The sequence below is a fragment of the Cervus elaphus genome, chromosome 9, assembly GCF_910594005.1.
Source record: "Cervus elaphus chromosome 9, mCerEla1.1, whole genome shotgun sequence".
NCBI classification, from domain to species: Eukaryota; Metazoa; Chordata; class Mammalia; order Artiodactyla; family Cervidae; genus Cervus; species Cervus elaphus.
In genome coordinates this window covers 52,768,433-52,910,855 of record NC_057823.1, presented here as the reverse complement: position 1 = coordinate 52,910,855, position 142,423 = coordinate 52,768,433, and the positions used below count along the sequence as shown (strand labels likewise).

Below are 142,423 nucleotides of genomic sequence, written 5' to 3'. Positions count from 1 at the left end.
TACTAGCTTTGTTCATAGTGATGCTTCCTAAGGCCCACTTGCCTTCTCATTCCAGGATGTCTGGCTCTAGGTGAGTGATCACACCATCGTGGTTACCTGGGTCACGAGGATCTTTTTTGTATAGTTCTTCTGTGTATTCTTACCACCCCTTCTTAACATCTTCTGCTTCTGTTAGGTCCATACCATTTCTGTCCTTTATTGAGCCCATCTTTGCATGAAATGTTCCCTTGGTAGCTCTTATTTTCTTGAAGAGATCTCTAGTCTTTCCCATTCTGTCGTTTTCCTCTATTTCTTTGCACTGATCACTTTAAAAGGCTTTCTTATCTCTTCCTGCTATTCTTTGGAACTCTGCATTCAAATGGGTATGTCTTTCCTTTTCTTCTTTGCTTTTTGCTTCCCTTCTTTTCTCAGCTATTTATCAGGCCTCCTCAGACAACCATTTTGCCTTCTTGCATTTCTTTTTCTTGGGGATGGTCTTGATCACTGCCTCTTCTACAATGTCACGAACCTCTGTCCATAGTTGTTCAGGCACTCTGTCTATCAGATCTAATCCCTTGAATCTATTTCTCACTTCCACTGTATAATCATAAGGGATTTGATTTAGGTCATACCTGAATGGTATAGTGGTTTTCCCTACTTTCTTCAATTTAAATCTGAATTGGGCAACAAGGAGTTCATGATCTGAGCCACAGTCAGCTCCCAGTCTTGTTTTTGGCCGACTGTATAGAGCTTCTCCATCTTTGGATGCAAAGAATATAATCAATCTGATTTCGGTATTGACCATCTGGTGATGTCTGTGTATAGAGTCTTCTCTTGTGCTGTTGGAAGAGGGTGTTTGCTATGACCAGTGCGTTCTCTTGGCAAAACTCTGTTAGCCTTTGACCTGTTTCATTTTGTACTCCAAGGCCAAATTTGCCTGTTACTCCAGGTGTTTCTTGACTTCCTACTTTTGCATTCCAGTCCCCTATAATGAAAAGGACATCTTTTTTGGGTGTTAGTTCTAGAAGGTCTTGTAGGTTTTCATAGAACCGTTCAACTTCAGCTTCTTCAGCATTCCTGGCCGGGGGTGACTGGTGTATTGTCACCCTGCTTATTTAACTTATATGCAGAGTACATCATGAGAAATGCTGGGCTGGATGAAGCACAAGCTGGAAGCAAGACTGCGGAAGAAATATCAACAACCTCAGATATACAGATGATACCACTCTAATTGCAGAAAGTGAAGAGGAACTCAAAGAGCCTCTTGATAAGGGTGAAAGAACAGAATGAAAAAGCTGGCCTAAAACTCAATATTAAAAAAGCTAAGATCATGACATCCAGTCCCATCACTTCATGGCAAATAGATGGGGAAACAGTTGAAACAGTGACAGACTTTCTTTTTCTTGGGCTCCAAAATCACTGCAGATGATGACTGCACCCATGGAATTAGAAGACACTTGCTTCTTGGAAGGAAAGTTATGACAAATCTAGACAGCATATTAAAAAGCAGAGACATCACTTTGCTGACAAAGTTCCATATAGTCTAAGCTATGTTTTTCCAATGGTCATGTACAGGTGTGAGAGTTGGACCATGAAGAAGACTGAGCACCGAAGAATTTATGGTTTTGAACTGTGGTGCTGGAGAAGACTCTTGAGAGTCCCTTGGAATGCAAGGAGATCAAACCAGTCAATCCTAAACGAAATCAACCCTGAATATTCATTGGAAGGACTAATGCTGAAGCTGAAGCTCCAGTACTTTGGCCATCTGATGCAAAGAGCCAACTCTGGAAAAGATCCTGATGCTGGGAAAGATTGAAGGCAAAAGGAAAAGGGGACGACAGGGTGAGACGGTTAGATAGCATCCCTGACTCAATGGACATGAATCTGAGCAAACTTCAGGCATTAACGAAGGACAGGGGAGCCTTGAATGCTGCAGTCCGAGGGTTGCAAAGAATCCATACATGACTTAGCGACTAAATAACACCACCACCAATGACAGGATACCTCTTACCTGAGCATTGGATACATGTGTTCTTTTTAAATTTTTATGTATTTACTTGTCTGTTACTTATTTTTTTATTGGAGCATAACTGCTTTACAATATTGCGTTACACTCTGCTGTACAACAATATGAATCAGCTATATGTATACATATATCCCCTCTCTCCCCCACCCCATCCCATTCCTCTAAGTCATCACAGAGCACCAGACTGGGCTCCCTGTGTTTAACAGCAGCTTCCCACTAGCTATCTGTTTTACCCATGATAGCGTATATATGTCAATGCTACTTTCTCTATTCGTCCCACCCTCTTCTTCCCCTTCTGTGTCCATAGTCTATTCTCTATGTCTGCATCTTTATTCCTGCCCTGCAAATAGGTTCATTAGTACCACTTTCTAAATGTTATATATATGTGTTAATATACAATTTTTTTCTCTTTCTTACTTCACTCTGTATGACAGACTGGAGATTCATCCACATAAGTACAATGACCCAGTTTCGTTCCTTTTTATGGCTCAGTAATATTCCATTGTATATACGTACCACATCTTCTTTATCTAGTCATCTGTTGATAGCAACATTTAGGTTGCTTTCATGTCTTGGCTATTGTAAATAGTGCTGCAATGAATACTGGGGTACATGTGTCTTTTTGTTTGTTTGCTTTTTGTTTTTATTTTCTTGTTTTCTTTATTATTTTTTACATGTGTCTTTTTGAATTATAGTTTCCTGAAGGTATATGCCCAATAGTGGGATTGCTGGATCATATGGTAGTTTCATTTTTAAAGGAACTTCTTTACTCTTCTCCACAGTGGTTTTATCAACTTACATTTTCACTAACAGTGCAAGAGGGTTCCCTTTTCTCCATACCCTCTCCAGCATTTATTGTTTATAGATATTTTTATGATGGCCATTCTGACTGGTGTGAGGTGGTATCTCATTGTAGTTTTGGTTTATATTTCTCTAGTAACAAGCAATGTTGAGCCTCTTTTCATGTGTTTGTTGGCCATCTCTATGTCTTCTTTGGCAGGTGTTCTTTTTATTGTTACTACTTAATTTCACTCCTAGGTATATACTCTTGAGAAATTCTTGCCCTTGCAGAAGACATTTTATATACTCTTTTATATATATATGATACCTTTTCCAGTTTATAAAGTTATTTATTCTATGCAAAAAGAATAAGTTGGATATGTATGCAGTACTAACATGGGGAAAACATCCAATGCATCTTAAGTATCAAGCATGTTATAGAACTCAATAAATCTGAACAATATATACTAAAATGTGAGCCCTAGTTATCTCTGGGATGGTTTCCATTTCAAAATTATACATTTCTAGAGTGTTCCAGTATTTTACAGTCATCTCATTGACTTCTATGGTTAAAAAAAATTAAGTTTATTTTCATACACGCAGAAACACTTTAAAATAGAGGAATATTTACTCTAAAAAGAGGGACATTTTTCCCTTTTGCAAACTGAGAAGAGTTCCCTGACAACCCCCTGATTGTATAAAAGAGAATCCGTGAGGATAGAAGTTTCAAAATGAGAAGGGCTCCTAGACTTAAGTTCCTTTAATGGAGTAAAAAGTGAATGGGGCCTGGTCAGTCCCTCTGACTTACCAGACTTTCCTAACCACAAAGCAAGCCTGCTTGTTCCCTGCCACTCTCCACCCCCAGCTCCGGAGGGTGACTGAGGTCTTGGCCAGCTGCCTTCCAGTCCTGCCCCAGTGTTCCAGGTTCCCAGCTGACTGAGCATCTGGCAGTTAATCCAAAGGCCAGTAATTTCCTGACTTCCTGAGTAAATACCTGTGAACAGAGAGAAGACATAGTGGGGTGCAAGTGCTCAGGGACACAAGTAAGACAACGAATAGAGCCAAGCAGTAGTGACAGGGAGTAAGGGGAGCTCAGGAGATCTTGTTCTGGGCTAGCCCGTGATTTGCCCTGTCTCCCTCTAGCCCCCAGAATTTTCCACTGCAGCCGGTGGGGACTCAGGCTCTTGGACTTGGGGAACCATGGAGAGGACAAACCCCAAAGAGTTCATTTTATCACAGGGGAAGAATTCCAGGCTTTTGCACATTCTGCACCCTTTGCCTAGAACATTTTCCCTCCATCTTATCCTGACTAACTTCTGTTTGTTCTTCAGATTTCAAATTATGGACCACTTCCTCTTGGAAGCCCTACCCGACTCCCACCACTTCACCACCCTCCTTGGAGGCCTCTCTGCTGCCGCAGCCCCTCCTTCCCTGAGCCAGCACTAGCCCACTCTAACAGTTGCCAGCGTGTCTTTCCCACAGGAATTTTAACTTCCTGAGGTCAGGAACCATGACTATTATACCACTAGTACCTGGACACTCCAGAAGTGCTAAGAAAATATTTTGAGAAATGGATGAATAAAATAAAAGAATGGCAGAGAGGGCAAGTGACAAAGAACCCCCCCACCCCCACTTCTCTGTAGTGTGGTTCTTGGCAGCCTCTGGAAGGAGCCTCCAAGGCTCAGCACGCAAGCAAGCTGCAGGGAGCTTTATCCTCTCTTTCTCTCCTCCCATTCCTTTCCATTGTTTTATCTTTGCACCCTTCCCTTCCCCAGTTCCCATCCCTGCCAGGTTGATGTGAGCTTGAGCTCCCTCTACTGGCTAGACTTCAGTGCCACAGGGAGCCATGCCCAGGTACCCTCACTTGTTTCCAACTTTCCTCTGGAGAGATTCTTCTACCCACTCCCCGACTCTGGGGTTCATGAAGGACTGGAGCATGTAGAGAAAACAGCTGTTCAGCATACAGATGAGCTTTCCACCACCGGAGCCCCCACCACCCTACCCTCGACACTGGGGGTATTTCCCTCACACCCTTACCTCAGTTTCCGGGGTCTCAACTCCATACTCCTACTCCAGCTAATTCACAGAGATGTTGATTTCCGGAGCCTTTGGCTGATACATCAGCTCTGACTGTGGAACAGAGATCTCAAGATGAGTTGGGAGTAAAAAGACAAAAGACTGAGAGAGAGAGCAGAGAGAAAAGGACCCAGAGAGTGAAAGGATATAAACCCACCTTACGACAAAGATCCTGGGTAAGACAATCCACTTAAGAGTTTTGTCCCTGACCATTTCCAGCCCTCATACAGCCCTGGACTCATATGAAGAAAAATTTCCCTCACTCTTTCAGTGTGCCTATGTTAATACAGAACTAGGGGGAGTCACTGTGTTGATCAGATCTTCAGACTTAATTGAGATATTATACTTCAGTTACAACTCCTGGAGATGACGTCTCTTCCCCACCCTTGCCCTGTTCTCCTGGAGCTCACATCTTCACTGTCACTTCCACTGAACGAGTACTCTGGCTCCATGCCCTTCTCAGGGATGCTCCTCTCCTTCTCCGGCATCGGCTCATCCAGCCAGAGGAGTTCCTGTGGTGAGAAGACCCACTCGAGTGCCTTTCGGACCCCCACCAGGCCCAGCAACTGCAGGGATAGAGACAAAGCCAAGAGACGTCAGCAATAGCAGCAGGAACGTTAACAACAGCCACATTTATCGAGCACTTCCCATGTGCAAAGCATTGTGTATAGTTTCAGTCAATGCTAACACATTCATATGAGGTAGACATGACAATTATTTCCATTGTACAGAGGAGGAAACTGAGACCCTGGGAGCTTGCTAACTTCTCAGAGGTCACAGAATTGAGATGTAGTAACCAGATTGGTTCCAAAGCAAAGCCCATGACTCTTAACTTCCTCAATGGGTAAGAACAAAGCCAGAAGCTTACAGTATCACCTAACTGGGTAAAAGAGTGCCAGCCTTGCCTCTCCCAGGTCCTCAGTTTCCTTCTGGGCCTTCTATCCCTACCTGTGGTTGATCAGCCCGAAGAGGTTGGAAAAGAACCAGATAGCCCAGGTCCAGAGCCTCACAGTCATCCCTTGGTCATCTTTCCTTGTCCTAAGATTCCCAACCAGGTAGAGCCAGGACAAGTGACAGAGGAGTGATTCTTCCTCTTGTGAGGCCTTGACCACCCTCCCAGGCTCAGAGAGCCACCAGGACACCACCCAACCCTGCCGCAAGTCACCATGATGGGGAAGATGATAGCTGCAGGGGTAGACTTGATTATCCAAAGCAGACCCAGGCAGGCAAGCTGGATGGCTGTGAACAGGTGGACCCTGCTCAGGGGCACATGCCGTAAGAACAGAAGGTCTGGCTGGTGCTTCGCTGGTATCAATAATAGCTGCACCCTCTTTGTGAACTGGGGGAACAAGGGGAGGAAGAAAACAGGGTACTCAGGTAGTCTGGAGGGCGTCACTGTTAGCTATCCAAGCCTAGCTTGGAGGTCAGAAGGCTCCCTTGGTCCCCTCTCCACCCAGAGTGTGCCAGCAGAAGCTCTGTGCCCAGGAGAGGCAGGAAAAGAGGAGGAGAACTAGCAAATGCAGGTAGGAAGTAATGGGCTCACCTGGATGCTGCTAATCGCTGTCACCCCCATGTACAGGAAGATGCCATAGAGCAGAGGCATTGGGATGAACTGGTAGAGAGAATTGGAGAGCTGGCAAAGCAGTTCGCCTCTGCCAGCTGCCCAGATAACCCCATTTAGGCCCCAAGCCCAGCCTCCAGCCTCCAAGATCTAAACATACCCTCTGTGCATGGCTGATTTCACTGAATCTTCACATCAGTCAGATGAGGTAAATTCTATAATTGTCTCCATTTTGCAGATGGAGAAGTTGGATTTCAGAGAGGCTAAGTAACTTGTCCATTGCCTCTCCACTCTTCTCTCTCACATTCCTCTCTGTTCTCTCTGTTCTTGTTGTACTGGCCCCCTTTCCTTTCCTCAAGATGCCCAAGTTTACTTCTACCCCTTGCAAGGCCTTTTGTTTTGTTATTCCCTCAACCTAAATGCTCTTCCCTGACCTCCCTCTCATTACTCCTGTCGTGACACATCAGAAAGGCCTTCCCTGCCCAGCACCATTAAAGTGCTCCTGATCACCCCACCCTCTTTTATTTTTCATAGAAGTTATCACTATCTGAAATTATCCTATTTTATTGTTTTCATTGTTTTTATCTGTCTCCTCTCACCAGAATGCAAGATGTGGATGATCTCCTTTGATCACCACTATATCCGCAGTCCCTGGAACAGTGCTTGGCATATGGTTTACGCTCGGTAAATATCTGCTGAACGGGAGTCACCTAGTTTAGTCAGCGGCCGATCCAGCCCATCGGGCTCTTTCAAGTACTCTACTCTTACCGAGCTTCCATGACCTTTCCCTCCCCTAACCTCCTGTCGTCCTGCCAGTGGCTCTGTGTGCAATTCTCCACACCCTCCTTGACTGCTCTGCTGTACTGGCTTGTTGAACCTTTCTGCTGTTACTTGTTACATAATTTTTATTCATGTGTATGTGTTGCTGACAGGGACTTGGTTCCATATTTTTTTTCAGTATCCTTCCCCTTCCCATCTCCTTCTCCCAAGTGCCTCTCAGAGCCTGGCACTCAGCAGGTATTCTGTAAACATCTGGTGAGGGAGATGTAAAGGGGTTTTGCCTCAGAAGTTTTACTGGGTTGTGATGATCATGTTCTTAGTCTAAGACTCATTGAGTGTGGAGTAAGAGTAGCTAGTGCTTGGCCCCTGGGGATGATGGCATGTCTCTGCTCCACTGGGTAGAAAGCCAGTTGGGTCAGAGTACAGGTTCTCAGATAGATCTGAGAAACCAGCTCTCTTGGTGGTCTCTTGTAAGTTCCTTAACCTCTTTAACTTTCAGTTTCCTCACTTTATTTTATTTATTTTTTTATTTTTTTGTGGGTTTTTTTGTGTATGTGTTTTTTTGTTTGTTTGTTTGTTTTTTAGTTTCCTCACTTTAAAATGCATATGCTTCTTATGGGTAATATCAGGATTAAATGAGACTATGGGTGAAGAAAACTTAACACAGTGCCCAGTATGTAGTAAATGTTCAGCCAATGTCAATTCTTGCTGTATTTATTATTTTTACTGCCCTGCCCCTGATGCTGGCTTGTCTAAGGTACCTTGAGTATAGGTGCCAGGAAGATGGAGATTCCTGTGAGGATGAATACTGCCAGGCCTGACAGCCTCTGCTCTCTGTGGGGAAAGGAGGAGTTAGCTCTGGGGGAGCCCCTGGGGTGCCAGGTTGGGGGCCCTGGCAGGAGGGAAGTGGAGGGATCCCCTGATAGTTCCCTGGAAGGGAGGGGACCTGAGCTTGGTGTGAAAAATTGGTGGAGAAGAAGGGACAGGGCATCTCCATACGAGGGTCCCAGTCCTCTTCAGCAGCTCAAGTTCAAAGTTGCTCTTTGTTTTTATTTTGATGGAAAATTAAGCAATCTTAAACTACCATAAAAACTTTTACTTCATAATGTACAAAGTTGATTTCCCATACTTTCAACAATTAGATTGCATTTCCAATAAAATTGTTTTTGTGATGTTACTCTATAAATCATGAGGTGCTTCTACACTGAGTGGGATTCTTAGGTGGCACCTCATTCTTGCTCAGCCTTCACGCTCACTTCCATGATGCTCCCCTGGAGGCCCCTCCCAGTCCCACGGCTGAAGGAGCCCAGCACCCACCCACTCACCCCACCGCAGTGCTCGTGGGGCAGTGAGAGAGCCCTCGGGAGTCACCAGCTTAGAATTCAAGTTGCCCAAATAACTCTGCCCTGTACCCAGTACCCGACCTTGCTGCCCACGTCTCATTCCAGTCTCCTGAATACAGGCCTTACCTGATGCCCAGGAAACTGGGAGCCTCCCCTGGGGCACAGGCTCTGCTCTCTCTCCGAAGACTGTCCATGTGGGCTAGGGAGATGACAGTGGCCGAGACATACCAGGGCAGCCCAAGCGCTGATGTGAGGAGCATGAGCACAGCCACACAGAAGAGGTCCAGGTGGAAGCCAGCTCCCTTCTGCAGGTAGTGTGGGGCAGTAAGGATGAAGCTAGCCCAGATCTGGGCCCTCTGTCCTCTGGGGTGGGAGAGGGGGAACCCAGACCCCACCCTGGAGCTCCTGTCCCTTGGGCCAGGGACCTAGGTTCTGACCCCGCAGGCCTTACCCGCAATCTGTATTCAGCACGGTTGAGGATGACCCCTGTGATCTGCTGGTCCATGAAAATGAGGATAGACAATAGCAGAGCAGGCAGGGCAGCTGCCACACTCAACCACCAGGGGTTGGCTCCAAAAGGTGACACCAGCCAGCCACGTCCAGGGAGTGTGGGCTGGGGAAGAGGAGTCCATGGACAGGTTGGAGAGGCTATCTTAAGAACACCTCATCTACACACTCCAGCCATGGCATTCTTCCACAATGTCCCCCTCCCCACCCGCTCTAAGACACTGGATGCTAGGTGGGAGCAGTCTGTGTGCACAGCTGGTTCGGCGCATCCCAGGGCTAGGATGGCAAACAGCAGAAGGACGGGGACCAGCCTGGGGGTTGGGCTGGAACCAGGGACTCTGGACTTTGATTCTCAGGGTCCTTCCCTCCCTGCAAGAGGAGGAGGTAGTGGATAAGGCCCGCCCACACTTCTTGAAGTACAGAGCACTTCTCCCTAAGCAACCCCCCTGCCCAGACCAAGGGCTGGGCAGCTCAGGTTCAGACCTGCCTTGGTCTGGGGCAGGGGCAGGGCTGGGTGTGCCTGCGTCTGCTCTGATTACAAGGCGTCTGTGTCGGGAGGGGCCCCAGCTGCTCTCTTGAGTTCTGAGCCCCTAAGGCTGCCTTGGAGCCTTGGAGCCCCCCTCCTTTCTTGTCCTGAGGGAAGCTGGAGGGGAGGTCTCCAAATGCACCGACAAAGTTTAGTTACTAAGTGAGTGCTGAGCCTTGTCCGGTGCACTGTCATGCCCTGGGCAAGGAGCTCTAGCTTTATTGTATCAGAGCAGGCAATTGGGGGTGCAAAGTAGAGAGTGTGGAGTAGTGAGTAGGGCCATGCCGAGTAGTGAGTAGGGCCATGCCAAGGGTAGGGAGAACACAGAACAACAATAACTAGCATTAATTGAGGTGTTGGTATGAGCCAGTCCCAGTAATGTGACAGTGCTTTGGATTATGATCTTCTGTGAACTTCAAAACAACCTATGAGGCAGAAACTGTTGTTATTTATTATTTCCATTTTATAGATGAAGAAATTGAGGCTCAGAATGTGGGTTAACTTCCCTAAGACACACAGCTAGGAAGTGACAGAAATGGGACTCAGACCCAGGGCTGGCTGACCAGAATCACTCTTTTAACCTCTTACCTACAACAGTAGCTACCTATCCTAGGCTTACTATGTGTCTGGCACACAATGTGCGCTCACAACAATTCTGTGAGACCATTATTATACTATTTCTACCTTATGAATGAGAAAATGGAAGGCTAGAGAAGTGTGGTATCGATTCATCTTCCTCCTCTAGGGTCCTGTCTGCTGACCCTGCTATGCCCTCTCCCCTCCACGCCCAGCTCTCACCTTGAACTCTCTGGGCACCATGAGCTTCGGTGTGGCTAGGCCAAGAAAGGCATCGAGGCCACAGCCTAGCAGGATGGCCAGGACCGAGGAGAAGTCACCCAGCATCTTGCGTACCTGGCCACCCAGTGGGCACTCAGTCAAGTTCAGGCCACCACCCCCTCCTTCTGCCCCCTTTCCCATTTGCAGATAGGGCCCAAGGCCAAGAGCCAGTTCTCTCCCACAGAAGTACAGGTGACACTCACCACAGAGGGGAAGAAGCGACTGGTCTTTACGTGCTTGAGGGCCATGGCAAAGAGGAAGGAAGTAAGGAAGAGGAGGATGGAGAAGAAGGCAATGTCTGGGACTGTATGACAGCCGGGCCCACGAGGATGGCCTCCCCGCTGGGCACACTCAGGTGGAGGCAGCAAGGACGCATTGATCAGGCCTAGGTCCTGTGTGGAGAGGTCATCCAAGATGGGATTATGGGCAGTGGGATAAAGGTCCTCTGATGCCCACAGAGACTGAGGACACCAGATAAGAGATCTCCAGCCATAGCAAATGGTTGGCCCTCAGTGACCTATGAAGGGTCAGAAGAGCCTGGAACCACTAACTTCTTTGACCTCCACCCTCTCTTTCTCAGGCCCTCCCAGGAACAGCCCCTCACCATGCTCAAGATGTCATCTCTGTCTTTAGGGTTTGTGCTTGTCCACTGAGACTCATTTCCTGGGAAGCAGAGAATTCAAGTGAGTTTTCTCCCCCTGGGAACCTTCTCCAGCCCTAATCAGAAGCCTAATTTCACAGGTCCAGCTGAACCAGACAGTTCTTTGTTCTGACTCATCTGTCTGCTGTCTCCAATCATTACCCAGTCTGTTCTCAGGACACTGCCTCTTGCCCTTATCCCTTCAAATTCCCTCCCTATCTGTATCCCTGGTGGCTGGCACAGGACCGGCCAAAGCAAATGCCCAGTAAATAACTGAGCACACACATCCGTGTGTTTCCACCAGTGTCAGAATTATTCTTGTTCGTGCCTGGTACAGAGTCTGGCACTCTTGAGAGGACACCTATTCCCCAGTCCTGGTGTTCCTGGCCATGTGGAGGGAAATGTGCTGGTGTAATACTCCGAGCTCCTCTCCATCTAGTCACTCACATGGCCTAGGGGAAGAGCAGTGATTTATTTGGTTGGTGACTTTGGGAGAAGCAGCTGGGCATGCCTGGTCTTGCCCCTTCCTCTCCCTCCCTAGGGAGTAAGCACCCTGCATGCATTGAGCTCTGCGCCTCTAGGGTGAGACAGTCTCTGTCCAGCATGGCCGTGACTGGATGGGGAAGTTGATCCAATTTTGGTTTGATCATGCTCAAAGATATAACCGTGGTCTTCTCTTAGCACTGGCAGAATAAAAGATGAAATTGGGCCTGCTCTGTTGACTTATTTTTCATCTGACTCAGAACCAGAGAAAGGAAGTTTGCTGCTGGCAAATGGGTAGGTACTCAGCATTTTGCTGAACTTAACTAAGGGGACAACCCTCCCTGCATCCTCCCTTATTTTGCCAAGCTCCCTATTTCCCTCGGGCTTCCCAGGTGGCTCAGTGGTAAAGAATCTGTCTGCCAATGTGGGAGATGTGGGTTTGATCCCTGGGTGGGGAAGATACCCTGGTGAAGGGAATGACAGCCGCTTCAATATTCTTTCCTGGGAAATCCCATGGACAGAGGAGCCTGGCAGGCTACAGTCCATGGGGTTGCAAAAAGAGTTGAAGATAACTTAGTGACCAAACAACAATTTCCCTCACCCACCTCCTGGATCTGGGTACTGGCAGAGACAGCCATAGGCGGGAGAGCCAGGTCTCTGGATGGGATAGGCATGGGTCAAGGTCAGCATTTTTCCAACAGCATCATAGATGAAGATGAGACTGATGAGAGCACAGAATCCTTCCTCGGTGAAGCGGGTAAAGTAGCGCACCAGCACACTGGCCTCCGTGGCCACCAGCACCAGGCAAAAGATGGCCACCCAGATGCCCACCCACAGGCGGAAGGGCAGGTAATCCAGGCTGTGATCTCTGGGGGCGGTGACAGACAGGCAGGGTTTGCCTGGGCCCACTCTTACTCCCAACCTAACCCAGGTCAGGTGCCCCTGGAGCCAGTTTCTACCCTCCCCTACTGACCCAGCTGAGACCAGGCTGAGGGTGTGCTACTGAGGTCAGGTGAGGTGGGGGAGTTCTCCTACCTGCTGAAGGAGAAGAGCAGACGTTCAAAGACCAGCACTGGCCCGGTGCTGCTAAGGATGGTGAGGGGCTGGCCAGCCATCAGGCAGAAGGCAGCTCCAGTCACTGCCGTGCCCAGGAAGCTTTCCAGCACCCCCTAGAAGACAACAATGGTCCCTGTCAGCACAGGGACCCAAGTTCCCTGGGAGCCTCCTCAGGCCACCCATAGACACTAGAGGAGGGGTAGGGCATGGCTGGTGGAACACAGAAGATAGGCCTGCTTCCCACCCACCCACCTGCGCACCGTCTGTGGCTTCTCCCAGCAGACCCCCGAAAGTGATGGCATTAGTGACGGTGGCCAGGTAAATGTAGAGCACGGCGGAGACGCACTGGGGGTGCAGGGCATCCAAGAAGTCGCTGAGGTACCACGAGGCTTTCCGCCGCACGTCCTGCACAAGGCCCCCGAAAAGCCTCCCGCCCGTGGGTTGTCAGTGATCCAGGCTTCAGCATCCCAAGTCCCTGGGGCCAGGTGAGCCTCTCCCTCGCCCCCCACAGTGAGTACACACCTCGGGCCCATGGCACCCCACTGCCCCCACCAACCCAAGGTACCCTGGCTCCCACCCCAGCACGCCTCACCTGCCTGTCCGCCGCAACTCCGGGTTGGCCGCGTGCTGCCTGCGGCTGTGCCTGTCCTCAGCTGGGGTCCTTCGCCGGACAAAAGGCCCCTTGGCTACCCGTAATTGCGAGGGGAGCCTGAGGACCAGGGGAACCCGAGTTGGCTAAGGCTCTGCGACCTGACCGCGTCTCGGCGCAGGCGTTCTCGGCGGGCCGCCCCCTGGCGGTGGCTTCTGTGTCAGCGGGCTGGGGGCGCCGCCAACTCCACAAGGTCCAGGTCACATTGTGACCTTCTAATAGGAGTGAAAGCCAGGCTCCAGCAGGGAAAGGTACTCACGGTCTCACAGCCACAGAGGGGTCCAGCAGAAGGCAGGTCTGCCGCTTTCCTCCCACCCCCCCCCCCCGCCCCCACTGCCCTTCCTGAACACTAGAAGGATCTCTATGGCATGATGACCGCCCCCCCCCCCCCCCCCAGATACCTTTTGTGCTCAGAGGGCAGGCATTTAGCTGGGGGAATCCGAGCTGTCGGGTCCCATCGACCTGGAGGGAGCACTGTCACTTCCTCTAGGAAAGCATCCAGGGCTGCCAGAAGGTCATGAAGGCTGCTGGCCCGCCGAACTCTCCACTGAAATTGCTAGGGATAGAGGCACAGAGAGGCAGTAAATACAGTCTAAATACAGATCTGTTCTTACATGCATTTTCAAAACTAGACACAGGTCACATAGGCAGATGAGTCATTCACACATTCATTCAGGCATGCATGCATTCCGTGAGTATCTTTGGGTGCCTACTGTGTACCAGCTCTGTGCTAGGTAAGGGGGCTGTGGTGGTAGCCAAGGCAACTTCAGTCCTCCTGCTCACAGACGGGAAGCCACACTGCTTCACTGTCATACTCAGTCACATCTACAGAGTGTACACACACACACACACACACACACACACACACACACTCACTTGACACAAGCCTATGTGCATGCACACAGACACACATGCCTGTCCAGCTCACCAGGTCACTGAGGAGGATGGCCACTGCTCGGCCCATCTCATGGTAGCCCCTTCCCAGTGTAGGGGGACCAAGCAGGAGGCAGAAAAACCTGAGGAAAGAACCAGGTCCTGGAGAGAATCAGAGGCTGCTATCTCACAGGGCAGCCCTGGCCTCTGACCTCATTATTACTTCCCATATACATGCTCACACCTTCTTTGCAGCTCTAACCACTACCCCTCCCTAAGCACCCACACACACCCTAGAGAACTGGGCCCAAAGACCTCCTAAATACCCTCCTGGGTGAAGGCCTTTTCTGGATTCCAGGATCCCTGACCCCCCACTCAGCCACCTCACCTGCTGGGGAGGGGCACCTCAATAAGGGGCCCCAGCACCACTGGATCCCGCAGTCGCACAAAGACCCCCAGTGGCTGTTCCAGGAAGCCCAGCTGTCCTGCCAACACAGCTCCTGCTTCAGCCCCTGGAGGGAACTTCTGTCTTAGAGGGTTCTGATGCTGGATGGGGGTTCAAGGAGACACAGAGGATGAAAGGTTATTCGAGGGAGAGGAGGTAGGCAGGATCTTGACTGATGAGGAGCCCAGTGGAGGGCGGCTCCCCTGACCCCTCTCCCAGCCCTGCCCTTGGAAGGGCCACAAACCTGTTCCTTCAGGGGGGCTTCCTCCTCCTGAGAAGCCTCTCTCAGATGGGCAGATCCTACAAAACAGGACTATGTGGTGATTAAGAGCACAGGCTTTGGGGACTTCCCTAATGGTCCACTGGTTAAGAATCCACCTGCCAGTGCAGGGAATATGGGTTCAGGCCATGGTCTGGGAAGATCGCACATGTCACAGATCAACAATGCCCAGCTAGAGAGCAGCCCCTACCTGCTGCGACTAGAGAAAGCCCTTGCTCAGCAAGGAAGACCCAGCACAGCCAAATAATAATAATAAATAAAATCTATATCATAATCACTGCAGATGGTGACTGCAGCCATGAAATTAAAAGATGTTTACTCCTTGGAAGAAAAGTTATGACCAACCTAGACAGCATGTGAAAAAGCAGAGACATTACTTTGCCAACAAAGGTCTGTCTCATCAAGGCTATGGTTTTTTCAGTAGTCATGTATGGATGTGAGAGTTGGACTATAAAGAAAGCTGAGTGCCAAAGAGTTGATGGTTTTGAACTGTGGTGTGGAGAATATTCTTGAGAGTCCTTTGGACTGCAAGGATCCAACCAGTCCATCCTAAAGGAGATCAGTCCTGAGTGTTCATTGGAAGGACTGATGCTGAAGCTGAAACTCCAATACTTTGGCCACCTGATGCGAAGAGCTGACTCATTTGAAAGAACCCTGATGCTGGGAAAGATTGAAGGCAGGAGGAGAAGGGGACAACAGAGGATGAGATGGTTGGATGGCATCACTGACTCAATGGACATGAATTTAGGTAAACTCCGGAGTTGGTGATGGACAGGGAGGCCTGGTGTGCTGCAGTCCATGGGGTTCCAAAGAGTTGGACATGACTGAGTGACTGAACTGAGCTGAATATCTGTATATTATACTATAAAAAACCACAGGCCTTGGGGGTGGATCCACCAGGGTTCCCTGACCAGCTTTGCATTGTTATGGAAACTGGAGCACACCTTCCCCCCTCTACTCCTCAGTTTTCTCATCACTAAAATGAGGATAATTATGGTATTACCTCCCAGTGTTGTTGTGAAGATTAAATGAGCTGCTGTGTGTAAAGCTCACCATGATGCCCACCAAAAACATCTCTTCACAGAGCTCTGGCTCTTGTGCTTCTAGCCCTTCCATTCCTCTCCCCTCACTACCGCCCCTGCTTCTTCTCACTCATGAGTCCTGAGTTGAGGTCTGAGCCAATGCTAGGCCACTGCTGGTCCAGGAAGGTGAGGGGAGACCTGGGGTCCTCCCACCCCAGGGATTTTGGTCTTGGGCCCAGGGAGGGGCCTCTTACCCCAGCAGGAGCTGGTGCATGGGGTCTGGATGAGGTGCTGGGGTCTCTGCAGCAGCAAGGCCTTCAGCTTCCCTCTTAGCTCTGGGCTCAGTGACTCCACTCTGGTCACCTGCTCTGGAGAACAGAGGTGGGGCTCCCACCCTTTCCTGAGAACTCCCTGCCCCTGCATTCTTCCCCTTTCCCCTCTGCCCAAGTTCCTTTCCCTTCCAAGAGTCTCAGGGAACATAGGGGCCAATGGACTTGCTCTTCCCCTCTGCATTTCCATCTCTCCCTTGTGATACAGGGGTGGATAATTCTCAAGGGTGGGGTGGGGTAGGCTCTGGAAAATTCTAAGACTTCATGGGGGAAATCTTAGAGAAATCATGAGGATGCCCAGACCCTCCCAGCAAAGGGTCCCAGGGTACCTGCAAGCTCCTGGAGGCTCAGAGCTGGACAGTCCAGCAGGACAAGGCCCTTAGCCAACAAGTTGCGGAGCTTCTGGAGGCTGGGCAGTGCCACGGTGGGCACGTGGGGGGCGCTCCACCGGCCTGCACCCACTTCCAACTTCTCCTCAAACAGCACCCACCTATGGTGAGAGGGGCAGACAGTGTTACCTGGGGCATCTCTCCCAGGTCCAAGAGTGAGGACGCAGGAGAGCCAGGGAAGGTGAGACAAGGGGGAAGTTGTGGGCCCAGTGGTACAGAGCCCCTCCCCGGGGAAGTCACCCCCTCATCTTGGATCTTGGGGAACTCAAAACCAGACTGCAGAAAAGGTTGAGCACCATAGAGCGTGAGGGTCTGAAACTGGGAACAAAGAAATAAACTCATGATTGGGGGTGATAATACTAACCCCACACACATAGGAAGAGCTGGGGGTCATGGAGGAGATCACAGTGGGGGAAGGAGAAGGACCCCGTAAAACTGTCCTGGATCCCACTTACCTGCCTGTCTCTTTCCATTCGGGTGCGTGGGGCCAGCCCAGCAGCTCATTCAGCTGTATGAAGAGCGGAGGGTCCTTGGGAACCTCCAGTTCCCTGCTGTCTGTGTCTAAGGGGCCATCAGGGCTGACGCCAGAGCCAGGGCCACTGTCCAGCTCTCCTGTGGGCACATTTTTACTAGCACTGGAGACGTCAGACTCCTCTTGGCCTGGCAACTTCATCTCAGTGAGGCTTCTACAAACTCTCAGGGACTGGTATGGCCCTAGGTTCTGAGTCCAGGGGCCCTCTGGCTGGCTGCATTTATAATGCACCCCCCACCCCACCCCCAACCTCCCCCCACCCCTGCCACACAACACAAACCGAGCCAGGCCTGCTGACTCCAGAGCCAACTGGTCACCTCCCCTGTGGTTGTTTTCCCCTCTCGACTGGCCTGAGTGTGAGGCCAACGTGACCTTTCCCAGGCTCTCCAGAAATGCCCAACCTGGGGCAAAATTGTTATGCGTGTTTCCTGTGGGATCACGTCTGACCCCATTGTATTTTGTGTAAATTAATGGGAGTATATCACTGGCTTGGGTCTGAGGACTGACCCCCAGATTATACCACCCCATACTCTGTATCAAATACAAACACCAAATACAGTGGACTGTTTTGGGTGTCACCAACATACCCTGAGGGTACCCATTTGGAGAAACAGAGGCCTACTGAATAACTGGGTCTGTAGAAGTTAGGCAGACTAATGAAGAAAGGAGACAGCAAGCAGAGGGCGTGTCATTAAACGGGCTAATGATGGAAAGTGGAGGCAGTTCATGGAGAACATGGGCCCGAGTCTTAACTTCATTTGTCCAGCAATACCTGGAAACTTCCTAATTTAGCTGTGTGCCTGGGGTTGGCCTCTCTAACTCAGCCCCCCAGTGAAGATGGAGGAACCACCTAGGGTATATATGTGGAGGAGTTCCTGGAGCTAGATGAGCAAGGGAGAACATGGTCTGTTAGCAAGTCCTATTGACTCAACCTTCAAAATAGACCCAGAATTCAACCACACCTCCCCACTTCCAACATGACCTCCTTGTTCCAAGCTATAGTCATGTCTCACCTGAATTATTTCAGCAGCTTTCTAATTTCTTGTGGAGATCTCTCTGCTTCCACTCTTTCATTCTCCACAAAGCAGCCAAGAGGTCCTTATTATATTATTAGTAAGTGTAAGTGAAAGTCGCTCAGTCGTGTCCAACTCTTTGCGGCCCCATGGACTATACAGTCCATGGAATTCTCCAGGCCAGAATACTGGAGTGGGTAGCCTTTCCCTTCTCCAGGCAATCTTCCCAACCCAGGGATCGAACCCAGGTCTCGTGCATTGCAGGCAGATTCTTTACCAGCTGAGCCACAAGAGAAGACCTATTATATTATTATTTTAATAATCTTATTATTTATTTTTGGCGGTTCTGGGTCTTCGTTGCTTCGAGGGCTTTTTTCTAGTTGCATGAAGTGGGGCTACTCTTCATTGCAAGGTGTGGATTTCTCACTGCAGTGGTTTCTCTGGTTGCAGAACTTGGGCTCTAGAGCTTGAGCTCAATAGTTGGGTGCACAGGCTTAGTTGTTCCATGGCATGAGATATCTTCCCAGGGTAGGGATTGAAACTGTGTCTCCTGCATTGGTAGGCAGATTCTTTACCATTGAGCTACCACGGAAGCCCTATAATTTTTATTTTTAATGTTTAAACTACATTTCCATTTCATTCAAACATAATGGTCCTTTTATTCTGCTGAAAATCCACACAATACATTCTCATTACTCTTAGTAGAATAATCAAACTCTATCATGGCCTAAAGATCTGATCTATAGTCCGGCCCCAGCCCACCTCCCTGATGGGCTCTTACTGTTCTGTCCTTGTTCGCTCCTTTCCAGCCACACTGGCCTCCCTCTGTTATGTGAAGCCTGTTTCTGAGGGAGGGTCTTTGCAACACCTCTTCTTTCTGCAAGAAGGATTTTTACCCCAGATCGTCACAGGACTGCATCCCTGTCACCTAAATCTCATTTCGGACATTACCTACTCATGGAATTCTAAGTTTCTTCATCACTTTTCTCTGTTTTATTTTCTCCCTGGCAATTGTCACTACTAGTAACTGCCTTGTTTATTTATTTATTTTTAATCGGCTATTGCCTACCCCTCCACACACACACACTGGAATGTACAGTCCACAAAGCAGGTATTTTATCTATCTTCTTCACCGCTGCCCCTAGAGCACCTAGTGGCACTCAATAAATACCTGTTCAATGAGCTCATAGAAAGGGAGGGGCTGGGGAAAGTGCTGCGCTTCTCCTGGAGACCACACGAGGGCGCTGCTCCCCGCGGACTGGATCGCTAGAGCCTCTGCCTTAGGCCAAGCGGCGGAGTTTGCTTCTTGTGCAGGCCCGTAGGGTGCAGAGATGGCCGGACGGCAAGAAGGAGGTCCCTGAATCCTCTGCCTTGCCTTGGGGTGTAGCAGGGCGCAACAGGCCTGGGACGAGAGACCCATCAGGCTCATCTGATGTGGGTCAATCAAACCCCCCACTAGATACCTGGGACCCATTTCCTCTCTGAGAAATGGGACTCAGGCCGGCCCTCCCCACCAACTCCAGGTCTGGACTTGTGGCAAATATCTCCAAGTTTCACGGAGGTCCCAGGGCAGGAATTAGAGGAGCGAGTCACCAAATTACCAGTTGGGAATGGGTGCTGAGTCTGAGGGGGAAAACTGGTTTCAATTCAGGATGAATAGAAACTAGCCTAGGAACTGAAAGTTCAGGGAATCCCTGTGACCACTCCTTCAAGAATGTGTCCTAACCCCCGGGGCCAGTGACTCAAGGCAGCCTGAGGGGGACAGGAGCTGGATTTAGCATGAATACCCCCTCACAAGCATGTCCTCCCTTCCCACTCCAGCTAAAGTTCAGAGGGTCTGCCCTGCCCTCTCTGGCCCCAACTACTCTGGCTCCCCAGGCTGCCTATAGTAGAAGGCCACCATGCCTCCATCCTCTCCAGACCCTTTTTCCTCTTAGGTCTCAAATGCTCTGGGCTGCACAGGTTGATGAGGTAGGGAGTGAGAATCTGTCTGTGGGCATCCGTGGTCTCCCAGACAGGGCCAGTGAACGTGTGCTGTCTGAGAGATCAGTACAGGGGATAAGCCCTGGAAAATACCCTGGCCCAGGATTCAAAGACTTGGTTCTCCTCCTGGCTCAGTCACAGACTTGTCAGGTGTCCTTGAGCAAAGTTCTTCCCACCTCTGAGCCCGTTTTCTTCTACCAAAACTGCGACAGTGTTTAAAGCAGACCTTTAGCAGTCCATGAGGAAGCCATGTCACCAGCTGGCTGCCTGGGTGTAAATTCCAGCTTGGTCACTGTCTAGCAAGTGGAGAAGAGATTTATCCTTGCAGAACCTGAGTTTTCCTATAAGCAGGAGGGGAATAATAAACGTGCCCACTTCATAGGCTTTATTAAAGAAAGAATGCATGTAAAATAGGCCTGGTAAATAGTAAGCACAATAAAGGGAGGCTGTTATTATTTTAAAAAACTATTAATATAGTCACTTCTAGAGTGGAGAGAAGGTTGGAGTCAAGATGGCAGAGGAATAGGACGGGGAGACCACTTTCTTCCCTACAAATTCATCGAAAGAACAATTGAACGCAGAACAAACTTCACAAAACAACTTCTGATAGCTAGCTGAGGACATCAGGCACCCAGAAAAGCAACCCATTGTCTTCGAAGGGAGGTAGGACAAAATATAAAAGGTAAAAAGAGAGACAAAAGATTTAGGGATGGAGACCCGTCCTGGGAAGGGAGTCTTAATAGAGGAAGTTTCCAAACACCAGGAAACCCTCGCACTGGCGGGTCTGGGGGAATTTTTGAATCTCGGAGGGCAACCTAACTGGGAGGAAAAATAAATAAAACCCACAGATTAGGTGCCTAAAAGCAACTCCCAGCAGAAAAGTACCCCAGACGCCCGCATCCGCCACCAGCAAGTGGGATCCAAACGGAGAAGAGCGTGAGGCATTGCTTAGGGTAAGGACCGGGCCTGAGTGCCCTGAGGGCAATCGGAGGGAGCTTTTGTGAGATTCCAACTTAAACTGTGGGATAGCAAAAGAGAGAGAGAGAAAATTAACCAGCCCGAACACACTGCTGGCCGTCTGCAGAACAAAGGGTCTGAGCAAGTCCAGAGAAGAGCTCGCCGGCTGCGGACTGGCCCAGCCCGGACGAGGCAGGAGGCAGGGGGGAGGGGAAAGGGGCAGGCTCAGCCCCAAGGACCGCATCCCCTACCACACTGCAAACAGGCCTCCAGTTTCTAACCAAAGACCTCCTGAGATTCTGGATGGTCGACATCCGTCGGGAGGGTCGCGACTAGACACAGGGCACACGCACCCGACCCGCACGGGCGGGGACTGGGTCTGGGGCTGCGGAGGGGAGAAGCCGCACGCACCCGGACTGGTGCGGGCGGAAACTGAGGCTGGGACCGCGGAGGGGAGAAGGCGCGCCGCACCGGGGGAGAGTGCGCCCGTCAAGCTCCTGGCTGCCTGAGCGGCTCGGGCCAGGGAAGGCACAAAACGCAGGCGCAGCCGCGTCCGCGCTTTTGTGTAATACCTGAGGGCTGGAACCGCGCGCAGCGCAGGGCACGCTCCACATAGAGCAGCCGGGAGCCTGAGCAGCGTAGATGGGGAAAGCAGCGCCCCTCCCTCCCCGCAGCGCGAGGGAACTAGCGAACCTGAACAAGAGACCACCTCTGCCCACCTGTGTCAGGGCGGAAATTAGGCACTGAAGAGACCGGCAATCAGAAGCCAAATAAACAAAGGGAACCGCTTCAGAAGGGACCGGTGCAACAGATTAAAATCCCTGTAGCTAACACCGACTACACCGGAAGGGGCCTGTAGATATCGAGAAGTGTAAGCTGGAACGAGGGGCTATCTGAAACTGAACTGAACCCAGACTGACCACAACAGCTCCAGAGAAATTCCTAGATATATTTTTACTTTTTTTTTTAATTAAAAGAAAAATTTTTTCCTTGTCTTTTTTATTTTTTCTTTTATTTTCTTTTAAAATTCCCTATTACTCCCCCATTACTCCTTAACTTTCATTTTCATAGATTTTTATGATTTTTTTAATTAGGAAAAAAATGTTTTTTCTTTTTTCTTTTCCTTTTTTCTTTTTCTCTTATTTTCTTTTAAAGTCCTCTATTACTCCTCTACTACTCCTTAATTTTCATTTTCATTTCACTATAACCTTGCAAAAAAAAAAAAGAGAAGCCCTATTTTTAAACCTAACTTCATATATATTTCTAAAATTTTTTGTGTTCTTGTTTTTGTTTTTAATATTGTATTTTTAAGAGTCTAACTTCTACTTTAGATTTTTAATCTTTGTTTTTCAGTATGTGATATAAATTTTGGACATTTAAGAATCCAATATTCAGTTCCCATTTTTATTCAGGAGTGTGTTGATTACTCTCTCCCACTTTTGACTCTCTGTTTTCTACCTCAGAACACCTCTATTTCCTCCTTTCCCCTTCTCATCCCAATCCAATTCTGTGACTCTTTGTGGCTGTCTGGGCTACGGAGAACCCTTTGGGAACAGACAACTGCGTAGATCTGTCTCTCTCCTCTCGAGTCCCCCTTTTTCTCCTCCTGCTCATCTCTATCTCCCTCCTCCCTCTCCTCTTTTTCATGTAACTCTGTGAACCTCTCTGGGTGTCCCTCACAGTGGAGAATCTTTTCACCATTAACCTAGAAGTTTTATTATCAGTGCTGTATAGTTGGAAAAGTCTTGAGACTACTGGAAGAATAAAACTGAAATCCAGAGGCAGGAGACTTAAGCCCAACACCTGAGAACACCAGAAAACTCCTGACTACACGGAACATTAAGTAATAAGAGACTGTCCAAAAGCCTCCATACCTACACTGAAACCAACCACCACCCAAGAGCCAGTAAGTTTTAGAGCAAGACGTACCACGCAAATTCTCCAGCAACACAGGAACATAGCCCTGAGCGTCAACGTACAGGCTGCCCAAAGTCACACCTAACACATAGACCCATCTCAAAACTCATTACTGGGCACTCCATTGCACTCCAGAGAGAAGAAATCTAGTTCCACGCACCAGAACACCAACGCAAGCTTCCCTAACCAGGAAAGCTTGACAAGTCAATCGTCCAACTCCACCCACTGGGTGAAACCTCCACAATAAAAAGGAACCACAGACCTCCAGAATATAGAGTGGAGAGAAAAGAAAATGTAGGCTGAAATGTCAATTGCATCCAACCACTGTGCGTGGCACATTTTCTCATATTATCCTTAGGACAAGCTTTTAAAAAACTTTATTTTTAAAAACTTTTATTTTTTAAAAACCATTTATGTGAGTCTAATTATAGAAAACTTTGGAAAATAAAAAAGTAAGTCTCTGGCTGGTACCTATCATCCAGCTTCCCCCGTGGTAACATCTCACATAACAACAGTACAACATCAAAACCAGGATGATGACATAAGTACAACACTGTTAACCAAACTGCAGGCCTTATTCAGGTTTCACTGGCTTCTATAGGCACTCATGTGTCTGTGTGTGTTTGTGTGTATAGTTTTATGTAATTTTATCATATGTATAGATTCACTTACACCCAACTGGACAAATTGCTCCTCAAGACTTGGTTTTCTCATCTATAAAATGGGAGTGAAATGAAATGAAATAATGTATGTAAAGTGCTTAGAACAACACCTAAAACTGAATAGCAAGTATTTGATAAATTTAAGTTTTTTTTCTTTTTTTCCAGAAAAAAGCATGTTTTTTTAAAAGTGACTTATATGAATAACTTATATTTGTTATAGAAAAAAAACAGAAAATATTCATAAGATTAAAGCTAAAATAAATTTTCAAATGCTCATACCCCCGAATTTTACTCACACCACAAATTTGAGGTGTATTTCATTATCCTTATTTTATTGTAAAGACACTGAGCCTCAGAAAGGAAAGCAGTTTGCCACAGTCACTAGCTTATGAATGAGGAGCCACGATTGAATGCATACTCTTGCCTCCAGGAGCTCACAGCTGTGGGACAGCAGACAGGCCTATGAGTCATACCAACCCAGAGCAGACTGGAATGAACAGCCACTGGTGGTTTCTGAACACTTGCTATGTTCCAGTCACTGCCTGAACACCTTGCAGGTTTCTCAGTGAGTCTTTGCAGTAGCCCTTTGAGGTAGCTAACATTCTCATTTCTTGTGAGGAAGCAGATGAGGCTCAGAGAGGTACCTTGCTCAAGATCAGAGCTAGGGTCTGGTGGGCCCAGGGTTTAAAAAGGGGTCAGTTGCATGCTTCAACCTGAGCTTCAAAGCCTCCTCCCTGAGGGATTCAGACAAGATGCGGAGTGTGTGTGAGGGAGGGTCTCTCCAGCTGGAGCTTTGGGCTTCTCTCATCCTGGAGCTGGGGTGCCCTTCTCTGACCCCATCCTGACCCCAGACCACCAACATCCAGCTAAGACTTGGAGTGTACCCTAACAGCTGGAGCCTGCTTCCACTTCTCACAATACCCAGACTCCATCTGAAGTGGAAGAGTGAGAGCCTATGAAAGGAAATCATGTTAGTCGCTTCAGTCATGTCCGATTCTTTGCAACCCCATGGACTATAGCCTGCCAGGCTCCTCTGTCCGTGGGATTTTCCAGGCAAGAATAGTGGAGTGGGTTGACATTTCCTTCTCCAGGGGATCCTCCCCACCCAGAGATTGAACTCGGGTCTCCTGCATTGTAGGAAGATTCTTTACCTCTGAACCACTTGAAAGAAAGCAGAGGAAAAAGAGCAAAACTGCCCGAGCCTAAATTGCTCTACTGGGCACCTCTGACCCAGATTGCCAGGCTCAGGAAGTGTTGGAAAGGCAACTGCAGGTATGTGATTGTTGAGTTTCAGAGTAATTACTTATGCTCCCCTTACTTCCAGAAAAGGTTTAGACAGCAAGAGACATAGAAACAAGTATTTAAAGAATGATTAAAGAACCCTGTAATGAAATGAAATTGGAGAAGAAAGAAATAATTGTCCTCAAAATGCTAAATAGGGGATAATTGTTGTAATTGAGCATCAAAGCTTAACTGTGAGCTTCCTGGTGGTGGATGCAAAAAGGGAGCATATAAATTCCACACTTGCATTGTCTCATAAAAGGAAGTACCTTTACCAGATACCAGATGAGCCAAACTTCCTAACATTGGTTGGGCTACAGGAGGAATTTATTTTACTTATTCAGGCACTGGCAAGGGGTCTTATATGTAGTAATATCTAGAACAGTGCTTTTACAAAGGATACAGATATTCATATTCCATGTGAATATGTCTTATATTAGTGGTTTTCAACCCTTTCTGAATCAATATTTCCTTTTTATTACAAATATATTAACAACCCTTTAATATTCTGAAATGAAGTTAACAATAACATCCTGTCTGTACACTTTTCTCTTTTAAGAAAGTCAATACCCAGGACATCTCTGGAGATCCAGCAGCTGTAACTTCACACTTTCAATGTGGGTTGTATGGGTTCCATCCCTTGTTGAGGAACTAAGATCCCTGCATGTCACGTGGTATGCTCTAAAGCATTAAAATATATGTGTGCGTATGTATATGTGTGTGTGTATATATATATATATATATAGTCAATACCCTAATTAATATAAAAGTGGTGAGTAAAAATATGATATTTGAATATCAAATGTTTGGCCACAACTACTCTAGAAATTTCAATGAAGTAGCCCATTACTTCCACTTACACAGACTTGTCTTGAATGTGACAACTACAAATATAAATATAGGGTTGTTGTTCGGCAACTCAAATACCACCAAAATTAATAATTCATGCTTAATTTCATTCCTGGAAAACAGTGCAAAAACCATTTTTGTGTTTTCAAAAATATTTACTTATTTATTTGGCTGTACCAGGTCCTAGCTGCAGCAAGTTGGATCTTCAGTTGCGGCGTGTAACCTCTTAGCTGCAGAAGTTCTCCAACCAGGGATCAGACCCAAGCCTCTTCCATTGGGAGCACAGAGTTCCAGCCACAACACCACCAGGGGAGTCCCTCTTTTTGTGTTTCTGTGTGAATTAGGGATGAATCTAGGTTCAAGTAATTGTAACCAAGAGTTTTACCTATATGAGTGTCTGGTGGGACACTTAACAACAGTGTGGAATGTGCAGCAATTTTTTCCCCCATAAACTGTTTATTGACATATCCGGCCAAGTCACCTTTACAAACAACCCATCAAGAATCTTAAATGTCACTGAAGCATCCTCCAATTCCCAGGGGTAATTCTTTTTTTTCCCATCTCCCAAACTCCTTTTATTAGAAAACTACTGGAGAATGTCCTCTACCAAAAAACAAGGGTTTGAATCAAATAAATACAGACATGGGGGTCCAGGATCCAGAAGATCCAACACAAGGCAGAATCAGAAGCAATCCTGAGGGTGACAGTAACAGGGAATCAGGCTAAGAGACCACTGAACCCACATTGTTAGAGAACTTTAGGAGTGATTTCTTCAAGAAGATAAACTTAACACAACCCTCAATGAACTTGAAGATTTTGAAAAGAGATTTACATAATTGAGGAAGTGTTTGGATTTGAATTACTACTAAGTACATAGAAAATTAAACCAATATAAAAACGCCAGAAAATCATTTCACTCCAGGGAAAACAAAATACACCGGAAAAGACAAAGTAATCATAGTACACTATATGGTTTACCTATGAATAGATACCACATTGTTGTTGTTTACTCCCTAAGTTGTGTCCAGCTCTTTGCAACCCCTAGAACTGTAGGGAGTCACCAGGCTCCCTGGTCTGTGGGATTTCCCAGGCAAGAATACTAGAGTGGGTTGCCATTTCCTTCTCCACCCAAGGGCAATTCTTAATAGTGTGAACCCAACAACTTTCCCTCACAAATTAATGCCTGAGGATTCCTCAGTTGGTGACAATGAAAACTTACCCACAGACTTCTAAAATGCCCCCAGGAGTTAGCACCTCTTCCTTTGTGAATCAGTGTCTTAGATCAATCCTAAGTTATAAAAAAGAATAAATGGGACTTCCTTGGTGGTCCAGCGGTTAGGACTCTGTGCTTCCACTTCAGGGGGCATGGGCCCCATTCTTGGTTGGGGAACTAAGATCCTGCAAGCCACTAGGCACAGCCCCCAAAATAAAATAAAAAGGCAAATGGATGATGTTAAATTGCAGCTCTGTGACCAAATTTCTCTCTCTCTTTTTTTTTAAAAAATAATTTATTTATTTATTTTTGACTGTGCTGGGTCTTCACTGCCACACGGGCTTTTCTCTAGTTGTAGTGAGCGAGGGCTACTCTCTAGTTTCAGTGCTCAGCTTTCTCCCTGCTGTGGTTTCCCTTGTTGAGGAGCATGGGCTTTAGGGCACACGGGCTTCAGTAGTTGTGGCTCACGGGCTCTAGAGCACGGGCTCAATAGCTGTGGCGCACGAACTTAGTTGCTCTGAGGCATGTGGGAATTTCCTGGATCAGAGATCAGAACCCATGTCCCCTGCATTGACAGGCAGATTCTTTACTACTGAGCCACTAGGGAAGCCCCGACCACATTTCTAAAGGGAATGAAACTTACACATTCCTGGTACAGGATGTGATGTGACCTCATTCCAAGACTGAGCTCTGGAGATGAGACTTATTCTGAGGAGATGGAGACTTATTCTGACCTATTCATTTAGTGCTTTCCCTTTTGCCAAGCACTTTCAGAAATGCTATCTCCTTCAACTGTCAAGAGCCCCCTAAGAAGATTGTTATTCTCTCCCCATCAGAAGACAAAGTTGAGGCACAGAGAGAAAGGTTATCACATAGAAAGTTTATCACACCTTGTAGATCAGGCACTGTAGATCGTCATAGAACTGTCTCAGCAAGCCTTTTCACAGCAGCATGACTGCGAACAGTTTGTGATGGACATCTTTGGCCAGTGCCTGAATACAGAACAATTGAAACAAAAAGTTTCATTTTACACAGAGTAACCTGAGGCTTGAGGAGGGAGGCAGGTTGTGTGATGCACAAGAATTACTTGCCTCTCCCTCGGAACAGAGAGCCGTCTATGCTAGGGGATAACAGAAGGGGTAAAGTCCTGGGACTGGAAATTTAAATCTCTTGAAGTCACAGAAATGTGCCCAGAAATGGAGGAGGTTGGCTTGGAATCCAGGCCTTCGCCAAGCACATCATAAATCCCTTTCCTCAACATCTTCTGTGGATGACAGGGGTTCCAGACATCCTCCAACCTCCCCCTCCATCCATCTCTACTTTCATCCTATTCAAAGGATCTTGATCCCAGGCAATCAGACAACAGAGCCTCTCCACCCTCTGGGTATGCATGAAGCATTATCTGGCACTTCCTCCAGGGGCCCCCAGTCAGCCTAGGAGGTGCAAGGGGACTCCAAAGGGTAGGCCTGAGTTCAAATCCAGCTGCACCCCCAAAACTGCTGGATCAACCAGCTCTGATGGGGAAAGGAATATGTATTTTTTTTTATTTTTTATCTTTTTCGATTTTTTTTTTTTTTTTTTTTTTTTTTTGGGGAAAGGAATATGGATGAGAGAAATCAGACTGGGATAGGAGCAGTGACCCCTTACCCTGAGCTTCCAAATTTGGGTAACTGGACTCATGGCCACCTCGTGATAGATGTATCCTCCATGGAGGAACCCCTCCCTTATCAGTCTCCCCGGCCAGCTGAACTCTGGGTCCACTTAGCACTCACTTCTCCGGGTCAGGATGGAAAGAGAAGGCACCCTCCCCCACGGGACACATGTTGTGAATCAAGACTGCTTTCTTAGGTGGAGGTTTCTGAAACTCTGAGTGGCCTTGCAGAGCCACTGTCTCATTGGTAATTATGGTCATCTTCCAGCAGAGAGGGACCGCTTCGACTGAGGATGGCTGGTCCAGGTTAAAGCAGCACCTTACTAAACTCCCACTGGAAGGAAGGGAGGGAGGAATGAAGAAAGAAAGAAAGGAAGCGGGGAAGGAAGAGAGAGGAAGAAAGTATCTGCTCTTAACTGCAGCTGTCACCAAGTCAGCACCTACAATGGGCCAGGCATCATATTCTTCTATTATTATTGCCCCCATTTTGCAGATGAGCAAACTATAGATCAGAGAAATTGACTAACATGTCTGAAGTTAGAAAGCGAGAAAAATAGCAAAACCCAAGTTTGAACCCATGGCAGTCTGGCTCCTGAGAACCTGGCTCCCATTTTGTTAGCTGTCCTGCTGCTCTTACCTAGGCCTCCCTCCAGTCTGTGAGACAGAGATTCTTACCACCTCCCGCAGGACAGATGGAGCATTGAGCCTCAGCAAAGCTGAGGACGTTATTGTCCATAGAGGCAGAAGGAGGGCGGCCATTGTCTCATGTGTTTCTCCAGAGTAGCGCTGAACTTTAAAAGCACAGGCCCAGGAGAAAAAGAGGAATTCTAATTGAGTGTGAGATTCTTAATAACTGGGTGGCCTTGGGCTGTTACTCACTTGTTTTTAGCCTTGCCCCTTTAAAATAGGGAGGAGTAGCTAGTCTTAGGGCAGTTGTGAAGATCATGCAAGATTATGAGCACATGGGAGGTGTCATTACTTAAAGCTTGACTGTCTCTGCCTCAGAGGTTCAGATTTTGCTCAGATGCTTAATTCATTACCCTAGTTAATTATGTAGACCAGTGCTTCAAACCCTGGTTGATGTCAGAATTACCCGCTCAAAATGTAAATGTTTGGGCCCCACCCCAGGAAGTTTTGAATTAGGAGGACTGAGGTGAGGCTTGGACCTCTTTATCTTAAATAAATTCTCAGGTAATTCTGATGCACAGTCAGGATTGGGAGCACCAATTGACCTGCATAGACATGTCAGCCACATTTGGGGAAGGGACTCAGGTGGGTCCCTTCTCCACATTCCCTTCTCCCCTTTCTTGTCACCACCAGCACCTCCTCCCCACTGGCTCGCAAGTGCTCTTCCCAAATGTAGGTCTGTGTGGCCCAGCAGAGAGTCAGTGACACTCAGGGTCACTGAGTGACCACAGAGCCTCCCTTTCCAGAGGCCTGGGAACCCAGCACAGAGCTGGGAAGCAGGATGCCAGGGTTTCTGCTGTGGATTTGCCCCCTTGGGACTCACTGGTGACCCAGGGTCAGCAGGTTTCCAAGCCTCAGTTGACCATCATCCATCACTAGATAGTCAGGAAAAGCAGACTGGCTTGTCTGCTTCCTCAGGAGTGTGTCCTTGGTGCTTAAACACCAGAGAGCATGAGGAGGCCTGGGTAGAGAAAGGGGAGGAGGTGAAAGAATCCTTTATAACTGTGCTTCCCCACTGATATCGCCTTTGATGCTCGCAGAGATAGGGAATAAAATCCAGCATCTACCTGGGGCTTGGGGGCTTCCCTGGTGGCTCAGTGGTAAGGAATTTGCCTGCCAATGCAGGAGAGGACCCCTGGAGAAGGAAATGGAAACCTACTCCAGTTTTCTTGCCTGGACAGAGGAGCCTGGTGGGCTGCAGTTCAAAGGCTTTCAAAGAGTCAGACATGACTTAGCAAATAGACAATAACAACAATCTGGGAGCTATAACATTCTCTGTTATCTGTCCTTGGTCTTTGCTTTAATGTTATCTCCTAACCCTCCCTCCTTTCTGGCTTTCTTGCTGTTCCCTGACTGCTCCAGGCTTGTTTCCACCTCAAAGTCTTTGCCCGAGTTGCTCTGCTTAGAATACTTCAGCAGTGGATCATCACAAGTCTGGTTCCTTCTGTTATTCAAGCATCAGCTTCCAGGTCACAGGCTCAGAAAGACCTTTGCTAATCAGTCACCAAATCTGAAGTGTTGTTCCAAGCACTGGGACATAGCTTCCAAGAGTATATCATTAAAATTAACTTTCATCTTAGTATTTGTCATCATAGGATCTATTTTCCTTTTTAATTTATTTAATGTGTTGCCTGGCTGTCTTGTTTATTGTTGTCTCTTAGTGCCTGAAAAGTGTTCAGTGATTGTTTGTGGAATAAATGAGTTAATGATATTGCCCCAGAATGAATCATGATTCCTTTTTCTATATTTTTAAATATAATTTAAAATTTATTTTTGGCTCTGCTAGGTCCGTTGTTGTGCAGGCATCTCGCTGTGGGCTTCTCTTGTTGAGGAGCATGGGCTCTAGGCTCGTGGACTTCAGTAGTTACAACTTCCAGGCTCTAGAGCATAGGCTCAAGAGTTGTGGCTCTTGGACTTAGTTGCTTTGTGGCACGTGGGATCTTCCCGAACCAGGGATTGAACCCACATCTCCTGTGTTGGCAGGCAGATTCTTTACCACTGAGTCACCAGGGAAGCCCCTCCTTTTTCTATTTTTGAAAATTAATTTATTTATTGGCTGAGCTGGGTCTTTGCTGTGCGTGGGCTTTCTCTGATTGTGATGAATGGAGGCTACTCTCTTGTTGCATAGCATAGACGCTAACCTGCAAGCGTCAGTAGTTGGGGCTCGTGGGCTCAATAGTTGTGGCACACAGGCTTAGTTGCTCCGCAGCAGGTGGGATCTTCTGGGGCCAGGGACCGAATCTGTGTCCCTTGCATTGGCAGGTGGATTCTTTTTCTTTTTTTTTTTGGCAGGTGGATTCTTAACCACTGGACCACCAGATAAGTCCATGATTTCTTTTTCAGATTAGAGGACATGCAAAGTTCTGAGAGGAGAAGTGACTGTCCCCAAACCATTCCAGGCCTTTTGAATTCTTTCTCCAGGTCCTTCCTGTAAAAACTGGCTGACACATAAACGTAGCTGGGGTGAGGCTCACAGGTATGATGAAAACTTGGAGTTGCCCCATGAATGGGCTACGACTGATGTGAGGGTGAGAAGGCGGAAGGACAGAGCGTGTGAATCGAGAGGCAGGCTGAGACAGGAGAGCAGGGTGTGAACCTGGCAGAGGTAGGGGGAAGGGGGTGACTTGGCTGTGTGTCAGGAAGTGTTTCCCTCCACCCTCCCCTGGGGAGAGCCCTGACCCTGAGGTGGTTTTGCTGTGGGAAGCAGGTTGTCAGGCAGCTGTTGAGGGAGAACAAAGGTGTGGCCTGGGTGGTGACTGTCTACTGAGGTCCTGGGCCCGATACTGATCACCCAAAGGAACAATCCCACAGTGGCACTTGGCCAAATAGGTGATAGGTAAGCTTCCTCCTAAAACCAGCCCAACCACACATGAAGCCTCAGACCTGTGGGGAAGGGAGAGAAAAGAAGTCTCTAAAGAAATGAAATGGTCAATGTAGAATGCTTAGTAATAATAATGATAATAATATGGCACACTTACTAGAACATGTCTGGCATGGTACTGACTGCTCTATATGTGTTCCCTTGATCAATCTTCAAGAAGCTCTCTATAAAGTAGGCATTATTATTTTTGTTATTCCCATTTGAGAAACGTGGAAACTGAGACTCAGTGAGATTAAACATCTTGTCCAAGGTCACACAGTAAGAAGCCAAGTCAGGATTCCAGCTTAGGTCTATCGTGATTCCAGGGCCCTGTGGAAACCTAAACCTGGGGAGAGTTGCTAGGGGCAAGTTAAGAAGGCAGAGCCCCATGGACTCCTGCAGAATTATGGATGGGGAGGGAGAGTGGAACAGGCTGTGTATAAATAGCAGGCCTGTTTTTATCCCTACACATGGGCTGAAGCAGGCAAGCAGCTCTATCTGGCACAATTTGAGGGCTCTGAATGCCAACCCAGCCTGTGTCATACAACTCCCGCCCCAGCATGTCCCTGGGAGCTGAAATGCCTACTGAGAGAGTCATTTCTTTGGGTCAGGGCATTGACTCCAGAGGATTTCTGTAAAAATACATAGATTGGAAGACAAACACATCAATCTCCTGGCACCTGTTGAAGGTGGCAACCTAGGCCAGCCAGCTGGGTCCTGTGGGAGGGGGCTCAGCTTTTCTGTTGAAGAAGATGGCGTTCAAAAACAAAGAAAAGTATGAGGTTGGTTTCACAGCCTGTGTTTCTTCAATCCCAGAAGCCTGGGAATTATAATCCACAGTTCAAAAATCCTAATGGAGACTATGTCATCTGGGACAAAGATGGAGAGAAGCCACTCCAGTGGATGGAAGAAAACTAACTTCCTTTGCTTTTGCGGGATTGATACCAGATGCCTGCAGCTGCAGCTCTGGAAACCTTAGGCTTACGAGACTTGCTGGCATTCATGTGTTTAATTTTTAAATGATAAACGAATTAATTATTTTTTACTCCTTGATTTGTGGGTAGGCAAAGAAGCAGGTTTCTGAAACTCAGAAGACATGGGCGGAGATCTCTGGTTTACAGCACGGATAACCGGAGGGACCAGGCCTGGAAGAGAAGAAAGAACGAGGGGTGTCCAAGGGCGAAGCGCAGCTCAGCGGTCACAAGGCTGCAGCGGCGGACCAGCATTTGGGGAAAGGTAGGAACTGGCCCCCGCCACCTGCCGGTCAGCAGCCCTACCCACAGTCAGGCCGCGGCTGCCCTGGCCTAGTCCCAAAATATGTGAGCGCCGCCCCTTTCTCCCGCCCCCTTTCCCCGCCGCGCCCGCGGGGTCGGGGGCTGCGCGGTTGGCGCCTGGAGCCCGGCCGGCATCCCAGAGCGGGAGGGGGGAGAGGGCCGCGGGGGGCGGGGCGGAGCCTCGGCGCCTCCCGGAGCCTTATTCCAGGCTGCACGCCGAGGAGCGCTCAGTCGACCCAGGGAGCTGCGCGCGGCAAGCAGCTGGCTCTCTCTTGCTTGAGGCACTAGGGCTCGGGCGGTCGGACAGACGGAGTGAATAGAGAGACGCCCAGCGGCCGCGAGCTCCGCGCAAATCCCAGGCAAGCTTGCATCCAGAGGCCGGCAGCCGACCGTGCCCGCCGGGATCTCCAGCGCTTCTCCAGCCCGGCTCCCGTGCCAGCGTCCGGTGGCCGCCGCCCCCCAGAGTGACTGCTGCCTCGCCGCCTCCGCCGAGTCCGGGACCATGAAGCTGCTGCCGTCGGTAGTGCTGAAGCTCTTTCTTGCTGCAGGTAAGCGGGCTGCCGCCGCTCCCGGAGGTCTCGGGGGATGGGGACTCTCTGCTGGGGGTACGGGGGAAGATCGCTACAGCGTCCCCGGCGCGGGCCACTTGGTGGGGCCCGTGCTCCCTGGCTGGCGGGCGCCGGCCGCGGTGCATGGCGACGGGGGTCTGGGCTGGGCGTCTGAGGCGGCCTCGCCCCTTACCCGCAGTGCTTTCGGCGTTGGTGACTGGCGAGAGCCTGGAGCGGCTTCGGAGAGGCCTGGCTGCTGGAACCAGCAATCTGGATTCCCCTACTCAATCTACGGACCAGCTGCTGCCCGCGGGAGGCGGCCAAGGCCGGGAAGTCCTGGACTTAGAAGAGGCAAACCTGGACCTTTTCAGAGGTGGGTGTGGGGGCAGCCCATCCTCGGACCCTGGTGGTCAGTTGAAGTATCATAGGATCTGGTGTTTATGCCGATTGGGCACACCTGTGGTTTGGGGCTTTTCAAGAGAGGACTTCAAGGAAAAGCCTCTTGGCCGGACAAGCTCCCTCGGGGATCCTAGAACGTAGGTCTTGTTGTCTTTCTTGCCCTCGGGTCTCACATGCCACTTTGCTGCCCTTCTGCATACTTGGGGGCAAATTGAGACAGGCAAGGTGCTTGGGTTTTGTGTGTTCTTCTCTGAGGTAACCTGGGTGACAGGAACAAGGACTGGTTGAGATGCTTTCCCTAGAGTTTCTATGTAAAAATGTGCACAAGACCTAATTTCCACATTAATTGACTATTATGTGTAAAATCACAGATGTGGAGATGCTAGGCACATACCAGGTGTTGCAGGATTGGTCTCCTGCATCCACCTGTCTCCAGGCTGGGGAAACAGTGGGGCATGAGGAACACTTGGTCCTGCCAGATGAGGCCAGCACCTCTTGGGGAGGCTGTGAATGGCAAGCACTGAGACCCTAGAGAGCTGTTTTGATACGCTGGGTGTCCACAAATCCTTCACAAGCCTGGATACTTCCTGACCACTTTGAGACCCCCCTGAGAGGGGCTCCAGGGGAGGAAGGGCCAGGTGGGATCCTTCTACCTGCAAAGGTGCTGTGGCCAAGTACATACAAGCACAGGGCAGAGTCCAGAGCCTCCAGTATCGCCTGCTTCCCTGCCCCCAGTCACCTGCAGAGATTCTTGAGGGTGGAGCAGGGACTGAGCCCTGGAGCCCCGGAATGACTATATTTGGTTGGAAAGATACCCACCTGTTCTAGCTCCGCCTGCTTCTCTGCCACTCTTCTTCCTTACCCAGGGATTCCCTTAGATGCTGTCCACTCCAAAGCTGAGGCTGGGCTTTCACCTTCCATCCTCTCACAGTAGCCCTCCGGGGCGGTGCGGGGTGGGGGTGGGGGGTCACCCCTGGCCTGAACAACCTGGATTCTCCTGGTCCTCTCCTAGGCAGGGCAGAGCTGGGCTGTGACTCACTCCCCACCCACACAGCTCCTCATACCTCGCAGACCTGACTCACTGCTCCCTTTCCTCGGCAGGAGCCCGGCTGTCACCCTGTCACTCTCTCCCTCCCTTTTCTGATTGGCTTGGTTCTCCTGCCTCAGTTTCACCACAACTGTAGTCACTAATTTCCTCTGAGCAACTGCCTCTTCTGAGTTCTGAAGGGTCCTGGGTCTGCACTGTAGGAACGGGGGACTGTGGGACTATTGTCTCTTCTCTTTTCTTGGGTTTGCTGGGCAAAGACTATTTTTCAAGTCTAGGGATCCTGTCACCTGAAATAAGTAACTGTTACCATTTAGTAAGTGTCTCCTGTGTTCTAGTCACTTAACATGTTATTATGAATTAATTAGTCCTGTTGCAACCCTCTGAAATAGGAACGCCTGTTCACTTTTTACCGAGAACCCTAGGGTTCAGAGAGATTAAGGGACTTGCCCAGGATCACATGAAATTCGAGCACCATTCTGCTGACTTCAGAGCCCATTCATTGTCTCTTCCTGGCTCAGCATCCCAGGTGCTCTGGGCTTGTCTGGTGGAGGACACTGCTGGGGTGTATGAGGCACTTTAGTATGTTGGGGAAGCGCACTGGATATGGAGTCCAGAGACCACACTTCAGATCCCAAACCTGCATGACCTTGGTCAAGTCACTGCCTTTTGGGACCTCAGGTTTTTCCTCTGAAAATGGAAAGCCATATTTTGAAGTCAATTCTACTTTCAGAATCCTAGGCCTCCAGTCTAATAATGTATGATGCTCACCCTTCTGCCAGACATGTGGCCATAGCCATAGACAGGAGGCACCTTTTCTTCTGCTGGGACAGGGGAGGGAAGACTGGCGTCAGACCCCTGGGCTGATGGGCATAGCCCAAGGTCAGTCCCCGCTGGATGTCTGTGTGAGATTGTTTTTCCCCTTTGAAGCATGGAAAGAATGGAGAGAGCCATCATTGTTCTAGTTCCTTTTGATAGTTCTTTGCTCTCCGTTTTTCTACCTCTTGGGCACCCCATCCTAGAAAGCAATAAACGGGACATCTGGGAATAAATGTAAATGGGCCTTCGAGAAGTAGTGAGCTGCAAAGAGCACTGAGCAGGGTAGATATTTTGCTTGATGTCAAAAAAGCAAGGCTCTTTGAAATTAGCACAATATTATAAATCAATTATAGATCAATAAAAATATTTTTAAAAATTAAAATCTAAAAAAATTTTAAAAAGTTAAGAAGCAAGTGTCTGACCAGGGATGGGCTGCTTGCTGTCCCTGAGCCGGGTTCTGGTCTGGGCTTATGGTACCCTGGTGCTAAAGGGTACCCCAGAGGGTACTGCCTGGGCATAGGCATTATTATTATTTTAGGAACCTCTTTCCTCTAAAATACCCTCCAAGTGCCTTCTCCAGAAGCAGTTTTTATCTCTGACACTGTCTTCCTGCAAGTGGGTCACTGAGTGCAACATCAGGAAATGAGGCTGATTTAAGGCCAAAATAGAACCGAGTGGGTGTGGGGGAGTAGGAGATGAGGATAGACAGTGGGGTGGGGGTGAGGTCGGTAGAATTGCCCAATCAGCTACAGTTACTCAACAGAAGCTAGCATTCTTAGAATGAAGTTCTTAAAATGAGGTTGTGAAATGCCTTTGTTGGGACCCCCCCACCAGCCTCTACTTCCTCTACCACCTTTGGGTGGTCTGCCCAGATTCTGGTCTGCCCAGATTAGGTAGAATCAAAGTGTCCTTCCAAACACTGTGCTGTTCTGATTTTTTTTTTCCCTTGAGGGAGTCAAAGACTTAACAGGGTACTTTTCTACTGCAGCTGCTTTCTCCTCCAAGCCACAAGCTCTGGCCACACCAAGCAAGGAGGAGCGTGGGAAAAGAAAGAAGAAAGGCAAGGGGTTAGGGAAAAAGAGGAACCCATGTCTTCGGAGATACAAGGACTTCTGCATCCATGGAGAGTGCAAATATGTGAAGGAGCTCCGGGTTCCAACCTGCATGTAAGTGTCCCTTCCCTGGGGCTGTTATCAGCTCACTCTGTCAGCCTAGTGGTTGTTCTTCCGTTATCACTGTTCCTTGAATTCATAAATCCACTCAGTTTCTTCTCACTCTCTGGGAGGAAGTTGGGAGGAGGGGAAATATTTTTAGTCAGCGGAAGGGGCTCCCCCCAACATAGGATGCAATTTCCTGTGGCGTGGGTTTGTGACGCTCTTTCATCTTTGGGGGCATTTCCTGCTTGCTCAGAAATGAGCATGTGACTAGGAGAGCTGACACCTGAAGGCAGGTTCTTCATCTCTGCCGCATGCCCTGCTCCAGATGGGAGAAACGAGTAGGAAACATGGCAGAGTGGGGCTCCTGGGTGCAGTGCAGCTCCCGTGGCCTTCTTTGCCAAGTCTTGCAGGCAGGTACGAGGTGCCTTTGGACGTGTGCTGTGCAGGTGTGCGCAGACAAATGTGCATGTGAGTGAGCAGATGTGGGTTAATTGTAAGGCATGGCAAGATTGTACAGAAAGCAATCATTGTGGGAGCAGGGAGAAACCCTTCTTTCTCACCCCAGCGAGGGCCAGGATGTGGGGGACGTGGTGGGTATTGACCTTTGGCCGTGGGGGTGGGAGAACACTTCCTTTGTGCAGGATTAACGGAAAATAGAACCCGTCTCAGTAGGCATCAGCCCCCGGTTAGACGGCACCACCCCTTCCCTGGGCAGGGGTGTGGGTGGAGGGGCCATGGGTTCCCCAGCTACCCTGCTAGGCTGAGCCCAGCGAACGGCTGCCTTGGCAGTCCCTCAGGGATGACGACACTGCCATGCTCTGTGGCAGGCATAATGTCGCCACTGTGCCCGAGACCCACACCCACATCAGGCTGCAGTCATGCCCTCTCTTCTGTTGGGCTTGAGTTTCTGTGGGGAGGCAGCCTCTGTGACCTGGGAGACTCTGGACAGATCAGGAAACTACTGTGTGCACACTGCCTCCCAACGTGGCAGGAAGGCTTGGCTGCCTGGCACTTCTGCTGTGATTGGTACAGATCCTTTGATTTTTTTTAAAGCTTCCTTTTGCCATCTGATCTCATATAGCAGAGTTGCCCTGTGTTTGGCAGTAGGATCCATCACCCTCTTCCATGTCCACAGTCACTTGTGGGTCCTCTCCTTTAATATCTGTATCGGGAACTTGGTATTGGATGGGGGTGCTTAAGAGTAACCTAAACAGTCCCCATATTATTCTTCCAGAGGTCTGGGGACAGGGCAGGGAATGTTTGTCTTAAATTTGTAAAATGGCCTCATTAACACAGGGTGGAGGCAGTGACTCTGAGGGTTGTCAAGATGGATTGAGGCCAGGAATCTGTCTGGGCTGAACTGGCCAGGGCACTGGTGGATGGACTTCCATTGCTCAGCTGAGAACCCTTGTAAGGATGCTCTCCTGGAGAGCTGGGCTCGACCCACCACCTAAGCCCAAAGGACCTAGGTAATGGTGTCCAGAGCCAAGGTGCCCCTAGGGATGGTGATGAAGACTGTGATGATGCCTTCTCTCCTTTTTCCTGGAGCTTAACAGTTTACACTTAATATGAATTGAGCCCAACAGGTATATGTTGAGCACTCACTTGGTGCCAGTTATTCTAGGGGATGGGAAAATATAGCCTTGTATTCTCAAAAACACTCTGCTGGGTAGGCAGGGCTTGCTGTCTCTACTTGAAAGATAAGGAAACTGGAGCCCGGAAGTAGGAAATGATTTGGTTTGAGATCAGCAGCTAAATAAAGTGGGTGGAAATAGGACAGGCACTCAGGTGCCTGACTTCCAGTCCAACATGCTTTTCATGCCCCCAGGCTGCACTAGGTGTTGGCTTGCTTCCTTCTTCCCCGTCTGTTCTTACAGAGTTGGAGCACAGTTTTATAGAGTGCAGTTATTATACTAGAGGTCTCTTAAGGCTTTTACTAGTTGAAGAGCATGTTGAAATCTGACATGACGACTTTATGTCTGCTTCCGAGGCAGATTTTCAAGGGGCTGGATTCTGGGTCTCGTTTTTCTGCCTCCTGTCTCCAGCCCTTGGTACTCAGGGCAGCAGGCAGCAAGAAGACACAGAGCTCCTGGTTTGGGAGAATGTGACATCTGGGCACCTAAATCTGGGGCCCTTTGTGGCTCCTTCTAGCCTCCAGACCCAGCAACCGCCAGCCAGGGTGTGTCCAGGCTGCCGTGGTGAGCTTGAGGCTGGCCGGCTTCCTAAACCAGCCCTCCGCAGCCATCATCCACAGGAAAATCCTTTTGTGTCACCAGCCAAAAGTTACCCTCAAAGAGCAGTTTCCTGGGGCTCCTGACGAGCTGCTGACCCAGAAATTGACTGCAAATTTCCTGTGGCTGGAGGAAGCGTAGGGGCAGTTAGCCTGAGGAGGACTCAGGGCTGAAAGAGGGCTCTACTTGGCCTCACTGCCAAGATGCCAAGAAGCAATAGTGAGCCCCCTTCCCCTTGACTCTGTCTGACTCTGGTACCCCTTTCCTAAGGATATGGGCAGTATCCTCTGGAATCTGATTAACTCCCACACAAGTGGGATTTGGCCTTTTATTCAGTGCTTTTATCCATATTATCTCATTTGATCTTCACAAAGCTCTAGTGAGGTAGGCACTTATTATTCCTGTCTTTCACATGAGAAAATCAAAGCTTGGAAACGTGACCTTCCCTTGCTCCAGATCACCTGGCTAGAAATAGTAGCAGAGCCAGTCTGGAACTCATATATGCGGAGTCGCCTCTGCCAAATGGTGCCCCTCCACCTCCTGGGATAGGCATGGAGAAATCCAACTTGGAAGATGTCTGTGGACTCTAGAGGGTTCTGTTACAATACACGTTCTGAAATGGGCCACAGACATGGGTAGGAGGAGCACGTCCCGATTTGATGGGTCGCCGCTCTGGGCAAGAGACATGATCTTGTCACCACCCTGGGATGCTTGGAATGCCCCTTCCCTGGGGGAGCCAGGAGTTGTCTACAAAGGGAGGGGGAGGTGGGTAATATTAGGATGTTTACATTATTATCCTTTTGACTCAGGGTGGCAGAGGGGGTGGAGGGATTATGTAACTGAATTGCGGGACTCTGAGGCCAAGCTTTATTTCTATCATCTGAGTAAGTACCTGTGGGGTTTGAATGATGGGCTTGAAGTGAAAAACAGACTCAACTTCAGCTCCCCTCCCCCCAGGAAAGCACAGTCTCTGAAGTCAGCCAGATTGCTGAGTTGAATCCTGACCCTACTCTACCACTCACACGCTGTGTAGTCTTGAGCAGGCTGTCTAACAGAAATTCAACCTCAGTCCCTTCATCTTTAAAATGGAGATAGTAACTCCTACTTCAGAGGGATATTTTTAAGAAGAAATGATTCTTGTAAAGCCATTAGCACAGTATTTGGCTCCTAGTAAACCTGTAATGTGTGCTATTACTTATTATTTATTTATCATTCAAGATACTAATAATTGAGAAATCAGAGTCAGGCAACCCCCAGAATCCTTCAAGCCCATCAGATGTGTGTTTCCTTGGGGTAACCAACACTGTTCAGAATGGAAAGAATTACCAATTTGTAATTTGGCCCTTCTGCTCTCTAGTTTTGAAACATTTGGCAAATTGTTTACTCTCTTCTGACCTTAATCTTAGTCTTTCAATATGTAAAAGAGGCTATCCCTGCCTACCAGGGTGTTGTCTTAGTTAAGCTAGTTGATAAGAATAGTGTCTTGTAAACTGTAAAGTGTGGTGCACAGGTGATGTTCCAGGGATGCTCCTGAGAGCATCCTGTATGTCCTGGCAGGAATAGGGGTCATTGTCTTGCCCACCTGGGTTGATGGGACAGTTGTGTGGAGAGGCTGGGCAAGGAACTGTGTGTTGTGCTGTGGGCCTGACCTGCCTTTATCTTGCAATGAGATGGTTCTCCGGAACGTGCAGGAGGTGGGAGAGGAAGAGGTGCTGGGCAGGATGGCAGGGGCAGCCCAGCCCCTGGGTCTGCATAGGTCTGTTCCTTGGAACTTGCCTGCTACCTCTCCACAGGAAAAAGGGATGCTTTGCTGTGAGGAACCAGGTGCCTCACCTTCTCCCGAGAGGATGAGCAGTTCAGAACAAAGGGCTCCCAACTTCTTGGTGCTTCCTTTTGCAGCAAATGGCCTAAAGGCCATGGGCAGACAGTGCCACCACATCCCTGACTAGGCATTCGTGGACGCGAGTGAGCAGCACACTGAACTCACCATCAGACAGTCTGCATCTGTGTTTCTGCCCTGCTGTGTGACCATGGGGAAAATTGCTCTGCCTTTCTGTGACATGGGCTTCTACCTACACCAAAGGATCCGTGGGATGCTCAGATAAAGAAAGGGACGTGAATGTGCCTGATCAACTGTGGGCATTTCTCAGTCTTCCCAAGAGCCTCTTAGAAGAGGCTGTTGCCTATGATTTCTTTCTTTTTCTTTTTGGCCATGCCCTGTGGCAAGGATCCTAGTTCCCTGACCAGGGATCAAATCTGCGTCCCCTGCCTTGGAAGCACAGAGCCTTAACCACTGGACTGCCAGGGAAGCCCCTGATTTATTTCTTGAGTGAAAAAAGCTGAGGGGGTTGTTTCTGATGTTCTAAAATGCACTGGCAGGACAGCTGGGCAAGAAGATGTTTTTCTTGCTTTGTTTGCTTTGTCTTGGGATGATAGCTGGATGTTCAGAGGCCAAAGGCCAGAATTCAGCTTTCAAGCTGGGCCTTGCACCCAGGGCGAGCTGCGAGTTAAATGAAGGAAACTTGAGAAAAACGACTCCTGGCAAAGGAACAAGGCCTATTAATAGGCTGGGCAGTGGCAGAGAGGGACTGGCTGCTGGGAGCCTCGGTGGGGAAGGCTGGGTTTATTTCTGGGTCAGAGTGATGAGGGGCCTCACTAGAGGCAGTGATACTGAATCCCCTCAGTTCAACCCACCAGCTCTTGTGCCTAAGTCCTCTGAACTGACTGAAACAACATCTTTACACACACGTAGTTAATCATCCACACGTGGAATATATCTAGCGAAAACCTGCAGTCCTTTCTTTTTCCCTGCCTGGAGCAGGAATCTGGGGCCAGAAAACCAAAGGGGATAAAGAAGGGGAGGGCTTGGAGTGAAGGAGGAAGGCCACAGAGCCTTTAGAGGGGCTTCCAAAGAGCCTTGTACTAGAGAAGAATAGAGGAGCAACAGGGATCACAGAAACAGAGAGGCCGAAGCTGTGAGGAGTGGGATTTGGCTTATGTAGGTAGCCCATCACCAGGATTGAAGCCAGACCACTAACTTCATCTCTGCTTTGTTCTGTTTTGGACCAGCTGCCACCCGGGTTATCACGGAGAGAGGTGCCATGGGCTGAGCCTCCCGGTGAAAAATCGCTTATACACGTACGATCACACAACCATCCTGGTTGTGGTGGCTGTGGTGCTGTCGTCCGTCTGTCTGCTGGTCATCATGGGGCTTCTCATGTTTTGGTGAGTGTTACAGGCTGTTTCTGCCAATCACTTCTGTTTCTTCCTCTTTAGGGTCTTTTATCTGATGGTCACATGAGCCCTCCAAACCTCCAACCCCACCCCCTACTCCCCCTACCCTCAGCCAAATCCTGGGCTAAGAGCCTGACTGACGTTTCTGGGTACGGGCTCTCCAAGAGCCTGGCTTCTTTGGTATGACATATGTCCAGTGTCTGGAGCCCAGGGCCAAAATCGCCAGGTCATAGGAGGTCCTGTTCTGCTAGCAGGCTCTGCAACCCTCCCATGAAGCCACATCTTCACACAGTTCTTTTTCCTGACTCTATTTTCTGTTGGCATCAGTATGTGATTTGGTCATCAGAGCATGGGTGGTGCTATTGGTATATTTTTCTAAATCTGAGGCTTCTGGACCTCAGGCCACACTTCTGATCCTGCTTCTGTTCTAGATCAGAGGGACCTACTAAGTGCTCTGTGCCAATTTATAAGCAGTGCAGCTCATCTGTTGTGAGACCTGGATCTAGTTACCTGTCTTTCTAAAAGTTGTAATCTTGCAGGGATTGTAATCTCTGTTCCCCTACCTCATAAAGTTGTTGTGAGGATTATATAAATGAGATGAAAACTCTTAGCAAATTGTGGCCTGCTATTAGAGACAGGCATCCTTTGGATATGGGCATTTGGACCTTTGGCCAGAGATCTGTTGACCCACCATGTCCTCTGGGTTTTTCCAAGTGCGAAGAGAATCACTGGGCCAGAATCTTTTAGGAGGCCAGCTCTGGGACCCGCACCTGTTACAGCAGGCAGAGCTTGCTCACAAAACTTACCTTCCTCAGGTACCACAGGAGAGGAGGTTATGATGTGGAAAATGAAGAGAAAGTGAAGTTGGGCATGACTACATCCCACTGAGAGGAACCTGCGCTCAAGGTAATGGTCCATCCTTTGCCCCATGGTACCATCACCACCTTTCCTGGACCTAGGAAGAGATCCAGGCGTGCTGGATTCTTCTTTCTAGGCATTCTTCTCTTGACCTAGGAGTTAGGAGGCAGGCTACCATAGAGTCAGGGACCCATTGCAGAATTGTTTTCAAGAAGGTTGTCAGTGCTGTATCTCTACTTAGGGTGAAAGTTGCCAGAGAGATACCCAAGAGAGATGCCTGAGAAGACAGCTTCTCCCATCCTCTACTCCTCTCCTTCCCATCCCTTCCCAGAAGATCTTTCCACTTCTTTTTGTTGTTGTTGTCATTTGTTTTTAGATTTTCCACTTCTTTTTTTTTTTTTGATTTTCCACTTCTTAAAGCTGGACCTAGGAGACTCTTAAGACCTCTTAAGCTGTGTTCAGCTTTAAATACCTTCTTCTTGTACTTTAGGCATCAGCTGGGGACTGCTACCTCTGAGAAGATACAAGCTGATCACAGATTCTACAGAGGGGAAGGACTTCACAACTAGCCATGAAGATTCCTTCATCCCCAGTTGCCATCTAGATTGGGCCTCCCATAATTGCTTTGCCAAAATACCAGAGCTTTCAAGTGCCAAACAGAATATGTCCAGTGGGATCTGGGTCAGAAGAAAGCAAAAGTGAGGGACCTTTGTGTCCTCCTGATTCTCCTGCACCAAGCCCTACTTACCCCCATATGTTTGTTTGAACACTTCTCTTCTGGATTAAAAATGCCAGTTAAATTCCATATGCTCCAGGATCTCTGACTGAGAAAACAGAAGGAGAGGAAGAAAGAAAGATTTGGGGACTGGAAGAAAGTAACAAAGATCAAGAAGCCATGTACTCAAGTCGCCACCAAGGGATCTGCCATTTGGACCCTCCAGCGCTGGATTTGATGGGTTAACTGTGAAATACCATAGACCTGAGAACTCTGAATTTTGGGACTTCTACCCAGATGGAAAAATAACAACTATTTTTGTTTGTTTGTTTGTTTGTAAAATGCCTCTTAAATTATATATTTATTTTATTCTATGTATGTTAATTTATTTAGTTTTTAACAATCTAACAATAATTTTTCAAGTGCCTAGACTGTTACTTTGGCAATTTCCTGACCTTCCACCCCACATCCCCCACCATCTGGCTCAATATTAGACTCTTCTGCTGCAAACATGAGATGGCTCTGTGACCCATCTGTAGTCATCCATTGTCTGCCCACATTTCTGAAGATCTTCCATGATCAGAGTGCCACAGGGGGAGTTTTGTATGGTCAGGATGTAGGAATTAACTTTGTCAGATCCACTCTATGAGTTGGACTGCAGTCTTGCCTAGGCGATTGTGTCTACCGTTTGTGTTTGAAAGCCCGCGGTGCTGATGTCAAGATGTAACAGATATCAGTGTTATCCTGTGTCCTCTCCCTGCCCGATCCCAGAAGAGGTTGGGCTTCCATGCCTCCAGCTTTCCTGGCCCCTCACTCTCTGTGGGCCCAGGTCCGCAGAGTGGGAACTCACTGTCCCTTGTGTCAAGACATTTCTCTTACTCCTGCCATTCTTCTGGTGCTACTCCATGCAGGGGTCAATGCAGCAGAGGATAACCTAGAGAAGGTATTCGCAAAGAAAAAGGCTGAGGAGGAACAGGAAACATTGGAGCTGACTGTTCTTAGTAATTGATAACCTACCAATTGCTATAGAGAAGGATGGAGGTGAGGAGGGCTTTTGTGTAAACACACCCACCTCACCCAAACTACAAAGGTGTGCTGTCATGGTCCCTTCTGGAAGTTTCTGGTGCCATTACTGAACTGTTACAAACCTGTATTTCCAAACCTGTATTTCTGAAACTGTATTTCCAAACTTGGTTCATATTTATACTTTGCAATTCAAATAAAGATAACCCTTACTCTGTAGCCTTCTGTCTGCTTGTTTTAACTGGGAAGTGGTTTAATGTAGGTCTTTTCTAAGCCCTGACTCTCTGCTGGGCTCTGCACCAGGTCTGTTTATGTATACTATCTCAGTATCCCCAACAACCCTGTGTAGGAGCTACTGTTGTCCCATTTTTCCAAAATCAGAAACTGAGGCTTGGAAAGTCTATGTAACTTGCCTGAGGATACCTAGTTGGTAAGTGACAGAGCTGCAACTCTTAATCTGACTTTTATTATTTGTCTTAAAACTTATATGATAGCATATCTGAGGCAAGAGAGAACAGACCTTTCACAAAGGAAAGGTTGTAACCAAGAAAGACATCTACCCATTCAGTCAGCAGACCTTGGCCTCAGGGCCTGACTCTACTATGCTGTTTGTGCAAGCAGGCATTGCTTCTGGTGGAAACAGGCATATTTGACTCCCCTCTCATGCTCTACATTCCATCTATCATCTATCAGTCAATCTTGTCAGACCTACCTTTTGGATATATGCTGAGTACAGCCACTTCTTATCACTGCCGCCATCATTTCTCACCCAGCCTTTCTTTTTTTTTAACTTTTGACTTTGTCTCACCACTTGTGGGGATCTTAGTTCCCTGACCAGGAGTTGAACCTGTGCCCTCAGCAGTGAAAGTGTGGAATCCTAACTATTGAACCACCAGGGAATTCTCTCACCCAGACTCTTGTGATGTCTCCTTTCTTCCTCCTTACTCCCATACAGCCCATTTCCAACATAAAACTCAGTGATCATTTAAAACATAATCCAGATCTTGTTTGCCTTGCAGGCCTTTCCCGACCACCCTGTTACACAATAGCACATTCCAGCCCACTCTTGCTCTCCTTGTTATTCTGCCTTATTTTTCTCCACTGCCCTCATCACCACTAACATATTCTTATTTGTTTTTGTCTATCTCTTCCTACTAGAATGCTAGCTCCATGAAGATTGGAGTGTGGACCTTGCTCCAATCCCAAATTGTAAAACAGTGTAACTGAGTTGTAGACGCACAATATTTGTTATGTGGATAAGTGAATACAAGAGATGACTAAAATCCAGTCCAAGGCCAGCAAGTGGACAGATATGGGATGCAGTACTACCCTGGAAGTGTGACTGGGTTTAAAGAAAGGTCTTTGTTGGGGAGGATAGATGGGGATGACAGGGTGAATGGAATTTGGGGCAGGTCATGGTGACCTGGATAGACTGGAGGCAGAGATCCATTGGGAGGCCATGGAACAAGAGCTAATGCATGCCCCCTCCTCATCCTCTTCTTCTTAGAGAGTTGTGACACTGTGATGTTTCTCCAGGAGCCCACACAGAGACCTTATATCTCTTTGAATATCCAGAACTGAACACATGCACACCTGTAACCAAGCACTTCAAGGGATATACACAAGACAAATGAGCATGTATGCTCATCAAAAGGTATGTACAAGAGTGATCTTAGCATTATTTACAATAACTGAAAACTGGAAACTGCCCCATTACTCATCAGTATTTGATGATGAATAAATACATTGTGGTATAGCTATACAATGAAATATTAAATAGCAATATGAATGAATCTCATAACATACTGTATTTTTGCCTGGAAAATCCCAAGGACAGAGGAGCCTGGTGGGCCACGATCCATGGGGTCGCAGAGAGTCAGAGATAACTGAGCACACAGCACAACATACTGCTGAATCAAAGAAACCAGACACAAAAGGATATATACATTCTGTGTGATCCCATTTATTTAAAAATTTAAAACTAATATATAGGTAAAGGAATCAGGAAAAGAATTGCTATTAGGATCTGTAATGACTGGAAGGGGACAGATAGTGATACTTCTGGTGTTCTGATAATGTTATATTCCAAGATTTAGGTACTGACTACCTAGGTGCCCCTCACTTTGAGAAAATTTATTGAGTGTGATTTGTGCAATTTTTTATAGGTACTAAACTTCAAAGATTCTTCTTTCTTTATTTTTTCCTTTTCTTTTTTTCGTTTAAACTTCAAAGATTCTTAAAACTTGGGTAGGGGACTCTTTTGCTGTTTGCATTATGCAAAGCTCTGTAAAATACCAATGTATTACTGTAGTAGTCAGGAAAATGGTACAGATGCCAGAAGTAACTGGAGTATGAGTTACTTTGAACTCTTCATGGGGGGCTCCTTTTCCTGCTTCCAAGCTTCAAGCCTCTAGTCCTCACACTGGGCTGGGCTCTTCTGAGCACAGCTAATGTTTCCTGTGGGCTCTGGGCTTCCTGCCTTTCAGCTGCTCTCTCCTCCTGCCCCTGCTACTGATGAAAAGCTCTCCTCCGCATCCTCAGAGGAGGTTCCCTGGGCATCTACTTGGCTGATACAGTGACTCTGGAGCCTCTGAACCATCAGCCACTTTTCAAGATTGGCCAGCAGAAGAGATTGGGCCCTCATGAGTACTGAGAAGCATCTACCTCTTGTCTATGAATTTCCCTTTCAGCAGCCTTGGAGAGACTTTATTTTATGATGTTCATAGTCATTGTTATCAGGTTAACAAAGATTTAACAGTCATAGAGCGCTCACTGAACAGGGTCCGCTGGGTCAGGAGAGAAGTGCTCTGACTCTCCTGTGGTGTAGTTGCTTAAGTTGAGGGGTAAAGTTAGACTGTTAACCTAATCCTTTAACCACTAACTACCTTCCCAAATGAGTTCTTGCAGTCGTATTTATCTTCTCTTCCTCCCAAATCCAAAATCAATATAGTGAAGAAATCCCATCAGAGGAATCTGAGAGAGCAATTCCTCAGAGTTTCTTCTCCTGTCCCAAGGTGCCTTATTAGGGTGCCAGGGGATGAGCAGAGTACAGCTTAATACACACTTGAACCTGAGCCTAGGCTTCACTGTTTCATGCATGATACCTGGCCTCTCTGAACCTTCCTCCCTACCTATAAACTAGACATACTGAAAATACCCACCTGGAAGAGTTTCAGAAATGATACATGTGAGTAAAGTGCCTCACTCAGGGCCAGCCAAATGTTAGATGCTCAGTAAATGTTGATTATCGTCAGCAACCTGTCTAAGAAGCTAATTAGTGACACATGCAGGATTGAAACCCAGGCTTCTGATTTGCAGACCACAGTTCTTTTTCTTAGAAACAAGCAATACTTTTCAATTGTCTTACATTTTGCCATCAGTTTTGGTTTTTAACAAATATATGTGGATTTAAGAAGCCATGGAACAGCAACTCAATCCAAACATATCACTTCAGCTTGGCTGGCCTGAAATTTTTCCCTTTGTCAGCGGTGCCTGAAATTCAAGCTTCCTGTTTGAGAATGCTGATACTCCTGGGAATAGCCATGTGTTAAGAGGCTAACATTCTTAGTTGACATAATTCATTTTAGCTTCATTCATTCAAAGAATATTTGTAGAGGCCTCTCTATCAACTTTCAATGAAATCCATGCTCTGAAGAAGAGGGGGGGCATTTTGATGGAGTTGTGGGAAGCAGGGGAGGGAGAAGAAGTTGTCTTGCAGCAAGTACATTCATTTACTCATTCAAAAAAATTGACCGGGCACTTATAATGTGCCAAGTACTATGCTTGTTTCTGGAGAACAGTGAACAGAGTGACACATGGATCAACAATACATGTGTAAATAAAGAAATAGAATAATTTCAGAAATACACACACAAGTGTGATCTGCTAGAGAGTCAGTGGGGTAGAATTAATTTATATAGGTGGCTCAAAAATGGTCTCTCTGAGGAGATAACATCTGAACTGGGACAAGACAAGATCAGGCATGCAAAGAATAAGCTTAGTATGTGTGTGTGTGACAAAAAAGAACACCTGAGCTGCAGCATAGGCATCAGAGACTTAAGAAGGAGGTAAGGACCAGGTCATGCTGGGGTCTTGTAGGCTGTGGTGAACAATCTGGAAGCCAGTGGAGTATTTTGAGCAGAGGAGTGATATGATTTGACGTACGTTTAACACATATGACTTTGATATACAGAGAAGGAGTCTTAGGGGACAAAAGTTAGGAGAACTTTGGAGTCATTCAGGCAAGACATGATGGTGGCTAGGATTAGGGTGGGAGCAGAGAAGGTGGTCAGATACAGATACAGGTACAGATACAGGTCAGATACAGGATACATATTGGAGGAACCACCTGTAAGATAGGCTGATGGATCAGAGGTGGGCACTATGGGGAGAGAAGAATCAAGGTTGATTTCTTGGATTTTAGCCTGAGAAACTGGCCACATAATGGTTCTGTTCATCAGGATGGGAAGGAATGGGGGAGCATGTTCACAGGGGCCACAGAAATCAAGAATTCTTTCATGGACATATTAAGTCCAAATGGGGTAAAGAAAGGCACTACAAGTGAGAGTGATGGGCAGGAAAAGGATGCAAGGAGGAGAAAAATGGAACCAAAAGGATAAATAAGAAGGACTTGAAGATAGAAAAAGGAAAAAGAAAAAGACACCTGACATATGGTATTTCACAACTCTCTGTTAGAGGATCTTATTTAATCGTTATAGGGCCCGGGGGAGATGGGTAGTATTATTATCTCCAGTTTAATGGAAGAAGGCCCTGAAACTCAGAGGAATGAAGGCTACTACTACCTCATGCAATTTGGTGTGTGCTGCCTAGTCCAGCAGGGCCCAGGCTCCTCATTGACCTCGAGCTTCTAACTTGACCCTTGTTCTCCAAACAGAGAAGAAGGCTCTGTGTTTTCCTCCTTGCTGTGGTGAGGTGCCCAAGCTGAGACAGGCCTCTGGGAACAGGACACCAGGCAGTGTCATTCCTGGAAAAAAGGAAAAGGCTAAACTTGTCTGAGAGCAGGAGAGGGAAGTTAGAATTGCCCCTTCCATGGTTGGTTTCCGGAGTGTCAGGCCACCACCATGTTAATGTAACTTGGAGGTTGTTGTGGTTTGGATTTTCTTTTTGAATTTTTAAAACTGCACATTTTTTCTTGATTGCCCGTTGACTGATGGAGAAGAAAACGGGACCTCTTAGCTCACTGCCACCCACACAGCTGTAAAGGAAACCAGCCCTCTTGCTCTTCAGAGAACATCCCCCCTCCCTTTTTTCTTCCCTCCCAGCATCTTGGCCATTACTAAACAACAGGGCATCTAAGGAAAAGGGCTCCTTTCAGGGCTGGAGTGCTGTAGTTAGTGGCTCATAGTCTGTGTGGGAGGCTTCCCCAAAGATGTATGATGTGGGTGTAGCAACCAGACAGACGGGAGGAATTAAGTCACCCTTTTCCCCAACCTTCATTTCCTTGTAACCTAGAAGTCATTAAGTTGGTTTCCCTATGGTGAGACTAATTTAATTTTTGTTGTCCTCTAGATTTCGATAGCAGGCATGCTTCACTGAGAGTGTGAAAAAAGGAAGAAGCTACCAGCTTGTTCTTCCTTATGCCATTTGTGCCTGGGTTAAGCCTGGTTATGTATACCACACTCTCACCCAAGACTCTCTAGGAAGGCTTGATTTCTTTCTATTTCTTCCGTGGTACTGAGTGGATCAGTGGCCCTGTGCTTGGTAAGAAGGGTCTGATCAGGTCCATTTGCAGGGAAGTGTGCTCTTCTGGCTGCAACTCCAGACCCCAAGATTCAAGGTGTGAGAAGCCTGATCCAAGTTCCACCCTGGAGGTACAAACACCCTTTCCTAGTCTGGACACCTAGAGAAAGTCCACCAGTCCCAGTTGTGTTTGTGACTCCTCCTCTGTGCTTTCACAGCACCTGGGTCTGGACAATGCAAGGAGAATTGGTCCTCTTCTCATAGAAGCTTTGGTTTTCCTCTCCCATGGCTTCCATTGCACTGTGGATGGTCATGGTTTGCTCATCTGTTCTTCCCACTGTGAGCTCGTGGAGCTCATGGAGAGTGTTCTTTTGCAGCTCTCTCTGCCTGTGCCTGACAAGTTCCTAGCTCATCAGAGGCTCTCACTAAATGTTTGATGCATGCATGAATGGACAATTGAATAAATGAATGAATGCAAGAATAAAGAAATGAGTGAAAAGAGGGTAGAGGTTAAGAATTCAGGCTCTGCATTAGACAAAGCTGGGTCCATGGGATTTTCCAGGCAAGAACACTGGAGTGGGTTGCCATTTCTTCCTTCAGGGGATCTTCCCAACCTAGGGATTGCGGCTCCTGCATTGCAGGTGGATTCTTTACCGCTGAGCCATCCGGGAAGTCCTCAAATCCTGACCAGGCCAATTTCTGGCTGTATAATAATCTTAGACAAGTTATTTGACCTCTCAAAGCTTTACTTTTTAAAAATTCTTTTCTGTTATGGTTTATCATAGGAAATTGAATATAGTTCTCTGTGCTATCCAGTAGGACCTTGTTGTTTATCAATTCTATATAAAAGCTTAGCTTTATTAACCCCAATTTCCCACTCCATCCCTCCCCCAACCCGCGCCCCTTTGGCAACCACCAGTCTTTTCTCTATGTCTGTGATTCTGTTTCCGTTTCATAGATAGGTTCGTTTGTGTTATATTTTAGGTTCAAGTTATGAGTGATATCATATGTTATCTTTCTCTTTCTGACTAATTTCATTTGGTATGATAATCTCTAGTTGTATACAGCTTCACTTTTCCTATTAGGATTTTTGTGAGGATTATGGTGCATGTAAAGCATTTATCATAATACCCAGTGTGAAGGACATACTCAATCCAGGATAGCTATTGACAAGCTCTGACTTCTAGCCCTCTGCTGCTTTTTACCATTGTGGATCTTGTTGGCAGTCTCCTTGCCAGACTCAAGGCTGTGCCTGCAGGGCTGACCCAGCGGGTACAAGTCGAAGTCAGGCTATGGATGTGCATACAGCACTGGGCTTTCCTGAGAGGGGGAAACTCTGATAGGGGCCTGCCTGGCGCCGGGCACAACAGGTCAGCGGCTATCCCCATTATCTCAGGCCTTCTCTATGGGCAGGCGTCCTCAGAAAAAGCAGGAACAGGGCTTCTTTTAAGGTGTCTGGATGACAGCCACATCAACTATGTGACCTTTTCCTAGGAAGCCTGGTTTCCATGGTGAGCAAGGCCTTGTGTTCTTTCTCAAGCTACGGTCTGTGACTTGTGGCCCTTTCTGGAATGTGGTGGCAGTGGCCCCATCAACTGGGTGGGGACATCTGTCCAGGGGCTTCCCCTTCAATATCTCCAGGGTGTGCAAGGGCAGAGATAGCCCCCCCAGCCTCTCCAGTGTCCACGCCCCCCCTCTAACCTGGAAGGATTTGCCTTGAAGCCCTGACATTACTTCCCTACCCCATGCGTGCACACTTACTGGCTCCTGGCCAACTGGCTGCCAGACTAGGCAGAAAGAAGGGGACTCTTTCTATGATCCCCCATCTTAGGCAGAGGCCCTGACCTCCTCTACCTCATTCTGGCAGCCTGGGCCGGGAGAGGGCCGGCCTCCCTGGCCTTGGCAGAGTATGTGTTTGGGCCCAGGCTCTGCAGCTGCCAGAACAGGAGCTGAATGCCCAGTGCATCTGCCAAAGCTTGCTAACTTCTTTCTTCTCTCTCAGAGCTATGCAAACGGAGGCCGCTGAGGAATGTGGTGGCAGCGAACCTCCCCGCCACCGCCTCCCTCCCGCTGTGGCCTGTGCTCCCCCAACCCCCCAGGCTGGAGTCACATCAGAAAAATGCTGTGGAAGAAAGAAATCCCCCAGTGTGTCATGACATTACATTTCCGCCTGGTGCTCAGAAACAAGAAAAGTGGGGTGAGGGGAGGTGGAGGTGGTGAGGTCATAGTTGGATCCCTGTGACTGCCTCACCTCTCTGTTCCCTGGGGCAGATCACCTGCTCCCTTGGAGCTCTGTTTCCTCGTTAAGAAATCAGAGCACATCACCGCTGACTCAGATCACAGAGAAGCTCTGAGAATTAACTGCCGTCATGAAAGAGCACTGATATTCCTAAGAGGCTGCTGAGAGAGGCCATACTGCAACTTTTAGGTGATAGTTACTGATCTAGTTTACTGAGAGCATGTGTTCATTTACCATCACACAGTGATTCCTATTGTGTTCTAGAAGTTAAAAACACAAGAGTAAACAGGACTCAGGCTCTGCCGTCTAGGAATTTGCACTCTAACAGGAAAGATAGACAATTAAACAAGTCACACTAATCAAGTGTCAAGAGACTTGTGATGGGCAGTAGGAAGTGCCAGGTGGGTGAGCCTGCTCCGGGGGTCAAGGAGGCCACCTCTTGAGGAAGTGAAATTCAAGCTGAGTCCTAAAAGATGACCAGATGTGGCCCAGGGGAAGAGAGGGGTTAAACTTATTCTAAGCAGAGGAACAGTCAGTGGGGGGAGGGAGGATGATGTGAATGAAGAACTGAGTTTGCTGTGACGGGAGTGTAGACAGCTGGGCTGGGGTCAGCAGAGGGGCAAGGAGGTGGAGGGAGGCTGGCTCAGATCATGAAGGACCTTCAAGACACTGCCAAGGAGTTTGTACTGGATCCTCAGGGTGATGTGGAGAAGGCAATGGCAACCCACTCCAGTACTCTTGCCTGGAAAATCCCATGGACAGAGGAGCCTGTGGGCTACAGTCCATGGGGTCGCAAAGAGTTGGACACGACTGAGCGACTTCACCTTCACCTCAGGGTTGTGGGGAGCCAGCACAGGGTATAAAGTAAGTGTGGTACCCCAATGTTCAGAGCAGCACTCTTCACAGTAGCCAAGACATAGTAACAACCTAAATGTCCATCAACAGATGAATGGACGAAGAAGATTCACAGACATAAAAAACTTATGGTTACCAAAGGGGAATAGGGGTGTGGGAGGGATAAATTAGAAGTTTGGGATTAACATATACATACTACTATATATAAAATATAAATAGATAAACAACAAGGACCTGTTGTGTAGCTCAGGGAACTACATTCAATATCTTATAACCTCCTATAATGGAAAAGAATCTGAAAAAGGTTTTCTATAACCACTTTGCTATATACCTGAAACAATGTAAATCAACTATACTTCAATTAAAATTTGATTAATTAAAAATAGCAAATGTGGGCAGGGGATGCTGTGATTGGATCTGTTTTTGAGTAGATGACTCAGGCTATAGTATGGAGAGCGGACTAGAAGGGTAGTGATGGTAGAATAGTGAGACTGTCTAATGGTGGCTATTGTAGTAACCAGATGTATCTGATGGTGGTAGCAGTGGAGAAGAAGAGAAGTACATGAATGCAAGAGATGTTTATGAGGCATGTGGAGGATGAGAGAAAGGGAAAGAGTCAAGGAAAACTCTGAGTTTTAGGCTTATATGCCTGGATGGACTGTGGTGCCATCCACTGAGATGGACCATACTGGAGAAGGAGAAGCTGGTTGGGGATAAAGAGAGCAAGCCCAGTTTTGACCACATTTGATATTCCACCCTATTAGTAGGGTGTCTGGTGCTTAGTTGTTAGAGCTGAGTTTGGAGCCCAGGAGAGGCTCTGGGCTGGAGAGTTATCATCATCCTGGACAGAATAAGGGACTATATAATTAAGATAATGCTAGCAGCTCTTAACAGGTAAATGCCCAGCTCAGTGGTCCATCACAGTGGTTTATTTCTCAGATCAAGCCTCAAATGGGTGTTATTAGGGCTTCCCTGGTGGTCCAGTGGTTAAGACACCATACTTCCACTGCAAGGGGCACAGGTTTGATCTGTGGTTGGGTAACTAAGATTCTGAATGCCACACAGCACAGCCAAAAAAAGAGAAAAGAAAAAAAAATAGGGTGTTCTTAATAAATGGGAAGCTCTTCTCCAAATATTAGTTCAGGGACCTAAGTCCTTTCATCTTGTATCTCTGCCATCTTTTTTTTTTTTAATTTTTATTTTTTTTCTGTTTTTTTTTTCTTCTGCCATCTTTAATACATGACTCGACTTCCGAAGTCACTGTGATGTAGAAAGAGCATGAAGGATCGTGCATGGGAGTTTCTATCACTTCTGTCCACATCCCACTGACAAAAGCTCATCATGTGGTCACATTTAACTATAAGAGAAGTGGGAAAGCATAGTCTAGGTGGGTGTCTATGAGAAAGAGGAAATGGGTTTGGCAACCAGCTAGCCAGTGCCTGGCACAGGAAAGCACAGGAACAGATAAGATCATTTGGCAAGTCTGGGGCCTGTGCCCATTCATTTATCCCTATTTTTTACATGCCTACACTGGCCCAGGGCAGACAGAAGTGAAGGTAAGCCACTTCTTCCCCTTCCCAGGCTCATGTTCTTGGAGACCAGCTGGAGAGGGTAGACTCCACGCCATTTTGATCCCTCTTGTAAGTTCAACAGATCTTCAGGGTGAAATGATCCTGCAGTAGTGAGGCACATTGATTCTGACACTGGCCACCCTTGCCTCTTCCCAGAGGCTGGCTGCCACTCACCCTCACTTCACGTTCCTTCACCTCAACAAGCATTTATTGAGTATCCATTGTATGGGGGTATACAATGTCCAGTTCTGCAAATGTAGCAATGAGCAGAGCAGGCTTTTTTGTTCTCTCTCAGTAGAATGTTAGTGTCATGAGTAGGGTCTGCGGCTTATCTTGCCTCCCACTGTATCCTCAGGCTCCCAAACAAGACCTAGCACATAGTAGGAATTCTAGAAATGATTGTCAAATACATAGATGGTTGAATAAGGCCCTTTGGGAATTTACATATGTAATGAGTCCTAGGAAAGGAGTAGGACAGGTTTCTATGGGGTGGCCCACAACAGTGACCTATTCTGGTTCAGGAGGTCAAGAGAGCTCTTCCTGGAAAATAAATTTTTAAGCTTAAAATAAGTGGGTGACAGGCAGATGGAAGAATGTGCAAAAGCCTGGCGTCAAAAGGCTGTGTGGAAGAACGAAGGAAGTTCAGTGTGGCTGGACCTTGGAGGGGAGGATGGAGGAAGTGCTGCAAGATGAGACAGTGGGCAGGCGAGGACCAGACTGTATTTGGCCTTGTGTGCGTGCTCAGTCACGTCCAACTCTTTGCAACCCCGTGGACTGTAGCCTGTCAGGCTCCTCTGTCCATGGAAATTTCCCAGGCAAGAATACTGGAGTGGGTTGCCATTCCTACTCCAGGGGATCTTCCTGACCCAGGATCAAATCCGCATCTCTTATGTCTCCTGCATTGGCTGGCAGATTCTTTACCGCTGAGTCACCTAGAAAGCCCCACATATAGCCTTGAGGAACCTCTTAAGTCTCTGTATTCCGTCCTGAGCATGCATCACTCAGCAGCATCTCTGACATGCAACCGTTATATTTCAAGTCATTGTCCAAAGTGGGCAGTTTTTACCTCACTAGTGATTTGCACAGTCACTGTCTCAGTCATGTTTGAACGGGGGTCTGAATGAAAGTTCCTATCTGCTTGCCCTACTTCCTACACAGAGAGAGCTTCTCTTCTTTTCAGCAAAACAGACACCTAGACTCTTCTTCTTGCTGAAAGGATGTTGAGAATTGAACAATCGCCTTGATGTGCTCAGAGCTTTTACGGAAGACCTCATTTAATTATCACAACAACCCTGGAAGGTTGGCATGACCATCCCCATTTTATAGATGAGGAAACTGAGTCCCAAAAGGAATGAGAATCTCCAGGAAGGCTTAAGTAAAGTGCATCTCCCTAAACTAGAGATGTTGAAGTAAAAGCTGGTCTTTATCAGCAAAATAATAACTCTGAGCTGCTCTGACAGGCTGAGAACAGAATTGCAAAGGAACCAACAGTCCAATGAGTCAGGTTAGTTCAAGCAGCCAGTCAGAAACTGTTCATTAATGTCTGAGATGCTTAACATGACATTTCAAAAGAGTTAAACAAGGTTCCAGCCCTGAAGGAGCTCACTGACAACTGAGAAACAGACAGACGAGGGAACTATAGTTTCAGCATCATGTAAGCAGCTACTCTCAAGAAGGTGTTAATGGAGAGCACAGGAACTTTGGTCAAGTTTACTGTGTGCTCAGAGCTGAGGGGGCAGGGAAGATGTGCAAAAAGCTGGCAGTTCTGACACTGACCCAGTCTCTCTCTTCTTTTGAGATCCTTTCTTTACCCCGCAAACATCGATGAAGTTCTAATTATGTGCCAAACACTAGGGATAAGGCAGTGAAAAAATACACCCAGTAAATACTCTCAGTCAAGTATAGGAGATAGTCATTTAACAAATAATTACATGGACCCACAAAGCTATATAGAATTTTTATAGACTATAATGGCATTTGGCTGTGGGAAGAAGAGCTGAGAATCAGGGGGTCAGGAGCATGAAGCTAATTTCCTTTTCCTGCTATATATAATTTATACAGTTTTCATTTAATATGTGGTTATTGCATGAGTTACCTTTTTTTTTAAGTGGAGTTTAAAAATAATCATTTTGGACTTCCCTGGTGGTCTAGTGGCTAAGACGCCACATTCGCAATGCAGAGGATGCAGGTTTGATTCCTGGTAGGGGAAACTAGATCTTACATTCTGCAACTAAGACTCCACATTTGGCAGTGAAGAGCCAGTGCAGCAAATAAATAAATATTTTTTTTAAAAATCATGCAAATAAATATATTAAAAACCGTGATAAATGCCATAAAAAAAAGTGTAAGTTTCTCTGAGAAGATAACAGAGGCATCTACTTTACATTTTGGAGTCAGCACAAACTGAAAGAGCAGACTTGAGGTTGCCAAGGGAGAGGGGTGTAGGGGGGTGGGCTGAGAGTTAGAATCGAACGGGGTTAGCAGATGCACAAAACCCATGTGTGAGTAGTTTTTGTTCAGAAACTATAAAAATACCAAGAAGGGATTGATTTGCACTAATGCTCTACTGCCCTGAGGACTGGGAATTCACAGAATCACACAGTCACTGGTGGGTAGAGTCTGGGAAACAAAGTGTGGGCTAGGAGCTGATCTGCCGGGTATGAGCTGTGGCCACAATGCAGTAACAGAAACTCGGCACCGGCTTAATTCCACTGTTCTCTCTACGGCTTCTTGGGTTTCAACTTCCTTCCCTTTCCAGGAATTCTCATTTTCTTTTTGTCATACACACCTGAAGCATTTATATCAGAATGGCTTTGAAGTTCTGAGCTAATTTTTCTTTCTCTCTTCCAGAAAAGCATTTCATTATTATTTCCTTCTAGAGCTGTAACTTCTAAAGCTTACCAGCTTTAGCTGGTAAGTTTCTAAAACATGCAGTTTCTCTGGGCTCCAGCACGCAGATCCACTGAATCTATCTCCCCAGGAGGAGGGGCCCAGATGTCAGTGCTTTTGAAGATCTCCTGGGGAGCTCCTTGACGGTCCAGTGGTTAGGACTCTGCGCTTTCACTGCTGAGGGCCCGGATGTGATCACTAGTTGGGGAACTAAGATCCCACAAGTCATGAGGCACAGCTGTGCTTATGGTGTACCCAGAATTCCCAATGTGTAGCCCAAATCTGAAATAACATCAGGTTCATGTTTCTTCTAGGGAGCAGAGGCCTAGAGCTTTTTCTATCTCAACTTCTTTTCGTGCCCTGGGATTGAGGCCCTTTTCCAAGATCTGCATGTTTAAGTGCAGTCAAGGGTAAGTGGGTACAAAAAGGAGTCCCATATTCCCAAGACAAATGGAACCTTTTGATTCTAAATTCTGTTGGAGATTCAGCATAGTCTTGCCAGGAGCCACTCAAAAGAGGCCATAGGGTGGCATGGAAGGAACTCTGGAAGGAAATCCAAGACTCCTGGGCTCTAGTCTCAGCTTGGATACCAATTTGCTATGTTCTAGACAAACTACTTCTCTTTTGTGAGCTTCATTTTCTATATTTCTATATTATACTGTCCTATATATTTCTGTGTATTTTCTATATTTTCAACTATAAAATGAGAGGGTATTTGACAAATGGATGGATTAATTAAGATCCGTTGCAGTTTGCCCCCTGATTCTATGTGGCTTTCTGTCCTCAGAAGCTGATGTTTCAGGATAAGTATTCCTGCTAGGGACTTCTTACGTATTCTTATAATCCCTGTGGTTAGAAAGACCAAGACCTATGAGGTCACTCACCCACAGCCAGCTACCCTTTGCCATCTTCCCAAGCCCAAGCTGACCTTAGCATTTGACCTTAGCTGAGGGGACAAAAGGAAGTGGTAACTTCCACATCCCCTCAACAATGCCTGCTAAAATTTGTCATTAATGAAACAAAGAGATGGTCCTTAGTGTCCCTGAGCTAGAAAAGCCAAACGATACTAAAACTTAGATTCAGTGCCCTTGGGTGGGACCCTCCATATCCAATGATTCAAGGACTCCATTGCAAAACAAGACTGTTTCTTTGAAGTCCCTGACCTCCACCATCTCAGGAACAATAGAGGTTCACTATCATGAAGTTCGTGTATTGATTGAAATGGAATTGACCTAGTCATTAGGAGAGAGGATTGAGAAAATTGAAATTTTGGACACTAAGGTGTAGTGGACACATTTTTTTTCCTATTTGTGACATCCATCGCCTCTTTCTTTGATAGTTACACTTTATCCTTTGGTAAAGAAGACACTTTTCCTCATTCTCAGTCCATGTGCTTTTTGGGTGGGGCTGTACTCCTAACCTTCCAGAAATGGCTATGTGACCTGCTCCTGGCCAATCAAAAGCCATGCCACTGGCTATTATGACTGTTTCAAAGATGGGCATAGGATCCAACCTAGGCCTGGAAAATCCAATTCTGGCACTCTTTCTTGAAACATAAAGGAAAGAGGTCTCTCTCTGCTTGGAGGCGAAACTGGTCAAATGGAAGCCTGGAGTTGCTTGTGACTACAGATGAAAGTTAATAACAAGGTGGGCAATGTGTGGCTTCTTGTTTCAACTAAATTTCCTGCTTATTAGGTGTTACACTTACTCATGTTCTAATTTCTGAAAGGAAAAACAGTAAGTTTTAAAGCTTCTTACAATTTAGAAACCCTTGTTTAAAAAATCTGGAGTTGCTATATGTGACTGCTCTGGGGAAAAGCTTTAGTCACCATGTCCTAGGAACAGCTCTGAGGATAGAAAAACATTCTTCCATGTTGATGCTTTTTTGGAACCTATTTAAAAATTGCATGTGGAGTTTTGTCCAGATCTCAACCCAACTCCATTGTATTCTTCTTCCTGTTTTAAAGGACAATAAACATTTTCCATTTAGGGTGAGCTGGGCGATAGAGACATGGATTCTCCACTAAGCTTTTGATTTTCCTGATTTTATTGCTTCCCTATTCTTGAGTCTCCTATTCTTGGCTCTCACCTCTGCCAGGCCCCACACCCTCACTTTCTCCGGTGAGCAATGGGATAAATATCCCAGTCTTTGTTATGCTCTGTTACCCAGTTTCATCTCTGAAACAAGGTTAAATCATCAGATTGATTGAAAGTACCCACTTTCTTTGGACTTTTTATAAACAGTTTGAATCAAATGTGGCAAGGTGCCTGGGGAAAGCTGCTGACTGTTCCTCCTTAGGACAGCTCACTTCCTCTCTTTGCAGTTCACAATGACTGTTTCATTTGCTAGACACAGCTAAGGCTCCCTCCTAGGAATGTCCCAGCCCCAAATCTTACTTTGGCAGCCAGAAGAACTACTTCAATTTCTTTGTAAATGTGTCACTTGGGAAGGACTACTCCCTATTTTTGTCCCTAAAGCCCTCACAGAACCATATAAGCTGTACAAATGCCCCACCCCATCCTACCCTACTCCTAGGCAGACCCCTGCATAATTCATTTTCAGAGGAAACAGGTGTAAATTCCCTATTCCTGAGGATATCAGGAAGTAGCCCACTTGGAAGAAAATCTTAAAGGCCTTCAACACTATTAAATTCAATTTAATGCTCCCAGAGGCTACCCACAGATAACAGAGTCCCCAGGATCACAGAACTACTTTTTCTCACCATCCTTGGGTGAGGTGACTGGGAGCTTGAAGTGAAAGATCTGGAGACATCCAAGAAATCATGACAGAAGTGGGACAGAAGTGTGGGACTTTTTGTGTGGGACAGAAGTGAAATAAACCAGAAGGCAGTAGGTTTATGTGTGTTCAGTCACTCAGTCGTGTCTGACTCTCTGAGACCCAATGGACTGTAGTCCATCAGACTCCTCTATCCATGGACTTTTCCAGGCCAGAATACTGCAGTGGGTTGCCATTTCCTCCTCCATGGCATCTTCCCAACCCAGTGACTGAACCTGTGACTCCTATATTTCATGCATTGGCAGGCAGTTTCTTTACCACTAGTGCCAGCTGGGAAGCCCAGGTAGGTTTATAACAGCTTTAATTTCAGAATGGTCATGGCAAATACAATTTTCTGAGTATCAGTCTAAATTTTAAATAGTATAGTTGTCCCTCAGTATTCACCAGGGATTGGTTCTTCTGATCCCGTGGATATCAAAATCTCAGGATGTCCAAGTCCTTTAGAATCAACCCTTATCTTGAAATTGCATCCACAGATACAAAGGACCAGCTCTATATTATTCACTCAGTTAATCTTCACAATAACCCTGTGAGGTAGTTACTACATTGCATCATCTCCATTTTTCATGTAGGGAAATTGAACACAGAGAGGTAAAGTAACTTGCTCAAGGTTCCTATACTTGATACATGATTGGGCTAGGATTCGAATCCAGGCAATCTGGGTCCAGAAATTTTCTTTTATCCAGTACACTGCCTCTCTGTAAGCTGACTGGCTGTCCTGGCCTGCCCAGGATTAAGGGGTTTCCTAGATCACAGGGCTTTCAGTGCAAAAACTGGTATAGTCTTGGGTAAACCATGATGGTTGATCACCTGAATATAGAAATATCAAAGAAGATGTTTCTGTAGTAAATTAAGTGATGCAAAAGCAGCTGAGATAAGGCAGAGTTAAGAGAGAACTTGCTCAAAACAGGAAAGGAATTTTGAAAAGCAGATGAACTCTAGGGCTCTCCTCTCTCCCACTGCCTTAGTTTTGGGCCCTTGCTATCTGGATGGCTGCTCTTTTCTGATCTGGTTTCTCATCTTCTGCCTTCTAGGAATCATCCCCCCTAAAGCAGCCACTACAATTTTCTGGAGTGTAAATAAATGTGACCAGTCACTCCCTTGCTTACAACACTCCATTGCATTCGGTGACAATTGCACTCAATGAGCTTGACTTGGAAGGCCCTCCACTGTTGGCCCTCATCTCTCTGTCCCTTTCTCTCTCAGTGTTTAACATGCTTGTGCTTCAGCCATTCCAAACAATCTGTAATCCCCCAAAGACACTAGGCTCTTGCCTTGGTGTCTTAGTCTCTTCTAGGAGTATCATTTCTCCTTTCTTTGCTGCAAGCTCTTACTTTTCCTACAAGACTCCTGGATTAGGAGTCCCTCTTCTCTGTTTTTCCAACTCCTGGTGTCACTTTCTCTGAAGCTGAATTTTCAGATTCTTTCATAACTCTGTTTATCTGTGACCCCTGCTGTACTGTGAACTGCTCTTTTATTTATCTGTAGGTTTGTAATACTTGACACACAATAGTAGCTAGTGTAGATTAGGTATAACTGTATATCAAGAATTTTGTATGAATTATCTCACTTAATCCTTATAACAACCTATGGGATGGGTACTATTATTATCTCTGTTTTACAGTTGAAGAGACAGAGACTTGAGAAATTAAGTCCTTTTCCTTGGATCTCAGAACTAGTAAATAGTAGAAACAGAATTTGAAATTATAAGGTCATATTTCAAAGTCTATACTCTTAACTACTCTGCTAAACTTTCAAATGGAATGAACCCTTCAGAGTCTATCCATCTTACAAAGTTGTTAAGATCAAATAACTTGATAAATAAGAAATGGCTTTGTAAGCTGAAAAACTCTGATGTCAGAAACTGCTAATTTTAACCCAGTATCTCTCTTTGATTTCTCTTTCATAATAATATAATTCCTGGTGTTTAGCTGGTCACATAATTGCCCACAATAATAACTACATTTCCCAGTTTTTCTGGTCTCCAGGAATGGTCATGTGATTCTATCTGGGCTAATGTGATATGAACAGAGCCACATTTTTATTTCTGGGATATGCCTTTAAAGGGACAGAGTGAGTGTCCCCCTCCCCACCCCCCCATCCCTGGGTCCTTTCCCCTTCCTTGTAGCTAGGCTATGAACATGGTGGTAATGAGTCATCTTGGATCACAGGGATAAGATAGAAGGAGCCTGGGAACTGTGGCATTGCAGAACTCACATACTTACCCTGCATTGCTTTTGCCTGGATGATTGAGATGGAGAGAAATAAACTTCTATCTTGTTCTAGCCATTGTTGTTTTGGATCTCTATTCTAGCAGCTAAATGTATCTCTAACTAATATAGTCTGTTCACAGGGAGAAAGATTATTCTTACTATTCCTATAGAGCATCTTTGAGACTGTTTGTAGGCTATATCATAAGAACTTTCTTGTCTCTGTAAAAGACACTATCATTCAACTATTAATAGTTTGCTTGGGTCAAAAACCTAGGAGTCTTTGCTTTTCTTTTAAAACAACTTGATTGAGGTATAATTGACATATGATAAACTAAAAATATTTAAGTGTACACTTTGATAAGTTTCCACCTAGGAAACCATCTTCAGAATTAGGATAATAAGTATATCCATCATCACAAAAGTTATCTAATGCTCCTTTGTAATCCCTTCTTCCTCTTCCTTAGGTTTCACCACCCCCAACCTATCTGGCAACCACTGCTCTTCTTTCTGTCACTTTAGATTTGTTTGCATATTCTAGAACTTTAGACATGGAATCATATGGCATGTTACTTTTTCTCATCTGGTTTCTCTCACTCAGCATATTTATTTTGAGATTACAAATCATCTTTGATTCCTCTCTTTGTTTCATTGCCACCCCGTCTGCCCCCAATCCATTCCTTCATTAAGTTTAATAACCTCTACCTGAATCCATCTACTTCTATCTGTCTCCATCGTCATCATCCTCAGACCATTAGCGTCTGTCTCATGTACCACTGCAGTAGTCTCCTGACTGGTCTCTTTGCTTCCAAGCTTGCTCCTTCCAATCCATTCTCCACCTTGAACCCACAATGGTCTGCTTAAAATAGAATCTTATCAATCTCTTCAGATCATATCAGTCCTCTGCTTGAAATTATTCACTGGCTTATAATCACACTCAGAATAATATTCTGATCCCTGACTGTAGCTTAAAGGTCTCTCATGGTCCGGCCCCCTGTGCAACTCTCTGATGTCACTGTCTTCTACCATCCTCCGCACCCAGCCATGCTGGCATCTTCCTTTTGTTCTTCAAATGTGCCAAGACTGCTCCCATCCTAAACTCTTTGTTCTTGCTGTTTCTTCTGTCTGGAAGGCTGTTTCCCCAGCTGTTTGCACAGCTATCTAATTCTCATTTTCCAGGTCTGATTTCAAATGTTATGGCCTTCCAGAGAGCTTCCCACACCTAAGTGGCCTCCACCCAGCAGCCTCTAACCACATTGCTGTTTTCTTCTTAATAACACTTATTAGCTTACGAAATTATTTGTTAGCATGTTTATTGTTTGTCTTTCCCCACTGGAATGTGTGCTCCATGGGGACAGGGAATTTGTCTCTTGTTATTGTTATATCCCAAGGGCCTAACAGATATTCAATAAATACTTGTTGAATGAATAAATAAGGTTATTGTGCATGGGTTGGCAGAGCTGAAGGGTAATAAGGGATCACTTTTTTAAGTTCCACAACTGTGGTCTGTTTGAACCTCAGGAGTATATCCTGTACTAGTGAAGTTTTCAGTGTGAAGGCTGTTGTTGTTGTTTTTTTTTAATAAAAATAATAGAAGCAAGCTCAGCATGGTTATTCTCTAGACAAGTGTCCAAGGACTGCAAACTCTTTAGGGCTTTCATAGACAGTGTCTTCCTGTCATTTTAGAAACTCTAAAGAGGGAAAGGCAGTAACATTTATTTTGAAGTCCAAAATAAAAGGGTGATATTACAGTGGCTGCCCGTCCATAAATGTATATCACATTCTGCCAAGTTTATGCTCTGGGCAAAGTTTATTTTTCCCTAAGTTTGCTTCATTCATGTAGTGTCAAGAATTAGCATAAAAATTGGTCTGGAACCCATGCCTCTCTCAGGGCTCTGGTAGAAGTGAATGTGGAGGAATTTCCTGCCAGCCCAGTGGTTAGGACTCAGTATTTTCATGCCAAGGGTCTGGGTTCAGTCTCTGGCTAGGGAACTAAAATCCCAAAAGCCACAAGAAGCAGCAAAAAAACAAGTGAATGTGAGACGTTTCTATAGTCCGTGGACATGCTGGACACTGAAGACAGGTTCTAATCAAAAAATTATGAGTCAAATGAGAAAATTAACTCTCATAAGAAAGACCAGCAGATGCCCAACAGTGGAAGAATTCATTCCTCAAAGATTTCAACTGACAAGACATAAAGAAATTAAAAAATAGTTATGGTAATTATGTTTTAATTATTTTCATCATTAGGCAAGAATATATCACTGCATATCATTATGAAAAAGAAAAGAACATGTAGATTTGAAAAAAGAACAAATACATTTTTCATTGTTTAAAATGTGGTAAAATATACATAACATTTACTATTGTAATCATTTTTAAGTGTACAGTTCAGTGGTATTAAATACATTGACAATGTTGTGTTACTATCACTACCATCCATCTCCAGAACTCTTTTCATCTTGTAAAACTGAAACTCTACATCTATTAAACAAGAATTCCCGGGCTTACCTGGTAGCTCAGTGGTAAAGAACCCACCTGCCAATGCAGGAGACACTGGTTCGCTCCCTGATCTGGGAAGATTCCACATGCCCATGGAGTGACTAAGCCCAAGCACCACACTATTGAGCCTGTGCTCTAGAGCCTGGGAGCCACAACTACTGAGCCATGTGGCTGAACTGCTAAAGCCCTTGCACCCTAGAGCCTGTGCTCCACAATAAGAGAAGCCACCACAATGAGAAGTTCATGCACCACAACTAGAGAGTGGCCCCCGCAGCAATGAAGACCCAGCATAGCCAAAAATAAATAAATACATTAAATTTTTTTCCCCTTTCTATCCCTTCCTCCTGGCCCCTGGCAACACCATTCTACTTTCTGTCTTTATGATTTTGTTTACTCGAAGTCCCTCATATTGGAAAAGGACATGGCAACGACTTCAGGATTCTTGCCTGGGAAATCCCATGGATAGAGATGCCTGGCTGGCTAGAGTCCGTGGGGTTATAAGAGGCAGACACAACCTAGTGACTAAACCACCACCACCACCAAGTCCCTCGTACAATAGAATCATACAGTATTTGTCTTTTCGTGACTGGTTTATTTCACTTAGCATAATGTCCTCACATTTTGTTTATCCATTTATCCAATGATGGACATTTGAATAGCTAGTAAGTCTAATAAAATTTTTTTTTTAGGATAGAAAGTATCATGTGTCTTGAAAAAGGAACAGAAATAGTCTTGAAATTCCGAGGAGAGATTATTTATGGTCTGTGTGATGAGTGATGTAAAAAAAAACAATACATAAAGGATACATATTATGTGTCTGCTTACTGGACCTTGAAAGACAAATATAACAATGCTAACCACAGGAACTTAATTACAGCTTCTTATTGTGTGCCTACTGTATGCATTGTGCTATGCTTGGAGCTTTCCATCCTGATCTTATTTACTCCTCAGAATAACTGTTAGGTCAATACTGTTATTCTCATATTAAATGAGGAGACAAATTCTACACAACTAGGAAATGGAAGCAGACATACCTACGCTCAGTGTAGACCAAACCTTGAATACAGATTTGCTTAGTTCTAAACTCTCTGCCCTTTCCTCTGCCTCACAGGTTTTTAGAGTAAGGAAGATATCCATTTCTTTCATGCCCATCCTTCTAGTCATTCTTCTGGTTCAAATGCCAGCTATTTTACAGCAGATTCTCAAAATGTGGTTTGCAGACCACTTGGACCAGATCATAAAAGGAGTTTGCAAAAGTACATATTTCTGTGCCCCATATCAAAGATTCTAAGTAAGTTTGGGATGAGGATCAGAGAATCTGCATTTTTTTTTTTCTTTTAAAAAGAAATTTGGTCTCTCGTGAGAACTCCTGTGTCTACAAGGTCTTCTGGGAACATTCAGTAGAAATAAGTTCTTTGGGAAAACGCTTCAACTAAGCCTCCTGGTCTTCTCCATGCTGCCTTGCCTGAAACTCAGGCTGATTCTTTCTCATACAGCACAGGACTCGTTGAAGGCATGAATTACTTTAGAGGTTTTAGCCTGATTTACATACATCTTAATTCAGCAACACAAACTAAACTATTTGTCGAAGTGCTTAAAACCACACACGAAATCTGCGCATTGTGCTGTGTTTGGAAGGATGTGGAGAATCACTGCAAGCCTATAGGTCACTTGGGGAAGACGTACTCTGCATCGGAATCCCGGTTATTACAGGCGTTTATAACAACGGGGAAGGTAGGAAAACCAAGCACACCGACTCTTGCGCAGGCGCAGAAGGAAGAGGCCCTATCACACCTTCAGGACGCGCCCTTCCCCCACGCTCTTTCCGGGCTTCTCCCACTGCGCAGGCGCAGCAGAGAAGCAAGATGGCGGCCCCCGTGGATCTGGAGTTGAAGAAGGTAAAAGAGGGTCTTGAGCAGGCAGAAGCTTTTCTTTGGAAGCTAAGGGGACTGTGGACAAGAATATCGAGTGAGTCTCGAGTGCTGCGGGAGGAAAGAGGCCCCAGGGAAATGGGGAGTGGTTTCTCAGAGTTCAAAGGCGGGACCGGGCCTCCTTAGGTTGGAGTCGAGGGCTAGCGGCTCTTTGCCGGGTAAGAGTCGATTGGGCTGGGCCTGGTTAAGTTTGGCGGGCCTGTAGCTGTTTTATTCCCTTGTTCCGAGTTCCAGAGACCTTTCGTTGCTCTTGGAGCCTTCATTTCCATAGTGAGGCCTGAAGTGAGCGCTTCCAGTTGGAGCCTCTTGCCCGAGCATCTGTAATTCTGTATCCTAATTTGCTTTGAAAAACTCCAAGTCCAGTCTGTTTTTAGGTCAGTTCTTTAATCCCATACCTTGTAAGGTCGCTTCATACAGTTCAGTCAGGTATCCTCATAGCAATGTTCATCTTAGGGCTTTGCCAACAACCGCCCCCCCCCCCACCCCGCCCGTTTTTAAAGACTTGTCAAAAAAGAAACAAGTCAAAGTTTTCCAGATGAAATTGGTATCAGAAGGAATTGAGTTTCTCTCTTCAAACAATTGCCTAGAAATGTGTTCTTACACGGAAACGTTTTCACCGCCTAAGAGTTGCCAGGAATCTAACACCACTACCGACTCAAAAGCATATCCCCCCCCCCCCCCCTTTTTTTTTGCGAAGGGAGGGAGAATGGGGATTGGAAAGGAGCCTAGACTTCATCTACTTTAAACCAGTACTTTTCTAGAAAAGGAAACAGTTTAACAGAAGATTCAGCCCAAGCTTGGTTCTAGAGTCCTGCATTCTCTGCCTCACTTTCCACCTTTTGACCACTACTTGAGGTTAGAAGAGCAAATTTTACTTAAGACTGTCTTGTGATCAACCTTTGCATGAGAAATAAGACAGCTGAAGTCGCTCTCCCACGTAATAGATGAAGAAGTGTATTATTGCTCCGAGGATTTACGTGTGTGTGTATTGCTTTTTGTTTGGAGCTTGTACCTTTACTCCTTACGGTGCTCTCTAGTGCTGTATTATCACAGCTTCAACAGTATACTAGCTTAGCAAACTGTGTCTTAAAGTGTTTTAAAAGTTAACCTTTTTTTTTTTTCTGTTAAAAGTTCAAATTTAAGTTAGGGTTTAGTGAGAGCTAACAATAGAATACAGCTGTGAATGGACTTACCCCTCAGTATTATTTGAATCTGTTGCTGGGAAACCTGTGGACAGTGGATGAAAACTAAGAAAATAATTACAGACTTAAATTGGGTAGTTTTGGCAACCAATAAAATTACAGAAGAAACTTGTTTAAAGGTCTTTTAATATGTTTATAATTTTGGGGAGAGGGAGAAGGGTGGAGACTAATAGGAAACTTTAGGTACCTCCTCTCCCCTCTAGATAAATCTTTTGAAACCTTGCTAGTAGGTGAGACGGAGAAGGCAATGGCACCCCACTCCAGTACTCTTGCCTGGAAAATCCCATGGACGGAAGAGCCTGGTAGGCTGTGGTCCATGGGGTCGCTAGGAGTCGGACTCGACTGAGCGACTTCACTTTCACTTTTCACTTTTATACATTGGAGAAGGAAATGGCAACCCACTCCAGTGTTCTTGCCTGGAGAATCCAAGGGATGGGGAGCCTGGTGGGCTGCCATCTATGGGGTCGCACAGAGTCCGACACGACTGAAGTGACTTAGTAGCAGCAGTAGGTGAGAACAAAGTCAGAATAAAAGTTTAGTAGCTTTTTGCCCTGTATTGCAGCCACAGATGTTATTATTAAGTCAAAATTTGACAGCATGTGAAAGTCATTCTAGGCACTTCAGAAGTATCAAAAACCTTTTAAGAGTACTCAGAGGTCAAGTTTGGCTTATCATGTGCATATGAAGATCATGATGCAGTTGTTTTATCAATGCTTTGAGTTTTTTGTGTGTCTTTCTCTTAAAATATTCATTTTCTGAATATTACTGTGGATAGTAGAGTAAAAAGATTCAGTAACTAGAGATCAGAAGAAATTAATTAAGTACTTGATTTTTGACCTAGTAGTTGTTCAGCCCTGTGAAAGTCATTTATATCTCTTCAAAACATTTAGTTAATTTGTAAACTGTGCTGATGAATCTGCCATCCTTAACTCAGGATTATTGAAAAGAGAAAATGAGACATTTATTGTATGTCAGTATTCTCATATTAATATTCACTTGTTAATATTTCAAACAAGTGTGGGAAAGTGCTTTAAATAGTCTTGAGTAGTACAGATGTGGTGAATTGTTACATTTATGGCTCTTGTTTTGGGTCTCTGGGTTTCTGATTGTTGCATTTAGAGCTTTTATTACTCCTTGGGTACCTGCTACTTGATATGGTTATTATTTACCATGCCTTTTTCAGCTTCTTCAGATAGGTTGCATCTTCTGAGGACTGGGTAAGTTCAGTACAGTTGACTCTTGAACAGCATTGGTTTAAACTGCAGGGATCCAGTTGTACACAGATTTTTAAAATAGTAAATACTAGAGTACTACATGATATGTAGTTGGTTGAATCAACAAGTGTAGAACCAGGGATACAGAGGAACTGCCATATGGAGGGTCAACTATAAATTATACTTGGATTTTCAACTTCACGGAGGGTCAGTGCTTTTAATCACTGAATTGTTCAGGGCTCAAGTTTTTAGCAGACTGGCTTTGAGATGTTTGCTGTGGTAAATCTCACAGCTTTGTCTGTTTAGCAGGCCTCATTTTAATATATTAGATTTGATGTAAACATTTACTGTAAAATGTTGCACCTACTAAATCAAGGACTTATTTCTTTTTAGGCCTTCACAGAGCTTCAAGCCAAAGTTATTGACACTCAGCAGAAGGTGAAACTTGCAGACGTACAGATTGAACAGCTGAACAGAACGAAAAAGCATGCACATCTTACAGATACAGAGATTATGACTTTGGTAGATGAGACTAACATGTATGAAGGTGTAGGAAGAATGTAAGTAAAGTATATCCTTAAGGGGGTTATCCTGAAAGAAGTTTATCTGAATTAAGTCATAGAATTTGTTCACTTTACAGCTTGGGTTGAAGTATCATAGTAGCTTTAAAGAACCCTAGGTCAAAAATCTTTTTTCTTTTAAATGAGAAACTGAGAAACTGAATTCCAGGTAGATGTGTTTAATCTTAAACTTTGAAGCACAGTTTAAAAATATTTATTCCATCTTCTTCTCTCCATGCTTAGGTACTTAACGTGTGTAACTTCAATGGTAAAAATATGATTTGTTGTGAGAAGATGTTTATAGTAGTTTTGTGTGTGAAGATTTTTTAAGTAGTTGTAGTTTTAACCTCGTCTTTCCAACCTAATTATTAGTAGTCACACAAATCATGAATCTTAGATGTCTGATCAGGTTGTAAAACAAACATAAAGATTCAGTTGTCTATTTAAATATACTCATTCTGTCAAACATGAGAAATCTAGTAAGTCAACTTACCTTGTTTGTTCTAATTCTTATATGATTAACCACCTGCACTTCACTTTTTTTTTTCTTTTAAAATCTATATTGCCATTCTGAGAGAGAATACATCTGCTTCATGTTCTCTAAGCAGTAAATAGGAATGGAAAAGCCCTTAACTGCAGGTCACATTCCATTACACTGAGCTAAAAGGAGACTGATTTTTTTAAGTGGAGGAGGTACAAGAGAAGGGTTTTTCTGGAATTTGGTCTTTGAATATTACTTAGTAAGTGGACCATTACTTAAGTTTGGAGCTCCTTTAGTTGGAAAGGAATTTGACCTCAGTCTAGGACGATTTGTTTTATGATTGATTTGAAAGAAGCATGGCATGTGTAACATTTAGTGATGGCTTTAGAATGACATCATGAGAAATAGACCCTGCTCGTGATAGCTGATCCATATTGGTTTGAAAAAGAGGTAGATTATGATAAACTGTTCATCTGATTTGCTTTCTGAGAATAAACAGCATGAATAAATAAATAAAATCTTATTGTTGGAGTCCATTTTTTCATTTTAGCTTGTTTTAAAAGGAAGAAAATTCCAATTTGAGAGTTTGTTAACTGGGACACAAAAGAATTGGGATGAAAACAAAGTAGAACCCTTGAATATATGTCTGTGTAGCATGAAGTGCATTGTTGGCATTCACTGCAGGATAATTTTATCTTTGTTATGAATATCCTTAGATCTTAAAACAGTAATGGTAGCTTTTATAGCATGCTTGTTAACATGTTGTGCTTTGGTTTCACATCATTACATTAGCCTTTGCTTGCTGCAGTTAAAGAATTTCTCCTGAAAGGAAAAACTCTTTGGTCTTTTGATCTATAGTGAATTAAAAAAAAAAATTTTTTTTGTTTGTTTATTTGTTTTGGCTTTGCTGGGTCTTTGTTGCTACATGCTGGTGCTGTCTAGTTTTGGGGAGCAGGGGCTACTCTGGTTGCCGTGCTCTGGCTTCTTGTTTTGGTGGCTTCTCTTGTTGCAGAGCACGGGCTCTAGGGTACACCGACTTCAGTAGTTGTGGTTCCCGGGCTCTGGAGTACAAGCTCAATAGTGCTGGCTCACAGGCTCAGCTGCTCCACGGCATATGGGATCTTCTGCTACCAGGGATTGAACCTGTGTTTCTGCACTGGCAGGGGGATTCTATCTCTGAGCCAGTAGAGAAGCCCAATCTATAGTGAAGTTTTACTTTTTAATAGAATAATTTCATTTACTAAACATTCTGCAGTCATGATAGGCAAGTTGCTTTTTTTGCTTATTGCCCAAAGTGCTACTTTTAGAGTTTAAAGGCTGGGATATGAATTAGTTAATGGTAGAGCAGTAGTATTTCCAGAAGATTTATTTCATGTGAATTATGTTTCTTAAAAGAAATAAGTAGCTTTAAGTGTTTAGATAATGTGGAATATCTACATGGTTTTAAACTTTGGTTTTAAATTTGTTTTTTGTACTTTGTGCATCTGGAGTTTGTAGGGGCATGTAAGGTAAGTTGTGTTTGTTGTTTGGCTAGAGTGTTAGTGCCCTCAGGAGGAAAAGATTTGCTGAGTGTTAGTCTGGTCATGAGGATGTTCTCTTTCTTGATGCTAAGCCTGAAATAGCTATTTCTGAATTTATAGTCTTGAGTAATCTTGAGTATCATTGTGATTCACTTCTTTAATTCTAGTCTTTACCTTAATTTGTCTTTTCTTTTGCTTTTTGAAAATTGTTAGGGAATTCTAATTAGAGCTAATTTTTCTCAAACTGTTGTTTTAAAACCAAGAATTATAAAATCTAAAACATTACATTTTTGTTTTATAACCTGCAATTTTACCATTGCTGAAATTCAGGCCTCTTGCCTGGACTAAGAAGCAATAGCTTCTGAACTGTTCTTTCTGCCCTTACTGTGTTGGTTTAAATGCTTTCTTCACCCATCTGCCAGATATGATTATGTCATTATTTTTCATAAAATCTTTTGTTCATCCTTGGTTGCCCATGGGATAAAATCTAAACTTGTTAGCCTAGCATTCATGGTCATTCATAATCTGTCCTTAATTTACCCTTCTAGCCTCAAATCCCACCTATTGCCCGGCTGAGGATAGCACATAAATTTCATCTCATGGACTTACTTCTTTCCATTGGTTTTGAGTTACCTGTTGAGTTTGAGTCTCACGTGGGCTTAAACATGCTCTAATTGATCAGTGAGGTCTGTCGTGGGCTGAAGGTAGAAGGGGAGTAGCTCATGTACCCAAAATTGTTATCCCTACCCTCGTCACATGGGCTTCCTCGCACATGCCATGTCTTTGTGTTTTCTTGGTTTTGCTCCTTCTGTCCTTCCTGGCCTTTGGTGTCCCACTTTTCCTCCTGAAATTCACATCCTTTAAGACGGAGCTTATCTTCTCTGAAGAGTTTTCCATCTTCCCTGGCAGATTTACTAACACGTTCCTGAATGATACCAGAGCTTTTGTTCCTACAGCTAGTAGAGCATGTGGGTGGTGGGATGAGGGTAGTGGGCAGAACTTGATTGAGTTTGAAATGGTCTGGTCTCCCCAACTAGATTGTTAAAGACCATATACATATTTATCTTTGTTTCCTCAATCCTCAGTACGAAATGCGTGTAAACGTGTGTTGGTTTGAATTGAATATGATTCTCTTGCCTAAAATAACTGCATTTTCTTTTGGTCCTTTAGAAAAAATGTTTAGTAAGTGTCAGAGACTTAAGAATTGAAGTTTATTATGCTTTTTAAATATATGATTCAATAAAGATGAAATTTTAAAAGTAACATATTTTAAGTAAGGTCAAGGGATTGTTTCTGACCAAAACTATGTCCTCTAATCTGACAGAATTAATTCTTTATTAAATCTGTTGAGAAGGTTGACTAATTCTAAATGCCAACCAGTTGCAGAGATAGTCAGCATTGACAATATAGAAAAACCCCAAGCTTTTAGGATTACACTGAGGGCAGTATAGTCCTTGGAAAATAAAGGCTATTCTGTGCAGAGTAATACTGGTATAATTGTATATTTTACCTTGCTTATGCTTACATAGGATGGAAGTCATATTTTTCATTTTAGGGTTTGCATTTAGTTTACAAAGTCATTTCAAGCCCAGATGCCTTTCCCAGTCATGAGTATGGAGAAAACGAGTAGTGTTAAATATGGCTTTTATATATGGCTATTTTTATATATGGCTATTTTATATATTATATATATTTTTATATATGGCTATTTTTGGTTTAAAACAAGGAAAATCAAGCTACAGGGTAAGAGATGATGAATTGCTGTATACTGTAAACTCTGCATATTCGTTACTGAAAGCTATAGTCCATCTAGTCTCTTGGCATGTTGCCAGCACATTTTAGTTCTCTTACTTCATATTCTTTGGAGGGGCTGTTATGTAGCCTGATACTACTACCACCAATTTCTAGTTTTGCTACTTAAGCTGTTTGTGAGCTGACCTCACCATACCGCTTTGAGAACTATGATGAAAGTTACAACTGTGGAATGATGTGTCTGAATAGTTGGACGTGTTTGTCTTTTCATCTTTCTAGCATGCAAGGAAGGAATAGACACAGATCTCAAATAAATATTACATGAATGTTTCTTGTAGTTTTTTTTTTTTTCGTGAATAAAAACCAGCTTGTAATTATTTATGGTAGTTTTCTTCCATTTTCCTTTGCATAGTAGAAATAAGAATATTTTTCAAAGTTAGTATTACATTTGAAAGTGCACATAAATGACATTTAGTCATACTAATGTTTGAAAGGACTATCATTAGAATAAAGGTCAAATTTATTTTTATTAACAATAGGTATGATCCAGACCCTGATTTGATATTAGGTCCATTATTCTAATATCCTTGTGCTTGAGCATTACATTAATAACATTTCTTCTTTCCAAAGGAGATAAATTAAGCTTTATGTTTCTTTAATGAGAGGAACTTGAGTAGATTAGCCTTTGAGAAGAATGATTAGTGCCTTTCTAAAACTTGAACCTAACTAAAAATAACTTTGTACCGTATTTAAACTAATTTAGAGGTATGCCACCATTCTGTGGATATTTTTTACATTTAAGGAACTAAGAATGAACAATGGTATAAATCTACCAACTAGATAAGTGTCTAGCAATGCAGAAATTGCTGTTTGGGAGCGGTGTTGCTATTTCTACTTGTTGAAGTAATTTGATGGTTGATCCCTGGTGGTTGAAAAATCCAGAAGTATAAAACTTAAGATAAATGTGGCACAGGTAGAAAATGAAAACAGTAGGTATATTTCTGATGGGTAACAAAATTTAAAAAAAAAATTAAATAATTGAACAGATTTTCAACTAATTATGATGTAGAAATCTGAACTCTGACAGTTTGGTTGAACTGCCCTTTGTTTAGAATGTTATGTTGGTTTTGTTTTGATTTTAATTGTTAGCTTGAATGTTGACTTGTAATTTGGATTGTAACATTTAGAGAGGTCAAGATGAAACATTTGCAGTTGCTCTCGGTTTAGGTATATTAAATATTAGTCAAAAGGGATATAATCAGGCTGTCTTAAGTTTTGCAGCCATTTTACTTCATGTTCATGTAGAGTTGATATTCCAATCAATTTGAGGTAATTTTAAAGCTGAAGATATAGTTGCATTATATTTTATTCCTAATACATTAGGAGACAAACCACAAATATTGGTGTAATAGACATTGTTAAGTATTATTGATATTATAGTAATAATAGTTTATGTTATTGTTCTCACTAGAACCAAGTTTGGATATTTTATGCTTACTGTTGGAGAGAAAAAATACAGTCTACTTTTGGTGTGAGGGTCACTTTACAAATTCAAATTTATAAGCTCCTTTATACTGTCTTTAAAGGTGTTAGTCTGTATTTTAGAGCAGAGAAAATGAAGCAAAGATAAAATAATTTTCAGAGATAAGAAGAAATTTAGTCATTTTTTAGGTTTTACTTTAAAAGAAGAGGAGTTTTAAGCTGCTTTTCCTAATAGAATATGAACCACCCTTCTTGTGTTTTTATATAGAGCCGTATAAAGTCATGGCTTTCGTTGCTCAGAGTTCTAACGGGGAAAAAACAACTCTTCCTGTTGTGCAGGGGAAAATGACTTCAGTTTTGTTGATGTTGAGTATGTATATAACCCCAGCTGGGCATAGTCTCCTCTTCCACAGATGTGATACTCTAGGGAGAAGAGATTTCTGAGTCATAGTCTTAATTTCCTTAAGCTGTCAGTGATTTAAAAACTTGGTGTTCATTATAACTCTTTTGACTGCTGTATAGAATGACATCACTGTTTTTATGCCAGGAGAAGTTAACAAACATTTGCGTAGGAATGACATAGCTATGTTTCTTCTGCAGAAAGAGTAGTTTTAATAATTCTTTCCCTTCTTCCCCTCCCATGTCCTCCAAGATCCAAACAATCTCACTGAACACTGGAAATTAATTTCCAAAATGTTGTGTTAATTAGGAGTTTATTGTAAAAGAAGAGAGTTTGTACACTTACCTTGGGATGTACAAACATACTGAAATAAAAATTTTATTTAATGTGTCTTAATGTAGGGTTGGTCATTTATGCTGGAATTTGTTGAGAAAAGGAAAATGTAATTGATTCATTTTGTTACTGTTACTTGGAGGAGTTTGCTTCTGCCATCTCCTGACATCAAAAGGCCTGCCTTTTTTTTTTCCCCCATCTGCTTTTGTTGCATGAAGGTAATTAATCAGCAACACAAGAGGATAGTGGTACAGTATATTCCAGTTGGTGATAAGCAAGAAATTAATGTAGTTAACTGAGAGAAGAGTGAAAAAAATTGCCTTGTTGTTCCTATGTAAATAAAAATAAAGCTAGCAGTAATTTTGAACTTTGTTACTTTGTCCTTGGGGATTTGGGTGCTGTAACTGACTTAAATCAGGTTGAATTTCTCTGAAGTGAACAATCAATTTTAAGCTGTACCAAGGATTTTCTGATTTTAGCTGTCACTTATCTCATAGTGGCAAATTTAGGAACAACTTGCTATCTGTTTGAGAGAGGACTGATATGGTCATGTCAAGGAATATAATCTGCTTAATAAAACATCCAAAAAGGAACTAGAAAAAAAAATACTGGCTTAAAAGGTAAGAGCCAGTCCATATATATGAATACACAAGTAATGATTTATTGGTGTTTTTTAAATTTATTAGTTTTATCAGGAATTGCTGTGAATTGCAAATGTCTTCTGCCCAGATAGAATAATTAGGATTGCATTGTGTTGCATGCACCATTAGTGCCTGTGGTTTTGTGAAGAATGTATGCCCACTTTATTTTTAGAATTTAGGTTTGAATGGACATTCTGGGAGAATGTTATCTCGTTCTGACCAGAAACTCTCATTACCAACTCTTGTTCTAAGATCAGTTACCTTGAAATGAACCAGGTTACTTGGAAAATACTACCCTTTGGCTTTGAAGAGGACTTGAAATATTCTTACATCAAAATATCACAGCAGCAGGAGCCCAGTATTGAAAATGTATCTTTAAAATAGGTAAGAGCATAACTGCCCTAAGCAAAGCCTTTTACATTGTTTGGCTCAGGGTAAAAAGATTTGGACCACAGTGTGCATCCTATATGTGTGTAACTCTTTTGCGCTTGTACCAAATTGTATTTATGTTTCTCTGTGACTTTTCTGCTTTTGTATCAATAGTCTTCTGTTTGTGTTCTTCAGTACTCATTTTTTATCTGGTGATTCTAGTTTATCCAGTGTTATATTTTAACCTATGAGAGAAATAAAGATCACATCTTGTAAAAATTTATAGCATAGCTCTATGCTTATGTGTGGAAATGTTTGGGTTTTGATGAGGCCAGAGTAAAAGTAGTAAACATCAGAGGTGATTATTTACCAGAATGCTTAGAATACCAAGTAGTGACCAAAAATAAGTGTCATGTTTAAAATAGATTAACATACTACTGTTTCTAATTCTGGAGTAATACTTTGATTTAAAAATACACAGTGATTTTTAACTAGTACAGGTTGAACCTATCAGTATGTGAGTTACTCATCTAGAACAAGGAATGTTTACATGAAATTGGGTTACTGAAGGAACCATGATTTTTTAAAAATAATTCCAATGATTCCCAATCCTCATCTTATTTAACTTATCAGTAGCATTTAGTCCAGTTTATATTTCTTTCCTTTATGTACTTTTTCCCCATGGTTTCTAGGATACTGCCTCTTAGTTTTCCTTCAATTTCACTGGCCATTCCTTCTCAGTCTCCTTCCCTGTTTCCTTTTCTTTCTCATTTCCAGATATTAGATTGACTTTGGGCTCATGTCAGCCTTTGGATTTTTTTTCTCTTTTCTTATATATAGTCAGTTTCTTAGTGATCTCATCAGGCTTATCTCTTTAAATGCTTTTTTGTGTTCTGACAACTCCCAGAATTTTATCTTCCCTTCCCTGAACTCCAGACTTGAATATATCCACCCGCTTCCTTTACATCTCTGTTTGATGGGCTAATAGGCATCTCAAAACTAACTTGGCCAAAATAAAAATATTATTATTAATATTTTTTAAAATTTTGTGTATTTTTGGCTGTGCTGGGTCTTCACTGCTTTTCACGGGCTTTCACTAGTTGGGGTGAGCGGGGGCCACCCTTTGTTTCAGTTGCAGGCTTCTGATTGCGGTGGCTTCTCTTGTAGGGCACAGATACTAGAGCACAGGCTCAGTGGTTGTGGCACATAGGCTCAGCTGCTCCATGGCGTGTGGCGTCTTCCTGCACCAGGGATTGAACCCTGTCACCCGCCCTTGCAGGTGGATTCCTTTCCAGTGTGCCACCAGGGAAGTCCAAAATGTTGCGGCAGTCTGAATAGGGTTGATGAGTTGGAAAAGAATTCCCAGATCCAGAGTGTTTGAGAAAGGAGTGAATTTATTGAGAACAAAGAGCAGAGATAGTGAGGGGCATTGCAAATGCTGACTTTCTGACAGACCAGGGAGAGCCGGCTGTGAGAGCAACAGGCTGGCTCAAGGGAGAGCTGTCTCTTTTCATGGTTTAAATACCCAATTTTTTTTTTTTTTTTAAGTACCCAATTTTTATAGCCTCAGGACAAAGAAGAATCCTACTGGAAGGATGGCATTAGGTAATTGGTTAGGGTGCTATAGGGTGAGTCCTGGAGTGGGCATTTTAGTTCTTCTAAATCTTGGATCACCCTTGACTCCTCTCTTTTAGTCTTAAGTTCAGTCCATTAGCAAAGACTGTCTAAATTTTGTCTAGAATCTGCACATTATTTATTACCAAGTTGGTCTAAACTGTCATTGGATTGCAGTTTTCTCTTAAATGGGCTTCCTGCTTCCATCCTTACCACATTATAGCTGTCCTCAACTGTGTAGCCAGAGTGATTCTTTTTTTTTTTTAATTAATTTTTAGGCTGTGCCTGGGTCTTCATTGCTGCTTGCAGGCTTTCTGTAGTTGAGGCAAGCAGGGGCTACTCTCTAGTTGCAGTCTGCGAGCTTCTCATTGTGGTGGCTTCTCTTGTTGCAGAGCACGGGCTCCAGGGCATGGGGCTTCAGTAATTGTGGCACACAGGCTCAGTAGTTGTGATGCACTGGGCTAAATTGCCCTCTGGCATGTGAAATCTTCACCAACCAGGGATCGAACCCACGTCCCTTGCATTGGCAGGTGGATTCTTAAGCACTGCACCATCAGGAAAGTCCGAGAGTGATTCTTTTCAAACATAGATCTTTCTTCCAGATGTCTGTATGACTTATAACTTCCCTTCCTTCAATCTGTACTAAGTAGGCATTGAGACCTTTTGTGACTACCCTATTTGGTTATTTATCAATATATTAAACATTTTTTTAATTGATAGTTAATTACAATGTTGTGTTACTTTATGCGGTATAGCAAAGTGAACCAGTTATACATATATGTATATATGGATATATGTATATACATTCTTTGATGACCACCCAGTTTAAAATTGGTATATGCATACTTCGCCTCCCACCTACTTGCCTTGTGTACTCTTTTTTTTCCCCTTGGCTTTATTTTTCTCCTGCCACTGTAAACCATCTGGCATACCATAGTACTAACTGTCTCTCTTTCTTAAATCAACTTTATTGAGCTATAACCTACATATAGTAAAATGCATTCATTTTAAGAGTAGAGTTGGGTGAATTTTGACAAAGTGGTGGTTACACTCCAGTCATGATATAGAACATTTTCATCTCTCTAAAATGTTCTTCTTGCTTTAGACAAGTCACTCCCCTAAATCCTGCCCTGGGCAACTGATAGTCTGATTTCTATCGCTGTAGATTAATTTTGCCCATTTTAGAACTTGATATAGAATATATAAGTAGAATCATTATAGTATATACTCCTTCTGTGGCTTCTTTGATTAAGCTTAATACTTCTGTGATCTGTCCATATTGTGCCTATTAGTCTTCCTCAGGGACTGTATTTTGGGCTTTAGTTCCACTTTTAAAAGTATTCTTGCCTCTGCCCTCTCCCCTGTGTTTGCCAGTTTCATCTTGAGATTGGTTGCAGGAATTCCAAGGATTTCATTCAGATGGCACAACATCCAGAGTTAGAAAGTTATCATGTTTTTTGTGTCACTTTTTGTGAGCAAAGAAATCTTTCCTTGAAGTCGTCAAAAGGACCGTCTCTCACATTTCACAAGAAGAGCTGAGCTACATGCTTGGCTTAAATCTTGGAGGTTGGAACTGCCATAATTAGGTAAGACCAAGATTTACCGCAGGATTCGCCTCCCAGAGTCACTCAACAGTGCAGGCTACCCAGACAAAACTGGGGCTCTGTCAACAAAGAAGAACTGATATTGGATAGCCAACCAGTAGCATCTGCTAAAACCTTCAATAGTAATCATTGCAGTGTCCAACAGTTCAGAGCTAGCTACATGAGAATTATGGAAAATATTTTAGAAGAATTAGGGAGTTTAATTAGGGAATATAGGTAGGAAATTCTTGAAGTAATTCAGGAGTATAGTAATAAGGGCGTAATTAAGGTGGCAGAAGTGGGATGGAGAGGAAGAGGGTGAAAGAAAGTGATGAGCCTTGGAGATAAATTGGGAATATGGGGACACAGAGAATAGCTGTAGGTTTGGGACTTAGGTGAGTGGGCAAGTGGTGACATTATTGATAGAGACTGCATTTGAAACGGGGAAACCTGATTGTAGGCAGTGTTGGCTTGGGTAGATAAAATGAGTTTAATTTGGGACGTGTTGAATTTGAGGAAATGTGGAAAATATAAGTGGGAGTGACCATTAGATGATAGTGCAGGTGATAGGCATTTGTACTATTTTGAGATTCATTAGCCAAGTTTGTGGTGGTGGTGGTGGTTTAGTCGTTAAAGCCATGACCGACTCTTGTGACCCATGGACTGTAGCCTCCCAGGCTCTTCTGTCCATGGGATTTCTCAGGCAAAAGTATTGATGTGGATTGCCATTTCCTTCTCCAGGGAATCTTCCTGACCCAGGGATTCTTGCATTGCAGGTGGATTCTTTACTGATGAGACAGCCAAGTTTAAGCCTTGAAAGTAAGAGTTCTCAGAGGGACTTTGGGTACAAATAGCTTAGCCCAGGGCTTGCATAATACTTTTAATATGGGCACTGGAAGAGAAAAGGAAAGAAGGACTTATGAATATAGTAGTTGGTAAGAGGAGCATGAATAGTATAGTACTAAGATGCAGCAGTGTCACTCAGTTTATATTAATTTTTGGTAATATTCTATAGGTTTTTATCAGGGGATCTCCTGTATGCTTTTAACCTGTCCTCAACCTGCTTTAATTAATAGACTTTTATTTTTTAGAGCATAACTTTTAGTTTAAAGGAAAATTGAGCAGAAAGTACCAAGAGCTCTCACATTCTTCCTCCCCAGTCACCTCCTTTTATATCTTAAATTAGTGTAGTATATTTGTTTCAGTTGAAGGAATATTGATACATTATGATTAATAAGATCCAAGGGACTTCCCTGGTGGCTTAGTCCGGAGATGTGTGTAGTATTTTAGTTCCCCAGCCAGGGATTGAACCTGTATCCTCTGCATTGAAAGTGGTGAGTAACCACTGGACTGCGAGGGAAATTTCCAGCTCACTTCTTTAAAAAAAAAAAAAAAAAAAAATTATTTATTTTTGGCTGTGCTGAGTCTTTGTTGCTGTGTAGATTTTTTCTCTAGTTGCAGTTAGCAGAGACTACTCTTCAATTGCAGTTGCTGGCTTCTCATTGTGGTGGCTTTTCTTGTTGTGGAGCATGGGCTTTAGAGTCCAAGGGCTTCAGTAGTTGAGGCTCTCGGGCTCTAGAGCACAGACTCAGTAGTTGTGGTGCCCAGGCTTAGTTGTTCTGTGGTATATGGGATCTTCCGGGATCAGGGATCCAACCCATGTCTGCTGCATTGGCAGGCAGATTCTTTATCACTGAGCCAGCAGGGAAGCCTTCATTTCTTTTTTTATTTCCTTTTTTTCTCACAATGTTTCCATCTGTCAGTTCTGTTGTTATATCTTTGAGTGTACTTATTTATTTGTTTATTTAAAACATTTTATTGGAGTAGAGTTGATTTATAAGGTGGTGTTAGTTTCGGGTGTACAGTAAAGTCGTTCAGTTATACTTATATTTGTTATTTTTCAGATTCTTTTCTCATATTGGTTGTCACAGAATATTGAGTAGTTCGTAAGGTATACAGTAGGTTCTTGTTGATTATCTGTGTTATGTATAATACTGCGTGTATGTTAATCTCAAGCTCCTAATTATCCCTCCCCACCACATTTCCCTTTTGGTAACCAGATTCGTAAAATGTTTGTATATCTGGATATCTGTTTAATTAGATATCTGTAAGTCTGTTTCTGTTTTGTAATTAAGTTCATTTCTATCATTTTTTAAAAATCACATTCCACATATGAATGATATCATTTGATATTTGTCTTTGACTTACTTCCATTAGTATGATAATCTCTAGTTCCATTCATGTTGCTGCAGATGGCATTATTTCATTCCTTTTTAGGTCTGAGTAATATTCCATTGTGTATATATATATATATATATACACCACATTTCTTTATCCATTCTTCTGTTGATGAACATTTAGGTTGCTTCCATATCTTATAATTGCAAATAGTACTGCAGGGAACTTTGGAGTGCATGTATGTTTTCACACCATGGGTTCCTCCATACATATTCTGAGCATATTTTCATGTGCTTCTTGTTTATGCTGTGTGTTTCCTTTGTAGAATTGTCTGTTTTAGATCTTGTGTCCAGTTTTTGATTGATTCTTGATATTGAGCTCCTGGAGCTTTTTGTATATTTTGGAGATTAATCCATCAGTGGTTGCATCATTGGAAATATTTTCTCACATTCTGTGGATTGTCTTTTCATTTTGCTTATGGTTTCCTTTGCTGTGCAAAGCTTTTGAGTTTATTAGGTCCCATTTGTTTGTTTTTATTTTCATCACTCTAGGAGGTGAATCAAAGAAGATATAGCTGTAATTTATGTCATAGAGTATTCTGCCTATGTTTTACTCTTAAGAGTCTTATAGCGTCTGGCCTTACAGTTTTGAGTTTATTTTTGTGTGGGGTGTTAAAAATAGTTCTATTTCATTCTTTTACATGTAGCTGTCCAGTTTTCCTAGCATCACTTATTGAAGAGACACTCTTTCCTCCATTGTATATTTTTATCTCCTTTGTCATAGATTAATTGACCATAGGTGCTTGGATTTATTTCTGGGCTTTTTGTCTTTTTCAGTTGATCTGTATTTCTGTTTTTGTGCCTGTACCATACTGTTTTTTTAAATTTATTTTTAATTGGAAGATAATTGCTTTACAGTGTTACGTTGGTTTCTGCCATACATCAGCATGAATCAGCCATAGGTACACATATGTTCCCTCCCTCTTGAACCTCCCTCCCATCTCCCACCCCATCCCACCCTCTAGCTTATCACGAGTACCCAGTTGAGCTCCCTGTGTCATACAGCAAATTCCCACTGGCTATTTTACCTATGGTAATGCATATGTACCACTGTTTTGATGACTATAGCTTTGTGGTATAGTCTGCAGCTAGTGGGCCTGATGCCTCTGGCTGTTTTTCTTTCTCAAGGTTGCTTTGGCTATTCAGGGTCTTTTGTGTTTCAATAGAAATTAAATTTTTTGGTCTAGTTCTGTGAAAAATGCCATTGGTAATTTGATAGGGATTGCATTGAATCTATAGATTGCTTTGGGTAGTATATTCATTTTAATAATATTCATTATTCCAATCCAAGAACATGGTATATCTTTCCATCTGTTCTGTCACCTTCAGTTTCTTTCACCAGTGTCATAGTTTTTACAGTACAGGCCTTTTGCCTTAGGTAGGTTTATTCCTAGGTATTTTACTTTTTTTTTCTTTAAAAAATTATTTTTTAATTGAAGGATAATTGCTTTACAGAATTTTGTTGTTTTCTGCCAAATATCAGCATGAATCAGCCATAGGTATACATATGCCCCTCCCTCTTGAATTTACCTCCCATTTCCCTCCCAATCCCACCCCTCTAGGTTGTTACAGAGCGCCTGTTTGAGTTCCCTGAATCATACAGCAAATTCCCATTGGCTGGCTGGTTTGCGTGTGGTAATACAGGTTTCCATGTTACTCTCTCCATACATCTCACCTTCTTTCTCTTCCCCGTGTCGGTAAGTCTGGTCTCTGTGTCTCTTTCTCCATTTTGTGTGTGCTTATCTTTCAGTCGTGTCCGACTCTGTGAGGTACCATGGACTGTAGCCCACCAGGCTCTTCTGTCCGTGGGGATTCTCCAGAATACTAGAGTGGGTTGCCATGCCCTCCTCCAGGGGATCTTCCCAACAAAGGGATCAAACCCAGGTATCCTGCATCGCAGATGAATTCTTTACTGTCTGAGCCACAAGGGAAGTGCAAGAATGCTGGAGTGGGTAGCCTATCCCTTCTCCAGGGGAACTTCCCAACCCAGGAATCGAACCAGGGTCTCCTGCTTTTGCAGGTGGATTCTTTACCAGCTATGCTACCAGGGAAGCTTGTTTCACCATTCCTGCCCTGCAAATAATTTCATCAGTACCATCTGTCTAGATTCCATACATACATGTTAGTATATGATATTTCTGTCTCTGACTTCACTCTGTATAATAGGCTCTAGGTTCATCTACCTCATTAGAATTGACTCAAATGCATTCTTTTTTATGACTGATTACTATTCCCTTGTGTATATGTACCACAGCTGCTTTATCCACTCACCTGTCAATGGACATCTAGGTTGCTTCCATGTTCTGGCTACTGTAAATAGCGCTGCCGTGAACATTAGGGTACTGTGTCTTTTTCAGTTTTGGTCTTCTCAGGGTATATGCATAGTAGTGGGATTGCTGGGTTGTGTGGTAGTTTTATTCCTAGTTTTTTAAGGAATCTCCATAGTGGCTGTTTACATTCCCACCAGTAGTGCAAGAGGGTTCCCTTTTCCATACCCTCTCCAGCATTTATTGTGTGTAGACTTTGTGATGATGACCATTCTGACTGGTGTGAGGTGATACCTCATTGTAGTTTTGATTTGTATTTCTCTAATAATGAGTGATGTTGAGCATCTTTTCATGTTTGTTAGCTGTCTGTATGTCTTCTTTGGGGAAATGTCTGTTTAGGTCTTTTTCTCACCTTTTGATTGGGTTGTTTATTTTTCTGGTATTGAGTTGTATGAGCTGCTTGTATATTTTGGAACTTAACCCTTTGTCACTTGTTTCATTTGCTATTATTTTCTCCAATTCTGAGGGTTGTCTTTTCACCTTGTTTATAATTTCCTTTGCTGTGCAAAAGCTTTTAAGTTTAATTTGGTCCCACTTGTTTGTTTTTATTTCCATTACTCTAGAAGGTGATCATAGAGGATCTTGCTTTATGTCAAATGTTCTGCCTATGTTTACCTCTAAGAGTTTTATAGTTTTGGTCTTACATTTATGTTTTAATCCATTTTGAGTTTATCTTTGTCAATGGTGTTAGGAATTGTTCTAATTTCATTCTTTTACACATAGCTATCCAGTTTTCCCAGCAGTAGTAACTGGGATTGGCTCCTTAAGATCTCTTTCTTTCATTGTTAGTGTTTAAAAATGCAGCAGCTTTCTGTATATTTTGTATCATGTAACTTTACCTAATTCATGATGAGCTCTAGTAGCTTTTGGTAGCATCCTTAGGCTTTTCAAATATAGTATCATGTCATCTGCAAACAGTGACAGTTTTACTTCTTTTCCAATTTGGATTCTTTTTATTTTTGATTGCCATGGCTAGGACTTCCAACACTGTTTTGAACATCAGTGGTGGGAGTGGACATCCTTGCCTTGTTGTTCCTGATCTTAGAGAAAAATGCTTTCAGTGTTTCACCATTGAGTATGATGTTAGCTGTGTGTTTGTCAGATATGGCCTTTATTATATTGAGCCATGTTCCCTTAATACCCACTTTCTGGAGATTTTTTTTTTTATCATAAATGGGTGTTGAATTTTGTGAGAAGGTTGTTCTACATCTATTGAGGTGGTCATATGATGTTTATTCTTCAGTTTGTTGATGTGATATATCCCATGATATGCATATGTTGAAGAATCCTTGCACCTCTGGGATAAATCCCACTTGATCATGGTATATGATCCTTTTAATGTATTGTTGTATACAGTTTGCTAGTTTTTGTTGATTTTTTTTTTTTGCATCTATGTTAATCAGTAATATTGGCCTGTAATTTTTCATTTTTTGTGGTATCTTTGCCTGGCTTTGGTATCAGGGTGATGGTGGTATCATAGAATGAGATTGGAAATGTTCTTTCCTGTGCAATTTTTTGAAAGAGTTTCAGAAGGATAGATGTTAATTCTTCTCTGAATGTTTTATAGAATTCCACTGTGAAGCTATCTGGTCCTGGACTTTTATTTATTCAGTTCAGTCGCTCAGTCATGTCCAACTCTTCACGACCCCATGGACTGCACGCAGCACGCCAGGCCTCCCTGTCCATCACTAATTCCTGGAGTTTACTCAGACTCATCTCCATTGAGTCAGTGATGCCATCCAACCATCTCATCCTCTATCGTCCCCTTCTCCTCTTGCCTTCAATCTTTCCCAGCATAAGGGTCTTTTCAAATGGGTCAGCTCTTTGCATCAGGTGGCCAAAGTATTGGAGTTTCAGCTTCAGCATCAGTCCTTCCAATGAACACTCAGGACTGATCTCCTCTTGAATGGACTGGTTGGATCTCCTTGCAGTCCAAGGGATTCTCAAGAGTCTTCTCCAACATCACAGTTCAAAAATATCAATTCTTCGGCGCTCAGCTTTCTTTATAGTCCAAGTCTCACATCCATACATGACTACTGGAAAAATCATAGCCTTGACGAGACGAATCTTTGTTGGCAAAGTAATGTCTCTGCTTTTTTTTTTCCTCTGCTTTTTAATATGCTGTCTAGGTTGGTCATAACTTTCCTTCCAAGAAGTAAGCATCTTTTAATTTCACATCTGCAGTGATTTTGGAACCCCAAAAATAAAGTCAGCTACTGTTTCCACTGTTTCTCCATCTATTTGCTAGGAAGTGATGGGACCAGATGCCATGATCTTCGTTTTCTGAATGTTGAGCTTTAAGCCAACTTTTTCACTCTCCTCTTTCACTTTCATCAAGAGGCTCTTTAGTTCTTCTTCACTTTTTGCCATAAGGATGGTGTCATCTGCGCATCTGAGGTTATTGATATTTCTCCTGGCAATCTTGTTTCCAGCTTGTGCTTCATCCAACCTGGCATTTCACATGATGTACTCTGCATATAAGTTAAATAAGCAGGGTGACAATATACAGTCTTGACGTACCCTTTTTCCTATTTGGAACCAGTCTGTTGTTCCATGTCCAGTTCTAACTGTTGTTTCCTGACCTGCATACAGATTTCTCAATAGGCAGGTCAGGTGGTCTGGTATTCCCATCTCTTTCAGAGTTTTCCACAGTTTATTGTGATCCACACAGTCAAAGGCTTTGGCATAGTCAGTAAAGCAGAAATAGATGTTTTTCTGGAACTGTCTTGCTTTTTTGATGATCCGGTGGATGTTGGCAATTTGATCTCTGGTTCCTCTGCCTTTTCTAAAACCAGCTTGAACATCTGGAAGTTCATGGTTCATGCGTTGCTGAAGCCTGGCTTGGAGAATTTTGAGCATTACTTTACTAGTGTGTGAGATGAGTGCAATTGTGTGGCAGTTTGAGCATTCTTTGGCATTGCCTTTCTTTGGGATTGGAATGAAAACTGACCTTTTCCAGTCCTGTGGCCACTGCTGAGTTTTCCAAATTTGCTGGCATATTGAGTGCAGTACTTTCACAGCATCATCTTTTAGGATTTGAAATAGCTCAACTGGAATTCCATCACCTCCACTAGCTTTGTTCATAGTGATGCTTCCTAAGGCCCACTTGACTTCACATTCCAGGATGTCAGGCTCTAGGTGAGTAATCACACCATCATGATTATCATTTTTGTGTAGTTCTGTGTATTCTTGCCACCTCTTCTTAATGTCTTCTGCTTCTGTTAGGTCTATACCATTTCTGTCCTTTATTGAGCCCATCTTTGCCTGAAATGTTACTTTGGTATCTCTAATTTTCTTGAAGAGATCTCTAGTCTTTCCCATTCTATTGTTTTTCTCTATTTCTTTGCACTGATGACTGAGGAAGGCTTTACTATCTCTCCTTGCTATTCTTTGGAACTGCATTCAAACGTGTTATCTTTTCTTTTCTTCTTTGCTTTTTGCTTCTTTTCTTTTCACGGCTATTTGTAAGGCCTCCTCAGACAGCCATTTTGGTTTTTTGCATTTCTTTTTCTTGGGGATGGTCTTGATCCCTGTCTCCTCTACAATGTCACGGTTGAACCTCCATTCATAGTTCTTCAGGCAGTCTATTAGATCTAGTCCCATAAATCTATTTCTCACTTCCACTATATAATCATAAGGGATTTGATTTAGGTCATACCTGAATGGTCTAGTGGTTTTCCCTACTTTCTTCAATTTAAGTCTGAATTGGGCAATAAGGAGTTCATGATCTGAGCCACAGTCAGCTCCCGGTCTTGTTTTTGCTGTATAGAGCTTCTCCATCTTGGCTGCAAAGAATATAATCAATCTGGTTTCGGTGTTGACCATCTGATGATGTCCATGTGTATAGTCTTCTCTTGTGTTGTTGGGAGAGGGTGTTTGCTGTGACCAGTGTGTTCTCTTGGCAAAACTCTGTTAGCCTTTGCCCTGCTTCCTTCTGTACTCCAAGGCCAAATTTGCCTGTTAATCCAGGTATCTCTTGACTTCCTACTTTTGCATTCCAGTCCCCTATAATGAAAAGGACATCTTTTTTGGGTGTTAGTTCTAGAAGGTCTTGTAGGTCTTCATAGAACCGTTCAACTTCAGCTTCTTCAGCATTACTGGTCAGGGCATAGACTTGTATTAACATGACATTGAATGGTTTGCCTTGGAAACGAACAGAGATCATTCTGTCATTTTTGAGATTGCATCCAGGTACTGCATTTCGGACTCTTTTGTTGACTATGATGTTTATTTACTGGGAGTTTTTAAATCACAGTTTCAATTTCAATACTTGTGATTGATCTATTTATATTTTCTATTTCTTCTTGGTTCAGGCTTGGAACGTTGCACTTTTTAAAAATTTAGAAAATTTCTTCTAAGTTGTCAGGGTTTTTTGCGTATAATTGTAGTAGTCTCTCATGATCTTTTAGATTTCTGTGGTGTCCATTGTAACTTATTTTCCATTTCTAATTGTATTGATTTCCGCCCTCTCTCTCCTTCTCTTTTTTTTTTTTGGCTAAAGGTTTAACAAATTTGTTTATCTTTCAAAGGACCAACTTTTCGTTTGATCCTTTTATTGTTTACTTCATCTCTGTTTATTTCTACTCTGATCTTTATGATTTCTTACTTCTACTACCTTTGGGTTTTGTTTATTCCTCTTCCCCTGTTACTTTAGGTATAAGGTTAGATTGTTTCAGATTTTTCTTGTTTCCTGAGGTAAGATTGTATTGCTGTGGACTTCCTTCTTAGCACTGCTTTTGCCATATCTCAGGTTTAGGATTGTATTTTCATTGTCGTTTGTCTCTAGGTATTTTTTAAAATTTCCTCTTTGATTTCTTCAGTAATCTGTTGGTTGTTTAGTAGCATGTTGTTTAGCTTCCACATGCTTGTGTTTTTACAGTTTTTTTTCCTTTGTAATTGATTTCTAATCTCATAAAATTGTGGTTGGAAAAGGTGCTTTATATAATTTCAGTATTCTGAAATTTACCAAGTCTTGATTTGTGGCCCAAGATGTGGTCTGTTCTAGAAAATGTTTATGTGCAGTTGAGAAGAAACTGCTGTATTCTGCTGCTTTTGGATGTCCTATAAATATCAGTTAAGTCCGTCTGATCTAATGTGTCATTTAAAGCCTGTGTTTTTTAAATTGATATTCTGTCTGGATGATCTGCCCATTGGTGAGAGTGGAGTGTTAAAATCCCCCACCATTAATTGTGTTAATGTCCATTTCTCCTTCTTTGATGTTAGAATTTGCCTTATGTATTGGGATGTTCCTTTGTTGGGTTGTTGTTGAGTCACTGCGTTGTATCTTCACTGCAACCACATGGACTGCAGCATGCCAGGCTTCCCTGTCCTTCACTGTCCTGGAGTTTGCTTAAACTCAAGTGCGTTGCGTCAGTGATGCTGTATGACTATTTCATCCTCTGCCGCCCTCTTCTCCTTTTGCCTTCAATCTTTCCCAGCGTCAGGGTCTTTTCCAGTGAATCAGCTCTTCACATCAGGTGGTCTGAGAATTGGTGCTTCAGTTTCAGCATCTGTCCTTCCTATTTGGGTACATACATATTTTATAATTGTTACTCTTCTCCTTGGATTGATTCCTCATTCATTATTTAGTGTCCCTCTTTGTCTCTTGTGACATTCTTTATTTTAGTGTCTGTTTTGTCTGGCTTTCTTTTGATCTGCATTTGCATGGAATGCCTTCTGTCCCCTCACTTTTAGAACTGTATGTGTCCCTAGATCTGAAGAGGGTCTGTTACAGACAGCATATATGCAAGCCTTGTTATTGTAGTCATTCAATCTGTGTCTTTTCGTTGGAGCATTTAATGCATTTATATTAAAGGTAATTATCAATATGTATATTTCTGTTGTTGTTTTAAATTTGTTTTTGTGGGTCTTCTTCCCTTCCTCTTTTGTCTTTTTGTGATTTGATGTCTATCTTTAGTGTTGTGTTTGGATTGCTTTTTCTTTTTTATGTGCATATCTATTGTAGATTTTTGGTTTGTGGTTCCCATGAGGTTTTGCTATGGCAGTCTCTATATAAGCATGATTGTTTTTGTTACTGGTCTTATAATTTCAAATGCATTTTCAGTATTCTGCATTTGTGTTCTCTTCTCAGCATTGCTGGTTTTGATGTCATATTTGTGTGTAGATGTTTCCTACTTTTGCTTTATGCTTGCCTTTACTGGTGGTTTTTGTGATTGCAGTTTTCTTATGTTTAATAGAGGCCTTTTCTATTTAGAGAAGTTCCTTTGGCAATTGTTGCAGGTTATCTTGTGGCATTGAATTGTCTTAGCTTTTGATTGCCTGTAAAACTTTTTCTCCATCAAAACTGAATGAGAGCCTTGCTAGGTACAGTGTTCTTGGTTGTAAGTTCTTCCTTTTCATCACTTTAAATATATTGTGCCACTGCCTTACAGTCTGCAGACTGTCTGCTGAGAAATCAACTGATAATCTTGGGAAAGTTTCCTTGTGTATTATTTATTGTTCTTCCCTTGTTGCTTTTAGTCTTTTTTTCTTTGTCTTTAATTTTTGTTGGTTTGGTTGCTGTTGTCTCTTGGTGTGTTCTTCCTTGGGTTTGTCCTGCCTGGGGCTCTCTGTGCTTTGTGGACTTGGGTGACACTTCCCTTTCCCATGTTAGAGAAGTTTTCAGCCATTATCTCTTCAGGTAATTTTTTATTGTATAATAAAAATTTTATTATAAAATGTTTTCTCAGGTTCTTTTCTGCTCTCTCTTCTCCTTCTGGGACCCCTGTAATACTCATGTTGGTGTGTTTAATGCTGTCCCAGAGGTCTCTGCTGCTGCTGCTGCTGCTGAGTCACTTCAGTCATGTCTGACTCTGTGCGACCCCACAGACGGCGGCCCACCAGGCTTCCCCGTCCCTGGGATTCTCCAGGCAAGAACACTGGAGCAGGTTGCCATTTCCTTCTCCAATGCATGAAAGTGAAAGGTGAAAGTGAAGTCGCTCAGTCGTGTCCGACTCTTAGCGACCCCATGGACTGCAGCCCACCAGGCTTATCCGTCCATGGGATTTTCCAGGCACGAGTACTGGAGTGGGTTGCTGTTGCCTTCTCCGAGAGGTCTCTGAGACTGTCCTAATTCCTTTTTCCTTTTTTCTGTTCCATGGCAGTGATTTCCACAATTCTGTCTTCCAGCTCACATATCCATTTTTCAGCCTCAGTTATTCTGCAATTGATTTCTTCTAGTGTATTTTTCATTTCAGGTATTGTATTGTTCATCTCTGTTCATTCTTAGTTCTTCTAGGTCTTTGTTAAACATTTCTTCTGTCTTCCTGATGTACCTCCATTTTTTCTCGTGAGATTCTTAAATATCTCTGCTGTTATTCTAAATTCTTTTTTGTCTAAATTGCCTATCTCCAGTTCACTTCTTCTGAGCTTTTATCCTGTTCCTTGATCTGGGACATATTCCTTTGCTATCTCCTTTTGCCTCACTTTCTGTGATTGCAGTTTCTGTTTCATAGGCTGCAGGATTGTAGTTCTTGATTCTGCTGTCTTCTTCCCGGTGGATGAGTCTAAGAGACTTGTACAGGTTTCCTGCTCGGAAGTACTGGTTCCTGCCCACTGGATGGTGGAGCTGGGTTTTGTCCGTCTGGTGGGCAGGGCTGTGTCAAGGGTTGTGTCTATTGGGCAGCTGTATGCTTAGGAAGAATTTAAGCACTTTTTCTGCTAATGCATGGGGCTGTGTTTCCACTGTGTTGGTTTTTTGGTCCAAAGTGTACCCGCACTGGAGCCTACAGGTTGTTGGGTGGGGCCAGTTCTTATGAGAAAATGGCAGCCTTTAGGAGGGCTCATGCCAGTGAGCACTCCCCAGAACTACTGCTACCAGTGACTTTTTCTCTGCAGTGAGCCCCAGCTGCTCTTTTCTTCCACAGGAGACTCTCCAGTTCCAGCAGGTAGATCTAGCCCAGGCTATTCTGAGGTCATTACTTTTTTCCCTGGGTCCTAGTGCACTTGAGACCTTGTGTGCCCCCTCCAGGAATGGAGTTTATGTTTCCCCCAGTCTTGTGGACTTCCTGTGATCAAACCCTGCTGGCCTTCATAGCTAGATTCTCTGGGATCTACTCTTGTTGCTAGATCCGCAGGCTCGAGGTCCTGACACGTGGCTTAGAACTGTTGTGCAAGAACGTCTGTGGTATAGTTATTTTCTAGTTTGTCGGTTGCCCACCCAGTGGATATAGGATTTGATTTTATCATGATTGTGCTCCTTCTGTTATCTTTGGTATCTTTTTTGGTAAGTTCCAGTGTTTTTCTGTTAATGGTTTGGCAGTTGTGATTTTGGGGTTTCCATAAAGAGGTGAGCTCACGTCCTTCCACTATGCCATCTTAGGTTTATTATTTACATTTAGTTGATATTTAATTCAGCAATCTCAAAATGTTCCAAAAAATAATTTAATGTATTTATCACTATAATATTGAGAATATCTGGCATACAGTTTGAAGAGACTGGTAATAAGGAAGGGGGTTTCTATGCTGTTTCATGCACAGTGAGGCTCCTGCAACATCTTCACAGGACTGCTCCAGATCCCCCAGCTGAACCATAACTACACACCATGTGCCCCAGGTCCCACACGCCCCAAACTTTGGAGACAGGTGGGGTCTGCATGGTCCACATGATGCTGTCCAAAGCAGGTAGCTAGCTGGGGATCAGTGTGTGAGGGTGGATTTCTTCTGTGTTAACAACATTTTAGAATTAGTCTGTTATTTCCATTGTGTTGAAAGTAATGTTTGTTTCTCATGTATAATTTATATAGAGTAAAATGTACCCATTTTAGTTGTATAGTTCTGTATGTTTTGAGAAACATGCTGCTGTGTAATTATCACCACAGTTAAGTTATAGAATGTTTACATCCCCTCAAAACATTCCTTTATATTCATTTGTAGTTAGTTGTCTCTTTACCCTCACCCCCTAACAACTGTTGATTTGCTTTTTGTTCTTATAGTTTTGCTTTTTTAAGAATGTTTTGTAAATAGAATTATAATGTGTGCAACCTTCTGCGTTTGTCTTGCTTGACTTAACATAATGGTTTTGAGACGTCTCCATGTTGCTTAGTATATTAGTAGTTTGTTCGTTTTTATTGCTCAGTAGCATACTGTTGTATAATTGTACCATAGTTCGTCCATGCAATTCTTGGTGGACATTGAGTTTCCAGTTTTTGGCAATTCTGGATAACCCAGCCGTAAATATTTGTGTACCGTCTTTGCATGGACATATGTTTTGTTTCTCTTAGGTAAATATCTAGGAGTAGGATTACTGTGTTGAATGGTAAATGATTGCTTACATTTATGAGAAACCGCCAAACTCTTTTCCAAAGTGGCTATACCATTTTGCACACCCACCATCTATATGTGAGAGTTGTAGTTGCTTCCATCTTAACCAACACTTGATATTGCCTTTTTTTGTTGTTAATTCTAGCTGCTGTAATAACTATAACAGTATATCTTTGTGGGCTTAATTTTTATGTCTACAGTAACTAATGATGTTGAACATTTATTTGTCATTCTTTTCTTTGATGAAATGTCAGTTTAAGTATTTTGGCTTTTTTTTTTTTTTTTAAGTTTTTGCTTATTTATTTGACTGTGCTAGGTCTTATTTGCAGTGTATAGAATCTTTTAGTTGTGTCATGAGGGAAATTTAATCATGGCATGCAAACTCTTAGTTGTGGCATGGAAACTCTTAGTTGCAGCATGGTGGGATCTGGTTCCACAAACAGGAATTGAACCCAGGCTCCCTGCGTTGGGAGCATGAAGTGCTAGCCTCCTGGCCACCAGGAAAGTCCACTCTTGGCTATATTTTATTTTTTAAATATTAAAAAACATTTATTTGGCTGCACTGGGTCTTAGTTGTGGCACACGGGATCTTCGATCTTTGTTGTGGTACACAGCATCTTTAGTTGTGGCATGTGGGATTGAGTTCCCTGACCAGGATCAAACCTGGGCCCTCTGCATTGGGAATATGGAATCTTAGCCACTGGACCAGCAGGGAAGTCCCTTGGTTATTTTTTTAAAGATAAAATTAATTATAACAAAATTCACTCTTAATAGTACAGTTTAGTATTTTTTGAATATGAAATTTTTAAAGATTTTATATATTTTTGGCTACACTGGGTCTTTGTTGCTGTGCACAGACTTTCTCTAGTTGTGGTGAGCGGGGGCTACATGAGTGGGCTTCTCATTGCGGTGACTTCTCTTATTGCAGAGCACAGGTTCTAGGGTGTGCAGGCTTCAGTAGTTGTGGCTCAGGGTGTTTGTTGCCCCATGACACATGGGATCATTCTGGAGCAGGGTTTGAACCTGTGTCCCCTGCATTGACAGGTGGATTCTTAACCACTGGACCAGTAGGGAAGTCCCCAGAAAAATATAACCACAAAGAGTATTCTTAAACCTATTATCAGTTATTCCATAATACCCCTTTCCTCTGGCCCTGTGTGTGTGCGCGCGCATGCTGAGTTGTATCTGACTCTTTGCATCCCCATAGACTGTAGCTTGCTAGACTCCTTTGTCCGTGGAATTTTTCCAGGCCAGAATACTGGAATGGCTTGCCATTTCCTTCTTTAAGGGATCTCTCCAACCCAGAAATCAAACCCATGTCTCTCTTTTTTTTTTTCCAAGCCCATGTCCCTTGTGTCTCCTGCATTGGCAGGTGGATTCTTTACCGCTGCACCACCTGGGAAGCCCTTCCCCTCGCCGTTTGCAGTCACTAGTCGTTCTGTCTGTATAAACTTGCCCATTTTGGATATTTCACATAAACATAACCTTACAGTCATAGTGTGTAATTGTGTCTATCTTGTCAGCCTTCTGTGTTAAAGGTCAATCCACGTAGTAGCATGTGTCAGTACTTTGTTCCTTTTTATTGCCAAATAATATTCCTTTGTATGACTATGCCACATTTTATTATCCATTTATTATTTATCCATTTATCATTTGATGCACATTTTAATTATAGTTTTTTGGTTATTGTGAATGATCTACTTTGAACACGTATAGTCAAGTTGTTGTGCATGTGTGTTTGTGTGTATTTGTTCTTTTCTCTTAGTATATTTCCGGAAGTAGAATTGCTGAAGGGTAACTCTAACCTTTTAAGGAACTGTCAGAATGTTCCACAGCAGCTATATCATTTCATGTATCCATTAGCAAAGTATGAGGGTTCCAGCTTTTCCATATGCTCTTAAAAAGTTGTTATTATCTGTCTTTTTTGATTATTTCCATCCTTGGGGGTGTGGTTGTGCTTTTACTTGGAACATATCTGTGTCTTTTTATTGAAAGGGGATTTCTTGTGACTGCATGTAGTTGGGTCATGCTTTTAGATTAAATCTGGCAATCTTTGCCTTTTAATTGGGGTCTTTAGATCATTTACATTTCCAGCAATTAATGCTGTAATTGGATTTTTTTTTAAATTTTTATTAGTTGGAGGCTAATTACTTCACATTTCAGTGGGTTTTGTCATACATTGACATGAATCAGCCATGGAGTTACATGTATTCCCAATCCCGATCCCCCCTCCCACCTCCCTCTCCACCCGATTCCTCTGGGTCTTCCCAGGGCACCAGGCCCGAGCACTTGTTTCATGCATCCCACCTGGGCTGGTGATCTGTTTCACTATAGATAATATACATGCTGTTCTCTCAAAACCTCCCACCCTCGCCTTCTCCCACAGAGTCCAAAAGTCTGTTCTGTACATCTGTGTCTCTTTTTCTGTTTTGCATATAGGGTTATCATTACCATCTTTCTAAATTCCATATATATGTGTTAGTATGCTGTAATGATCTTTATCTTTCTGGCTTACTTCACTCTGTATAATGGGCTCCAGTTTCATCCATCTCATTAGAACTGATTCAAATGAATTCTTTTTTTTTTTTCAAATGAATTCTTTTTAACGGCTGAGTAACATTCCATGGTGTATATGTACCACAGCTTCCTTATCCATTCGTCTGCTGATGGGCATCTAGGTTGCTTCCATGTCCTGGCTATTATAAACAGTGCTGCAGTGAACATTGGGGTGCACATGTCTCTTTCAGATCTGGTTTCCTCAGTGTGTATGCCCAGAAGTGGGATTGCTGGGTCATATGGCAGTTCTATTTCCAGTTTTTTAAGAAATCTCCACACTGTTTTCCATAGCGGCTGTACTAGTTTGCATTCCCACCAACAGTGTAAGAGGGTTCCCTTTTCTCCACACCCTCTCCAGCATTTATTGCTTGTAGACTTTTGGATAGCAGTCATCCTGACTGGCGTGTAATGGTACCTCATTGTGGTTTTGATTTGCATTTCTCTGATAATGAGTGATGTTGAGCATCTTTTCATGTGTTTGTTAGCCATCTGTATGTCTTCTTTGGAGAAATGTCTGTTTAGTTCTTTGGCCCATTTTTTGATTGGGTCATTTATTTTTCTGGAATGTAATTGGATTTAAATCTACCACCTTGCTGCTTGCTTTGTCTTTTTCTCATCTGTTCTGTATTCCTTTTTTTCCTCTGCCTTCTTTTAGATTAATTGAGTATGTTATATGATCCTGTGTTATCTTCATTTTGACTTATTAGTCTTTAGTAAAAATTTTTTTTATTTAGCTATTACCTTATTTTTTTAATGTCTTTAGTTTATTGTAACCTGTTGTTAATAATATCACTTCATCTTGTTATATTTCAAATTTCTGCATTCTTTTTTTATTGTTACACATTTTAGATATGTATTGGAATCATGGTACATTGTTACTATTTTGCTTTAGATCATGGGTTAACAAGCTTATTTTTTAATTGAAGAATAATTGCTTTACAGAATTTGACAGGCTTGCTTTTTAATGGGATATAAATAGTTTGGGTTTTGCTGACTGTATAATTCCTGTCTCAGCTCTCTTACCTGCCATTGTTGGGAGAAAGCAACCATAGACATTCTGTAAACAAATGAGTGTGACCAATTCAGCCTGCAAGCAATAGTTTGTCAACCCATGTTTTAGACAGTGAACTATTTTTAAAATCATTAACAGTGAGAAAAACATGTGTTTTATATTTACATCTTTTTTTGTTATTGTTGCTGTTCTAAACTTTAAACTTTTTATTTTGTATTGGGGTATAGCTGATTTTAACAGTGTTGTGGTAGTTTCAGGTGAACAGCAAAGGGACTCAGTTATACATATACACATATCCATTCTCTCCTAAACCCTGTTCGCATTCAGGCTGGCACATAACATTGAGCAGTATACTTACCTTAATTTGTAATCTTTTTAGTGCTTTTCATTTCTTTATAAGTTGACATGTTATCATACTCCTGCTGGAACAACTACTTATGAAAGTTCTTATTTATGTTTGCTAGAATAAATTCTGTCAGTGTGTGTTAGTTTGAATTTCCCCTTCTTTTTTGAAAGATATGTTCAATGTGTGTGTAATGCTGGTTAATAGCTTTTGTCTTTTAGTACATTGAAAATGTCATTCCATTGTCTTCTTCCTTGCATAATTTGTGGCAAGAAGTTTGATGTAACTCTTACCATTGTTTCTTTTAACACAGTGTGTCATTTTCTACCTTCAAAGTTTTCTTTCTAATTCTCAATAGTTTGATTATGTTACATGTTATTTTGTTCTGTTGTGTTTATTTTTGTTTGGGTTTCTCTGGGTGTCTTGGAACTGTGATTTGGCTTCTTTTTTTTCATTTGTTTTAGAAAATTCTTGTCCGTTATTTCTTCAAATATTTCTTCAAATATTCTCTAATTTTCTTCTTCTATTTTTGGGTCTCTAATTACATATATGTTGTGTGTTAGTTGCTCAGTCGTGTCCAACTCTGCGACTCCATGGACTGTAGCCTGCTCGGCTCCTCTGTCCATGGAATCCTGGCAAGAATACTGTAGTGGGTTGCGATTTTCTTCTCTAACACATATGTTAGACAGCTTAATTATTATCTCTTGCCTGCCATATCCTGTTTTTGCTTTGTTTTATTGGTTTTCATGCCATTTTTTCCTCTTTGTGTTTCAGTTTGATTAATTTTTCTTAACCCATCTTCACGTTTACTAGACCTTTGCCATTTATGTCAGTAGGAACACTGTAAATTACATTCTGTGAGTGAAATTTTCTGGACCATATATAATAGGTTGATATTTTTTTCTCAATTATTTTCGTGTTTTATTTTCGGCCACGTTGCACAGCGTGTGGAATCTTAGTTCCCTGACCAGGAATTGAACCCGCATGCTTGGTAGTGAAAGCATGGAGTCCTAACCACCGACTTCCAGGTAGTTCCCTGATAGGTTGGATTTGGACCACAGCCCATGAGGAAATCAGCTTGAATTTGGACCACAACCCATGAAGAAGTCAGCTTAGGGTTACAGATTCTTAGGGGACTTTTTTTTTTTTTTTCATTTTACTCAATACCATGGTATAGGTAGACGAGTTTCTTCTTTTATTTTAGAGACAAGTCCCACTCCCATCGCCAACCCCAGCTGGAGGTAGAATCCTTTAATGCAGGATTATCTTAATAACACCCTTACTTTGGATGGTGCCTAGGTTTTATCTCCTGTTTTAAATCCTGTTTCCTTGACAGTTTGGATGCTCATGGTCTCTAGGATTCAGCAGAATCACTCAAGGTGAAAACCAGTTTATTGCTTTCTTCTTGTAATTGTTCAGTTGTGAAGCTGTGTCCAACTCTTTGTGACCCCATGGACTACAGAACACCAGGCTTCCCTGTCCTTCACTTAGCATAACACCATTTGGTTCTATTCATATTGTCACATATGGGAAGATTTCGTTCTTTTTATGGCTGAGTAATATTTCATCATATATTTATGTGTGTGTATATATGTTTATGTGTATATGGGCTTCCCTGGTGACTCAGACAGTAAAGAATCTGCCTGCAATGCAGGAGACGCAGATTCGATCCCCAGGTTGGGAAGATCCCCTGGAGAAGGGAATGGCAATCCACTCCAGTATTCTTGCCTGGAGAATCCCATGGACAGAGGAGCCGGGCAGGCTGCATGGGGTCACAGAGTCAGACACGACTGAGCGACTTTCACATATATGTATATATCTTATGTCTTTTATCCATTCATCTATTTATAGACACTTAGGTTCCTTCCATATCCTAACTATTACAAATAATGATGCAGTGAACATATGGGTGAATATTTCTTTTCTAATTTGTGTTTTCATTTTCATCCGATAAATACTCAGGAGTGGAATGCTGGATCATAGGATAGTTCTATATTTAATTTTTTGAGGTATCTCTATACTGTTTTCTGTCAGAGAAGGCAGTGGCAACCCACTCCAGTACTCTTGCCTGGAAAGTCCCATGGACGGAGCAGCCTGGTAGGCTGCAGTCCATGGGGTCGCTAAGAGTCGGACACGACTGAGCGACTTCACTTTCACTTTTCACTTTCATGCATTGGAGAAGGAAATGGCAAGCCACTCCAGTGTTCTTGCCTGGAGAATCCCAGGGACGGGGGAGCCTGGTGGGCTGCCGTCTATGGGGTCGCACAGAGTCGGACATGACTGAAGTGACTTAGCAGCAGCATACTGTTTTCTGTAGTGACTGCACCAATTTACATCCCCACCAACAGTGCACGAGGGTTCCCTTTTCTCCACACTGTGGAATATTGTGGTTGTTCAGCAAAATGTTAAAAAAAATTTTTTTTTCCTTTGTCCTGGATGTCTGCTCTACAAGATGCCAATAATAGAAGTCTTACTCAGCCTTTTACAATGTGGAGAATTGTGAAAGGCTGAGTAATTTTTTAATTGCTTTTTTACTAAGGGATTTAGGTTGTTGTTTGTTTTTGTTTTGCTAAAAAACTATGAAAAAAATTGGCATGTAGGTCTTTGTGCACACAGGCAAAGAGTTTTTTCATCATCATGGAATGAGACAAAGGAATAAGATATGATCATTCTTATTTAGCTTTTTCTATGCTATATAATTTGTGGATTCCTTAAATACCACTAAAATACGTTTTTATATTCTAAAAATTTCTCACCCAGACAAAATGCATTATCATAAGCATATTGTTATTTCTGAATAGTGTGTGTCCAGGTTACCATACTTTGTAAGTGTATCCAAAAGACAGCATTGCCACTGATTCTAGGTTGTGTTTTGGCAGTGAACAACACTTTTGATACAGGCTGAATCATTAGAAAACGGAAGTTATGTACCAAACTGCAGGACAGTTCAGAACACAGCTTCTGATGTTTCTCAGATAAAACCAGAAGTCATTGTAAAATTATGTTTTTCAGATGGCATAGTTACAAATAAATGAGGAAATGAAACAGCAGGCTATGCATCGTTGATAGATTACGTGCATAACCACATGGCATTGATTTCCAATGTAGAAGCTTTTTTACAAAGCAGTGACAATTGTAGGTTATGTAATACTGAGTATTAATAAGTACGTTTTGGATATATCATTTGTTATATGAAAATAACTTTTCATTTCATGCTGTTTTTCCTTTGGGGCACATTCTGAGCTGTAGAACAGTTTACCTACCATTTGGCTTTCCATAAACTATCAGGCAAGATGCCTATGAGAGTCTCTACTTTGAGAAGCAGTGTACATAATACTTATTGTATACCACTCATAGCTATCTTCAAAATAACATCTAATAGCTCATGTTTGTTTGTTTTTTTTTGACACTAGATAAAGGTGTTTTCTAAAGACTTTTCCAGAAATCCAAATGTTTCTGGGGCTTCCTTCCAATCCTCAATACAATGTATCTTTGGCATTTTAAAAATTGAGGACTAAACCAAATTTCCTGTAAGTTTTTTTGGGTTTGAATTTTATCTATGTAATTATTCTTTGAAGTAGACATTTGGATTTACTCCATACTCATCCCTGTTTAAAATTTTCAAGGCTGAGAAGTCCTCAGGTTTGTAAGAAGATTGGCCAACTTCGATGACCTCTCTCTGGCCTTTGAAGTTGGCGCAGTTCAGTATAGATACCTCAGGGGTGTGTGGTCATGGAAAAACATGTTTTTGTTGAGTGTTCTTGCTTTCTAGTAATTTTCTGCTCAAGGGATTTAGTATCTGTTCAGATACTTTATTTTTAAAGACCACATAAGTAATGACTTGACCTCTAATCTTAGCTTTGAAAATTTCCCAGACACTAATAAAGATAATGTCTAATAACCTATTATTTGAGAATACTATTCACTGGCCAGCAATCAGTGCTATTTAAAAATGTATATTTTAAAAAAAAAATGTATATTTTACTCTGAAAATTATTTCCTTGGTCAAAAGCCTTTGTTAGTAAAATTGTGTGTATAATGACATAATTTGGTAACTCTGGGGCCTTGATTTGTAATACTTTTTATATGTTGTCACCAAGACTTACTACAGTTCAAAACAACTCTTTTCTTTGAATACTACATTAAATAATTAGCTCTGAGAAAAATATTCTGTAAACAATAGTCTTATAAGAAATAGCACCTGTCTCCTGGACTAATAATATGAGTATTTTGGACACAAAGCATTACATGGTAATCCTTGTTTTGCATGAATGTGGGCTGTCTTTGCAGTAAATTTATGAATAAGATTTTTGCAAAGGGTCAAGTTAGTACTGAAAACTAGGGTTATCAATTAAATTTCCTGGACTGTCCTTGTTAGGACACATGCTTAATAATTTGTGGAGTGAAAGAGAGAATCACACCAGATTGTGTTATATGTGTGTCAGGGTGTATTCATGAAGAGAGGAAAAAAGTTTCCTTCCAGGTGTCTGGGCAAAGCTAGAGTTGTCCTTTTTTGTTGTTTTTGTTTGTGACAACAGACCCTTTTGGTAAGAACCTACCTAGATACAGTGTTGTTTTTGTGACGTAGGTAGAGGAAACAGTCTTTTGCTAATTTGATGTGCTTTCTTGTGTGGCTTCTTAAGAGATGATGTTTAGTTTTTTGCTAAACTCTTAAGTTATATGCAAAGAGAAGAAACAGCCTGCGTAATTAATTTTTTAAAATTTGTTATAACTGAGTTGGACAATCTTGAAAGAGATTTGAATAATTGAGATTTTCCCTTGCTTCCAGTGGAAGGGAAATATTTCAGTTTACTTACTTTAGGCTATAAAAATAGTTTTTTCTTCCTTTGCCTGCAGCAAGACTTATGAACATAAAGTCCCAAAACAGATTTAGTATTAATTTTTAAAGCTTCCCCATATTTCTGTCCTCATCTACTGTAACTAATGTGCCTGAATGTAAAATGGAAAAAGTTGAAAATTTCCACTTGTGCTTTTTGAGCTTTTCAGAGGTATTATACACTCTGGATATAGTAAAAGATACTGGGCCTTATACAGTGCTTTTTGTGTGAGGAACTCATATAAACACTAATGCATTGATCCTAACACAGTACTTGATTGTGACTTTAAAAGGTCATGAGTTACTGCTGTTACAAAGAAAATTTTTTAAAGATTGGAGGAAGAGCTGTGATTTACAAATATTGTTTGAAAGATATCTAGATAAAGTTTGATACAGAAAACTGAAAAATTAAAGTTAGGGGGGATTTTTATTGTTTGTTCAGTTTTCCTTTAGCCTGCAATAGATTTTTATCTCCCTTTTTTTCTTTTGTCTATGAATATCCTTGAAGCCTGATTCCCTTCTTAAGCCATGAAGGCAAAATTTACTTTTAAACTTTTATTCCTTCTCAGCCAAGAAGGCTTCAGCCTGAGGACGTTTCCTGAGCAAGTTGGTCATATTAACATAATAATGCATTTTATTTGTTCTGAGTTGGGAGATGATCATTCTGGTTTTCTTTGTTTAGTGTTTGTGGCATATGGTTATTGATGAACATAGTGGTCAAGTGGCTTAATCTTCAACCTTTTTGTGTTTTTAGGTTTATTCTTCAGTCCAAGGAGGCAATTCATAATCAGCTGTTAGAGAAACAGAAGATAGCAGAAGAAAAAATTAAAGAATTGGAAGTAAGTAGGTTTTGAGTGAATAATGATAGCTGTAGTCAGCTTTTAGGAGAAAAGTAATGATCTCATTTTGTCACATTAAATGAAAATGTATGCCTACCAAGGTCATGTCACATTGTTTTTATTTTTTCTGATTGTGCTAGAGCTAATGATGCAGTCTTTTTATGGCAGTGTATGAGCAAAAAAAAAAAAAAAAAAAAAAGACTAGTCTCTTAAAACTTTAGGGAGTTTTGGATACTTTAGGATAGGATGTTGTTAACCTGAATGTGTTTCTTCCATTGCCTTTGAGTGAACATGTTTATTCTTAAAAAATAAAAGCACAGTGTGTATGTGAATACCACATATTGTGGCAGATGGGTGTGAGAGTAGGTAATGATAATAGTAGTTAAAGAATCTAGATATATGACTCTTACATGTTGTGATTCTAGATAAGGACAGAGTGAATAATAAGCTATAATTGGGCTTCCCTGGTGGCTCAGACAGTAAAGAATCCACCTGCAGTGCAGGAGACCTGGGTTTGGTCCCTGGATTGGGGAGATCCCCTGAAGGAGGGCATGGCAACCAAGCTAAAACTAATTATCTATCTGAAGGATGGTGCTCCAGTCAAGAAAACAATCTTTTTTTCTTAGGGAAAAAGATGATAGGTAAGAATAATAACTTTATAAGTGTTTGGAAAATTGGGAATTTATTATTATCATTTTCTTACACATTAAAACCTTTGCTGTTGCTGTTTAGTTGTCTGACTTGTGTCTGACTCTTTGTGACCCCATGGACTGTAGCCTGACCGGCTCCTCTGTCCAGGAACACTGGAGTGGGTTGCCGTTTCCTTCTCCAGGAGATCTTCCCAGCATAGAGATTGAACTGGGGTCTCCTGCATTGCAGGTGGATTCTTTACCAGCTGAGCTACCAGGGAAGGCACCTGGGAAGTCCTTAAAACCTTTAATGAAATAATTTTCTCGGACTTTGGTGAATGGTCTATCCTCTATGTAATAAAAGTTGGATAGGACAAAAAACTGGTCATTATTTTTGGGGACCAAGATTTCCTGAGATGGGGGTGGATACAGTGACTTCATAGGTCACTTTATCTAATTTCTTTGAATACTATTTGAGGCAGTGGTTCAGAATCTGACTCAGCCTTTTACTGAATTGATGAGACACCCCTTACAGCCTTTTGGGGATTTCTCAGGGACACCAACTTGGCATGGCTGGGCAAGCATGTGGTGTTTTAGATTACTTAGGCTTATTTTTGTTTGACTACTGATGAAAATTTAAGCAGACTTGATAATGACTTTGTAGCTTAGAAAATGTATTGTGAAACAAAACAAATAAGCAAACAACAGAAAAAAGAAAACTTACCTTTTAGTAATCAGGTTTTTATTATTTCCTACTTTATCGTTTTTGTCAGCCCAACTCTTCTAGGTTGAGTTTTCCGAACAAAAATACCTTAAAAAAAAACTGAACAAAATTATTTCATGTAGAGTACGAAAAAAAAAAAAGAAAATGTGTTTTTGCAATTGTTGGTAGATATATCTAAACATTGTCCTGATGAATAAGTGGCAAAGTAATGTGTAAATAGTTCTCTTTTTATGAAAACAAAAGCCAAGATCTGTATATGAACATTGAATATGATTTGTTGTAAGTATGTGTGTTAAATTAACACTAGTTACCCTAAGAAAATTAGATGGGGTGTGGCTGTAATTGTTTTTTTCTTATAACCTCTGTGTTGGATAAATTGTAACAAGGATATGTTAACTTTCATAGTTAAAAGGTAACTATGCCAAGGTAAAATTGCCACAGATGATGATTTTAGCATACTATTTAGCTCTGGTGAATATCAGGAAATTCATTTTCCAAAAGTTTCCTTTCATGGAGTCTCTCAAATACTGTTAAGAGTATTCTGATATCTGTCAGATGATAGAATAGATTAGCTCGCTTGTTGGTATTTGAAATGCTTAACAACTATAAAAAGAGTATTTCTCTCTGCCTGGGAACTTCCTCTTCCTCCTACCAACTGTGTTAACCCTTAAGATCTTAGTTTAGGGCTACTTCTGAGAAGCATTTTCTGATTCCTCAGTATTAACTTAAGTGCTTTCCCCTTGTTCTAATTTTTCTAGTTTCATAGCACAATGTGAGGATTTGAGCATATAAACTATTATGAGTTGAAGTCATTACAAATATTACTTACTATTACTTGGGAAGCTTGATACAGATTCAGAGCTCTAAATAGTTTTTCCCAAGGTCTTCCAGTTATTACTCTGCCTTTCAAATATAGTCTGTTCTTTTGAGCGTTAGTATTTCTTGCCAGTCCAACATAATTATCATTATTGTTGTTAATTTGTACCCTCAGATACCTTACTATTAAGTTGAGGAGGCATAATTTATACAATAACTCTGCAGACTAAGGCCAGGCTGCTTCGATTAGCACCTTTCATCCCTTATGAAGTAAGGTTTTTGGTTTGGGTCAATCCTGGAGTGGATTGCCATTCCCTTCTCCGGGAAAGTACAAGTTTTTAAAAATTTTCTTTTTATTTTTTATGGCTGCTCTGGGTATTTGTTGCTGCTTGAGGGCTTTTTCTAGTTGCAGTGAGTAGGGGCTACTGGACAGTTGCAGTGCGGGGCCTTCTCATTGTGGTGGCTTATTGGGGGCGTGGGCTCAGTAGTTGTGGTCCACAAGCTTAGTTGCCTTGCAGCATATGGGATCTTCCTGAACCAGGGATTGAACCTGTGTCCCCTGCACTGGCAGGTGGACTCCTAACCACTGGACCACCAGGGAAGACCCGAGTTGTTTTTTTTTTTTTAATTTCAGTTTTAGTTAAAGTTGACCTAAAACCCTATTGATGGATTGAAGAGATATGTATCTTCTAAAGAGTAAAAAATATATCCTATATTTTTGCTCACTTTTGGGGAGTAAAAAAAACCAAACAATTACTTGTGGACTTTTACAGTTGCAAAAACTTAGATTCAGCATTTAGATGAGCTAGAGCTGAATTTTTGACTCCTTTTGCCTTTTGACTCTCAAGTATTTGGAATACTTGAGGTAACTGTTAGCTTTCATTGATGTGTTTGAATACATTTTGACTGTCATTCTCCTGTGTTCTCTCTCATTGAATTACTGCTTCAGGCTCATCTGCCTAAAGTCTAAAATTCGCCTTGTATTTTAGGCATATGCAAATATTGGTTGACCACTTTCCTTCCTCTCTTTCTCTGACGTGGTTCCCACCCTTCCACCACCCGGGTTAGCTCAGCAATGACACAATAAAAATAAGAATAAGGAAATTAAGACATTCTGCCCTGCATAATACCACTTCTGACGCAGAATGTTTCGATCCCAGAGTTGTGAAATAGCTCTCTAGCCCATGCTATAAGTAAAATCTGAGAAACTGTGAAACTCCTGACTCTTCCATAAAAATGGCTATTATGGTCAGATTATAGTTCCTGAAACAAATAGGAAGAATAGTGGCAAGAAAAGTGGATAGGAGGTGCCTGTGACACTCTGCAGTTGGCTGAGTTCTGAGACTCTGATGAGAAAATGTTTTGGAGTAGTTCCCATGATGAAGGATATTTCACTCTGCCTAAGAAGGATCATTTTTTCCACAGCATGGGTGGTGACTGGTAGGCACTTGGATGGATGCCTAGTTTTTGCCCTTCACTTTTGGGCTGGTGCCTTTGTGTGTATGATGGGACACCCTCTTTGGAGGTGATGTCAGGTGGACACTACTGTATGTTAAGCACTGATTCTTATCTGTGTTTTCAATGAGGAGAGAAGGGCAGGTGAGAGCAAAGCCAGTGGCAGAATGTTTTACATATATTAAACAAGAATTACACCCAGTGGTTCATCTGCTTGCATACCTCAAAGTTTAGAATCCATTAAAAAATTCATCATTTATTTATTTTGTAGTGAAATACAGCATTTACAGAAATATGTGTTAAAATTCATGTAGTTTAATCAGTAATGATAAAGCAGTCACCTGTAACAATCATCCAAGTCAAGAAATCAAACATTGACAGGACACCAGAGTGCCACCTGCTTCCATTCTTGCCTGTTCTCCCCCTCCCCCAGGTAACTCTAACTTTTGGATACTTATTTTCTTTTATAAAAAGTTTTACTACCTCTATAGGTACCCCTCAAAAGTTTTTGAACTTTATATGAACAAAATCAATCTCCATATTTTTTGCTTTTCTTCTTTCCCTCAACATTGTGTCTGTGAACTATTCGATATGTTCATGTTGAGATTGTGATTTGTTCATTTTCATTGCTATATGTAGTCCATTATATAGTTGTACCACAATTTATCTTTCCAGACAACTCAGTTTTAAAATTTTTAATTGGAGGGTGATAGCTTTACAGTGTTGTGTTGGTTTCTGCCATATGTCAACATGAATCAGCCATTGGTATACATATGTCCCCTGCCTCTTGAACCTCCTTCCCACCTACATCCTATCCCACTGGTCTTGGTTGTTACAGAAGACTTGGTTGAGCTCCCTGCATCATACAGCAAGTTCCCACTGGTGGTTTTACATATGGTAATGTATTTGATTCAGTGCTAACTCTGTCAATTCATCCCACCCTCTCCTTCCCCCACTATGTCCACAAGTCTGTTCTGTATGTCTGCATCTCTGTTGCAACCCCCCAAATAAATTGATCAGTACCATTTTTCTAGATTCCATATATATATACATTAATATATGATATTTGTCTTTTTCTTTTTGACTTAGTTCACTGTGCATTAGAGGCTCTAGGTTCATCCTCAGATTTATTCTTTTTTATGGCTAATATTCCTTTGAATATATGTACCACCATCATTCATTTGTCGATGGACATCTTAAGTTGCTTCCATGTCCTGACTGTTTAAAGTAGTGCTGCAGTGAACATTGGGGTACATGCAGACAGCTCATTTTTACCCTTAAGAAGACAAGATGTTTTCATAAAATATTTGCGTAGTTTATCTCTTAGCCTCTTGCTGAGGAGATCTGTTTTCCAGAGACATCTCCTACTCTGTCCCAGGAGAGTTTGAGTATCTGGAGAGAAGTGAAATATAAAATGTCTCTGCTCTAAAAGTTAGCTTGGTGATTACCCACCTTCAGTAGTAACTAGATAGCTAGGCATGTCTGGTGTCTTTAAAATTAAAAAAAGAAGTAATTACAAGTTTAGTAAATAATCTCTTTTCTATGTTTATTTGAATTTGGGAGTCTTGGGTGAAGCTTCTCTTATTGTTCCGTATGTTGGGATTTCAGATATGAATCAGTTCAGTTCAGTCACTCAGTCGTGTCTGATTCTTTGCGACCCCATGGACTGCAGCATGCAAGGCTTCCCTGTCCATCACCAACTCCCGGAGCCTGCTCAAATTCATGTTCATCAATTCAGTGATGCCATCCAGCCATCTCAACCTCTGTCGTCCCCTTCTCTTCCTGCCTTCAGTCTTGCCTGGCATCAGGGTTTCTTCAAACAATTCAGTTCTTTGCATCAGGTGACCAAAGGATTGGAGTTTCAGCTTCAGCATCAGTCCTTCCAATGAATATTCAGGACTGATTTCCTTTAGGATGGACTGGTTGGATCTCTTTGCAGTCCAAGGGACTCTCATGAGTCTTCGCCAATACCACAGTTCAAAAGCATCAGTTCTTTGGCACTCAGCTTTCTTTATAGTCCAACTCTCACATCCATACATGACTACTGGAAAAACCATAGCTTTGACTAGATGGACCTTTGTTGGCAAAGTAATGTCTCTGCTTTTTCATATGCTGTCTAGCTTGGTCATAACTTTTCTTCCAAGGAGCAAGCATCTTTTAATTTCATGGCTGCAGTCACCATCTGCAGTGATTTTGGAGCCCAAAAAAAGTCTGTCACTGTTTCCACTGTTTCCCCATCTATTTGCCATGAAATGATGGGACTGGATGCCACGATCTTCATTTTTTGACTGTTGAGTTTTAAGCCAGCTTTTTCACTTTCCTCTTACACTTTCATCAAGAGGCTCTCTAGTTCTTCGCTTTCTGCCATAAGGGTAGTATCATCTGTGTATCTGATGAATACTTATCTCTTTGTAGAGTTCATTTGCATTCTCAGCATACATAAAAATGAATGTTTGTTTTAAAATAGTTTTTAGTTATTTAAGACTTAGGTCTAAAAGGGCCTGATGGTTGGAAGGCTAGAGTTATAGTGAAATATATGTGTTTTAGGACATGTAGCTTAATGTAGCTATGTGATCCTCCTCTGTGGCTTTCAGAGAAGAGTGAATCTTTTCCTTTTTCTGGTTGAGTATTTATTGGTTATTATCAATATTATCAGTATCTTGGTCAATATATATGTGATATGATTCAAGTGCTAATATTTGCCCAAATGTAAACTGTCCGTGGTATATTTCATTTCCTCAGTAGAAGTATTTCAGTTCTGGTAAGAACTTCAGATGTAACCAGTCCAGGTAGATTTGCCCTTTATTGACCATTTCTTGTTTGTCTGTGAAGTGCATATTACCGATAATTTACACACATACTCCTTTGGTTTGATCTGTTCATTGCTGTGTCTTCATTTTGTGATTAAGATTTTTAAAAAGTTTTACATTCCAGTTAGTCCAGAATTCAGCTTTTTGCATCTTGATTCAGTTATTGTTTTCTTCTAGGATACATTCCCAGGGTGGAACACTTGTCCACAACCACACCAGACTCTTCCTTTGAATGCTTTAGAGGGTTGTTGACCTCAGCCTTTGCTGCTGTATGCTTTATATGGTCTGTACTTTTCTTTGTCTAACCATAGATATTTGTCCTTAGCCTCCTCCCTCCCATGCCTGAGTTCCTCCATTCATTTTCAGGCTGCCTAGTGAATTATTTCTTTTGATGAGTTAGAATTTGAATTTTGTTTTCTGTTATTTGCATGTCTCCTTGCTCTTGTAACTTGATGGTAAGGTGAAGTTGGTCAGTATACTTTTCTTTGTACTAGATTTTTGGGGCTTTCCAGGTGGCAGTAGTGGTAAAGAACCCGCCTGCCAATACAGGAGACATGAGATGCAGGTTTGATCCCTGGGTTGAGAAGATCCCCTAGAGGAGGCCATGGCAACCCACTCCATTATTCTTGCCTGGAAAATCCCATGGACAAGGGAGTGTGGGAGGCTACAGTCCATAGGGTTGCAAAGAGTCAGATGTGGCTAAAGTGACTTTTCACACACAGCACATACTAGATTCTTACTCTCACCAGTCTTTATATGATAGGTCTCCTTTAATCTGAAGTAATAGATGCTGGCCAGAAGAAATGAGTTGTTCAATACTTAATGTGGACAGGCCACACCTGTATTAATGAGCACACTGTGTATGTTAACTCAAAAAAACCAAGATCCAAACAGATCTTTGAACCATAAATAGAGATCTCAAAGTCAAATAGACTTGTAGTAGAGCATTCATTACTCTAAATTCCTAATTTAAATACTAAATTCTCATTTAAATACCTTCTGTTGAGTTATGAGTTCTGGATTCTAGCCCTTGCTGTATTCTAATCCTTGGTGTCCTCATCTGTAAAAGAAGGTTGGACTAAAAGATATCTAGGGTCACTTCTATTACATTTATTGTTAGAACCTTGTTCTTTTTCTAAATTGCCAGTTTAGAAGCAAAAGTGCCCCCTTAAAATGAAAAGATGGAGGGAGACAGACCAGAACAAAAAACCCAGTTTCCTTTCTATTCAGATCATTATCTTAATTTTAAAAAGTTAATTGTAATCATATTTTTGCAGGTAAATATAATTAGTTGTCTGTCTACGGCTTGGCCAGCTAAAATGTAATACGAGGTGACAGCATCTCCTTTGATCTTTGCAGTAGTTGCTTAAGTTATTGAAATCACAGAGATTGTGTGTGTGATGGCTTAAAGGTAGTTTACATTAGGTATCACCTGTTCTAGAGATACTTTTGGATAGAGCTGTGTAATAGCTTATTAACACCACATTGATAAAGTAGCATTCTCAAGGAATATTATCATTTGTAGTGTTTTATCTTTTAGTGATCATGTAAAATACATGATACTTAGAATAGTGGCAAAAATATTCAGAAAATGTTGAAAAATTATTAAATTCCTTGAGTGTATGTGGACTTTTTTTTATAAGTGGCAAATTTTATGAAGTGTGTTTTAATGAATTTTAGTTAATCTGCTGATACAGATAGTTATACTGCTTAGGACTTTACTATTTTTATTTTTACCATTTTATTCATTTTTCAAAGCATTTTTACTCCATTATTTCTTTAAAAGTAGTGTCTATGGTTGATGCTGTCTTGCTAATTATGATTAATTAGAGGATTTTCTCCCATCTCACTTTGTCTTGTTTCAAACAAATCTCTCATTTGCCACCAGGATAATAAAAATATTTGAATTCCATCACTATTCATGAGGCTGTTCTTTTCGATAGGTAATTATCTTGTGAGGGTATTTTTCCAAAATGGACACACATGCATTAAACTCCTAACTTTTGTATAAAACAGTTTAGTTCATTTTATTCTGCTTTTGTTTTTAAGAAAACACATGAGGGTGGAACAATACTTCATGTCAGGAAGCATTATCAGTTTCCACTGATGTTTTATACGTGCTCTGTTTTTGTATGAGACTAAAAGCTCAAATGTTGTGTGATGCTATAAAGACATGGAAAATGATTCTTTCTTAGGGGGGTTGGAGGAAGTGATGACTAGTGTTTTGCTGGTAGTATCTGATAATCCCCCCTCCCTTTAGCTATTCTAGGCATGTTTAGTTGTCGGGCGTTGTCGGACTAAATTGCTAAAAATAACAAATAAGGGGGAGGCTGTTATAAGACCAGCTCTTGCCACTGTCTGTAATCTGTTTAATTTAGTTCCTAAGGAGGGAGAAAGGGCAAAAGTAACATGGTGCCATTCTCGTTGAATGGGTTTTTTGTTTGAAGTGCTGACAAGTACATTGTTTGAGCTCTCTCTTTGCCCAAACCCCATAGGGCTCACATATGCACATCCACTTATAGTGGAGAGCCGGAGCTGGGGGACTCAAAGAGCATGTTCTCATCAGTGGTTATGCTTGAGATTAACCAAGTGATTGTGGTTTTTTCCATAACTTTAGTGTGGTTTTTGACAGTGGAAATGTGCAGTTAGCCTGTGAGAGAGGGTGAGGTGGAGAAGATGGTGATTAGAAATGGATATTGTAAGGATAGACATCTATATAGTACTCTCTACTACACTAACTTAGTGTTCCCAGAGAGTCAGGTTGTTTAAAATTAATCACATATGTGACTTCAGTACATCTGCATGTGTTGATAATTTTAACTCACATTGCCAACATAAACCTTTCTGTGGATTTGGCTCTTGATCTTTCTTCACCTTAACTTCTTTCTAGTAATAGAAATAACTTTCTGTAAAGTGGAGATAGCAATATAGTCAGTCAGTTCAGTTCAGTCACTCAGTTGTGTCCGACTCTTTGCAACCCCATGAATCGGCGCACACCAGGCCTCCCTGTCCATCACCAACTCCCGGAGTTCACCCAAACTCATGTCCATTGAGTCGGTGATGCCATCCAACCATCTCATCCTCTCTCATCCCCTTCTCCTCCTGCCTTCAATCTGTCCCAGCATCAGGGTCTTTTCAAATGAGTCAGCTCTTCACATCAGGTGGCCAAAGTATTGGAGTTTCAGCTTCAACATCAGTCCTACCAATGAACACCCAGGACTGATCTCCTTTAGGATGGACTGGTTGGGTCTCCTTGCAGTCCAAGGGACTCTCAAGAGTCTTCTCCAGCACCACAGTTCAAAAGCATCAATTCTTCAGCACTCAGTTTTCTTTATAGTCCAACTCTCACATCCATACATGACTACTGGAAAAACCATAGCCTTGACTAGACGGACCTTTGTTGGCAAAGTAATGTCTCTGCTTTTTAATGTGCTGTCTAGGTTGGTCATAACTTTCCTTCCAAGGAGTAAGCGTCTTTTCATTTCATTGCTGCAATCACCATCTGCAGTGATTTTGGAGCCCCGAAAAATAAAGTCAGCCACTGTTTCCACTGTTTCCCCATCTATTTCCCATGAAGTGATGGGACTGGATGCCATGATCTTAGTTTTCTGAATGTTGAGCTTTAAGCCAACTTTTTCACTCTCCTCTTACACTTTCATCAAGAGGCCCTTTAGTTCTTCTTCACTTTCTGCCATAAGGGTGGTGTCATCTGCATATCTGAGTTTATTGATACTTCTCCCAGCAGTCTTGATTCCAGCTTGTGTTTCCTCCAAGCCCAGCCTTTCTCATGATGTACTCTGCATATAAGTTAAATAAGTAGGGTGACAATATACAGCCTTGACGTACTCCTTTTCCTATTTGGAACCAGTCTGTTGTTCCATGTCCAGCTCTAACTGTTGCTTCCTGACCTGCTTACAGGTTTATCAAGAGGCAGGTCAGGTGGTCTGGTATTCCCATCTCTTTCAGAATTTTCCACAGTTTATTGTGATCCACACAGTCAAAGGCTTTGGCATAGTCAATAAAGCAGAAATAGATGTTTTTCTGGAACTGTCTTGCTTTTTTGATGATCCAGTGGATGTTGGCAATTTGATCGCTGGTTCCTCTGCCTTTTCTAAAACCAGCTTGAACATCTGGAAGTTCACAGTTCATGTATTGCTGAAGTCTGGCTTGAAGAATTTTGAACATTACTTTACTAGCGTGTAAGATGAGTGCAATTGTGTGGTAGTTTGAGCATTCTTTGGCATTGCCTTTCTTTGGGATTGGAATGAACGCAATCTAGTACTTGTTAGTAAAGCTGTTGAAGATCATTGAAGTGAAAGTCGCTCAGTTGTGTCTGACTCTTTGCGACCCCATGGACTATACAGTCCATGGAATTCTCCAGGCCAGAATACTGGAGTGGGTAGCCATTCCCTTCTCCAGGGGATCTTCCCAACCCAGGGATCAAACCCAGGTCTCCCGCATTGCAGGTGGATTCTTTACCAGCTGAGCCAAAAGGGAAGCCCAAGGATACTGGAGTTGGGTAGCCTATCCCTTCTGTAGGGGGTCTTCCCCCACCCAGGAATTGATGATGACTGAAGGAGTGAGTTAAATGTCTTTCCTGTCCCCTGTTATGCATTTACCAGCAGTAGAGTGTGTGAAAACTGGAAGCAGATTTGCAGTTATATTTCTGGTGTTCCACATTCTTTGTTGACTCACCTGGGCATTTATTGATTTTTATATTCTGAAGTTGCTTATTGATTTTTATGTCTGAAGTCCTATCCAAAAATCCCTTTGTGTGATTCTTCTGTTTTGTTTTGTTTTTTTTTGTATGTGTGTTTTGTTTTGGTCTGAATCTGGCCACTTTACTGCCAAAGAAAGAATGGATTGCTTTTATTAGAGATTCTCGCTAAGGAGTATCTTGGGAAAGCCTGTTTTTAATGAAGATCCTGATATTTACCTAAAGCTTTGAAATCTGAGTGGTTGGACACTGCAAGCTTTTGGAGTGCTTGTTCCTTTTAGGCATTTCTTAAGTCACCAACCTGCCTTACTGCCTAATTTAATGAAACACACAATCATTTTAACTGAACTAAAGGGTCTTAGAGATATAGTTTAGAGCTCAGTCTTCAACACTATCTGTGCTATATAGTTGATGATGAAGTCTTGTGATTCATGTGGAATGACATGTATGGCAGTACTTAAAACCTTTACAAGTAGCTCAAGATTGACATCATTTATGGTCAAGTTTAATCAGCTCCAGAAACTTGTGAAAAAAAATCACTTTGCACTTCTGGATATTTGAGGTTCAAATTCAGATCCTTCATTAAGGCAGGCTTTCTCTTTAGTGTCTTTCTCTTTAGAGAAGGCATGAGAGGGAAATAAAAGGTAGATGGTGATGGAAAACATAAGAGGAAGAGGAGCTTCTGGTACTAGAGTTGATCCTTAAAATGGATCAAGTTTTGAAATTAATTGTAAAATGTCAGCTGCCTTAATTTTTAAGTGTTGATGCTTTCAATATCAGGGTTTGAATTTACCACCTACAATGGATTTTTCCTTCCTTTGGACTGTGTGTACACTCAGTCACATCCACCTCTTTGTGACCCCATGGATTGTAGCCTGCCAGGTTCCTCTGTCTGTGAGATTTTCTAGGCAAAAATGCTGAAGTGGGTTGTCATTTCCTCCTCCAGGCGATCTTCCAGACCCAGGGAGCAAACTTGCATCTCTTTTGTCTCCTGCATTGGCAGACAGATTCTTTACCCCTGGTGCCACCTGGGTAAACAATTCTAAGATTCATGAGATAAGGCTCTGACCAGTAATAAGTAGGCCAGAAGAAGTGTATGCATGTAAAAAAAAAAATGTGTCATTAAATATTTGCTGGGTGTCTTGATTATACAGTGTACTTTGGTGTTTTGACTCACTGTGGAGGTTTTTTGTTCTTATTTTTATACATCAAGGAACCTACAGTCTATTGTAATACTGTGTGCCAGGCACTATTATAGGCAAAGAAGACATAATTAGCAAAGGCCCTGATGGCATGGAACTTACTTTCTGGAAAATGGGAGTGAGGGGACAGATAATAAATAATTGATAAATGTTAGAAAGAAAAACAACACAGAATAAAGAGATAGAGAATGGTGAGATATATATAAGCTGTCTTACGTAGTGCTGACAGGGAGGGTTTCTCTGATAAGGTGATTTTTGAGCAGAGAGACCTGAAGGGAGTAAAAGTATGTGTACATCTCGGGAGTAATGTATGTGTACATCTCGGAGAAGAGGGTTCCAAGCAGAGGGAACAGTGAGTATGAAAACCCTGGAGGTAAGAGCATATTTGATGAGTTGTGGGAACAGCAAGGAGGACATGTCAGCTGAGCTGAGTGAGCAAGAATAGCAGGAGATGAAATCAGAGAGGTATCAGGGAATAGATTATATAGGGCTTTGTAGGCCATATTAAGGATTTTGTATTATGGTCTGAAGTTGGGAGTTTGGGGAGGATTCTGAACCAGAGGAATGATATTATCTGATTTACATTTACGTTTTAAACCTCACCATTCTGGATGCTTTGGTGAGAATGGATTATGGAGAGTAAGTGTGGGAGCAAGGAGCCTTGTCAGGAGGCTGTTGCATTATGTCTGGGTGAGAGATTGATGGTGGCTTAGACCATGGTGGTGGCAGTGGAGATGATCAGAATCTGGATATATTCTAAGGCAGAGCCAAAACAACTGAGTGTAGGGATGAAAGAGAGACTGAAAGCTCTGAACCTGCTATAAAAGAACCATACCTCCTTCCTTCCACATATATCACTCATCACCTGTTGTAGAGATCTGGATTGGGTTCATGAGAGAAGGAGGCATTTTAGCTGGGCCTTGAAGATCAGTTAGAACTTTGTTATTAATACCTAGGATTGGGTCAGGGGAGTCAGCATTTCAAAGCAAAAAAATGCTATGACCAGAAGTCTGAAAGTAGAGTGGTAGAATGGAGAGTTAAAGTGAGAAATGAAGCTGGAAAGGCCTAAGGGAAAGAAGTGAAGGCTAAAATGAATGAAATCAGTATGGTTTATACTCACGTTAAGTTCTCCTTGTTCTGGGCGAGTAGTTATTCCAAGTGCAATGCTGTTCATTCACTGTGGTTTCCACACAGCACTCCATGTGTGATGGGCTCCACAGAGATTCCACATGTTTATGGGAACATATATGCTGTTGATAATTCACAGATCAGTATTTCTTAGTCAATTTTCAAGTTTCAAAAGTAATTTTAAAAGCAAATTGAAAGTTTGTTTTGGGCCTTGTTAACCTTTGAGATACTGTTAGACACCCAAGTAGAAATGTTGAGTAGACAGTTGGAAATAGGAATCTGGAACTCCAGGCTAGTGAAATAAAATTGGGAATTGTCTATAAATTGTCAGTTTATAGGTGGTGTTTAAAGTCATGGAACTGGATTAGATCAACCAAGGAGAAAAGGTAGCTTACTTACAGGAGGTGTAGACAAGGTTCATGTACTGAGCCAAGGGCGCTGCAGCAGGGTGTAAAAGCTCTGTGCAGAGGTGTGGACAGTGTGCAGTGTGAATTCAGAGAACTGAGTGAACACGCACGTGGGCAAGTCTCTGCTGTGAAGGGGCCAGACTGCAGTGATGAGACCGGCTTCCCCCATGGTCAGGGGGGCTCTGCGGGCCCCTGGTCTTGTGCTGCAGCAGACGCTGTCAGCCCGGTTAGACCTGAGTTTCTGGGGCGTTGTGGCCTTCTCCCATTAGCACTGACCTGGAGCTGGGCAGGCCTGGTCTGTTGAGGGACAGTTTGCTTTCTCTGGGGAGAGATTGCAGAATGTAGAGACCGATATCTAGTTAATCTCAGAGCTGATCGTGCTCTCTGGGGGACTACAGCAGGGAGTGGTGCAACATAGTTCATTTAAAGCACAGGAGATTAGAACCACTGCCTATATGTATCTGTGGTTTCTTGGGTAAGATTTGAGGGAGGAGTGTGCTTACATGGGTGGAAGCAAACATGCCTACTAGTTTTGAAGGTTAAAAGTTCCCTAAAAGGATTTTATAATATAGTACTTTCACTGTTGCTTATATACACTCAACACATATGCATATACAAATGTGCAGTTTCCTACCCTCTTTCAGTGTATATTAAAAAATACTTCAACCTTTAGAATATTTTTTGAGTTCCTCTTACAAATTCTTAGCAAGTAATTGGCACTGCTTTTCTTGGCTCTGATAAGCACAGCATAATGCCTTGACATAATAAGATGAACTCTGGAATCAGTGAATATGAATTTGAACTCTAACTCTGCCACATACTATCACCTTGGGTAAATTACTTAGTGTCTCTAAGCCTGAATATACTTTTCTATAAAATAGCAACAACAGCAGGGTTGATGGGATAAGGACAGTAAATAACCCTCTTATTTCCTGTTTAAGTATGGAATCAACTGAAAGTTGGGCATATTGATATGAAAATTTAAAATATATTTTACTGTTATTACTGGTGAAGATTAGGTTGAAGGATGTGTCTTAGGTGTGCAGCAGTAATAATGATTTCTAATACTGATCCAGAGTTAAGTTACCCAGCAAATCTCTGGAAGTTTGGGACAAGTACAGGTCTCTCTCTGTAGAGGCAGGGAGAGCATATCTGTCAAGTTTATGAGGAAAATGTGTACCTTCTGCAAGCAGGCAGATCCTGGCAGAGTGGCAGGGGCCAAGCCATAGTTCCTTTTTCTAAACACACCAGTCAGAAGTCTTCCTGAGAGTAGATTGAGGAGGCCAGGATGGATAGCTGGTGAAAACTGGAGGTGAAGAGAATCAGCACTTCTTCCTTCTTACAGGAAGTACCTACCTCATAACATGATACATACAAGTCACTTGGTGGCTGGCACACATTAGCTACTTGGTAAATGCAAGGTTTTGTTACTTCATATGGTGGATGCTTAGTAACTATTTACTGATGGAGCATTTTGCCACAACATGCTTCTAAGATAAAAGTTCCCTTTTAATTGGGAAGAAAATAAAGGTACACAAATGTACGAAACTAACACGACAAACACCTGTGTACTCATCACTCAGAGCTAACAAATGTTAGTATACTGTGATATTTGTTTATTTTTGTTTGTTTTTTTACAAAAATAAAACCATACTAATGAAATTGAAGTCTGCTTTGTAACTTGCCTCCTGGTTCTACATTAGTTTCATTCCCACTAACTAGGAGAAACTGCTATGAGCTGTTAGGTATAACTTTCCAAGCCATGTTTCATAACATCCTGTAATCAACAAATGACATTATATTGTTCATGTCTTTAAGTAACTTACCTTTTTTTGAGTTCTCTTCACACTAGTAAATATATGTAATTTATTCAGTTTACTGTAGGGTATTCTATAAGGACATGTAACTTTCTGTATTTTATTCAGAGGATCCATTGTTGATAGCTTTAGTATATACATGTAAATGTGGTCAAGGGACCCAATGACTCCTTTCACATGTAGCATAAATACAGACATTGTTAAGGCTAGTCAGTGGGCTCAAGGATGCGAGTGCCAACAGGTTGGTGAGATCTCCTGCTCTCACTTCCTAATGGCCATGGATTCTGTGGTGAAGCCATCTCCTAAAATAGCTGGGCGGGATTGAAGGTGGGAGGAGAAGGGGATGACAAAGGATGAGATGGTTGGATGGCATCACCGATGCAACGGACATGAGTTTGAGTAGGTTCTGGGAGTTGGTGATGGACAGGGAAGCCTGGCGTGCTGCAGTCTTTGGGGTTGCAAAAGTCAGACACGACTGAGTGACTTGGCTGAAACTAGCTGGCTTCTGCCAGTGTTTCAGAAATGGAGATCACATGTCCTTCACAGAGCCAGAATCAGAATTGATGGGAAAGGAAGCGCAGATCATAATGGGAACCCAGGATTCCCGATTCTAATTTCTAACCACTTTTACTCTGAAAGAAATGAGGATTCCTATGCCATGGTTGGATACTTCCAGTAGCTGGGTCCTTTAATGTTAGTGGTCCTTTTATTATAAAATTATAAACCCCTAAATACCAACTCTTTGAGTAAAGAGATAAAGTGGCTTCTAAGTGGCCTTGTGTCTGGAAATTGAAGGAAGGGCAAAAGAAAAACCACCCCTTGAATCATGTTTGCAAAGAGAAGGGTGCCAAGTGCTCTTTATTACTCCAGTGTCGTTATAAATTTAATTGGTCTTATGTCAGCTACTTAGATCAGAGCTAATAGCATGTTCAACTCCTTTCTGTTTGTACCAGTTCCATGGTAACTTGGGTGGGTGTGGAGTTGGGACAAGTGGCAGCTGCGACGTCTGGTCTGTGGAGTGATTTCATCATGATACGAGCCCCTTTATCAGCCTGATGGAGAAGTGTCACTGGGCAATGTGACCTGACCTCTCAGTGCCCTCAGAGCAATGAGCCAAGGCCTTGGGCTGCTTGTCTGACCTAGAGGGTTAGCTCAGAGTTAGAGAGCAGTGATTTCTTGGTGATATGAACAGGTGTAACTATCAGTTTCCCTTTTCTCTTTCTGAGTAAAAACAAAGCTGAGGTTTTTTAAAAGCTTTATAAAATAACCCTTTGGTGTTAGAGTGAGTTTGTAGTTCTCTGGTTCTGCCCTCTGATGACCTGTGCAAATCAGCAGAGGAGGTGCCCATGAGTCATGCATCTGTGCTTTAGTGGCTTTGAGCTCTTACTTGTTTTCACTGTCTCCTGGTCCTTTTATGGGTTTCCGGTTGCCGTATCTCTATTTTTTTAGTTGTATAAATATGTTACTCGATTGGAAAGTAATATTGTGATCACATAGAAGTTTCCTTGCCTTTGTTTGTCCATAGTCTCTCCCAGAGTACCTTATAAACTCATGAAATGTTAATGCTTCTGCTGGTAACATTAATTTTCAGAAATTAATACGTCAGTTTATTTTATCCTGCCTGGTTTGTGTATGTGTTACTGTCAGCCTCTGGGTGGAGTAAAGACTAATTTGCTCTGAAAATAATTCATTCGGAACTTGCATTGCCATGCCTGTTTTTAAACACAGCCTTACTACTGTCTCATTCTAGAACATGTTCATCACCTCCCAGAAGAAACCCGTTAATCATTAAGCATTTGCTTCCCATTTCCCCTTCCCCCAGCACCTGGTAATCATTCATTTATTTTCTGTCTCTGTAGATTTGCCTGTTCTGGATGTTCATATAAATGGATCACACAGTATGTGGCTTTCTGAGTCTGGCTGCTTTCACTTAGCTTAGTGTTTTCAAAGTTCATCTGTGTTATAACATGTATCAGTACTTCTTTCCTTTTATGCTGAATAATATTCAATTATATGGATATACCACATTTAGTTTATCTTCTTATCAACTGATGGACATTTGGGTGGTTCCTACTTTTGGGCTATTATGAGTAATGCTGCTAACAGTCACAAGTTTCTGGTACTACACCTGTCTTCCTTTTTCTTCCTTGGATATACACCTGGGAGTAGAATTGCTGGGTCTTACCATAATTTTGTCTTTTCAGTTTCTTGAGTAGCTACTAAACTGTTTTCCATAGCAGCTGCATCATTGTACATTTCCCACCATCATATATGAGGGTTCTGATTTCTCTGTGTCTTCATTAACGCTTATTTTCCATTTTTGATTGTAACCATATTAGTGGGTGTAAAATAGTATCACATTGTGATTTTGTTTGCGTTTCCCCAGTGAGTAATGATGTTGAACATCTTTTCATGTGCTAATTGGCCACTAATATATCTTCCTTGGAGAAATGTCTACTCGAGGGTCCCTTGCTTGTTTTTTAACTGGGTTGTGTACCTTTTGTTGTTGAGTTGTAAGAAAATATAAATTCTTAACTTGCTTGAAGCAAAGAGTAGAATCAGACCGACTTCTGGCTTTTGCCACACATATTTGCATGTTAGTCTTGCCACCACGGGTGAGTCAGTTACACCTCCACTTCTAAGAATGCAAGGTGTTGCCCTCACTTCCGCTCTCAGAGGGCACACCTTTGTTCACCTACCCCTTTACCATGCCTACAGGCCAAACTCCATAGTAAACACTGCTGATTTGATCCTTTTGCTCTTCTTGTAAGAGGGCAAACTAAAGACAAACTGAAATAGTAAAACTTGTTTTATTTGCTCATTTGGAAGACTTGTAGAGTATCGATTGTCCTGTTGTTAGGTCAGGCTTTCTGACCCTGAAAAAGCAGAAGAAACTAATGCATATTAGAAAATTTCCTTTTGTAAAACTTGTTTTCATGAGACTTATGTACTGTGTACATTTATTTCTCAAATATGATGAAACTTAGAATAATGTTCTAGTTGGGCTCTAAATTTTAGGGTTTTTTGGTTTGTTTATTTTAGAAAGGAATCAGAGACCCCAGGGTTGTGATATTGGTAGTTGTCTTTGCCCATCCTTTTTCTGATCTCTTTCCTGCAGGCCCTGAATCAAATATTTACTGTGTTTAATATACTGTTAGGAGATTTGTACAACACACAGTTCTCAGTTGTGGCATTGCGTGATCTCTGAAGGATAAATTTCTTTGTGTATTTATTTCCTGAATATAGCAATTCAGCCCTTCTAATAATTTCCTTGGGTGTAGAGTATACTGATACTCTACCACTCTTGTGTTAGACCTTTGTGAAGCCCAGTGTCTCCTTTGAAGTTAAGAGGTAAAATTAATTTGTCCTGACACTTAGTGTACTCTTGGGGCTCATCTGTGACAATTAAAATATCCGGTGGTTTCCCTTCATGAAGTTTTAGGGTCAGGTCTCAAAGAGCTATAGACTTTTAATTTTTATTTTCAGTTTTTTTGGCTGTGCTGCTTGGCTTGTGGGGTCTTAGTTCCTCGGCCAGGGATTGTATCCGGGCCCTCAGCAGTGAGAGCGAGGAGTCCTAACCACTGGACTGCCAGGAAATTTCCTAGACGTTTTTTTTTTTTTTTTTAAAATAAATTATTTATTTATAACTGTGTTGGGTCTTAGTTGCGGTGTGCAGGCTTCTCTCTGGTTGAGGGGCACGGACTGAGCTGCTGTGAGCCATGTGGGATCCTAGCTCCCTGACCAGGGATCGAACCCACTTCCTCTGCATCGGAAGGTGGATTCTTAACCACCGGACCACCAGGAACGTCCCTTCCTAGACGTTTTAAAGTTAGAAGATATTCCAAGGCCACTTGATGGAGCGCTTCCCCCCCACTGCCCTCAACATTTCTGATGTGTTGTCGTGGTTCCTACTGGAACACATCCAGTGATTTCTAATCATCTTATCCTTTTTTCCTGAACCACTCTTCTCTCGGTTTTTGTGAAACAGTGCCCCTCCTTTTTAGTTACTTGCTGGTTCCGCTTCTTCCTTTCATTCTTCCTAAATGTTGACTTCCTGTAAGGCTAAGTCCTTTTATTCTGAATTCTTTCTCTAAGAATTCCAATCATTCTCATGGCTTCAAGTACTATAAGTAAACTTGTATCTCTAGCCCAGACTTCTGTGAACTTCCGGGATGCAATCTAGTTTTCTTTTCACATCTCACTTAGATGTTTCACAAGTAACCTTAAACTCAACATGTCTAAAACCAAACTTACTATCTTTCCTTCCAAACCTGATCCCCTTGGGAAGTATTCTTGACACCCCCCCCCCCACTTCTGATTAATAATGAAGGTTATGGTGAAGTCCTCTGATAGCTTTTTCTCTTAAATATTTCTTAAATCTGTGCTTCTCTAGCTCCATTGCCACCACTAAGATACTGTCATCTCTTTCTAAGATTATTACAATGGCTTCCTAATAGGTTTCTCAGCATTCACACTTGTATTCTCTAACCGAGTGCTTCCCAGCCCTTTTCACATCACAGCACCTAGAGAACAGTATTTGCATAGTTCACTGGGATACGTGGACAGAGGGTGCTCAAGGTGGAGGCAACTGCCCAGGGGAGGTGGGGGGCCCTTTGGCTACTCCAGGGACTAAAGGGATCAATATCATGGATACATCTATTACCCTTTCATTACTCACCAGGCTTTCTGCAGGAAGCCTAGCTCTAGCTCATTCTCTGTGTTGCAGCCAGAGTAGTTTTTGTTTCCAGTGGAAATTTGATTTTTGTCGCTCTGGCTTAAGACCCAGTGGCTTATATACATCATGGAATATTACTCAGCCGTTAAAAAGAATTCATTTGAATCAGTTCTAATGAGATGGATGAAACTGGAGCCCATTATACAGAGTGAAGTAAGCCAGAAAGATAAAGATCATTACAGCATACTAACACATATATATGGAATTTAGAAAGTTGATAATGATAACCGTATATGCAAAACAGAAAAAGAGACACAGATGTACAGAACAGACTTTTGGACTCTGTGGGAGAAGGCGAGGGTGGGATGTTTCGAGAGAACAGCATGTATTATCTATGGTGAAACAGACCACCGGCCCAGGTGGGATGCATGAGACAGGTGCTCGGGCCAGGTGCACTGGGAGGACCCAGGGGAATCGGGTGGTGGTGGTGGGGGAGGTGGGAGGGGGGATCGGGATGGGGAATACATGTAACTCCATGGCTGATTCATGTCAATGTATGACAAAACCCACTGCAATGTTGTGAAGTAGTTAGCCTCCAACTAATAAAAATAATTGAAAAAAGAAAAAAAAAGACCCAGTGGCTTTTCATCATCTTTAAGATCTTTAATATGACTTCTGACTCTCTGTGATCTGACTCAACCTCACCAGCCTCATCCTTCTGTATTATCTGTCCCTCCCTCCCCCTTCAGTACTTCAACCTCACTTGCTCTCATTTAGTTCAGACATGTCTTGCTTCATTCGACCTTTGCACATGCTGCTCCATTTGCCTGGAATTGCTCTCTCCCCCTGCTAACCTCTCCACTTAATTTCTATTCATCCTTCATAGCTTATTCAAAAGTGCTTCTGTGATTTCCTTGATTATACCAGGTGTTTCCTGTATTAACACACTCAGACACTCAGTCGTGTCCAAATCTTTGCGACCCTTTGGACCGTAGTCCGCCAAGCTCCTCTGTCCATGGGATTTCCCAGACAATACTGGAGTGGGTTACTAATTTCCTCCTTCAGGGGATCTTCCCAAGCCAGGAATCGAACTCAACATCTCCTGCTTTGCAGGCAGATTCTTCACTGCTGAGCCATCAGGGAAGCCCCTTCCTCTCTTAGACACTGTGCTTTTCCCTCAGAGCCCTTGTTGCAATGGTAATTACATGTCTGTATGTCCTGCAACAGTGTAATCTGTGAATAAGTGTGTGACTTGTTCACTGCTCTAATCCCAGTGCTCTTCAGGCGTAGGATGTATTGAGTGCCCAGTAAATGTTGGTTAAATTATGTGTCACTTCTTAGTACTGAGGATGAAGGTTTAATCACATCAGAGAAGATCCCTGCTTTTATGAAAATCATATTCAGATATAGACAATGACAGTATAAGCAAGAAGACAATATAAGCAAGAAAATATGTAGTAAAGTGATATTTTAGAGAGCTGTTGGTCAGGCCTCTCAGAAAAGATGAAATTTCAGCTGAGGTCTGCATGAGAGGAAACAGCCGGCCACTTAAAAGTATCCAAAAGAAGAACATTCCAGGTGGAGGGCACAGATGATACAAATGTCTTGTTAGAAAACATTTAGAATTGTTTAAGCAAGTGAGAAAAGGAAAGAGTTGTAATAAGGTTGGAGTGGTTAGCTTGGACCAGATGATGCAGGGCATTATTTCCTGGGTTGAAGAGTCAGATCTTATTTGAAGACATTCAAGGGTTTTGAGCAGAAAGTAACCCTGATTTACTTGTTAAAATATCCATGACAAACATCCAGGCGAGGATGATAGAGGCGGCTAGGATGGTAGCAATGGTGCTGGATAGAAAGAAGAGGATGGTTTGGGGGTATCTTTGGAAGTAAGTTAAGACTGATGGGTGGATGAAAGGGGGGATTTTGGGGTTCAAGGAAAAGAGAAGAATTAGGAGTGGCTTCTGTATTTTTTTGTTTCTCTGGTTTTTAAATTGAGCAATTGAATGTATAAATCAATTGTGCTTATTTTAGACATGTTAATTTTGGGTTTGACAACCAGGAAGATATGTTTTATAAGCAATTTGACGTGTAAATCTGGAATTAAGGGGAGTCTGGGTTGGGGATACAGATTTGGGAGTCATAATGATGTTTAAAGCTGAGAGTAGATGAGGGTTTCTAAGAGAGAGTGATGAAGAGAAGAGAAGTTAAGGACAGCTTCCCAGAAAATACCAACATTTTGAAGTTGAGCAGAGAAGTAGTCAGCAAAAGAGAACTTAGAAGGAGTAGCCAGTAATGTAGGAGAAAGATAGGAGTGTGGTATCGTGAAAGCTAAGAGAGGAAGTTATTTCAGGAATTGTGTTGAATGCTGTTGAGTAAGAATGAACAGGTGGAGTAAGAAGAGAACAGAAAGTAACCACTGCTTTGGGTAACAGAGAGATCATCGGTGACCTGGACTTCAGTCAGTTCGATAGAGTATATGGGAAGTGTGATTGGAGAGGTTTGAAGAGATAATGGGAGGTGAGGAAATGATGGCAGCTGCTGAACAGTTAGTCCAGGAGGTTTTGCAAGATGGAGAGGAGAGAAAGGAGACAGTACTTACAGGGGAATGTGAGGGCAAGAAAAGTGTGGATGTGTGTTGTGTGTGATCTGCCTTACCGATAGTTACCTTGCAGAGAAAGAGAAGTTGAAGATTAAGAAGAGAGAAAAAGGATAACTGGGAGTGAAAATTTTGAAAAGGGGATGGATTCAACGGCCAAGTGGAATTGTGTTTTTATAAAAACAGAGACACTCTGTCCATTTTAACATGGAGAAAGAAGAGAGTATATGTATAGGTGTAGGTCAGGTGGTGGATTTGGTAGTGAAAAAGAGATAATTCTCCTCAGATTGCTTCTGTTTCCTCTGAGCTGGGAATGAGAGAGGGAGAGAGAGTATAGGAAATCTGAGGAGACAGGAGGGCATGAAGTAGTTATTTGGGAGAGCAAAGAAGTTAATACGTTAAGGAACTTTAATAGAGCTTCTGGACACTGGTGAGTGTCTGAAATTCATGGTCTTGAGTTTCGTGTTTTTCTCCAGCTACGTTCAGCTAGTCAGGTACAAATGTGGAGTAGATGGATGGTTGGATTAGCTTGGGTTGTTAGTATGTTGCTAGGAAAGTGCAACAGAGGGAGAGAGGGAGCAAAAGGAAGTTTAGAAGGGGAATAAATATAAATGGTGGACTGTGGACGCTGAGCTGGGTGGGAGGGGAGAAAGTCCTGGAAGCAGAGTGGATAATGAAAAACTTGTTGAGTGATGAGGTTGAAGAAGTGCTGGAGGGAGAGTTATCAGATCAAAATGACCTGGAAAAATATGAAGTGGTGGTGGTGAAATTGAAATTCTGGAGGAGGTACAGTTACTGGTGTCAGTATCTCTGGGGTGTGACTATGGGCTGGGTGACTCAGGTGGGGAAAGTAAAAACTGAGGGGAGAGAAGGTCATAGTATTGAATGGATCATCTCCACTCTTGAAGTCACCTTGAGCGGCGCAGCTGTGGTGGAGAGGGAGACGGTGAACCATCGATGAATGGGGGGCCGCACCCAGGCTACTGGTAGATTGCTGCAGCAAGGAGGGGAGATGAGGATGGTGCACTATGATGCCACAGACTTCAAGGACCAGGGATTTTGGAGGAAAAAAGAGAAGATGGTTTGGCAGTAAACTTGATGAATGAATGGAAGGGTGGATGGATGGAAATCTATGCTTTTATTAGGCAGCTTTCATTGAAAGTTAAAATCTCTGCTTGCTGGATTCAGTTCTACCTTGTAAGGCTCCCTCTTTTTTGAAAGAAGAGAAGTTGGCAAACCTTGCTGGCTAGATCTGGCTGGCTTCTTGTTTTTGTGTTTTTAGAACACAGCTAGCCCATCTGTTTACACATTAAAATTTTTTTCTTTCTGGCTGTGCTGGGTCTTTGTTGCTGTGCTCAGACTTTCTTTAGTTGTGATGAGTGGCAGCTACTCTAGTTGCGGTGCATGGGCTTCTCACTGTGGTGGCTTCTCTTGTTGGAGCACCAGCTCCGGAGTGTGTGGGCTTCCGTAGTTGTGGCGCACTGGCTTGGTTGCCCATCAGCCTGTGGGATCTTCCCGGCCCAGGGATTCTTAACCACTGGGCCACTCGGAAGTCCTGTTTACACATTTTTTATGTTGCATTTTGCACTACAGTGGCAGAGTTGAGTAGCTGTGACAGAGGTAGTTCCACAAAGCCTAAAATATTTACTCTCTGGCCCTTTATTGAAGGAGTTTGCTGAAGTCCATTTTTGAAGGAGGTTCTCAAACTTCAGTGTGCAACAGAAGCACCTGGAGGGCTTGTGAAAACAGATTGCCAGGCTCCATCTCTAGAGGTGCTGATTCAGTAAGTCTGGGTTGGGACCTAAGAACGTGGATTTCTAATAAGTTCCCAGGTGTTACTGGTGCTGCTGGTCAGGGGACCATACTTCAAGAGCTGTTGTTTTAGGTATTTAAGTTAGTGATTGGATTCCTTCTCCCTTTAATACTCTTTGAGCCAAGTTCCCTACCTCCATTAGCTATATACCTCTTAACATGATTATTGTCTTATCTTACCCCTTTAAGGTTGGTGCCTGTGAACGTAATGATTCTTTGGTTAAAGCCTGATATCTGCCACGTGCATTGGAACAGGTACCCGACCTTGCTCTTCACTTAACCTGTGAGCTTGTTTTCTTTGTTGCTCGTATTGTCTAATGTACTGGTCTTTCTCTGAGACTTAAATGAAACTGATGTGGTAGGGAGAGTAATAGTAGGTAGAGATCACAAACTTTAGGTGGACTAAAATGCTAATGAACGTCATTGTTTGGAGGAAATATGACCCCTTTCCTCCCCCTGCCTCCACCCTGGTATAACTCTGCTCTAAGGAACTTTAGTAGAGCAGAGTTTTGTTTTGCCTTGGGTAGATTGAGCCATATGATCATAGGTGGGATATGGGAGTCTGGCTTCATATGGTAGCTGTGTTAGAATCTCTTTAGGAAGTAGAAGAACATCTGGGAGAAAAAAAAAGTCATTGCTGAAGTCTTTTGTTCCAAGTCTTTTGTTCCTGTCTTTCAGCAGAGGAACTTCTGAAAGGTGTCTTGAAAGCAGTTTCTAAAAGATAAGGAGACAGTAACCCCTTCTTAGGTTTCTCTTTATTCTCTTGTTCCACACCTAAAATTCCTTTCTTTAAGCTCATCTCCCAGCCATACGAAGTTCAACAGTTACCTTGCAGCCCAGTTGTTTCCTTATGGTGAAGTAGATAAACCCAGATGAGTTCATAAGTGGACATGTGTCCTTGGATCACTTGTCTCTTATCTTCAAGTACCTGGTCAGGTTTGTCCTGCCCTTTCTGCCTCTGGTGCTCCTCACCCACGCAGACACTTGCACTTTCAGAGCTCTGGCCTTCCCGGTCTCATTTCCCTTTCTGACTTCTCTCATTGTGCCCTTGCGTTGCCTTGTTTTTCTCTTCTTCCTCTTGTTTCCCTGCCCTCCTCACATTTTACCCCATCTGCCAAAACATGCCTCCTCAGCCTCAGATGCTGGCCTCTTGTTAAATTTCCCCATTATGGGCATCCGGCCCCCTCTGCCATTTTATTCTTCCACTAACTGAGAGAACAGGAGAATCATTGAAGCTCTTGAGTTTTTAATTTGGTATTGTCTAAATCCTCATTTGATAAGTTGGAAAATAAAACGGGAGAGAGGAAAAAACTTTTCTATACCCCAAGGTAAGACAGACAGGAAAAGCATTAATTTCGAGAAAGAGAGGAAAACAGTGTTCCTAAGAAAAGTCTGTAGAGATAATGTCACAAGATGCATTACCTCAGGAGTCTATTTGAGAGATTGTGTCATGTCAGAAAAGTTCTAGGGGACTTGAGCCTCTTTCCTTGGTGAGAGGATGAGAATGAAACTCCAGGTCCTTAGTCTGACTCCCGGAAAGAAGAACTTCACGCTGATGAGCAAGAAGGTCAACAATGTCATTTCCCTGGCCGTGCTGAGCCCCACAGGAAATCTCAGAATTTTGTGTCAGGACAAGGCCCACAAGAATGTTGTTGTGCCCAGAGCCCTGTGGTTTGATGCCACTAGAGAATTTCCTATGGAAAGTGTTCTGAGGGAGCGTTCAGTAAGGCAGAAAGGTGCTGCAGTGAGGCCAGCAGATGCCTTCCCAGGACTCGGGATGGAAGGTGGGGGTTGAAAATGCCTCCTAGAGTTTCCACAGCAGTCATTATCCCCTTGTTGTGCACAGCAGCCTTGACACTGACATCACGTGGAGCCTTTCTCAATGATTTCTGACTCCAGGATGCGGGAAATGGGGATGGTTTGTATTATGGTTTCACAAGTTGACCAGTTAAAGCATAAGGGCTTTGGCCCATACGTAGGGCCTGTTCATGGGAGCAAGGTTTTGATGTCCGCGTCAGCATCAGTGAGGTCTGAGTTTTAAACCTGTGCATTTCTAGAGGCAGAGGTTAGAAGGCAATGCCAGAAACTGAAAACCACCTTGAAGGAGAATGGTTATTTTCTGCCGTTGCTTCCTCTGGTGGGTAGTCCTCTTTCATGCAGATTGGGAGGGAAACTAAAATGGAGTGTGCATACAAGGAAATCAGAAAGGCCTCATTTCCCGTGATAAATGCACTTATTCAACTACTGAGTTCCTGTTATAAACCAGCCATTCTTCTAGACACTGGGACTCTGTCATGAGCAGTGTCTTGCCGTCAAGAACCATGTCTTCTCATAGGGAAGACAGACATACACATACACCCCTTCAGGTGGATAGGTGCTAAGGAGTGAGGAGAATAGAGTATGGAGCTACATGTGATCATGAAGGCCTTTCCCATAGGTGACATTTGAGAAAGACTTGAAGGACATGAAGGAACAAGTACTGTGGATATCTGGGGAAGAGAGTCCCTACACAGAACCACAGGCAAAGGACAGGCAGGAGCATGGCTGGTGGATTGGTGGGACAGCTTGGAGGCCAGTGGGCTGGAGCCGAAGTGAGAGAGGGGTACACGGGAAGGGAGGTCAGAGAGTCAGCTTAGAGCAGGACTATACATGGCTTTTTGAAAGGCTTTTGCCTCTTGAGAGAGATGGGAGGCCTTTGAAAGATGACTCTGGCCACTGTGAAGAAACTGAAGGGGGGTGGTCAAGGATAGAAGAAAGGAGACCACTTAGGAAGCTCTTGATTAAGGTCAGAGTCTGGAGATATTTTGAGATAGCACTAGCAGGATTTGTTGTTTGATTGGCTGTCAGGTGTGAAAGAAAGAAAATTCAAGGATGACACTGAAGTTTTTGCCTTGAGTTGCAAGAATGGAGTTACTTACAGGAATGGGGAAGAGCCAGGTCCACACGGTTTCTGGTTTGACTAATGGTTTTAAACTGTGGAGATTTAAGGAAGAGAAGGTTTAACTTAATCATTGGTTCCTTAATTTTCTCCATTCTCTCTGATGGTCTCATTTGTATTTAGGTCAATTCTACAACAGTTATTTCTGAGGTAAGTACAACTTCAGCATTCTCACTTTTAGGGATCCTTACCTAAGCCTCTATGATTCGGTGTGGGTGAAAGGTATGGGTCCAAAAGAACCTTGGGATAAACTCTGTCTCTGGGATAGGGCCGCATAACAAGTTACCAGAAACTGGGTGGTCTTAAACAACAGAAATTGTTTTTTTTTTTTTTTTTTGCAGTTCTGGAAGGTAAAAGTCCAAAATCAAGGTGTTGCAGGGCCACGCTCCATGTGAAGGGTTTAGGGAAGAGTCCTTCCTGCTGTCTAGCTGACGGTGGTTGTGGGCCATCCTCGGCCTTCCTTCTCTTGGAGATGCATCCCCCCGCTCTCTGCATGACATTTCCCCTGGGTGTGTCCCTTAGTCCTAGTGTGCCCTCATCTTAACTTGGTTACATCTGCAAAGACCCTGTTTCCGAATAAGGTCACATTGACACATACCAGGGGTCAGGACTTCATCATGTCTTTTCCTGAGACAATTCAACCCATATCCTGTGCTTTGGTACAGGTTTGACTGTGAGGGTCTTCTGGGCTTAGGTATGTTTGAGAATGAGGCAGCTGAAATACAGTTGGAAAGCAGGACTATGCTAGAGATGCCCCATCTGTTGGGATGAAAAAAAAATTATTTAATGTCCAGTAAGTCTGTTTAAACTGAAGATAGACAAGTTCATTTTACATTATTTTGAAACTTGAAGACTTTAGGATATGCAGTAGTAAAAATCACAAAAAAAGTAATGAAACTGGAAGTGGAAAATGGAAGGAAGAGATGTGGCAGAATAAAGAATTTTAAAGCTGAGAGTTACAACCTGGATTTGATTGTCCAGAGGCTGGGGCTGTAGGAAGAAAGGCTCTTGCTGATATTCCAGTCTGATGGTTTTGCTCGCTGGGGCAGCAAGTGGGTGGACATGAAATGCAGCACACCTGGATCCTGAGCTCTGGCTGAACTGCAGGGCTAGAACCCCACTTGCTCCCCTCTCCTCTTCCTTGGATTCCTTACCGGGCTGGGACCCAAAAGGTGCCCAGGTGGCGCATGGCACTCACTCTCTAGCTGCTGTGCAACACCTGGTACATGTGCATTCTTCAGTGGTGTGTCAGAAGTTACTAGTGTTTGCCTTTTTTACTCACCACAAGTAAATCTAACGATTGTTTATCAGAGGAAGTTTAAGTTCCCACTCTGATATCACAGTGATAGGACTGTACCAGGTTTAGTGGTGTACCAAATTTTCTTGGCAGTAACACACACTTGTGGCCATAGAATCACCATGGTCACTAGGAGTTTTTGTGGAGCTCTTGTTCTTTTGTAAGGAATTGAGTGCAAGTTGAAGGGGTGGGAGATGGGCAAAGAGACAGGGCTCTTCCTGGCCTTCAAGAAATTTGAAGTTCGGAGACAAACAGGAACCAGAAGTTCACATAACAACTGTGAAGATAAAGATTTGTGGGATTAGCAGATGCAGACTGTTACACATAGGATGGATAAATGGTGGGGTCCTGCTGTGTAGAGCAGGGAACTGTGTTCCATGCCCTGTGAGGGACATGGTGGAGGGAATATGAAAGAGAACATATATGTGTGTACTGAGTCCTTTTGCCATGCAGTGGAAATTGGCACAGCACTTTGAATCAGCTATATTTAAAATTGTGGATGCCTCAGCACACAGCACCTAAAGGAAACTATACTTTCCAGTGTATCATTTAATAAATGTTTGGACAGAGTGGGAGAAGTTAGAGGCAGGGGTATGGAGAAGGGGCACCAGAGAGGTTTCATGGTGAAGGCCTTGGGCAGTAGAAGCCCTTTCATTTTTCTGCTTCAGAGGTTGGGGATCAATCCCCAAGCAAGGCCTGAGACCAGGCTGCTTACCTGCCCTCTGCCGCCGCCCTTGCCTGGCTTCCCCGGGTCATCTGGGCACTTCAGCAGTCAAAACCCCCAGCTGCTGGGGTGAGGGAGGGGCACTGGGCTAGGGCTCTGCACTTCTGACTCTAGTGTGGCTCCATCCCATGCGCCCTGGCAGGGGATTATTTTGAGCATTCCCCAGAAAGGGAGACTTCATGTCATGTCTGTTAAGTGGGAACGGAGCCACAAGTGTGTCCTCAGGGCAGGGACCAGTGGTGAAGCCACCATACTTCTGCGGTGACCACAGGGCAAATAACCTACAGACATCATTTCCTTTGACTAATCTTTCGTAATCCTGGTCCAGATGTGGCTCCTGAAAGTGAAGTTCTTTGTCTAAGTTGAGATTTTTAATTTAGGACCCAGATGGGGTAGGAGGTAAACTTCCAGAAGGTCTGTTTTACTCCGTGTGTCATTGTCCTGGATTCCTGGCAGGCAGTGGTTTCATTAGAAAAGCAGATTTCATCCTGACTCATCTGCCTCGGTAAGCCGTGTGATACAGCTTCTCAGTCCGCGAGGCAGCCTGTCTCCCGTTGCGCTGGACAGAGTGGAGGGCACACTGTCCGCTCTGCTGCAGCGACAGCTACAGGCGCCTGGCCTGGGCTGTGGAAAACCTTGAGAGACAGTCTGTTATGGGGCCAGAGCTTTGTCCTGGAATTTCCTGGCCTTTGTCTGTCTGGTGTAACTTCATGTACCACAACGCCTGTTTTTAGAGTCTGCTTCCTTCTGGGGAAGAGTGCTGTTGCTTCCCACAGAGCACTTCTGCTTCCGGAACTGAGCGGCACCCTCCCTGGTGCCCAGGCGTCGGGGTGGGGGGATGCTCTGGGGCAGCTGTGTACACCTGGCTGTCAACAGACAGCAGGCTCCTGGAAGTCACTAGTCACAGAGAAGCCATAACCCTTAGCCATAAAAGCAGCATCTGTCAGCTTGGCACATTCACCCTGATCCTAACCCTTGTTTCCTTCTCATATTGCAGCAGAAAAAATCCTATCTGGAGCGGAGTGTGAAGGAAGCTGAGGACAATATCCGGGAGATGCTGATGGCGCGAAGGGCACAGTAGGCAGCCTCTCAGGAACCTCTTCTTTCTGATCCCTGCCATTCCTGGCGAGGAGCCTGTGTAGAGAAACTGCTCTGCCTGAGGGACATTTTATCTGGATGGTCTAGTAACCTTATGTTTTATGCATGGCCTGGAGCCCCTTTCAAATCTCATCCTTCTATGTTTTATCCTGGCTCTGCCTGCTACCCTTCTCCCCTGTGGTTGAATCATGAACTCCAGGGAAGGGAAGATGGGAGCCAGGACAGATAGGGGAGTTCTTCCGGGGCCTACTGCTGGTCACGCCGGTCAGACCAATAAAAGACATCTGTCCCACTCTGCTAAGTCTGCTTTTCTTGAGCTGATGGATGAGAACAGAGGACCAGAGAGGCAAAGAGTGTCTCCACCTCACTCCTCCCTGTTGCCTCTCCAGGGCTGTGGCCCTGCTCCTTCTGCACTGAAGCCTTGCCCTCTTTTTTCTGTTTCTGTTCCTTTAGGTAAACCCCTCAACTTCTGAGCCTCCATGTATCAGTAGTATGCAGATGAGGAAAAAAAGAGAGCAGGCATAGCTGAATATATGATCACAACAGTCGTACCTCAGTGGCAGTCTGCCTAGAGTCTCCTCGTGTCTGACTCTTTGCAGCCCCTATGGACTGCAGCACGCCAGGCACCTCTGTTCTCCAGTCGCCTGGAGTTTGCTCAAATTCAGGTCCATTGAGTTGGTTAAACAATCGCCATTATTAAAAACGAAATTTGTAAATTTACATTATATTAAAAGTAAGGTTAATAATTATTAAGAACTTGTCCTTTCTGAATTACTTTACTAAATTTGACCATTATCTATTTTTGAGACAGTTTGTTGTGTCTGGATAGTGGAAATACAACCTAGCAATGTGAGCCTGACCTTCTCTTCCTGACTCCCATGTTCAAGGTACCACGTTGGTAGCTTGAAATCAGCCATGGGGGTACCTGCCGTTTACTCCACAGAAATCAGGTGACGATACAAAATCATGGCTTTTTGTTTTTTTTTTTTTTTTTGGCTTTTTGTTTTTAAAGAGAGAGATGGAAGTTAAATATTTTGTTTGTTTTTAAAGCAAGAGAACTACTAGTTAAATATTTGTCAGCAACTGAAGAGGGAAAGTGGGCAGGCGCAGTTAGGCAGGGAGAGCTGTCAGCTGTGCCTCAGGACGGGCCGCTGGAGGAAAATGAGACCTGCTGCTGTGGCGGCCCAGCGCCACCCTGCGGCCAAAGCTGAGACGGATGGCCTGACCGGCTTGTTTGTATTTCACATCGTGACAGCTCTCTTCTCTTCCTCCTCGTGTGGCAACGGAGGGGGTAGGTTCTGGGAGGGCATAGCAGGAAGAGAAAAACAGGTCTGTCTGGCCCTGGGGCAGCCTTGGTTACCAGGACACCCTGCTCCAGGCTCAGGGAAGAAGCCAGTGTGGCTCCTTGGCGAGGCCGTCTCCGTGGGCCTGGGGAGAGAATGCTGTCTTGGCAAAGGCCCCGTGACCCGACTGGAAGACACCTGGCCTTGGGCCCTGCCTTCCTAGGAGCTGCCAGGATGAACAGGTAAAGCAGCTTCCTCGTATACTGGTCAGTGGCTGAGAAATCGAGGGCTTAGATTCTGTCTGGAATAACTGAGACAGTTGAGGCTTAGACAAATTTATTGAAACATACAGGATGTGAGCAGAGAAATCATTCAGTGGTATATTACATCAAACTTGAATATAATTTTAAAATTATAAATATATATTTTATAACTAAGCCTTTGGCCAAAAAAATAAAGAGGAAAGTCATTTAGCACATTTGTGAAAGGCCAATAAGAATGGATTTGAACATTAAAAAGATCAAGTCACTGAATTAAACAGCAGCAACCCCTGCTAATCTAGAATCCCACTGTGTTGAAGGTAGAAATGTCTGTGCAGAGCTAGTCATTGATTTCAGCAATCAGAAGAGGCGGGGCAGGCACACTCGTGCGCAGTGGTGGCAGAGCTGGCAGGACAGGAGAGCCGGGCTGGTCAGGTGAGCATGTCCCAGAGACAGCAGCAACAGAGGGCCGTCCAGCAGGCTGTGAGGCAGGTGGATGTGCCCAGGTCATCCCTTCTTTGGTCTTCCACCACGTACACTGGAGGGGGAAGGGGACAGAGGGTGAGGATGAACTCTAACAGTAACTTAACAGGAAACCCCAGGCCCTACAGGGCCAGCACCTCCCAGGCCAGGGAGAGCTCCGGACAGCAGCCAGAGCCACTGAGCAGACCTCATGATGAGCGCGGGAAGGCAGCTTAGGACTGTCCCTGTCCTGCTAAGGGCAGTCATCCCTGCAGGAGGGCTGCACAGGGGAACCTCCACAGTGGCCTCACACCAGGCCAGCCTGAGTTAAGAAAGGAATGTCCGTTGTGCTCTGGCCCGAATTGGCTAACCCTACTGGGTTTATAAACCAGGGAGCACTCTGTTCCGAATCTTACAGGGGAACTGGGGGCGGGGGGGAGCTTCCTCAGATATACCTAAGCCATCTCCCAAGAGCAAGAGGGTAACTATAATCTAAAGGGGCTTTAGGCTTTAAAAGATTAATCAGGAATCTTGTTTTTTTCATACCTGACCAATGCAGAATGTGCTCCAGCCTCTAAACTTTTGCACAAAGCAATGGAAGGCAGGATGAAAACCTGGGCAAGTGGGAGGGTATGGCCGGAGCTTGGTACTCTTGTGTTTCCTCTGAATGGGGTAGGAACTTTAAGCCCTGTGAGGGCTAAGTGCTCTATTAAGAGATATCAGTGCTAAACAATCCCCAGATCAAGAAAGACCCCCAGCTGCCCTTTACTCATCAACTGACTTGTGGCTGACATCAACCTCACTTCTTTGTTAGAATATCTGATGGTTGACCGTGGCCTCAGAGGATCTGCAGACACTTTTAAGAAAATCTCAAAACAGCCACCATCATCAAACTCAGTTATAAGCAGTAAGGATCTTAAATTTTTTTGCAAGTTCATGAATACATGAATCTTTAAGTTAAACCAATCCTTGGGCAATCGTCTTTCAGTTCTATTTTTGTGTATCTGTTTTTATACCTCCTCGCTTGGCAGCTCCTCTCTCTGGAGCCTGGTATAGTAGCTAGAACACACTGGGTAGTGTGAACTTGTCCAAGTTCTGTTGTATCAGCTGCCCTCCCCAGAGATAGCCCTTTCCCTCCTCTCACGGCACAGGTCTTATCTCATCTGGCCCCACTCAGCGACACAGGAAAAGCTGTTCAGGGTCTGGGAGACAAGACCCACCACCAGGGGAGCCTAGTCAAGAAGACAGCCTGATAAGGCACATGACCTGATTTGGTCCTAACAGTAACTATGCGGTGGATGTTCCCATTTCACAGGTAAGGAACTCAAGGCTCAGAGAGGTCAGGTGTCTTGGTCAAGCACAGCAACAACCAGAGCAGGAATGTGAGTCCAGGCCCCAACTAAGACAGCAAAGGGACCAGGAGGAGCACAGTAGTGAATGGGCTCCAGGACCGTCCTCCCTCACCAGCCAGCGCCCACCCAACTCTGGGGTCACCAAAGCAGGAAAGCCCAGGCAGGGTGCCACCTGCCATTTCTGCCCAGATGACCGACCCAGGTTCCCAGCCTCCCCTGATCCTGCATGGGTAGCGCTGGACCAGGAAACCCAGGGCACAGTTGGCTGTGGATTCCCTTACCTAATCCCTTGTTGCATTCTCCTTGTCGGTGGACTGGCTCTGCTGCCCCTAGGACAGAAAGGCTCCCTCCCCTGCAGAAGCAGCCTGTTGGACCCAGGGCTGGGCTTTTGGGTGCTGGGCCCTGCAGTCTCTCTCAAGCTGCCTTTATGGAGGTGCTCACTCCGTGCCCCAGTTCCGTGCTGAGGGCCTTCAGAGCCCCACGGACACCTGTCTGCTCCCGGCTTCCCCACTGCCAGCCCTTCCTCCTGTCAGAACCACTGCCCCACAGGTAGCTTCATCAGGAAAACAAAGATGTCTCCGTCTTGCTTCCTCTGTCACCTTCCTCCTCTAGTCCACATTTGTCCTAGCCAGGGCTTATTTCACATGACGTCCTCCACAGCCTGGTGCAGTGGAGACTCTGAGCTGATCACCCCCAGACAGTGGTTACCGAGGTTAGAAATAGTCAGTCTGGCTAAAAAAAAAAAACAGAACTTCAGGCCCGAGGGCTGCGTCAGCCTTGATGGGGGTAGTTAGTACTGTACCTACCTTAGAAACCCAGTCAGTTATTTCCTGGAGCACCAAGTCTTCCAAAGCCCTTATTATGACTTTTTCCTTTGCATTAGCTGAGGACAGAACCTATCCCCCCAGACTGTAGAGAAGATGGGGAGGGTGGACGAGTCTGTGTGGTCAAGTAGTTCTGGAGGTAGGAGTGAAGTGTTTGCCTTGCTTTTCTCCCCATCACCAAAGCAGGGATGACAGGCAGAAGAAAGCTCTGAGGAAGACTTCACAGCACCCATTGTGGGCCCAGAAACTGCGTGTTTTATACCCGAATCTTCTGGGGGGCTGCCGCACTGCGCTGCGGGGCTGTGGGCCCAGGGCCCCGCCCCACCGAGGGGCTTCTGCCCCTCTGCCAGCTGTCCCCATCCCTGCCCTGCAGTGGTGAGCCCCCCTTCCCCCCGGGAGCTCCCATACTGCCCTAGCTCAGCAGTCAGGATGCAGCCGTGCGGCAGCCAGGACAGCCTCCCTGGGTACCTTAAGCCGGGGCACTGTACATACACCACAGCTTCGCGGGCCGTACTGGTTACCCAGCAGGAGCTGGGGCGCAGAGGATTCTAATGCAGGTGTTTCCACAGCCAGGCCACATGAGCCTTACTGGCAACGGGCCCGTACTGGCAAGCTGAGCGTGGGGGTGGGGGTGGCAGGACCATGGTTATGTAAGATGTTAAACATTAAGGGAGGCTGGATCAAAAGTATACAGCAACTGTACTATTTCTGACTCATCTGTAAATCTACAATTATTCAAAAATTAAAATTTTTTTTTTTCTTTTAAAGGAAGGAACAATGGAGAGGGATCGAAAGTGCAGTGGGAGCAGTCAGTGCCCAGTGAGGGGCAGAGGGTCTGGTGTCTGCAGGGGCTGCTCACACAGAGCTCCTACCTAGCGGTCCAGTGCCCCCTTGTGGCCAGCCTGGGCGCCAGCTCCTGCTGATGTAGGCAGGCCTTTACAGATGGGCTCACACACATACCAGCCAAAAGGCTCACCGTCCCATTTGCTGCGTAGTGTCCCAGGAGCCAAGGCCACCTTATTCAGCCTGTGCCCTGGTCCCAGGGAAGGGATTGGACAAACTCTCAATTTCCAGAAGACTATGGCTGAGTTGGAGAGCAGATCCAGGGGTTCTTTCACCAGCTTGTCTGCCTTGCCCCGACACAGCCCTTTGGTACCGACCTTCAGTGTCCTCGGCCCCATTCCAGGGGTGGGGCCTGCAGAGGGGCAAAGTTGTCACGTGAAAGCAGGTGCAAAAGACAGCGTGAGTAGTGGTGGTGTAGGGGTTGAGGGGATGTAGAGGGAAGGTTGTGTGAGCATGTGTGTGACTTGGAGGCCCAGCCTAGGTCAGAAAGGCCCAGGGAGCTGAGCAGACTCTGGCAGAGGATCCTTATCCACTGTCTTGCCTCAGCTGGAAGCAGAGAAGACGGATGCAAGATGCTTGGAGGCATGCAGCCCCCTGGGCCCAGCTGCCTGCTCACCAAGCCCTGGGGTCTTCTCCAGGACCACCAGCCACACCAACCAGCAGTCCCAAATTCTAGGGCTACAGTGTACACCCAGGGGGTGGGTGTTCACATGGGCTACTCAGAACCATGGTTCTGGGCAGGCAGTGGGCAAGCAGGGCTCCAGGCCACACAGGGACCCGGGTAGGAATGTAAGTGGAGACTGTCTTAGCCAAAGGCTCCAGTTCTTAGTCAGCCCCATCCTGGAATCTGAAGCCTTGACTTGCTCAACTCAGACATTTTAAATGATTAATCAAGGTCTTTGAGGTGGTAATTGAGCCTTAGTAGGCCCTTCGTTCTTATGCCTGCAGTCCCAGCCCAGGAAGGTAGTAAGGAGAAGCAAATACAACAGACCGGGGCCCTCCCAGAGAGTTTTGACGTCTGGGGCCTCCTTGGTCTAGAAACTAAGGAAGCTGCACCTTGGCCGCTTGTGCAGGCTCAGACCAGTGGTGGGCACCCCATGCTGCTCCTTGACTGCTGAGACCACCACAGCCCGGCACCTACCCAGGAGTGCCCCCGGCGGAGATGACAGCTCTGCCGGAGGTAGGCGGCCTGTGGTCAGTGTTGAGCTGTCTTCACCCCATCTTCTAAACCAGCATCCAGAACAACATAAGAAGGCCAGCCTTGCACGAGGTATCAGAGGATGCCGAACAGCCCTCCTACTGCTCAGACCAAGAGGGAAAAATCTTAACGCATCTGAGGAATAAGTACAATCTCAAGACGGCCCCAGGACAGCTCCTGCGCCTTCCGAGAAGCCAGAGGACACACTGCTGGCTGAGGGTGCACTTGAGCTGTCCTTGGGTGCGCACGTGCAGTGGGACCGTTTTTTACTCAGCACAAGGGGGCTGCACGCGGGAGAGGAGCTGTCCTAAAGGCAGGGCCACCCTGCCGCCCGCTCTGAAGGCCACGAGCACCAGGTAAAGGCGCTGGGGGGGGGGGGGACGGGTGCCGCAGGGGATGAAGGGCAGCCAGGAGTAGTAGAGGCAGTCACGGGAGTGTAGTTTTCACTGGAGTCTGGAGGTTAAGAGCAGGAGAGGTGAGGCGTAGCTTTCTCCTTCCTCCTCCTCCACAGGCAGGAGGGATGTGGGGCTGGAGCACTGGCGCAGCCTCGGTCCTCCCGCGCTCTGTGACAGCACCTGCCCTCCCGGGCCTCACTGCCTGCCCTGCTCCT

General features: G+C 43.6%; 3 protein-coding genes across 11 annotated transcripts; 2 read left to right on the top strand and 1 right to left on the bottom strand.

Annotated features, from left to right (window-relative positions):
• Positions 1-2,814: 2,814 nt before the first annotated feature.
• Positions 2,815-17,273, bottom strand: SLC4A9 (solute carrier family 4 member 9). Of its 3 annotated transcripts, XM_043912959.1 has the most exons (22): positions 17,037-17,273; positions 16,522-16,682; positions 16,118-16,231; positions 14,806-14,861; positions 14,505-14,662; positions 14,172-14,259; positions 13,645-13,799; positions 13,187-13,303; positions 12,847-13,021; positions 12,574-12,707; positions 12,144-12,406; positions 11,020-11,078; positions 10,619-10,807; positions 10,377-10,490; positions 8,997-9,158; positions 8,672-8,850; positions 7,964-8,036; positions 6,405-6,473; positions 6,027-6,200; positions 5,272-5,427; positions 4,823-4,915; positions 2,815-3,779 (listed from the first exon to the last, which is right to left on the bottom strand). In XM_043912959.1, the coding sequence occupies exons 1-21, from the start codon at positions 17,252-17,254 to the stop codon at positions 4,862-4,864; spliced, it is 2,868 nt and encodes a 955-aa protein (XP_043768894.1). In that variant the 5' UTR covers positions 17,255-17,273; the 3' UTR covers positions 2,815-3,779; positions 4,823-4,861. The 3 variants fall into 3 exon arrangements, with proteins under 3 accessions (XP_043768894.1, XP_043768896.1, XP_043768895.1); XM_043912961.1 differs by lacking the exon at positions 10,377-10,490; XM_043912960.1 differs by lacking the exon at positions 16,118-16,231.
• A 15,528-nt stretch (positions 17,274-32,801) lies between these two features.
• Positions 32,802-45,708, top strand: HBEGF (heparin binding EGF like growth factor). Of its 2 annotated transcripts, XM_043912963.1 has the most exons (8): positions 32,802-32,968; positions 33,251-33,422; positions 33,749-34,008; positions 34,208-34,381; positions 37,260-37,437; positions 42,729-42,884; positions 43,709-43,799; positions 44,242-45,708. In XM_043912963.1, the coding sequence occupies exons 3-7, from the start codon at positions 33,963-33,965 to the stop codon at positions 43,779-43,781; spliced, it is 627 nt and encodes a 208-aa protein (XP_043768898.1). In that variant the 5' UTR covers positions 32,802-32,968; positions 33,251-33,422; positions 33,749-33,962; the 3' UTR covers positions 43,782-43,799; positions 44,242-45,708. The 2 variants fall into 2 exon arrangements, with proteins under 2 accessions (XP_043768898.1, XP_043768897.1); XM_043912962.1 differs by lacking the exons at positions 32,802-32,968; positions 33,251-33,422 and having other exon boundaries at positions 33,514-34,008.
• Positions 45,709-68,037: 22,329 nt separating this feature from the next.
• On the top strand, positions 68,038-136,360 carry PFDN1 (prefoldin subunit 1). Of its 6 annotated transcripts, XM_043912952.1 has the most exons (7): positions 68,038-68,150; positions 70,993-71,159; positions 104,662-104,746; positions 132,596-132,622; positions 134,874-134,998; positions 135,491-135,570; positions 136,045-136,360. In XM_043912952.1, exons 1-6 carry the CDS (start codon positions 68,118-68,120, stop codon positions 135,519-135,521), a joined length of 468 nt encoding a protein of 155 aa, XP_043768887.1. In that variant the 5' UTR covers positions 68,038-68,117; the 3' UTR covers positions 135,522-135,570; positions 136,045-136,360. The 6 variants fall into 6 exon arrangements, with proteins under 6 accessions (XP_043768887.1, XP_043768890.1, XP_043768891.1 ...); XM_043912955.1 differs by lacking the exon at positions 132,596-132,622 and having other exon boundaries at positions 136,045-136,359; XM_043912956.1 differs by lacking the exon at positions 134,874-134,998 and having other exon boundaries at positions 136,045-136,357.
• Positions 136,361-142,423: the final 6,063 nt, after the last annotated feature.

What these genes read in the sequence shown, in the direction of transcription:
- HBEGF (XM_043912963.1), top strand. Translation starts at nt 33,963, where the DNA reads ATGAAGCTGCTGCCGTCGGTAGTGCTGAAGCTCTTTCTTGCTGCAG. An exon ending in CTCCGGGTTCCAACCTGCAT is followed by an intron (nt 37,438 to 42,728) that starts GTAAGTGTCCCT and finishes GTTTTGGACCAG; the next exon opens with CTGCCACCCGGGTTATCACG. An exon ending in ATGGGGCTTCTCATGTTTTG is followed by an intron (nt 42,885 to 43,708) that starts GTGAGTGTTACA and finishes TACCTTCCTCAG; the next exon opens with GTACCACAGGAGAGGAGGTT.
- PFDN1 (XM_043912952.1), top strand. Translation starts at nt 68,118, where the DNA reads ATGGCGGCCCCCGTGGATCTGGAGTTGAAGAAG. An exon ending in TGGATCTGGAGTTGAAGAAG is followed by an intron (nt 68,151 to 70,992) that starts GTAAAAGAGGGT and finishes ATTTCTTTTTAG; the next exon opens with GCCTTCACAGAGCTTCAAGC. An exon ending in TATGAAGGTGTAGGAAGAAT is followed by an intron (nt 71,160 to 104,661) that starts GTAAGTAAAGTA and finishes TTGTGTTTTTAG; the next exon opens with GTTTATTCTTCAGTCCAAGG.
- SLC4A9 (XM_043912959.1), bottom strand. Translation starts at nt 17,254, where the DNA reads ATGAAGTTGCCAGGCCAAGAGGAGTCTGACGTCTCCAGTGCTAGTAAA. An exon ending in AAGCCACAGACGGTGCGCAG is followed by an intron (nt 12,708 to 12,846) that starts GTGGGTGGGTGG and finishes GTTGTCTTCTAG; the next exon opens with GGGGTGCTGGAAAGCTTCCT. An exon ending in CTATCATCTTCCCCATCATG is followed by an intron (nt 5,428 to 6,026) that starts GTGACTTGCGGC and finishes CTATCCCTGCAG; the next exon opens with TTGCTGGGCCTGGTGGGGGT.